This window comes from Oncorhynchus clarkii, chromosome 3, assembly GCF_045791955.1.
Source record: "Oncorhynchus clarkii lewisi isolate Uvic-CL-2024 chromosome 3, UVic_Ocla_1.0, whole genome shotgun sequence".
NCBI classification, from domain to species: domain Eukaryota; kingdom Metazoa; phylum Chordata; class Actinopteri; order Salmoniformes; family Salmonidae; genus Oncorhynchus; species Oncorhynchus clarkii.
The window spans coordinates 49,826,567-49,948,462 of NC_092149.1; the positions used below are offsets into that span (position 1 = coordinate 49,826,567).

General features: G+C 42.7%; 2 protein-coding genes and 1 pseudogene across 3 annotated transcripts; 2 read left to right on the forward strand and 1 right to left on the reverse strand.

The window, feature by feature from the left end:
- Positions 1-59,774: 59,774 nt before the first annotated feature.
- On the forward strand, positions 59,775-83,567 carry LOC139396614 (integrin beta-2-like). The gene is made up of 16 exons (XM_071143575.1): positions 59,775-59,930; positions 68,596-68,644; positions 68,850-68,947; positions 70,009-70,213; positions 70,736-70,906; positions 71,150-71,391; positions 73,375-73,533; positions 73,749-73,844; positions 74,082-74,171; positions 74,420-74,554; positions 79,393-79,586; positions 79,914-80,146; positions 80,375-80,594; positions 80,912-81,123; positions 81,397-81,563; positions 82,487-83,567. Exons 2-16 carry the CDS (start codon positions 68,599-68,601, stop codon positions 82,550-82,552), a joined length of 2,334 nt encoding a protein of 777 aa, XP_070999676.1. The 5' UTR covers positions 59,775-59,930; positions 68,596-68,598; the 3' UTR covers positions 82,553-83,567.
- A 715-nt stretch (positions 83,568-84,282) lies between these two features.
- Positions 84,283-112,327, forward strand: LOC139406001 (villin-1-like). 2 transcript variants are annotated; one of them, XM_071148459.1, is made up of 20 exons: positions 84,283-84,360; positions 96,041-96,149; positions 96,586-96,660; positions 96,777-96,973; positions 100,425-100,533; positions 102,678-102,788; positions 103,157-103,365; positions 103,579-103,657; positions 106,949-107,047; positions 107,378-107,531; positions 107,608-107,708; positions 107,813-107,950; positions 108,159-108,317; positions 108,530-108,709; positions 108,848-108,993; positions 109,187-109,331; positions 110,217-110,405; positions 110,604-110,672; positions 110,996-111,148; positions 111,287-112,327. In XM_071148459.1, the coding sequence occupies exons 2-20, from the start codon at positions 96,069-96,071 to the stop codon at positions 111,398-111,400; spliced, it is 2,508 nt and encodes an 835-aa protein (XP_071004560.1). In that variant the 5' UTR covers positions 84,283-84,360; positions 96,041-96,068; the 3' UTR covers positions 111,401-112,327. The 2 variants fall into 2 exon arrangements, with proteins under 2 accessions (XP_071004560.1, XP_071004561.1); XM_071148460.1 differs by having other exon boundaries at positions 107,390-107,531; positions 111,287-111,494.
- Positions 112,328-113,021: 694 nt separating this feature from the next.
- On the reverse strand, positions 113,022-115,336 carry LOC139385618 (peroxisomal N(1)-acetyl-spermine/spermidine oxidase-like; annotated as a pseudogene).
- Between the last annotated feature and the right edge of the window lie 6,560 nt (positions 115,337-121,896).

A 121,896-nucleotide genomic window follows, 5' to 3' on the forward strand; every position in this document is an offset into this window, starting at 1 on the left:
GGGCGTGCAAAATTATTCAGCCCCTTTACTTTCAGTGCAGCAAACTCTCTCCAGAAGTTCAGTGAGGATCTCTGAATGATCCAATGTTGACCTAAATGAATAATGATGATAAATACAATCCACCTGTGTGTAATCAAGTCTCCGTATAAATGCACCTGCACTATGATAGTCTCAGAGGTCCGTTAAAAGCGCAGAGAGCATCATGAAGAACAAGGAACACACCAGGCAGGTCCGAGATACTGTTGTGAAGAAGTTTAAAGCCGGATTTGGATACAAAAAGATTTCCCAAGCTTTAAACATCCCAAGGAGCACTGTGCAAGCGATAATATTGAAATGGAAGGAGTATCAGACCACTGCAAATCTACCAAGACCTGGCCGTCCCTCTAAACTTTCAGCTCATACAAGGAGAAGACTGATCAGAGATGCAGCCAAGAGGCCCATGATCACTCTGGATGAACTGCAGAGATCTACAGCTGAGGTGGGAGACTCTGTCCATAGGACAACAATCAGTCGTATATTGCACAAATCTGGCCTTTATGGAAGAGTGGCAAGAAGAAAGCCATTTCTTAAAGATATCCATAAAAAGTGTAGTTTAAAGTTTGCCACAAGCCACCTGGGAGACACACCAAACATGTGGAAGAAGGTGCTCTGATCAGATGAAACCAAAATTGAACTTTTTGGCAACAATGCAAAACGTTATGTTTGGCGTAAAAGCAACACAGCTGAACATACCATCCCCACTGTCAAACATGGTGGTGGCAGCATCATGGTTTGGGCCTGCTTTTCTTCAGCAGGGACAGGGAAGATGGTTAAAATTGATGGGAAGATGGATGGAGCCAAATACAGGACCATTCTGGAAGAAAACCTGATGGAGTCTGCAAAAGACCTGAGACTGGGACGGAGATTTGTCTTCCAACAAGACAATGATCCAAAACATAAAGCAAAATCTACAATGGAATGGTTCAGAAATAAACATATCCAGGTGTTAGAATGGCCAAGTCAAAGTCCAGACCTGAATCCAATCGAGAATCTGTGGAAAGAACTGAAAACTGCTGTTCACAAATGCTCTCCATCCAACCTCACTGAGCTCGAGCTGTTTTGCAAGGAGGAATGGGAAAAAATTTCAGTCTCTCGATGTGCAAAACTGATAGAGACATACCCCAAGCGACTTACAGCTGTAATCGCAGCAAAAGGTGGCGCTACAAAGTATTAACTTAAGGGGGCTGAATAATTTTGCACGCCCAATTTTTCAGTTTTTGATTTGTTAAAAAAGTTTGAAATATCCAATAAATGTCGTTCCACTTCATGATTGTGTCCCACTTGTTGTTGATTCTTCACAAAAATATACAGTTTTATATCTTTATGTTTGAAGCCTGAAATGTGGCAAAAGGTCGCAAAGTTCAAGGGGGCCGAATACTTTCGCAAGGCACTGTACATATGAGATGAGTAATGTAAGATATGTAAATATTATTAAAGTGGCATTATTAAAGTGACTTGTGATCCATTTATTAAAGTGGCCAATGATTCTGAGTCTGTATATATAGGCAGCAGCCTCTCCAGAGAACACATGTGTAATACACTGGGGATAATGTGGAAGATGGGCGACACCTGGAGGGGGGTGGAGACGAGCACAAAGACAGGTGAAACAGTTTAGGGTGTGACATGAGTAAAGCCCTTAATGTAGGCTTAGTTCTTGTTGAAGACTGAGCTGTGGTTGAGTTCCACCTGAGCCCTCAGGGAGCACTGAGTGAGCCTTCACATAGCTCTGAGAAACAGACCAACCCCATAGGACAGTCCGCCTATCTCCTTATCAGCCTCCAGTGTTACAGAAAACAACCCTCTGTCCTGCTGCGGCCCAGGAGAACAGCTTGAACAGATAGGCATCTGGCAGTGACTGCTACAGTAGCTTGACCTCCAATCACGGCCCAGCTGGAAACCTGATCGTCTGTCAATTTGCCTTCAGGACCCCCGGAGTGGTCACCATTCTGGGCAGCACTGCAGGCGAAGCTGATAACCCCCTCTCCAATCAGCCTAGTTGTCCCCGACTCTCTCTCGTCCATCTAGTTCAGATCATCACCTACCTTTTATTTTTCCTTCTCTTGAATGCCATGTGGACAAGTGGCTGAGATGATGGTTTTAAGGATAAAGGGAGGATTAACTAGGGGGAAGGGAACATAGCTTAACAATAGCTGATATTGAAGGGCAGTTAGTGCTCTGGATCTTCTGGTGTGCTGTACCCATGCAAAGAGATGTAAAAACGTGTTTGGGTGCTGTAGCCCAGAAGAATGAAAAAGGACCGTTGTTACACAACAGCTATGAAGGTGATAATTATGTGGGGCCTTACAGACAACATCATTAGGAAATAAATGAAGTTGTGCTGTCCTCCTTTTACCTTTTTAGTAATGTTCATATTTTTTGCAGTTTTCCACAACAAACAAGTGATGTGAAACAGCCCGGAGAAAATCTGGGTTGGCGTTGATGGGGATTATGTTCACATTGTGCATCATCCGGTTTTCTGTTGGAAACATAATGAGAGAAACAGGCCCACCTTTTCACCCACAAAATGTCATCTGTCACAAAGCATTAGCCTGCCCGCTAACAGGACAAACCTTGTGTAACCCTCCAAACGCAGATGCTCAAATGAAAAATAACAACGATTATTTAGCATGTGTGATTCACTGTGCTCTTTTGATGACTCAGTGCCTACCATCAAGGGCAGACGATTGTCTTATCTTTACACCCACACACTGTTAGATAAACACACAACCCTCACAGTCAAACCTCAGATAATAAGGTTTGGGTTACCCGTTTGTAATTACTGAAAATAAAATGTCATTTTGTAGATAAGGAGACATGAATACCTTATCGGAAGCAAAAAATAATAAATAATTAAGAAAAGGCTCTAAACTGGCAATCCAACCTGGTCTCAGAGCATTTTGTATTATTCTGAACATAAATCCAAGACATTCCATTTAGTATATGTTACGTTTCATATGGTGTGTATTTGTGGATTTCCATCAACCATTTTGTATGATATGTTAGGAATACAAATTTGTTTTATATGTCACAAATTTGCAAAACATAATATGTTACAAATTTGCGTAACCTATGATATGTTACGAATTCTAGACAGGTGGGTAACGTTAGCCAGCTGGCTAACATTATCTAGCCTATGGGTTAGGGTTAAATCTAGGAGAACTGAAAGGTTTAAGGTTAGGGAAGGGTTAGTTAACAAGCTAAGTAGTTGCAAAGTAGCTAATAAGTATAGTAGTATATAGTTGAAAAGTTGCTAATAAGACAAAATGCTAAAGTTGTCCGTGATGAGATTCGAACTTGCAACCTTTGGGTTCCTAGACATACACATTATACATCCACACTTATGTAACAATCTGTCTTATGTAACCATACCAAATTTAACATATCATGAGTGTCCTGGATTTACATTTAGTCTATGAGACCAGGCTGGGCAATCAAGGGTACAGTATGTGCCTGAGTGCTTCCATAGATCTGATTAAATTTAAAGGCATGGCTTTCGCAGATAATATTCTGCCCAGGGGAGTATGGGGAGCTGCTAGGTCATCATAGCAGAGGTTTTTAATGCAGGGCACACACATACACTCGCAGATTTATTATCTTCCAGACTGCGTGATTCAGGGAGAAACCATCCTTTACTGTTTCCTCTCATTCTCATTTGGGAAGGATTGCAACAGTTTTGCAGGGTGCTGGGCAACAACACATGCAGCTGTCACGCCCTGATCTGTTTCACCTGTTCCTGTGATTGTCTCCACCACCCTCCAGGTGTCGCTTATTTCCCCCAGTGTCTTTATCCCCGTGTTTCCTGTCTCTCTGTGCCAGTTCGTCCTGCATGTTAGTCAAGTCAACCAGCATGTTTTTCCCCTAGTCCTTTCGCTATTCTCTTTTTGATAGTCCTAACAGTTTTGACCCCTGTCTGACTCTGGACTCCTTTCCCGCCTGCCTGATCATCCTGCCTGCCCTTTGGTACCTTTTGGACTCTGAACTGGTGTTGACCCTTTTTCCTGTCCACGACCAGTCTCTTGCCTTCCCCTATTGGATTATTAAATATTGTAAGACTCCAACCATCTGCCTCCTGTGTCTGCATCTGGGTCTCGCCTTGTGTCATGATAGCAGCATATTCCTCTCCACCCCTTCCTGACTCAAGCAAGAATTAACCCTTTGAGTTCTTAGTCACAGCCACAAACATGCCACTGGCAAAAACTAAATGAAATCAACATCATGGTAACACAATTTCAACATAGATAAAACTTTATTAAAATGTTGAATTTCTACCTGTAAAACAACGTCAGATCTTCGTTATATCCACTATCAGAAAAGCAACTATAGGCTGGGCAGCACCTCCTACTAGAGAATGTATCTACATTATCTTTCTGTCTCCCATCCAAGGTTTTAAAATATAATCTACTGTAAACGGATTAGCTTGTCCAAAGCACCCTAACACAGGCGGGAGGCATAAAATGAACAGACCAGAGGAAGTGGTTGTGGGTCCTTTTCTTGTGATTGTTTACTAAATGGGTCTTCTTTCGCCCGACAACATAACTCCAGTACAGGGTAATGTCCAATGCTGAAACACCAGTCTAACAAAACAAATAAACATAAACTAAGCCGTTGACCAAAAGGCCGTGGCCAAAAAAGGTAAGCAAAACAACAATTGGTTACTCCTGTCTTTAGACTATTGTCTACACATAAATTGCAGGAGGAACTCTTCTCTCTATCTATAGCTTGCCTTGGTTAACAGAGCGACAAGGTGCCCAGTCACATAAACCTTCTCTGAGGTAGGAAATCAAACGCCAATAATTTTCTCCATCTCCTTAGCTATTATACTCTGCTCCAAACGAGCATACCACTGATTTCAAAACTCGGTCAACTTCTTCTGTGACAAAAACACGGTCTGATTCATTTTCAGTCAGAAAGAGTCAGCATGACACGATCATCCTCAAGAAAGTGGAGATCAGGAGCAACACTTTTGCAGTTTTTCATAACATCTTTCAAAAAAGCCACGGTAGAAATTATTACCTACACATACGGACCAGCTCACGTTATAGACAGAAGCATGCTACATGGCAGACCAATCCAAACTCATCTCTTGGCATGTCCAGCCCATCACATTATCTCAGCCAATCATGGCTAGAGGGAAAGTTTCTGCCTTTTTCTCTGGCTAAACCAACTAGGCTCGTAATTGAACAATTTTATTCGTATTTATAGATGGCATTCAAGTTTGTTATTAAGGCACATGAAAGTTCAAATGTTCCAGAATGTATTTCTGCTCCAAAATGCATTTTGATTAAAGAAAAGTTTTAGTTGAAATGCCTTTCCTGTGAAGTAGTGACATGCGACATATGCCTTGTTTCGTGAAACTAATCACGTGATAAAAATGACATTTTATGTGTTGCGTATTTTCCGATTTCAACAAATCTGTATGAATAAGGCTTGAAATGAATTGTTTTCTAAATATAGTATAATCAATTTATAAAACGACTAACTAAATGATTTAAACTTCCATATAACTGTAAAATACAAAATAAAAAAATTGCATATTTTCTAAAGGCCTCGATCAAACCATCTGGCCCCATCACTGTTAAAGTCTCACAAAGCTTTAGCTTGCCTTCCTGAACTCGCCTTTCATCTCATATTAATCTTATCAGTCTATAACAAACAGCACATGTTCTGTTTAAAATGTATGAATTATTTTAAATTACTGGCTATAAATCGATCTCTGAATGCTGCGTTATGATGTAAGGATACCAGGCATATGTGTTGTTAGTGGCTGTGACAGAGAATTCAGCCAGGAGTTGATGGACAGTGGGAAGAGCGAATTAAATGGTAGGAGGGTTCTCCCTGCATTAAGTGGTGTCAGATTTTACATGCAACTTCACAAAGGCAGAAGAGACGTACTCCTGTGTCTGTGCGAATCAGGGATACTGCTCAGTGCAAGGCATTTAGATTGATATGCAAAAGTGTTGGTCGGAACCGGTACCAGAAGCACGCAGGTCTCCAAAACAGGGGACTTTACGTCTAAGAGTTAACCAAGACCTGCTTGGTTGAGAGATCTCCATTTAACTAAATAGATTCACTGATGCTATCGAAGTCATTCCAAAGGGTAGGTTCAACAGAGCAAATTAAATGTGACCATACTTTATCACTAATATGATAAATTATGCTATTTAGCCGAAGTAAAAAATACTTTAAGTACTCGTTACATTTTAATTGCTTAACATCTCTGCAAGATGGCATAGCAGTCAGACGTCCTTTGTCCTCGTCTTGTCTTGTCGTGTCCCGAGTATATACACAGTGGGGCAAAAAAGTATTTAGTCAGCCACCAATTGTGCAAGTTCTCCCACTTAAAAAGATGAGAGAGGCCTGTAATTTGCATCATAGGTACACTTCAACTATGACAGATAAAATGAGAAAAAAAATCACATTGTAGGATATTTAATGAATTTATTTGCAAATTATGGTGGAAAATAAGTATTTGGTCAATAGCACAAGTTTATCTCAATACTTTGTTTTATACCCTTTGTTGGCAATGACAGAGGTCAAACGTTTTCTGTAAGTCTTCACAAGGTTTTCACACACTGTTGCTGGTATTTTGGCCCATTCCTCCATGCAGATCTCCTGTAGAGCAGTGATGTTTTGGGGATGTTGCTGGGCAACACGGACTTTCAACTCCCTCCAAAGATGTTCTATGGGGTTGAGATCTGGAGACTGGCTAGGCCACTCCAGGACCCTGAAATGCTTCTTACGAAGCCACTCCTTCGTTGCCCGGGCGGTGTGTTTGGGATCATTGTCATGCTGAAAGACCCAGCCACGTTTCATCTTCAATGCCCTTGCTGATGGAAGGAGGTTTTCACTCAAAATCTCACGATACATGGGCCCATTCATTCTTTCCTTTACACGGATCAGTCGTCCTGGTCCCTTTGCAGAAAAACAGCCCCAAAGCATGATGTTTCCACCCCCATGCTTCACAGTAGGTATGGTGTTCTTTGGATACAGCTCAGCATTCTTTGTCCTCCAAACACAAGTTTTTACCAAAAAGTTGAGTTGAGTTGAGTTTTTACCAAAAAGTTATATTTTGGTTTCATCTGACCATATGACATTCTCCCAATCTTCTTTTGCATCATCCAAATGCTCTCTAGCAAACTTCAGACGGGCCTGGACATGTACTGGCTTAAGCAGGGGGACACGTCTGGCACTGCAGAATTTGAGTCCCTGGCGGCATAGTGTGTTACTGATGGTAGACTTTGTTACTTTGGTCCCAGCTCTCTGCAGGTCATTAACTAGGTTCCCCCGTGTGGTTCTGAAATGATCACCGTTCTTGTGATCATTTTGACCCCACGGGGTGAGATCTTGCGTGGAGCCCCAGATCGAGGGAGATTATCAGTGGTCTTGTATGTCTTCCATTTCCTAATAATTGCTCCCACAGTTGATTTATTCAAACCACGTTGCTTACCTATTGCAGATTCAGTCTTCCCAGCCTGGTGCAGGTCTACAATTTTGTTTCTGGTGTCCTTTGACAGCTCTTTGGTCTTGGCCATAGTGGAGTTTGGAGTGTGACTGTTTGAGGTTGTGGACAGGTGTCTTTTATACTGATAACAAGTTCAAACAGGTGCCATTAATACAGGTAACGAGTGGAGGACAGAGGAGCCTCTTAAAGAAGAAGTTACAGGTCTGTGAGAGCCAGAAATCTTGCTTGTTTGTAGGTGACCAAATACTTATTTTCCACCATAATTTGCAAATAAATTCATTAAAAATCCTACAATTTGATTTTCTGGATTTTTTTTTCTCATTTTGACTGTCATAGTTGAAGTGTACCTATGATGAAAATGACAGGCCTCTCTCATCTTTTTAAGTGGGAGAACTTGCACAATTGGTGGCTGACTAAATACTTTTTTGCCCCACTGTATATTTGGCATTGAAGTTTGTCTGGAGGGTTGTTAACATAGTGTCCAAAGAAGGGCCAGAGGTATACAGCATCTTTTATATCTTTTATTTTCCAACAACTCAACTTCAAAACACTCTCCTGCAACCCAAACTCATTTTAAAATAAATATTATTTACCTCAAATCTGAAATCCACATTAGAAGCTAACCAGAAGCTATCCAGAAGCTAACCAGAAGCTAGCCAGAAGCTAACCAGAAACGTTAGTATTCAGCTAACCACGGTTGATGGTCATCAGCTATCCTTTAGCTCGGCGACTCAGACCAGAACATACCGGACCTATTTTTCTCTCCATATCCCCGGATTTCAAGCGAAAGCTCTGGACACTTACACCTGGATCTCGCAGCTAGCTAGCTGCTATCCATGTTACTATTGGCTTATGTCGATCCCAGAGCAAACATCAATTATTCCGGAGCTAGCCAGCTGAAGAGTTCCATCAGCCACTCCTGGGCTACAATAACCTATCCGGACCCATTTTACTGCCGATGCGGAGCCCCACCGGGCCTTCATGACTGGACTACCGATGTTATCTGCCCGAGGCAGTTATCCAACTGGCCCCTCCGTTGCGATGTTACCTGAACGCCCATCTGCAGCCGACTAATCGTTAGCTGTCTTATCAGCTGCTATCTGAATAGGTCTGTCGGACAATTTTTCTTGGGTCACTATATCTATATCTATTTTACCAATTGGATTGATCCCCTCTACCACGCAGAACCCCACTAATCTACCGACGGAAACGCACAAGGTGGCTAATAACAGACATCCATCCTATGCTAGTTTGCTACCGATGGCCCGGCTAGCTGTCTGAATCGCCGTTACCCCAACCAACCTCACTACTAACTGGACCCTTATGATCACTCGACCAAGCATGCCTCTCCTTAATGTAAATATGCCTTGTCCATTGCTGTTCTGATTAGTGATTATTGGTTTATTTCAGTGTAGAGCCACTAGCGCTACTCATTATACCTTATCCAACCTTTCAGTTCCATCACCCACACATGCGATGACATCACCTGGTTTCAATTATGTTTCTAGAGACAAAATCTCTCTCATCATCACTCAATACCTAGGTTTACCTCCACTGTATTCCCATCGTACCATACCTTTGTATGTACATTATACCTTGAAGCTATTTTATCGCCCCCAGAAACCTCCTTTTACTCTCTGTTCCGGACATTCTAGACGACCAATTCTCATAGCTTTTAGCCGTACCCTTATCCTACTCCTCCTCTGTTCCTCTGGTGATGTAGAGGTAAATCCAGGCCCTGCAGTGCCTAGCTCCACTCCTATTCCCCAGGCGCTCTCTTTTGATGACTTCTGTAACCGTAATAGCCTTGGTTTCATGCATGTTAACATTAGAAGCCTCCACCCTAAGTTTGTTTTATTCACTACTTTAGCCCACTCTGCCAACCCGGATGTTCTAGCCGTGTCTGAATCCTGGCTTAAGAAGACCACCAAAAATTCTGAAGTCTTCATCCCTAACAACAATATTTTCAGACAAGATAGAACGGCCAAAGGAGGTGGTGTTGCAATCTACTGCAGAGATAGCCTGCAGAGTTCTGTCTGTACCCAAACAATTTGAATTTCTACTTTTAAAAATCCACCTCTCTAAAAACAAGTCTCTCACCGTTGCCGCCTGCTATAGACCACCCTCTGCCCCCAGCTGTGCTCTGGACACCATATGTGAACTGATTGCCCCCCATCTATCTTCAGAGCTTATGCTGCTAGGCGACCTAAACTGGAACATGCTTAACACCCAAGCCATCCTACAATCTAAGCTTGATGCCCTTAATCTCACACAAATTATCAATGAACCTACCAGGTACCACCCCAAAGCCGTAAACACGGGCACCCTCATAGATATCATCCTAACCAACTTGCCCTCTAAATACACCTCTGCTGTTTTAAAACAAGATCTCAGCGATCACTGCCTCATTGCCTGCATCCGTAATGGGTCAGCGGTCAAACGACCTCCACTCATCACTGTCAAACGCTCCCTGAAACACTCCAGCGAGCAGGCCTTTCGAATCGACCTGGCCGGGGTATCCTGGAAGGATATTGACCTCATCCCGTCAGTAGAGGATGCCTTTTTTTTAAATGCCTTCCTAACCATCTTAAATAAGCATGCCCCATTCAAGAAATTTAGAACCAGGAACAGATATAGCCCTTGGTTCTCTCCAGACCTGACTGCCCTTAACCAACACTAAAGCATCCTATGGCGTTCTGCATTAGCATCGAACAGCCCCGTGAAATGCAACTTTTCAGGGAAGCTAGAAACCAATATACACAGGTAGTTAGAAAAGCCAAGGCTAGCTTTTTCAAACAGAAATTTGCTTCCTGCAACACGAACTCAAAAAGGTTCTGGGACATTGTAAAGTCCATGGAGAATAAGAACACCTCCTCCCAGCTGCCCACTACACTAAGGATAGGAAACACTGTCACCACCAATAAATCCACTATAATTGAGAATTTCAATAAGCATTTTTCTACGGCTGGCCATGCTTTCCACCTGGCTACCCCTACCCCGGTCAACAGCACGGCACCCCCCACAGCAACTCACCCAAGCCTTCCCATTTCTCCTTCTCCCAAATTCAGTCAGCTGATGTTCTGAAAGAGCTGCATAATCTGGACCCTTACAAATCAGCCGGGCTAGACAATCTGGACCCTTTCTTTCTAAAATTATCTGCCGGAATTCTTGCAACCCCTATTACTAGCCTGTTCAACCTCTCTTTCGTGTCGTCTGAGATTCCCAAAGATTGGAAAGCAGCTGCGGTCATCCCCTTCTTCAAAGGGGGGGACACTCTTGACCCAAACTGCTACAGACCTATATCTATCCTACCCTGCCTTTCTAAGGTCTTCGAAGGCCAAGTCAACAAACAGATTACCGACCATTTCGAATCATACCACGCCTTCTCCACTACGCAATCTGGTTTCAGAGCTGGTCATAGGTGCACCTCAGCCACACTCAAGGTCCTAAATGATATCTTAACCACCATTGATAAGAAACAATACTGTGCAGCCGTATTCATTGATCTGGCCAAGGCTTTCGACTCGTCAATCACCACATCTTCATCGGCAGCTTTGGTTTCTCAAATGATTGCCTCGCCTGGTTCACCAACTACTTCTCTGATAAAGTTCAGTGTGTCAAATCGGAGGGCCTGTTGTCCGGGCCTCTGGCAGTCTCTATGGGGGTGCCACAGGGTTCAATTCTTGGGCCGACTCGCTTCTCTGTATACATCAATGATGTCGCTCTTGCTGCTGGTGAATCTCTCATCCACCTCTACGCAGATGACACCCTTCTTTTGACACTGTGTTAACAACCCTCCAGACAAGCTTCAATGCCATACAACTCTCCTTCCGTGGCCTCCAATTGCTCTTAAATACAAGTAAAACTAAATGCATGCTCTTCAACCGATCGCTGCCTGCACCTGCCTGCCCACTCAACATCACTACTCTGGACGGTTCTGACTTAGAATATGTGGACAACTACAAATGCCTAGGTGTCTGGTTGGACTGTAAACTCTCCTTCCAGACTCACATCAAACATCTCCAATCCAAAGTTAAATCTAGAATTGGCTTCCTATTTCGCAAAACAAAGCATCCTTCACTCATGCTGCCAAACATACCCTCGTAAAACTGACTATCCTAACAATCCTTGACTTCGGTGATGTCCTTTACAAAATAGTCTACTCAATAAATTGGATGCAGTCTATCACAGTGCCATCCGTTTTGTCACCAAGGCCCCATATACTACGCACCACTGCGACCTGTACGATCTCGTTGGCTGGCCCTCGCTTCATACTCATCGCCAAACCCACTGGCTCCAGGTCATCTACAAGACCCTGCTAGGTAAAGTCCCCCCTTATCTCAGCTCGCTGGTCACCATAGCAGCACCCACCTGTAGCACGTGCTCCAGCAGGTATATATCTCTCTGGTCACCCCCAAAAACATTTCTTCCTTTGGCCGCCTCTCCTTCCAGTTCTCTGCTGCCAATGACTGGAACGAACTACAAAAATCTCTGAAACTGGAAACACTTATCTCCCTCACTAGCTTTAAGCACCAGCTGTCAGAGCAGCTCACAGATTACTGCACCTGTACATAGCCCATCTATAATTTAGCCCAAACAACTACCTCTGCCCCTACTGTATTTATTTGTTTATTTATTTATTTATTTTGCTCCTTTGCACCCCATTATTTCTATCTCTACTTTGCACATTATTCCACTGCAAATCTACCATTCCAGTGTTTTACATGCTATATTGTATTTACTTTGCCACCATGGCCTTTTTTTGCCTTTACCTCCCTTATCTCATTTGCTCACATTGTATATAGACTTATTTTTCTACTGTATTATTGACTGTGTGTTTGTTTTACTCCATGTGTAACTCTGTGTTGTTGTATGTGTCGAACTGCCTTGCTTTATCTTGGCCAGGTCGCAATTGTAAATTAGTACCTGTTCTCAACTTGCCTACCTGGTTAAATAAAGGTGAATTAAAAAATATATATGTTTAAACAGGACATGAAAATGGTCCAATTCACACACTTATCAAGAGAACACCCCTGGTCATCCCTACAGCCTCTGATCTGGCAGACTCAATAAACACAAATGCTTAATTTGTCAATTATATCTGAGTGTTGGCTATCCGTAAATAAAAAATAAAAAAAGAAATAGCTTAATATAAGGAATGTGAAAGTATTCATAATTGTAATTTTTAAATGATACTTAAGTATATTTTAGCAATCACATTTACTTTTGATACCAAATACTTTTATACTCAAGTGGTATTTAACTGGGTGACTTTCACTTTTACTCATGTTCTATTAAGGTATCTTTAATTTTACTCAAGTATGAGAATTGGATACGTTTTCCATCACTGAGCATTTGCAATGTCATCAACAGCGATTGTTTCAATTCTACCCAGAATTCAACTTAAAATAGACAATACAATAGGCATAGGGTGTAACGATCTGGGTGTAGTGGGTGCGAAGTCAGGCGCAGGAAGCAGAGAGTTCAGGGTAGTGCTATTTAATGCACAAACGGCGAACATCAGCCACCAAACGAGGGTGCACAACAAAACAAATGCCCCAAACACGGGGACTAAAACAGCCCAGAGAAAAACCCGCGCTCGGCAACCACGTTAACCTCAAAACGTGCACACTGGCAACAAACAATCCCGCACAAACAGCAGGCTGGTTACTGGTTAACATAGCACGACTAATCAGTCTACACACAACACAGGTGAAACCAATAAACATAAAGAAGGAAAAGGATTAGTGGCAGCTAGTAGACTGGTGACGACGACCGCCGAGCGCCACCCGAACAGGAAGGGGAGCCACCTTCGGTAGGAGTCGTGACATAGGGTTTTAAGCTAAAATGTAATGATATTTAGTGATATCAGAGATGGTACCAAAGGGTCAAAAGTGGTGTGGCAAAATTCATACATTAATTTTCTAGGGTCTGGAGTTTTTCCTGATCTCAAGACCTGGTCAGGAAAAACTCTGGATCCTATTCGTAGGCTATGACAGAGCCTATAGTTTGGCATGCTTTCTCTCTATATGTAGCTATTACTAGGCTGTATTTGGTATTAAAAAGATGTCTCAAATAATTTAGCAACGTTATTCATTACTCTATTCTTTAGAATTGCATTGTATTAATTAATTTTGAGAATACATTTTTCATGTCTCAAAATAGGACGATGCCCCTCTAAGACAATTGTATTCCAAAAGAGATACTGTATATTTAAGGTTGATTTATTTAAGGTTTATTTTGAAATGTACACACTTGCAACTAAATTGCAGAATACATAGGCTTACGCACAGTGGTTCCTCCTTTAAAAGTTGTGAGCTTACACCGCAGGACTTAGAGGTACCCAGCGTCACGGCTTCATTGCTCCAGACCACCGCAAGGGGGAGTTAGAGCACTCATAATGCATTTGGGTCCCAAGGTTTATATATGACCAACCATATTGAGTGGTTCCAATGATGAATTTGAAGCAAGCCACCTGTCCCTGGTGACTTTCTTCAGCAAAGATGTCTGGCAAAACATTACGGTGGTAGCAAATGTAAGTAGTTCTTATGTCATAAGGAGTCAAGAAAAAAATACAATTGAGAGGAATATGTTAGTTAATGTAGAGACAAATGTTTGTGCATATTTTCTGTCACAAAGTTAATTTACAAAAATCGCTATTTAGCAAGTTAGCTGACTAGCTATCAATAGCCAGCTAGCTAGCTAGTGTTATGAGATGAGTATGAATTTGTAATTCGTGTTGTTTAATGTTTTAGAGACTCCTGAGAAAACCAGCAAACCAGGTTGGCGTCTTGTGATACAGTGGATGCAAAGAATCTAGCTAGCTAAATCATTTAGTGCAAATTGAATGTACTATTGTGTTAGCTTGCCTTTCTTATATTTTCCATACAATACAGCTGAAGTAACATAGCTATCTAACTATTTGTTTGCTTATTGTGTAGTGCAGGATAAATATAACTGTATGCCTATGGATGTGTAGCTAGCTACAGTATGTTGCCGATCTGTGTATGGACTCTAAAACGTTTGGTATGAATATTAGTTCAGAACCTATCTATGAACGTCAGCTATCATAGTTGTTGTATTGACTTCAACTCTGAATGGCATTAATGAAGCCTATGGATTGTGGATTGTGCCAAGAATGCAAGTCCTTTATACTGTACATGTACTGTAGTTATTACCACGCATGAGATGCCCACATTGTAGCCTGTACATTGAATATTTTCACTGATCATGTACTCTTCCTTGGCAAATAAAGGTGCGGTTCAGGTATGAATCTCTGAGACATTCTTTTTCAGTCATATCCAATACCAGGTGTATCAAACTCTATTCTTTGAATGATGCTGTCTCTGCATGTATGTATTACAATTATACACTTCAACAGTGTTTACCACTCCTGCTCCTGGGACATCAATGATTACACATTGTAACTATGCAATAGACTAGAAACATGATTTAAGTAAAGGATGATTTGTAATTCATATATATAGAAATACACCTATGCATATCAAACTCCCTTCATCTGCATTAATCGGAGGACACAGGATAGGTGTACTATTCTAATGAGATACTTAATTTCAACCAGTGGAGAATGTGAAACACTTTATTGAGTTCATTGTCCAGGTGTTATAAAATCATTATACATGCATTATAAATATTATAATTGTAATGTCATATTACAAATACAAGTTAAATCTGTACTTCAATGCACATATGGCGTGTATTATAAAAAAGAGGAAGAAAGAGGAGGTGGGGAGAGAGGTAAAACAGAGGAGCAGGAAAGAGCATATGATTAATGAATTACAGTGCTACCCTAATATTCTCTCAGTTCATCACAATTACACAGTGTCTCTTGCAGTAACTCCTAACCAGCCTTGGGCTCCCAGTCGGCCCAAAGGTTATCATAAGAGCGGGTGAGGTGGCGATGACGGGACTGGCTTCCTCTCTCACATCAAAACATACCTGCAGACGAGAGACAGATTGATAGAATTTTAAAAAACAAAGCTTAACCTCTTGAAGCTAGGGGGCACTATTTTTATTTTTGGAAAAATAACTTTCCCAAAGAAAACTGCCTATTTCTCAGGACCAGATGCTAGAATATGCATATAATTGACAGCTTAGGATAGAAATAGAAAACACTCTAAAGTTTCCAAAACTGTAAAAAATATTGTCTGTGAGTATAACAGAACTGATATTGCAGGCGAAATCCTGAGAAAAATCCAATCAGGAAGTGACTCTTATTTTGAAATTCTTGTCTATCTATGCATCCCTATTGCCCATTGAAAGGGATATCAACAATATTCCTTTTCCTGTGGCTTCCCTAAGGTGTCTACAGCCTTTAGACGTAGTTTCAGGCCTTTATTTTGAAGAATGAGCGTAAACGTCCACATTACGTAAGTGGTCAGTTGTTGGCTCTCCGTGTGATTTTTGCGCTAAACAGAGAGGTAGCCATTTTTCCTCCCGGTCCTAGTGAAAAGCCAACTGTCCCGGTTGATATATTATCAAATAGATATTTGAAAAACACCTTGAGGATTGATTATAAAAAACATTTGCCATGTTTCTGTCGATATTATGAATATAATTTGGAATTTTTGTCCGCGTTGTTGAGACTGCTATTTCCGGTGGAATCCTAGGCATAACGCATCAAACTAACGGAGGTATTTGGATATAAAAAATATCTTTATGGAACAAAAGGAACATTTGCTGTCTAACTGGGAGTCTCGTGAGTGAGAACATCGGAAGCTCATCAAAGGTAAACGATTAATTTGATTGCTTTTCTGATTTTCGTGACCAAGTCACCTGCCGCTAGGTGTACATAATGTTTTGTTAGTATATCGATAAACTTACACAAACGCTTGTATTGTTTTCGCTGTATAGCATAATTTCAAAATCTGAGACGACAGGGTGATTAACAACAGGCTAAGCTGTGTTTCGCTATATTTCACTTGTGATTTCATGACTATGAATATTTTCTAGTAAGATTATTTGACCGTTTCGCTATGCTATTTAGCGTAGTTGATGACAATTATCCCGGATCCGGGGGGGGGGGGGGGGGGGTTCCAAGAGGTTGTTAATCATGCTAACACGGTCAGTCATCATAATCATCAGGAGGTGAAATGCAAAACTGACCTTGGATCATTAACTCTGGGACGACTACATCTCTATCTGTATTTCAATGTAAAGCATCTCTTTAATAATACTTCCTGTATAATATAAGTATAATATCCCTTAAAACAAATCATGATAACATCGGATGGATAGATACATGTGCAGCATGTGACAATAGCAGGATCATATCAAGGATAGTGTCACAAATGAATACATAAATACCACTTGATGATGACTTGATCATTTGAATCAGCTGTGTAGTGCTAAGGCAAAAACAAAAATGTGCACCATTTGAGTCCCCAGGACCAGGACTGAGAACCGCTGCTCTTCATTGGGACCTCTTAATCTGCAGACAGGCTTTCACAGCTCTCCGTATCTGAGGACAGACAACCTCACAAGAAATAGACTACACAAAAGTACCTGTTCTGTCCATAATAGCCTACTCTCTCACTTTGACAGCTGGGCCTGCTATCCTTTCACCCTCCTCCAAAAAATACAAATGTTTGCCATTATCATGAGTGGCACTGGGGCGAAAACAACATCTTACATAGTGTGGGAGAACTGCACCTAAAAAGGCTGGAGACTCATAACTAATCGAAGAGCATGCATGTATATGTCCGGACCAAAAGATGAGGAGTAAGTGGTAGGGTTCACGTGACGTTGCAGCACAGCAAGAGTCTCAGTAGACAGGAGGCATGGGATGTCAGGAACAATGACCCCATTGTCAGTGTTTCCAGATTCCAGATTATCCTCCTGATAAAGCAGGTCCTCCACCTGCTGAATCTGGAATGCTCAAAAGAAACAAATCTGTATTAGTGATGATAAATGTGGAAGTAACAGGGGCTTGATAGTCCAGTGAAAATAGCTGAGTGTTTATGTGGTGTAAATCTGAAAATTAGCAGCGGACATCTTAAGGTTTTTTAAATTAATGCATGTGAGACAGGTTCCATGTACAACAAGGCAGGCAGAGAGGAAGAGAGAAAAAGAACACAGAGCAGTAGAATTACCTCTGGTTATGGACACTTTTGCCAGCAATAAAGCTTCTACGGCCTGTTCCTCGGACAGTGAACATACATCTGACAATATCTACATTTTCGACCCCTTGATCAGCTCGCATTCTGAAAGTATAGAAAATAGCTTATTTTTTGTAGATACTGTATGAAAACAATAACTGAGATATGAACGTTCAATCTAAACCAGCAGATGCCATTTTCAGGATACGTCAATACAGCACAGAAAGCTTAACACCAGACTGGTATTGTGGTTGTTCATTAGGTGATGGGAAATATGCAAAGATACCTGTACCATCTACACACTGCAAAGACTCCCTAACTCTTCGCCATTATACACGATTGCCCAATTGCTTGGAGACTTCCTTTGATCATTCTAAAACCCGGATGGGGCATCCTTGCCTTAATGGCCCTGACTTTCTGGTCTAACTCTTCATCTGACATAACAGAATATCATTCCCTGACAGACATATTGTGTTCTTTCATCCCTCTGAAAAAAAACTGACCGTTACAGTGTCATGAAATACGATTATATATCGACTATGAAACAAATAGGACATGGCCTGTTTATGGGTTGTCATGAAAGAAAGTTAGATGAATTCAACTGAAAATGGTGAGAACAGGCGTTCGTAGCTAAATATAAAAGTTTTGCTCTCTACAAAAATACATCCATTTAATGCAAGTTGGGGAGGGGGGCTAATAGCTGAACAATAGACAATTCAATCTCCAGTAAAGAATAGTCTAATAGGGCAAATCTGGTCTGTGATAGGCTAACGACCAAGGGGGAGTTAGAGCACTGATTATGCTTTTGGGTCCCAGTGCACTACTGTGTCTCTAACTGAAAATGAAAGGGCAATATAAACCAAATAATAAACTGATAATTGTGCACGACTTTAAATTAAACAAGCAGGGATCAGGTTTCGAACCCTCAAACGTCTTGCCCAAAGTCCAGCGCGCTATCGACTGTACACGTTATGTTGGCTGACAATTTATTAGCTAAGCTGTCCTCACGAACCACATATCATATCATTACAGCAGTATGTACCTGTATTTTAGCTATCTACGAAACGTTAGTAGTTATACATCAAACTTGACAGTATATTAACAAACTACCCAACGTTTATGGACTTGATTATTCCCATCATTCTTAGCTTAGCTAAATGGCATAGTTGTTGTGCGTTCTCAATGGACATTCGGGTGCTTTTGTAAATTAGCTCTGGCTATCTACTCCGATTTCAGAGCACTCTCATCTGACTGTACCAGAGTGCAGAATAATGAATTAATGAGAGCTCAACACCCATTGAATATGGCCAGTGTCAGTAAACATCGGCAAAAAAGGGTAATGAAATTGTTTCCAGCAGCACAGTTAGTCACCAACGCTCTGGTTAACACAAACGGTTTAACTAGCTCTGCTAGGGCGAGTAAAATGGTCAGTGGTCTCATTTGTGTCTGGAAGTAGCTAGCAGGCTAGCCAACGTTAGCTTGGGTGCTTGACTGCCGTTGTAAGGCTAGAACGTTCAAATCAACCCTACTCCTTGGCCCGAACGTCCACTGTGAGCTCCGAGAGCGAAACGGTCTGAATTTACCAAGAGGGTTTTTGTTTTTTTCATGGAATAGAAACATAATATTAAACAAATTAATTAAGCAAGTACCAGTCAAAAGTTTGGGCACATCTACTCATCACAGGATTTTTCTTAATTTGTACTATTTTCTACATTGTAGAATAATAGTGAAGACATCACAACTATGAAATAACACATATGGAATCAGTTAAGAACAAATTCTTATTTACAAGGACAGCGTACTCCTTCCTCTCCGTTGGGGAATTGAACCCTGGTCTCCCGTCCCCACGACACAGGGATTCTTTAGCTACATAGCACAGTACTGTACTGCCGACCGTCACGTTGTACAGCGCCATATTTTCCATTCCTTCCTAACAGACACCCAGAGGGTTTTTCATTTTTCATGGAATAGAAACACCATAATATTAATCAAATTAATTAAGCAAGTACAGTGCCTTGCAAAAGTATTCATCCCCCTTGGCGTTTTTCCTATTTTTTTGCATTACAACCTGTAATTTAAATAGATTTTTATTTGGATTTCATGCAATGCACATACTCAAAATAGTCCAAATTGGTGAAGCAAAAAAAATGCTTTAAATTAAACACTGAAAAGTGGTGTGTGCATATGTATTCACCCCCTTTGCTTTGAAGCCCCTAAATAAGATATGGTGCAACCAATTACCTTCAGACGTCACATAATTAGTTAGAATGCACACAGATGGACTTTATTTAAGTGTCACATGATCTGTCACATAATCTCAGTATATATACACACCTGTTCTGAAAGGCCCCAGAGTCTGCAACACCACTAAGCAAGGGGCACCACCAAGCAAGCGGCACTATGAATACCAAGGAGCTCTCCAAACAGGTCAGGGACAAAGTTGTGGAGAAGTACAGATCAGGGTTGGGTTATAAAAAAATATCTGAAAATTTGAACATCCCACTGAGCACCATTAAATCCATTATTAAAAAATGGAAAGAATATGGCACAGCAAACCTGCCAAGAGAGGGCCGCCCACCAAAACTCACAGACCAGGCAAGGAGAGCATTAATCAGAGAGGCAACAAAGAGACCAAAAATAACCCTGAAGGAGCTGCTAGCTCCACAGCGGAGATTGGAGTATCTGTCTATAGGACCACTTCAAGCCGTACACTCCACAGAGCTGGGCTTTACGGAAGAGTGTCCAGAAAAAAATGCAGTTGCTTAAAGAAGAAAAAGATAAGCAAACCCGTTTGGTGTTCGCCAAAAGGCATGTGGGAGACTCTCCAAACAGATGGAAGAAGATACTCTGGTCAGATGAGACTAAAATGTAGCTTTTTGGCCATCAAGGAAAACACTATGTCTGGCACAAACCCAACAACTCTCATCACCCCGAGAACCCTATCCCACCATCCCCCAGTGAAGCATGGTGGTGGCAGCATCATGCTGTGGGGATGTTTTTCATCGTCAGGGACTGGGAAACTGGTCAGAATTGAAGAAAATGATGGGTGGCGCTAAATACAGGAAAATTCTTGAGGGAAACCTGTTTGTCTTTCAGAGATTTGAGACTGGGACGGAGGTTCACCTTCCAGCAGGACAACGACCCTAAGCATACTGCTAAGGCAACACTTGAGTGGTTTAAGGGGAAACATTGAAATGTCTTGGAATGGCCTAGTCAAAGCCCAGACCTCAATCCAACTGAGAATATGTGGTATGACTTAAAGATTGCTGTACACTAGCAGAACCCATCCAACTTGAAGGAGCTGGAGCAGTTGTGCCTTGAAGAATGGGCAAAAATCCCAGTGGCTAGATGTGCCAAGATTATAGAGACATACCCCAAGAAACGTGCAGCTGTAATTGCTGCAAAAAGTGGGGGGGTGAATAGTTATGCACGATCAAGTTCTGTTCTTTTGTCTTATTTCTTGTTAGTTTCACATAAAAAATAATTAACGTGAACTAATTCACTTTTTTACATCGCTGGTCCCAAAAAATGTAATACTTCCAGATCAACTGTAATATCAATCCCATTGTAAAGCACAATTTCTCCCCTTTCCAACAAAAACAATGACGAGACCTTCATGATGCCCATCTCTCCATGATTCAAGAGGGCAATGAGCTCTGTCGGGTCTTTTTAAAAATGGCGGGTGGGAAAGCGAAATCTATTGCGTGATAGTGAGAAGGAGAGATGTCGTGTGGGGAAACTGCATTTTTCACTTGATCTGTCCAACTTGTCACCTTATCTCCTCTAAAATGTAAATAAAACACTATAAAGAGTTTATATAATGTGTCATTGCATTCCTATTTGAAGGTTTGTGTCGAATTTGAATCAGGTTTTTTGGGCGGTGCTAAAGTGATCTTCAAAATTAAGTCTTTTGAGAGTCATGATAGCTTGCAGTGATGATGCAAAAAATGACTAAGTATCCCCCCTTTACCCTGTCCCTGGCCCTTTCTTGTATTGAGAGAAGAGCTACACCTGGTGGAGAGAGGCTGTAAGACAGAATTAGTTGCTTTATGGGTGCTGTACGTTACACCATGACACGTCACGTCAGTTTTTTCAACTTTTCTCCAATACCAGAGAGCTATAATCACGTCAATCAACGCTTGAATAGAAACGCAGTTCACACCCCAGAATTTGATGTCAACACAGTCGCTGGAGTCCCATTCGTTTTCTTTGCAGCCTTGTTTGAATGTCGCGGTTGCGCACATTTATACGAAATTGGGTTAGCGTACGTTATTGACATGCTGAATGCACCAGCTGTCTGTTTAAACTACAAGCACACAGCTCGGATACCCATGCATACCCCCATGCCACCAGAGGTGTCTTCACAATCCCCAAGTCCAGAACAGACTATGGGTGGCGTACAGTGCTACATAGAGCCACGGCTACATGGAATTCTATTCCACATCAGGTAACTGATGCAAGCAGTAGAATCAGATTTAAGAAACAGATATTTTTTTTAAATACACCTTATGGAACAGCAGGGGCTGTGAAGAGACACACACAGGCACATACACACACATGGATTTTGTATTGTAGATATGTGGTAGTAGAGTAGTCAGCAAAGATGATTGGAGATATGGACTATCCTACAAATATTCAGACAATGTTCTGCCTTTCTAGGCCTTTCCAACCTCCTCGCTCTGATTGCTACACCCGCCCGCTTCTGTTGGGTTTTTAGCTTTAGTCTGACTTTAATTTGAGTTTGTCTACAAATGTATATTTGATATGTTTGATTGACATCTCCAACACAACCTAAAATCTCAATTAAAGAACAGGACTCAATCAAATCCAACTTTATTTAAAGAGCATTTGATGTTAGATTTAGACCTATTCTTTAACTTGGATTTTTGGTTGAGATGGAGACGTGAATCCAACAATCAATTATTAATTTGAAATGAGTAACGCATCCATGGCCACACTGAAGTTAATGTAAGTATACATTTCTTCATATGTAATCATATAAAGTGTGCATGTTCAAGATAGAATGCATAGATGGGTTGGCTAACAACTTCACGAAAACGATGTGCACGCATCCATGGAGCAGAAGTCAGATTGTTGTTGTGATTCTGGATGGGCAGATTGATAGCAAGAATGACAAGAAACTGCCATGTGTGGAATCGTAAGTGGCTTGTTTCAGCTTGTTTAATCATGTTATTGATACCATGTCTTGTTTTGATGTGTTGACTGATTTCATGTCAATGTTAATATTGCAAAATTCACTAGCTAGCTAACCAACAACTATAACGATTTATTTGAGAGACAACAAGTGGTCATTGTTCAAATGTATTTATGTTTTTAATAAATATTGGAGGCGAAATATAGCAAACATGTCAACAATCTTAGCCAACCTCACCTGTTTTGCCCCATGGTTGCGCATGCATAGTTTTTGTTGCTAAACAACCAACCCGTCTATAGGTCATCGCAGGTCTGCGGAGCTCTTCACAATTGCTGTAATAATCTGTGTAAAATCTCAAACAGCATTGATGTACTTTTAATGTAATCTCAACTGCTATCCAGGTATTTGGTTCTTGGTTCTTTGGTTCTTCTATTAATTTGGTTCTTCTATTAGTTTAAGCACAGTGATTAACGCATTGCACAGTGATAAACACAACATTAGAATGTTGTTGTGCTTTTAAATGGTTGAAAGCAAAATTAGTTGTCACCCAAATGCCTAAACCATTTTCCATTGCAATTTGGTTGTGCTTTTAGTGCCTTCAGAAAGTATTGACACCCCTTGACTTTTTCCACATTTTGTTGTGTTACAGCCTGTATTGAAATTGATTAAATGTAGATGTGTCACTGGCCTACACACACACACACACACAATGTCAAAGTGAAATTATGTTTTTAGAAATGTTTACAAATGAATTATAAATGAAAAGCTGACATCTCGAGTCAATATGTAATCAACCGCTTTGTTATGGCAAGCCTAAATAAGTTCAGGAGTAAAAATGTGCTTATTGTTTGAATGCTAAAAGACGAGACAGAGGCATTGATGCGAGTAACCAGTCTTGTTCAGTACATCACAACCCATCCGGGTATCTCAAGCACCCCGGTAAAACACAAAGTTGCAGTAATGAACATTTACCAACAGATGGCATCACTGTGCCATCTTACACCCATAACATCTTCCCTTTAATAAAATAGGACAGGAGGTGTCAATTCACTAACAAAACAAACCTAGTAACAATTTCCAACATGAACAGTTTAGTATTTTTTTTATTTTTTTTTTCCAGAACAACAACACATTTTGATATTCTCTTCACTTTTATCTCTGTCAACAATCCCTGATGGGAAACCTACAGATTAAGTATTTTTGGTGGCTGGGACAGACGCCCGCATCGTGAAAAGACAGGGGGCTTGTCTGCGAGGACTACGGGTTCCCCTACGGGTTCAACTACGGGTGTCACCTGAATGTCTAAGGGGAGAATTGATGGGTGAGGGAGCGGCCGACCTGTGATCCCCTGGCTCTTCGCCCAGTGCCTCAGGCCCCATGTGACCCCATGTGACTTTGACCATCAGGGTTCTGAGTAGGTGCTGGCTCAGCAATCCGAAGGTCAACCCTGTTACGACGGTACAGTGATCCATTCACTTCGACCAAGTAGGAGTGTGGTGCCACTTTCTGTACACAGGATCCGCGTCTCCTGAGGCCTGTCCGGTCCCCTGGTAGTGGCTTCATTCGCACCGTTTCACCCACCCTGAGCTCAGGTAAGTCTTTTGCTGATTTGTCGTAGATGAACTTGGAGACCTGTCTTCTGTGACGTAGCTTCACCAGCACGTATGTCACCACACATGGCTCCAGGAGAGTGCTGGCTACTGGCAGAGCTGCTTTTAAGCGCCGTGCCATGAGGCGCTGTGCCGGGCTGCTGTCCATGCCTTCTGTCGGGGTATTGCGCCACTGCAGGATTGCTTTCCAAGCATCTTTGCCCTCTCGCAGAGCCTTTTTGCAGAGGTTCTTTGCGATTTTTACTGCGGACTCTGCCTTCCCATTAGCTTTTGGGTGTCGTGGTGATGAAGTGACGTGCTCGAATTCCCATCCTGCAGCAAATTTTCGGAACTCAACTCCGGAGAATTGGGGTCCATTGTCTGAAATTACCCTATCTGGCTGGCCATAGCGGGCAAACTGAGCCTTGCAGCGTTTGATCGTTGTCTCTGCTGAGAGGTCGGGGAGGAGGTCGATCTCCCAAAAGTCTGAGTAATGATCGACTACCAGCAGAAAGTCTTTGCCACTGTGCTGGAAGAGATCTAGACTTACTATCTGCCAGGGGCGCATCGGTAGCTCGTGGGACATCATCGTCTCTCTCTGTTGCTCAATGGCATATTCATTGCAGATTGTGCATTTACTGACATAGTCTTTAATTTCACTCTGCATTCCTGGCCAATACAGTGTGTCACGTGCTTATCTGTAACAGGCCTCACCTCCTATGTGACTTGAGTGCACGCGTGCCAACATCTCAGGGCGCAGAGACCGGGGAATAACGACTCTCTGACTCTTGAATATTACTCCGTTTTGAACACTGAGCTCCTCTTTGATTGGCCAATATTCTCTGACGGCTAAAGCAGTGTCTTCCCTGCAGTCGGGCCAGCCCATCAGAATCACAGACCTCAATGCCTGGAGTTGCCCGTCCCTGTCTGTGTGCTGTCTGATTTGTATAAGGCGCTGGTCCGTAACATTAAGGTAGTCAGCCTGGTTGATGTGTTCAACATCCACTTGCTCTGTTTGTAAGCTGCACACTGCGTGTTGTTCATGCATGGAGCGTGTGTGTGTGCCTGATGCAGTAGCCCTGCTGAGCGTGTCACTCACATACATCTCTGGCCCTGGCTTATACACCACCTTGAGGTTGTAGTTTTGTAGGGCCAGTAGCATGCTCTGCAGTCGTTTTGGGGCATTCAGGAGAGGCTTGCTGAATATAGCAATAAGGGGCTTGTGATCGGTCTCTGCGGTAATATTGTCGCGCCCGTACAGGTAGTGGTGGAAGCGTTGGCATGCAAACACAATGCTGAGGCACTCCTTCTCTTTCTGGGCATAGTTCTGCTCTGTTGGGGTGAGTGCCCTAGAGGCGAATGCCACAGGCTGGCCCTCCTGCATGAGGCAACAGCCAAGTCCATACTGGCTTGAGTCACTCTGAATCGTGACAGGTTTTGACACATTGTAGTATCGCAGTACAGGTGTCTGGGTGACCAGTTGTTTTATTTCCCTCACCGCTGCGTCATGTTTTGGGAGCCAATGCCAGATGGTGTCCTTGTCCATGAGCCTCCTCAGTGGCTCACACACTTCAGAGAGCCGCGGTAGGAATTTGGCCAGGTAGGTGACGAATCCGACGAAGCGCTGCACTCCCTTCACGTCAGATGGGTGGGGCATTTCCAAGACAGCCTTCACTTTTTCAGGATCCGCCTTCAATCCGGTGGAGGACAAGATGTGCCCATGAAACTGAAGCTTTTTTATGCTTAGCCTTAGCTTGACCTGTCTGCATCTGACCATCAGGGCCAGCAGCTTGGCGTCATGGTCACATTCTGCCTCCTCATCACTGTCCCCACAGCCCACTACAAGAATGTCATCTGAGTCCCATCAACAGCTCATGCTGTTTCCGCTGATACACCTCTGGAGCCACGGAGACACCAAACGGAAGCTTCAACCACCTCTTCCTGCCCCAGGGTGTCCAAAAGGTGGTCATGTAGCTGCTGGGCTCGTCGAGCTTGCACTGCAGAAAGGCATCTCTGGCATCCACGAGCGTGAAGACTCTGGCCTTTGGGAGCTTGTAAAGAACATCCTCCAACGTGGGCATAATGTAATGTGAACGTCGCAGAGCTCGGTTGAGGTGTTTAGGATCAATGCATATCCGTAGCTTGTCTGGTTTCTTGACGATAACCATATTACTTATCCAATCCGTAGGCTCGGTGACGGATATGATGTGGCCATCTGCTTCGTATTTGTCAAGCTGAGCCTTCGTAGCTGCTTTCTTGGCCACTGGTACATTGCGGGGTGCACACTGGACAGGCTGGATTGCTGCGTCCAACTCAAAGTGGACTTCCCCAGGAACTGACTCGACCGGTGCGTTGAAGACATCATGGTACTTGCTTAGGAGTGTCTCCTTGCTCAGGGGCCCAGCCTGGACTTTGTCTATAATGTTAAGATCAGCTGGGATGGTGAAGTTAATAAGTCCAAGGCGCTCGCATGTAGAACCTGACAGTAATGGCTGTTGACTAGCCTCAACTATTTCAAACTCAAGGGTGTATTTCTGGCCACGTAAAACACACTCTGTCACAAACAGGCCTAAAGAGGTCATGAACTGGCCTGAATACAGTTTCAGCTTGGTGCTACTCTGTGTGAGTTTGTCTCTGGGCGCGAGCCTCCTTTTGTCTTTAAGGCTCATAACGTTGCATGTGGCCCCTGAATCTAGCTGGCATTGCTGTGGTTTATTATTAAGTAGCAGAGTGACAAACCACTTTTGTCCTTTTGCCCTCACTGCCCCTATGCACTCGCTAGCATGTACATCCTCTGTGCTGTCGTTCCATTCATCTGTGTTTGTTTCCATGGAGTGCACTTTACCCTACTTTCTCTTGCTTTTCATGCAGACCCTTGCGAAGTGATTAGCTGTACCACAGGATTTGCATATTTTTCCATAGGCTGGGCAGTGTTCTTTTCCTCGTCCATGAGAAATGCCACAATATCGGCATGTATTGGGGTTGTCTACTGCAGAGTTGGCTGTAGTATTAGCATTAGCTGTGGCAAAGGGGAATTTCTTTACTGGCTGCCTGAATGTAGCATTTACATTGTCCGTATGTTGCCTTTCTAGCTCCATGGACCTCATCCGTATATCAGTAAGCTCTGCTGCACGGCATGTCTCCACTGCCAAGGCCAGCGTCAGGTCACGTTCTCTCAGCAAACGTCTGCGGGTGCCCTCATCCGTTATGCCAAGCACAATCGTATCTCTGATCAGTTCATCTCTTAAAGCACCATAGTCACATGTAGCTGCCTTTTCCCTTAACCTAGTGACAAAGCTGTCAATGGACTCCCCGTCCTCCTGTTTGCAACGACTGAAAACACAACGCTCGTAGATGACGTTCTTTGCTGGCGTAAAGTAATGTTCAAGAGCATCAAGAATAGCTATAGCGTTACCTTGCTGTGCTGCTGTTAGGTTCAGGTTGTGTTTGTATACGTGTCGGCATTCAGTTCCCATTATAGTCCTCAAAGTGGCAGCCACTACCTCATCTTCCTTTTCCAGAAGTCCCGTTGCTAGCGCGTAGTCCTCCCATTCACCTCTAAACGTATCCCAGTTCGTGCTCCAATCCCCGCTGAGCTTCATAACAGCGGGAGGGGGAATGTTCGCTGCCATGTCTAACCGGTGCTAACAACACTGAAGCTAACTAGCAAACTCACTCTAGCTTAAGGCCAATTCCGGGCGAAATTTTACACAAATAAGCATTTGTTTGTAAACCAGAGCAGGTGACTCTAATTTGCGGAAAGCATGGTTAGTTATCCGACTCTGACACCATGTTTGAATGCTAAATGACGAGACAGAGGCATTGATGCGAGTAACCAGTCTTGTTCAGTACATCACAACCCATCCGGGTATCTCAAGCACCCCGGTAAAACACAAGAGTTGCAGTAATGAACATTTACCAACAGATGGCATCACTGTGCCATCTTACACCCATAACACTTATCAAGTCTAGTTACAGTTTGGACTTGAATTGGCTTGAAAATCTATAGCAAGATTTGAAAATGTCTGTCTAGCAATGATCAAAAGCCAACTTGACAGAGCTAGAATAATTATTTTAATAATAATGTGTAAATATTGTACAATCCAGGTATGCAAAGCTCTTCCCCAGTCCTCTTCTGGCTTTGCCGTGTGGAGATTATAAATGTACGAGGCCATTAAGGCCAGATTGTTCATCAAGATGTTCAAACGTTTATAGATGACCAGTAGGGTGTAACGGAGGACCAAAATGCAGCGTTGTTGGTGTTCAACATCTTTAATATCGACGATAAACAAGAACACTACAAAATACAAGACAACAAAAGTCTAAACCGAAACAGTCCTATCTGGTGCAATGACACAAAGACAGAAGACAATCACCCACAAAATACCCAAAGAACATGGCTGCCTAAATGTGGTTCCCAATCAGAGACAACGACAGACAGCTGCCTCGAATTGAGAACCAATCTAGGCAACCATAGACATACAAAACTACCTAGAAAGGAAACAGCCCCATAAACATACAAAACCCCTAGACTAGACCAAACAGTGACACAGGGTCAAATAATAATCATTTATGTAAATTAGATATTTCAGTATTACATTTGTAATAAATGTGTAAACATTTCTAAAAACATGTGTTCACTGTGCGCATACAAGACACTGATGCTCAACTTTGGAACATATACTTTTAAGTCGAATAAATAAATTTAATATATACCATCTCAATAAATCCATTAATAATTTTAGGCAGGTTTAAAGAAACGTTATGATATGAAGAAAATGTTTTTCAGAGTTGAGTTGGCCTACTGCATGTTGTCTAGCTATGCTCCATGCCATAGGCTGTAGGCTTGTTACTTTAGCAGACAAATCAAATGTTATTGGTCACATACACCTGTTTGGCAGATCTTATTGCGGGTGTAGTGAAATGCTTGTGCTTCTAGTTCCGACAGGGCAGCAATATCTAACAAGTAATATCTAACAATTTCACAACATATATCCAATACACACAAATCTAAGTAAGGAATGGAATTAATATATAAATATGTGGACGGGCAATCTCAGAGCGGCAGACTGATTCAGTAGCATAGTATAGAACGAAGTATATACATATGAGGTGAGTAATGCAAGATATAAACATTTTTAGTGACATTATTAAACTGATTAGTGTTCAATTTAGTAAAGTGGCCAATGATTTCAAGTCTGTGTATATAGGCAGCAGCCTCTCTATGCTAGTGATGGCTATTTAACCGTCTGATGGCCTTAAGATAGAAGCTGTTTTTCAGTCTCTCAGTCCCCGCTTTGATACACCTGTACTGGCCTCGCCTTCTGGATGATAGCGGAGTGAACAGGCAGTGACTCGGGTGATTGTTGTCCTTGATGATCTTTTTGGCCTTCCTGTGACATTGGGTGCTGTAGGTGTCCTGGAGGGCAGGTAGTTTGCCCACGGTGATGCATTGTGAAGACCGCACCATCCTCTGGAGAGCCCTGCAGTTGTGGTTGGTGCAGTTGCCATACCAAGCAATGACACAGCCCGACAGGATGCTCTCAATTGGGCATTTGAAAGAGTTTGTGAGGATTTTAGATTACAAGCCAAATTTCTTCAGCCTCCTGAGGTTGAAGAGGCACAGTCTGTGTGGGTGGACCATTTCAGTTTGTCAGTGATGTGTACGCCGAGGAACTTGAAGCTTTCCACCGTCTCCACTGATAGGGGGGGGGGGGGGGTCTAACCCTGCTGTTTCCTGAAGTCCACGATCATCTCCTTTTTTTTGTTGACATTGAATGAGAGGTTATTTTCCTGGCACCAGAATCCCAGAGCCCTCACCTCCTCCTTGTAGGCTGTCTCATCATTGTTGTAAATCAAGCTTACTGCTGTTGTGTTGTCTGCAAACTTGATGATTGAGTTGGAGGCGTGCTTGTCCACGCAGTCATGGGTGAACAGGGAGTACTGGAGGGGGCTGAGAACGCACCCTTGTGGGGCCTCAGTGTTAAGGATCACCGAAGCGGAGGTGTTGTTTCATACCTTCACTACCATGGGGCAGCCCGTCAGGAAGTCCATGACCCAATTGCACAGGGCAGTGTTCAAACCCAGGGCCTCGAGCTTAATGATAAGCTTGGAGGGTACTAGGGTGTTGAATGCTGAGCTATAGTCAATGAACAGCATTCTTACATAGGTATTCCTCTTGTCCAGATGGGATAGGGCAGTGTGCAGTGTCATGGCGATTGCATCGTCTGTGGACGTATTGGGACGATAAGCAAATTGAAGTGGGTCTAGGGTGAGAGGTAAGGTGGCGGTGATATGATCCTTGACTAGTCTCTCAAGGCACTTCATGATGACAGAAGTGAGTGCTATGGGGCAATAGTAATTTAGTTCAGTTACCTTTGCATTCTTAGGTACAGAATAGAATTCTCTTGGGAGAAATGAAGGCTATTCCATGCGAGAAATTGACAAGAAACTTAAGAACGCTGTGTACTCCCTACTCCCACAGGAGTGACGGTTTCTGATAATGGGCCTCTATACACCTATGTAGATATTCCATTTAAAAAATCTACCGTTTCCAGCTACAATAGCAATTTACAATATCTACACTGTATTTGTGAACAATTTGATGTTATTTAAATGGAGAAAAAATATGATTTTCTTTAAGAAAATAAAAGGACATTTTGAAGTGACCCCAAACTTTTGAACGGTAGTGTATGTAATAACGCATAACATTTTCTGGGCTAACGATATAAGAAATAATACATTAAAAAAACAAAATAATGCAAAGTTTCCTAAGAACTAGAAGCAAGAAGGCCCTCTCAGTCGGCGTCATCTTGTTTATGCTTATCAGTCCCGTGCCATTAAATTGATATTATTTTATAGTAAGTGTTACGAATCCCTTTTGGCCCGACAGTCTAGGGGGGATGGTAGTGAGACCCGTAACATAACTCATGTAAATTATAATTGTGACAAAGTGTGAACGAAATAACCACGACAACCGAAATAATACCGTCAAACTCAGGGTTTATTTATAACCACACGGTAATGGGGGGAGCAGGAAAAGGGGCTGAGCTGGACCCAAGGAAAGAAACAAATATGCAAAAACACCCCTAAGCTAGACTAGCCTATTTCAACAACAGCTAACTAACTAACCAAAAATACAGTGGGTGGTCCGCCCAGTTCTAACTAGTGTATTTAACAAAGTTCACCTACGGGTAGTGTATGCCCATGGGCGACTTGTCTTGGTTTCCCCCTTTTCCCACCAGCAACAAACAAACACCATAACCAAAACAATACTCACAGGAGATGACAAAGTGATTTGGAGGTGCTCAAACAAAAGAAGAGGTTAAGACGCAAAGAGAGAGATCTACATACATGGCATTTACAAAGAGATTGAGCTACTGAAATCTATAAAGAACAGAGATCTACCAACATGGCATTACAAAGAGATTGAGCTTGAAATCTATATAGAACAGAGATCTACCAACATGGCATTACAAAGAGATTGAGCTCTAGAGCAAACAAATGATGGGGTTTTTAAACCATGGGGAAGGAACTGTGATAGGGTAGGAAACAGGAGGAGGTGTGTCTTCTGATTGATGATTGATTGTTGACTGATTGGGGAGTGATGATTTTCACCTGTGAGGGGAGAATGAGAGAAAAGAAAACACACACAGGATACACTCACACACAGGATAACTGTATCCGTAACAGTAAGAAGAATATAATTGGACTTAGCTGAATAAAATAGAAAGGATATTTTTCCCATTCCGGAGTGAGTGTGCATGTTAAGCATAAAAGTGATCCTTTTTTAACAGGTCCTATATTTTAGATTTAGAGTTATTTGGCCGGTTTAGTTGTGAATGATCCAAACCTTAGAAATCAAAACATATAGGCTGCGTGATGCAACTATAAGCTATCGATGATTTGAGAAGGTCACAAAAAAAGCTTGTGCTCTGTTCCTTGCCTCAGGCTGCGCTCATTGTTCTCTCATGAAGTGATCATATTTTCACTATTATCAATTTAATCTGGTCTTTACACTTTAAAAAACATAAATGCAACAATTACAGTTACAGTTCATATCAGGAAATCAGTCAATTTAATTAAATGAATTAGGCCCTAATCTATGGATTTCACATGACTGGGAATACAGATATGAATCTGTTGGTCACAGATACATGGGCGTGGGCAGAAAACCAGTCAAAAAAAACACTGTACGTTCCCCAACAAGAAACCAAAAATTGTTGCTCAAACCGAAGGGGGAACTAACAAAGAATCACTAACAACCAAAACAAAATAGAAAGTTGACTAACAATAACAACTGGGACCTAAAAGACACCCAACATGAGCGCCCATTAAATTTGCCATAAAAGAGGCAAACAAAATTAAAACCCACACCAAACTTTAGGCAGAAAGTAAACCAAAAGTTGGTGCAAAACAGGGAAAATCTGATTGAAGATTGTTTTGTAGAAATCAAATAGGGAAAGTCAACTAAAAGGTGTTAACCCTCCACATCTCTCAAGACAACTGAAGCACTGTGCCAGACACTTAAATATCACCTGGGCCAGTACAGGTGAAACACCTTCGACTAACGAGATGGACAAGCCAGCACAGTGCGCCCCATTTGTTAACGTCCAACCTCAAAATATAAATCGGAAAAACCAAAGCCTGTAGCACAACCATTTGCCTGATGCAGTGCGACATCTCCTTTGCATAGAGTTGATGAGGCTGTTGATTGAGGCCTGTGGAATGTTGTCCCACTCCTCTTCAATGGCTGTGCGAAGTTGCTGGATATTGACGGGAACTGGAACACGCTTTCGTACACGTCGATCCATGCAGGCCATGGAAGAACTAGGACATTTTCAGCTTCCAGGAACTGTGTACAGATCCTTGTTACATGGGGGCCGTGCATTATCTTGCTGAAACATGAGGTGATGGCGGCGGATGAATGGCACAACAATGGGCTTCAGGAACTTGTCACGGTATCGCTATTCATTCAAATTTGCCATCAATGGGCCTCCAGAGTGGCGCAGTGGGCTAAGGCACTGCATCCCAGTGCTAGCCCATTGATGGCAAATTTGAATGAATACCATGAATACCATGAAAATGGGGTATACATTTTTTTTTTAATAATGGCCATCGATAAAATTTTATTGTTTTTGTTGTCCATAGCTTATGCCCATACCATAACCCCACTGCCACCATGGGGCACTCTGTTCACAACATTGACCTCAGCAAACCGCTTGCCCACATGACGGCATACACGCTGCCATCTGCCCGGTACAGTTGAAACTGGGATTCATCCGTGAAGAGCATTCTTCTCCAGCATGCCAGTGGTCATCAAAGGAGCATTTGCTCACTGAAGTCGGTTACCATGCCAAATTGCAGTCAGGTCAAGACCCTGGTGAGGATGACGAGCACACCGATGAGCTTCCCTTAGAAGGTTTCTGACAGTTTGTGCAGAAAATCTTTGGTTGCGCAAACCAACAGTTTCATCAGCTGTCCGGGAGGCTGGTCTCAGACGATACTGCAGGTAAAGAAGCTGAAGTTGGAGTTGCTGTGCTGGCGTGGTTACAGGTGGTCTGCAGTTTTGAGGCCAGTTGGACTACTGCCAAATTCTATAAAACGATGTTGGAGAGGGCTTATGGTAGAAAAATGAACATTCAATTCTCTGGCAACAGCTCTGGTGGACATTCCTGCAGTCAGCGTGCCAATTGCTCGTTCCCTCAAAACCTGAGACATCTGTGGCATTGTGCTGTGTAACAAAACTGCTAATTTTAGAGTGGCCTTTTATTTTCCCCAGCACAAAGGTGTACCCGTGTAATGGTCATGCTGTTTAATCAGCTTCTTGATATACCACACCAGGTGGGTGTCTTATTTTGGCATAGGATAAATACCTACTAACAGGAATCTAAATAAAATGTGCACAAGATTTGAGAGAAAATCTTTTTGTGCATATGGAACATTTCTGGGATAATTTATTTCAATTCATGAAACATGAGATCAACACTTTACATGTAGCGTTTATATTTTTGTTCAGTATAATATTTAAAACCTGTTTCCATTTAGAATGGCCTATTATCAAATGGGCAGGAACAGGAGGAAATATATATCATTTGAACAGCAAATGGTTGCTGCCTTCCAGTTGGTTCATTTTTCAATAATGCAGGTTAAGCTACTCTGGTTATTTCACTCCATCCATAAATCACTATTTGAACATACCTGCATGACAGGTGATATTCCGCACAAACTCTGTATGCCATGGGCTCTCCAAACCTGCTCCTGCAGCTACCCAGCTTAATTTGGTTAACCAAGTGAAATCTGTTCCAGAACATCGATAGTAACAGGTTTTCACAACAAACATTGACATGCTCGAGAAAGGAATAGAGAGAGGAGATGGAAACGCACGGTGGTGAGATATTCTGTAGCTAAAAAGGTTCACGTGTCAGCATATTAATTATGAGGATAAAAAGCTCTATTACTTGTCTATTCAAAATCAAATTCACTATAATTGTAGGCTTAGCCAACCTGCACAATCAGCCAACAGCTTCTCCTTGGCCCATACATTCTCTCCCAGACTCATGGATAATTTGGAGCGTAGCATAAGGTTTTTGTGTGGCTGGCTTTCCCCAGGAGCACACTGCAAATGCAGGTTTGAACGTTCATCACTCATCAACAAGTTCTTGGCAGTTAATAAAATGAGTGATTTAAACATGCTAGCCTGCCTTAACCTGAAGGGACATTTCCCCCAATACCACCAAGGGGACAATTGCTGCAAATGTGACCTGATTCAGGAAACTAGGCATATGTCACAAGACACGACTTTAACAGAAGAATCATTTTGAACTTATTTTTTTTTTCTTCAAAATGCGTTTTTGGGCAGAAATGCCTTCTCGAACATGTGAACTTTCATGTGCCTTAATATTTTTTATATTTTTTTTATTTCACCTTCATTTACCTCTTACAGCTACCCCCCTACTTTTTTCCGTTTCCGCCTGAAGACATACCCAACTCTAACTGCCTGTAGCTCAGGCTCAGAACCAAGGATATGCATATTCTTGATTTCATTTGAAAGAAAACACTCTGAAGTTCGTGTAAATATGAATTGAATGTAGGAGAATATAACACAATAGATCTGGTTTAGATAATACAATGAAAGAAAACACTTTTTTTCATTTTTATTGTTGTATCATCATCTTTAAAATGAACAAGACAAAACAAACATTCAGATAGGATGATGGGGACAATTTCAATGACAAACAGAAGAGGGCAACAGTACTTGTGCAAAGTTTCAGAATGATAACTTCCAAAATGAGTGTGCTACATGACATTTATCATGAAGTCACCCAAGTGTCCCACACAAGAAGCCCAAATGTACCCAAGTGGCCAAATTGGTGAAGTTATACATTTTGAATGGAATAACTATATACAAAGTACCAAAATGGTATTCTAACACACCCACCCAAAAAAAAAAAAATTGAGAAAAAACATGAAAATAAATAACACTTTCAATATTTGGAAGACCCACACAATATTGTGCTGCTGATGCCAGGTGCTATAGCAGTCTCTTTCTGCTGTAAAGCAGAGGGTCACCAAGCATGTGGTGCAGGTGATGGGGGACTTAATTTTGCATAGAACACAGCAACGCCTCCATGCTGTGACCTTTTGGCCCTGAGGCACATCCATGCCTGCAGAAATACATTTGAGCAGATGAACACAACTTGTGGCAGGAGCTGGATGAACCAGCTTCAGTGGGGGATGGACACCTTGGCACTGGGGGCTCCCATTCGGAGTCAGTGCCACTGTGAAAGAAAATGTTCAGTTAGAATAGTTTCACATATGAGCCCTGTATCAACAGGTATAATAAACAGACATATATAGAGTACAGGGAACATAAGGTTGAATATATTATTATAGACCTGCTAGATCTACTGTCTCATTTATATTATGACAGACCAGCTAGATCTACTGTCTATTTTATATTATGACATTTCAGCTAGATCTACTGTCTTTATTATATTACAACAGACCAGCTGTATCTACTGTCTCCATTTCCCTTTGGCCATTGTTGTGGGCCTGCCCTCCCCTCAACAGCCTCAAATAGGCTATTTCATTTCACAAATAATATTTTATATATTATAATATTTATATATTATTAATTTAAATCAACGGCATTGGCATGAGAAAAACTTACCAGTCCAAAACGATGTCCTCTCCGTTCAAAAAAATATTCCTCCATTTGGGAATCGCTAAATGAATCGTCCTCCAACAATCTCTGTCTCATTTTATCCGATCAATTTCTTCTAAAATTGTGTGTACATCTGTATATCTAGACTTAGATTTAGCTTTCCCTGACTTAGTAGCCATAATGATCGATATATAAACAGCTGAAGATGCGCTTTACCAAAACAACGCTGTGCGTGACATGCGTTGCTCCTTCCGGTATGAAACTTCAATGGCGAATGACCCTCTTTACGCCGGAGTTGACTACATGGGTTGGTCTTCCAATACATAAACAATACATATTGCTGTTTACCTCAGCTCATTGGCTATCTACCCAGCTAGATTTCAAGACGATCAGTGGTCATTGGGTTAAAATAGAGTCAATCAACGAAACAGAGGTCATATCATTGGTGCATAATGATGTCATTACTTGTTACTTGTGTACTTCTTTCAGTCAATACGTCCCACAAAATGACCCATCAGGTTTGAGCTCTTGCTTCTGGACGGTGTCGAGGTCCTCATTGCTCGGGACCACCACTGGTACCATTGGCGTCCTGGGTCCCGACCACAACAAGGCCAAGGCTGTCCCCTCATGCCACTTCTTCAACAGGTTCACGTGGTAAATCTGTTGGGGTTTCCGTCTCCCCGGTTGCCGTACGCGGTAATTGACAGGTCCCAACTTCTCGATCACCTCGTATGGCAAAAGGCCATGTTGCCAGGAACTTACTTTCGGCCATGGGGATTAAGACCAACACCCTGTCTCCCACCTGGAATTCTCAGGGCTGGGCTCTCCGATTGTAGACCTGGGCTTGGGCACGTTGGGCCTTCTCCATATATTCCCTCACGACTGGCCATATAGCTGCCTCCCTCATCGTCTCCACGTGCTCTACCACGCTGCGTAATGGGGTCGTTTGGGCTTCCTCCACCTCCTTGGCTAGGTCCAGTAGGCCGCATGGCCTCCTCCCATAGAGGAGTTCGAAAGGGGAAAACCCAGTAGAGGACTTCTCAGATTGAGAACATGGTGGGGTAGTAGCTGGTCCCAGTTCTTCACATCCTGCTTGATGACCTTCCGCAGCATTTGTTTGAGCATTTTAGAGGTGATTCCCTTGGATACCGCCGCCCATAGGGGAATGGCCTCAGGATATCTGGTGGCATAATCTACTATCACCAGGATGTACCGGTGTCCTCATGCTATTTTTACCAGGGGTCCCACTATGTCCATGGCGATGCGTTCAAAGGGCACCCCGATGATTGGTAGGGGGACCAGTGGGTTTCGGAAGTGTTCTTGGGAAGTGAGTTGACACTCCGGGCAGCTGCGACAGTAGTCTTCCATGGCCCTCCTCATCCCAGGCTAGTGGAACCGGGCGGCGATCCGTTCCCGGGTCTTCTCTATTCCCAGGTGCGCCCCCAACAGGTGGATGTACCATCAGGGAAGCAACAATACCTCTCAAAGTTCCCCTTTTTGGTGCGACACCTGATACAAGGGGGTATCGCCAGTCACTCACCCCTGGAAGTAGCTGTCCATCCTCCGCTTTCACTTGGGCTGCGGCGGATTTCAAGTTCGGATCCTCCCACTGGGCCGTCCCAAATTGTCCCCTCAGTTGGCTCCCAGCGAGTGTCCCAACTGGCCCCTCGAAATCGAGGAGGGGGAGGCTGGGCTCCTCCTCCAGTGGTTCCCCAGGGGTGGTCGGGTTCCGGCGCCACCTCCGACTCCGACTCCGGACCCATGGATACAGGTTGGTTAACCGGTTGCTTCCGGGCCACACAGGCGATGGGTCGTCTCCGCTCTCTTCTTTGGCTGGCATCTTTTTCTTCATCTCGTGCCCAACAGGAGGTGACATAGTTCACGGCGTGATCCACCTCGCCTCCGGGGCTAGCTGATGGCATAGACTCATCTCGAGCCTTGCTAATCCAGGCAATGTGCCCCCGGGCGCCACACTCAAAACACCTCCTTTGGTTTCCATCTACCTGGGGTCGTCGGTAGCGGGTCGGCCCTACCCCAGCCGTCTCTCCATGGGTTTGCGGTCCTTTGGCCCTGTCGACTGTCGGTTCGGGGTACACAATGGTGGGGCTGTCCTTCCGTCCCCTCGAACGGGTCGCCGACTCATCCCGACTCCCACTCAGCAGGGCCTGAGTGTTCTGATGTGTCTCCACTGCTTCCAGGAGGCCCTCCAAGGTCTGGGGAGCACATCGCCTCGCAGCCCTCTACATGTCCTTGGTTAGCACCCGTAAGAAGCGATCCAGGACCACTTTGTAGAGGATGGAGAGGGTGGATACATCGGTTAGGAGCCATATCCTGGTGACGTGCAGTAGGTCGCTCATCTGGGCTCGGGGATGCGTTGGGTACGAACCTCCAGTCGTGGAACAGTTGAGCCAGATGGGTCAGGCTGTACCCGTAGCGGTTGAGTATCTCCCGTTTGAGTCCATTGTAGTTAGCCGCCTGTTCATCGTTCAGGTCCCAATATGCCTTTTGGGCATTCCCAGAGAGGAACAGGGCCAGCAGACTTGCCCACTTCTGTCTTGTCTGTGCTGTGCTTGTCTGTGCTGTGTAAACGTCAACCCTGATCTGACCACGTTATCAGACGTGCCCGTGTTCTCCACCACTTGGGGCAGACCAGGGGGTTTGGTCAAGACGTTTACACAGATCAGACAAAGACAGAGTAGGAATAGCTCGGTTTCAAGGGTGTTTATTTAAATAATAAATCAAAATGAAAATGATAGGTCTCCCCCATGAGACCCTCTCCGGGATACTGTCTTCTGGGCTCCGGGTCTTGCTGTAACCTGTCGGGCACAAAAACTGAACTCTCTCCTGTTACCTCTGCAACCATCCCCAACTATATGGGAGTTCTTTCTTCCCCCACTCTTTCTGTGTGCTGCCCTTCTGGCAGCTTTATGGGACTTGCACAGCTGGTGAGCAATCAGCCCTTGATTACTCACCAACTCCCAATCAGCCCCAATTGGTCCTGGTCAGAGAGCCCGTCGAGACCTGGCACATCCAGCAGATGGAGCCATCGCCTCTTGATGTATACTCCGTCTGTCACCAGGCCTCGACGAGTCTCCCCCTGGTGGCTGACCTGCTGTACGCTACAATATATATGCACATATACAGTACCAGTCAAAAGTTTGGGCACACCAACTCATTCCAGGGTTTTTCTTTATTTGTATTATTTTCTACATTGCAGAATAATAGTGAAGACATCAAAACAATGAAAAAACACATATAGAATCATGTAGTAACCAAAAAAACGATTAAATAAATCAAAATATATTTGAGATTCGAGATTCTCTCAATCAGCTTCATGAGTTAGTCACCTGGTATGCATTTCAATTAACAGGTGGCCTTGTTAAAAGTTCATTTGTGGATTTTCTTTCTTAATGCGTTTCAGCCAATCAGTTGTGTTGTGACAAGATACAGCGCCTTGCAAAAGAATTCACCCCCTTGGCGTTTTTCCTATTTTGTTGCATTACAACCTGTAATTTAAATAGATTTTTATTTGGATTTCATGTAATGGACATACACAAAATAATCCAAAGTGAAATGAAAAAAATTACTTGTTTCAAAAAATTCTAAAAAATAAAAAATGGATGGTGGATGCATATGTATTCACCCCCTTTGCTATGAAGCCCCTATATAAGATCTGGTGCAACCAATTACCTTCAGACGTCACATAATTAGTTAGAATGCACACAGATGGACTTTATTTAAGTGTAACATGATCTGTCACATGATCTCAGTATATATACACCTGTTCTGAAAGGCCCCAGAGTCTGAAACACCACTAAGCAAGGCACACCACCAAGCAAGCGGCATTATGATGACCAAGGAGCTCTCCAACCAGGTCAGAGACAAAGTTGTGGAGAAGTACAGATCAGGGTTGGGTTATAAAAACATATTTCAAACGTTGAACATCCACCATTAAATCCATTATTAAAAAATTGAAAGAATATGGCACCAAAACAAACCTGCCAAGAGAGGGCCGTCCACCAAAACTCACGGAGAAGGCAAGGAGGGCAATAATCAGAGAGACAACAGAGACCAAATATAACTCTGAATGTGCTGCAAAGCTCCACAGTTGAGATTGGAGTATCTGTCCATAGGACCACTTTAAGCCGAACACTACACAGAGCTGGGCTTTACGGAAGAGTATCCAGAATAAAAAATAAGCAAACACATTTGGTGTTAGCCAAAAGGCATGTGGGAGACACCCCAAACATATGGAAGAAGGTACTCTGGAAAGATGAGACTAAAATTGAGCTTTTTGGCCATCAAGGAAAACACTATGTCTGGCACAAACCCAACACCTCTCATCAGCCCAAGAACACCATCCCCACAGTGAAGCATGGTGAGGGCAGCATCATGCAGTAGGGATGTTTGTCATCTGCAGGGACTGAGAAACTGGTCAGAATTGAAGGAATGATGCATCCATCAGGGCTAAATACTGGGAAATCCTTGAGGGAAACCTGTTTCAGTCTTCCAGAGATTTGAGACTGGGACGGAGGTTCACCTTCCAGCAGGACAATGATCCTAAGCATACTGCTAAGGCAACACTTGAGTGGTTTAAAGGGAAACATTTAAATGTCTTGGAATGGCCTAGTCAAAGCCCAGACCTCAATCCAATTGAGAATCTGTGGTATGACTAAAATATTGCTTTACACCAGAGGAACACATCCAACTTGAAAGAGCTGGAGCAGTTGTGCCTTGAGGAATGGGCAAAAATACCGGTGGCTAGATGTGCGGGGGGGGGGGGTTGTACACTCAAGTGTTCAATATTTTGCATCTTCAAAGTGATAGGCATGTTGTGTAAATCAAATGGTACAAACCCCCCAAAAATCAAATTTAATTCCAGGTTTTAAGGCAACAAAATAGGGAAATGCCAAGGGGTGAATACTTTTTTTCAAGCCACTATAGTGGTGGTATACAGAAGATAGTCCTATTTGGTAAAAGACAAAGTCCATATTATGACAAGAACAGCTCATATATGCAAAGAGAAATGACAGTCCATCATTACTTTAAGACATGAAGGTCAGTCAATAAGGAACATTTAGAAAACTTTGAAAGTTTCTTCAAGTGCAGTTGCAAAAACCATCAAGGGTTATGATGAAACTGGCTTTCATGAGGACAGCCACAGGAAAGAAAGACCTAGAGTTACCTCTGCTATAGAGGATAAATTCATTAGAGTTGCCAGCCTCAGATATTCTAGCACAAATAAATGCTTCACCGAGTTCAAGTAACAGACACATCTCAACATCAACTGTTCAGAGGAGACTGCGTGAATCAGGCCTTCATGGTCGAATTGCTGCAAAGAAACCACTACTAAGGACACCAATAACACAAAGAGAATTGCTTGGGCCAAGAAACACAGCAATGTACATTAGACCTGTGGAAATCTGCTGTCATTTGATCTGATCTGAGTTCAAGTAACAGACACATCTCAACATCGACTATTCAGAGGAGACTGCCTGAATCAGGCCTTCGTGGTTGAATTGCTGCAAAGAAACCACTCCTAAAGACACCAATAAGACGAAGAGACTTGCTTGGGCCAAGAAACACGAGAAATGGACATTAGGCTGGTGGAAATCTGTCCTTTGGTCTGATGAGTCCAAAATTGAGATTTTTGGTTCCAACCGCCGTGTCTGTGAGACGCAGAGTAAACGAAGGGATAATCTCTGCATGTGTGGTTCCCACCATGAAGCATGGAGGAGGAGGTGTGATGGGTTGGGGTTTCTTTGCTGGTAACACTGTCTGTGATTAATTTAGAATTCAAGGCACACTTAACCAGCATGGCTACCACAGCATTCTGCAGCGATACGCCATCCCATCTGGTTTGCGCTTAGTGGGACTATCATTTGTTTTTCAACAGGACAATGAACCAACACACCTCCAAGCTGTGTTAGGGCTATTTGACCAAGAGGAGAGTGATGGAGTGCTGCATCAGTTGACCTGGCCTCCATAATCACCCGACCTCAACAAAATTGAGATGGTTTGAGATAAGTTGGACCGAAGAGTTTGGGAACTTCTTCAAGACTATTGGAAAAGCATTCCTCATGAAGCTGGTTGAGAGAATGCCAAGAACGTGCAAAGCTGTCATCAAGGAAAAGAGTGGCTACTTTGAAGAATCTAAAATATATTTAGATTTGTTTTTTAAAAATGGGTCACTACATGATTCCATAGGATTTATTTCATAGTTTTGATGTCTTAACTATTATTATACACTATAGAAAATAGTTAAAATAAATAATAATTAGCTAATTTATTACATATGTTCAACTGAAATATTACATTTACATAAGTATTCAGACTCTTTACTCAGTACTTTGTTGATGCATCTTTGGCAGCTATCACAGCCTCGATTCTTCTTCGGTATGATGCTACGAGATTGTTACAACTGTATTTTTAGGAGTTTCTCCCATTCTTCTCTGCAGATCCTCAATCTCTGTCCGGTTGGATGGGAAGTGTCACTTGCACAGCTATTTTCAGGTCTCTCTCGAGTGATGTTCGATCAGGTTCAGGTCTGGGCTCTGGCTGGGCCACTCGAGGACATTCAGAAACTTGTCCCAAAGCCACTCCTGCTCTGTCTTGGCTTTGTGCTTAGGGTCGTTGTACTGTTGGTATGTGAACCTTCGCCCATCAAGGATCTCTCTATACTTTGCTCTGTTCATCTTTCCCTTAATCCTGAATAGTCTCCCAGTCCCTGCCATTGAAAAACATCCATACAGCATGATGCTGCCATCACAATGCTTCACCGTAGGGATGGTGCCAGGTTTCCTCCAGACGTGACTCTTGGCATTCAGGCCAAAGAGTTCAATCTTGGTTTCATCAGACCAGAGCAGACTCCAAGCAGGCTGTCATGTGCCTTTTACTGAAGAGTGGCTTCCGTCTGGCTACTCTACCATAAAGGCCTGATTGGTAGAATGCTACAGAGATGGTTGTCCTTCTGAAAGGTTCTCCCATCTTCACAGAGGAACTCTGGAGCTCTGTCAGAGTGACCATCGGGTTCTTGGTCACCTCCCTGGCCAGGCCATTCTACCCGGATTGCTCAGTTTGGCTGGGAAGCCAGCTCTGGTTCCAAACTTCTTCCGTTTAAGAGTGATGGAGGCCACTGTGTTCTAGAGGACCTTGCAATGCGCAGAAATGTTTTGGTACCCTTCCCCAGATCTGTGCCTCGACAAAATCCTGTCTCGGAAGTCTACGGGCTATTCCTTGGACCTCAGGTTTTTGCTCTGACATGCACTGCCAACTATGGGACCGTATATAAACAAGCATGTGCCTTTCCAAATCATGTCCAATCAATTGAATTTACCACAGGTGGACTCCAATCAAGTTGTAGAAACATCTGAAGGATGATCAATGGAAATAGGATGCACCTGAGCTCAATTTCGAGTTGTACAACAAAGGGTCTGAATTCTTATGTAAATAAGATATTTCTGTTCTGGTTTTTTTTCTTCAAAATTTGCAAAACAATTGGAAAAGCCTGTTTTCGCTTTGTCATTATGGTGTGGTGTGTGTATTTTTTTGTATATCAATTTTGAATAGGGCTGTAAACCTTAAAGGCCGCTCAACAAGGAAGAAGCCACTGCTCCAAAACTGCCATAAAAAAGCCAGACTACGATTTGCAACTGCACGTGGGGACAAAGATCATACTTTTTGGAGAAATGTCCTCTGATCTGATGAAACAAATATAGAACTGTTTAGCCATAATGACCATTGTTATGTTTGGAGGAAAACGGGGGAGGCTTGCAAGCCAAAGAACACCATCCCAACCGTGAAGCACGGGGGAGGAAGCATCATGTTGTGTGGTGCTTTGCTGCAGGAGGGACTGGTGCACTTCACAAAATAGATTGCATCATGAGGAAAGAAAATTATGTGGATATATTGAAGCAACATCTCAAGACATAGGTCAGGAAGTTAAAGCTTGGTCGCAAATGGGTCTTCCAAATGGACAATGACCCCAAGCATACTTACAAAGTTGTGGCAAAATTGCTTAAGGACAACAAAGTCAAGGTATTGAAGTGGCCATCACAAAGCCCTGACCTCAATCTTATCGAAAATGTGTGGGCAGAACTGAAAAAATGTGTGCAAGCAAGGAGGCCTACAAACCTGACTCAGTTACACCAGCTTTGTCAGGAAGAATTGGTCAAAATTCACCCAACTTATTGTGGGAAGCTTGTGAAAGGCTACCTGAAACGTTTGACCAAAGTTAAACAATTTAAAGGCAATGCTACCAAATACTAATTGAGTATATGTAAACTTCTGACCCACTGGGAATGTGATGAAAGAAATAAAAGCTGAAATGAATCATTCTCTCCACTATTATTCTGACATTTCACATTCTTAAAATAAAGTGGTGATCCTAACTGACCTACGACAGGGAATTTTTGCTAGGATTAAATGTCAGGAATTGTGAAAAACCGAGTTTAAATGTATTTGGCTAAGGTGTATGTAAACTTCCGACTTCAACTGGATGTAAGAATGCTGTTTATTGACTATAGCCCAGAATAAAACACCATAGTACCTTCCAAGCTCATCATTAAGGTGTATGTAAACTTCCGACTTCAACTGTACATCTAGGATACTTTTCTGTGAAAATGAAGTTATTGAAACTCCCTACCATATTTCTTTCCACTTCAGACATTGTTTCTTCAATGAAGTACAATATACCACAGTAGGCCTACTGGCCTTGTAGTCCGGTAAGAAAATTCTCTCAACTTTTTTCTCATTCATCTGGTGTGGACATTGCGCATTGGCTTAACAAGAGATCAGCTGGCGATAAACTAGTGGCAAACCTTTGTTGCAATAGGCCCCTATGTGTATCTAGAAAGCTAGTATCCATGTGCTCTTTCAAAAATGTCACCTTGAATAATCAAAACTATTTGTACTGTTTGTCCATTTTAGAGCGGTTTCAGAAACCAAAAACAACCTTGATTCTCTCCTTAACTTTCCTCTCAGTCATCAGGTGTGGACGGTGCGTTCGCTGAAGTGAACAGCAATATTTACAGATTAAAAATAAACAGCTCATGCGGAAAAGCATTCACACATTAGCGCTAGCAATATGCGAAACCTTGGAGCACAAAGCCAATTTTCACCATGGTAACAGAATACTTTGTTGAAAAAAATGGAGGCAAAGTTTGAGAATTATTGGCATGGTCTCTAAGTGAAATAAACTGCAGATCAAAGCGCTCTGTGCAGTACAGTCCATAATAGGATTATTGAGTTCAGTGTTTCAGTGTTATTGATTGGTGTGAAATGTAATAGAATGAAATCAATTGCACATCTGAAACAATAAAATGAGGAAGAGATACCTTTTTGCTCAGTAGCATTCTATACGATCTTTGGCAGGATTCTGATCTCAGATGTGAGGAGAGAGAGGTGAGCTGAGAGAGGAGGAGGAAAACACCCACGAGTACAAGAGCTCCAGGGCTACCTAAAACCCTGAGTTATTGAAATCAGCTGCAGTGGGGGAGGAACTTGTGTGTGTGTGGTGGGGGAGGGGTGTGGCAAGTAGATAGGAAAGAGGGGGGCTTGTATAGAGAATATCTGCCAGTGTGTGTGTGTGTGTGTGTGTGTATACAAACCACCATGTGTGAGATAAGTGTGCTGCCGATGTACAGAGAGACCGTGGCTGTTGCTGCTATTTTTATCTGTCCTCATCACTACGGGGAACAGCCACGATCTGCAGCGGAGTGGCCCATGGAGTTGAGTGAAAGGGGGATAGGAGTCAGCCAGGACACACACACACTCAGAGGTCTATTATTCAAGTTTAAAGCTTTAGCTTTTCTCTGACCCAGTGCTGTAGTTGTGTTAGTTGCAGCAATGAAGGTCTTGCTGGTATACAATCTGTGCAAGTGCAAGTGAAAAGGGACTGAGATTTAGGTCCAATGCACTCACAGATACGCAAGCACACACACATAAATACATACACACACATACCCAACAGTTTTGTAGTCCGCCGAACCATTGAGCCTGAACGAAATACAGCCAACAAACTCTCCCTCGTCTTCATTCTCCATCACTACCCCATTAAATAAATACCGTACCCTCTGCCTATTCTGAACTGTCCTTACTCCCATCCAGTCGTCCTCATCCCATCCTCATTCACTGACTTTGGGACCCTATACCTTTACGCATTGGCGATTTATATCATTTTGCCACTATAAATATCTCCATCATCCGGTGCATGGCTGGCACCCCACATCTCCTCTGCAGCATATGTCGTGGAGAATCGTTTCAGAATATAACACTTACAAGAACTTGTGAATTCAATATAGGCTTTTAATACAACACATCAGAAGCCTAGATGGTCCGCGGAACACACACTTTTCCAGAGCACTGGCTCTGTATTTATACACACACAGCATATGAGTCCTTCCCTATGTTTATGAAGTTACTTCCCTCAGGTCATCTGCCACCATTATCTTTCAGTTCAGGCTTCCTATTTGTTCATTCCCAATAACGCTCTATCCGCTCTTGATTAGATTACAATGGTGGCAGGTCCCTTTCTTGTCCTAAGAATAATACACTGCTCAAAAAAATAAAGGGAACACTTAAACAACACAATGTAAATCCAAGTCAATCCCACTTCTGTGAAATCAAACTGTCCACTTAGGAAGCAACACTGATTGACAATAAATGTCACATGTTGTTGTGCAAATGGGATAGACAACAGGTGTAAATTATAGGCAATTAGCAAGACACCCCCAATAAAGGAGTGGTTCTGCAGGTGGGGACCACAGACCACTTCTCAGTTCCTATGCTTCCTGGCTGATGTTTTGGTCACTTTTGAATGCTGGCGGTGCTTTCACTCTAGTGGTAGCATGAGACGGAGTCTACAACCCACACAAGTGGCTCAGGTAGTGCAGCTCATCCAGGATGGCACATCAATGCGAGCTGTGGCAAGAAGGTTTGCTGTGTCTGTCAGCGTAATGTCCAGAGCATGGAGGCGCTACCAGGAGACAGGCCAGTACATCAGGAGACCTGGAGGAGGCTGTAGGAGGGCAACAACCCAGCAGCAGGACCGCTACCTCCGCCTTTGTGCAAGGAAGAGCAGGAGGAGCACTGCCAGAGCCCTGCAAAATGACCTCCAGCAGGCCACAAATGTGCATGTGTCTGCTGAAACGGTCAGAACAGACTCCATGAGGGTGGTATGAGGGCCCGACGTCCACAGGTGGGGGTTGTGCTTACACCCCAACACCGTGCAGGACGTTTGGCATTTGCCAGAGAAACCCAAGATTGGCAAATTCGCCACTCGCTCCCTGTGCTCTTCACAGATGAAAGCAGGTTCACACTGAGCACATGTGACAGACGTGACAGTCTGGAGACACCGTGGAGAACGTTCTGCTGCCTGCAACATCCTCCAGCATGACCGGTCAGTCATGGTGTGGGGTGGCATTTCTTTGGGGGGCCGCACAGCCCTCCATGTACTCGCCAGAGGTAGCCTGACTGCCATTAGGTACCGAGATGAGATCCTCAGACCCCTTGTGAGACCATATGCTGGTGCGGTTGGCCCTGGGTTCCTCCTAATGCAAGACAATGCTAGACCTCATGTGGCTGGAGTGTGTCAGCAGTTCCTGCAAGAGGAAGGCATTGATGCTATGGACTGGCCCGCCCGTTCCCCAGACCTGAACCCAATTGAGCACATCTGGGACATCATGTCTCGCTCCATCCACCAACGCCACGTTGCACCACAGACTGTCCAGGAGTTGGCGGATGCTTTAGTCCAGGTCTGGGAGGAGATCCCTCAGGAGACCATCCGCCACCTCATCAGGAGCATGGCCAGGCGTTGTAGGGAGGTCATACAGGCACTTGGAGGCCACACACACTACTGCACACACACTACTGAGCCTCATTTTGACTTGTTTTAAGGACATTACATCAAAGTTGGATCAGCCTGTAGTGTGGTTTTCCACTTTAAATTTGAGTGTAACTCCAAATCCAGACCTCCATGGGTTGATCAATTTAATTTCCATTGATAATTTTTGTGTGATTTTGTTGTCAGCACATTCAACTAGGTAAAGAAAAAAGTATTTAATAAAAATATTTCATTCATTCAGATCTAGGATGTGTTATTTTAGTGTTCCCTTTATTTTTTGAGCAGTGTATATGTACTATGTCTATATTCCAGCAGTTGGTCATTTGGCTGACACCCTCCTTTATGTGTTCCTCTGACCTCGGTATGTACAGCTGTCCTATGCACTCATGGCCTTGCTTTGGTTTTCTGTCCTATACAATAAACAATGCATTTTACCCTAAACATTTATGCATTTTATGGCTTTGGCCATTACGTCTGTTATTTCTTGGTTTCCTGTTTTTACCAGAATAGCAAATGTACTCTAAGTGTGTCCTCTTCCTCTTGTGGTCTAATGTACACCTTTATTTGCTCAATAGTATTATGTTTGTCCCTATATGCACATTTTGCTCCCACAAATAGAGCTGCAGTACATCAGGCTGGCAGTGCTGCATTGGTACACCATGGCAGAAACAAGACGAATGGCAAGCCAGTGTGTGTGCTCAATGCAGGGGGTTTCAGTGCCTCTAGAGAGTGAGTGAGTGAGTGAGTGAGTGAGTGAGTGAGTGAGTGTGAGAGATTACTCCAAACAGCAGGAGAGTATGGAAAGGGAGAGCAGGGATTTTGAAAACAGAAATCCCTTTGTGATAGTATTTGTAGACACTTGGTTATCACTGTAATTTCCTTCAAAGTGAGTGAGTATTAACATTCAACCATCTTATCTAAACATGAAGTTAATCAAAAGCACACAGTGCACACACTCCATCTCTACCCCGAGACTCACAACCAGACGGGAAGAACGAACCCAAAACTTCCCTGGGTGTGTGTGTGTCCCTCTCTTTGAGCCAGCGATATGTTTTCTTACCTGAGGCATTTCACTCTCTAAGGTGTGCTCTGGATTGTTCCTTTATAACTTACACCCAAAGTAAACATAGTATCAGTAAACACAGTATCAGTATAAGTGACCAGACACATTGGTCCTTAACTCAGTCTGGTCCTTAACATACCTTTCCTCTCTAGGTTTCTTCCTAGGTTTTGGCCATTCTAGGGAGTTTTTCCTAGACACCGTGCTTCTCCACCTGCATTGCTTGCTGTTTGTAGAGCCTGAAAATTTTAGCCCGTCGGGTGCTGCATAGAGTTACATTAGAAGTGTCCATCCAAGAAGCCTCAAGGTCATTGGCCACAGATAAAATTACCTCAAATCATGTGATATCTACAGTAGCTTTGATTGGACTGACAAGTCGACAATCTACTGGCAAATCCAGTAGATTTAATCATTGTCATATGAAGAGAAATAATGAAGATAAATTATAGATCCAACGTTTTGGTGCTCATCGGCCACTGGACATAACCATTACACAACAAGTTGGAAATCGCAAATTCAACAATGAGTGGTTTGGAAGGAATCAGTGGCTAACTGCAAGCATTGCCAAGCAATCATTATCCTTCTATTCAGTGGAGTGGCTGTGTGGTCTTAAGTCTAAGATGAAGGGTCTCTTTTCCTAGTTTAAAATTATAAGCATTCAACATTGGCCATGCCGTCAATTAAGCAGGATTTGAACCGCGCTCAGAACAACTGTTGACTCCAAACTGCAAAATCTGACTTTAGTGAGTTTCTGGTGTCCTTTGACAGCTCTTTGGTCTTGGCCATAGTGGAGTTTGGAGTGTGACTGTTTGAGGTTGTGGACAGGTGTCTTTTATACTGATAACAAGTTCAAACAGGTGCCATTAATACAGGTAACGAGTGGAGGACAGAGGAGCCTCTTAAAGACGAAGTTACAGGTCTGTGAGAGCCAGAAAGCTTGCTTGTTTGTAGGTGACCAAATACTTATTTTCCACCATAATTTGCAAATAAATTCATAAAAAATCCTACAATGTGATTTTCTGGATTTGTTTTCTCTCATTTTGTCTGTCATAGTTGAAGTGTACCTATGCTGAAAATTACAGGCCTCTCTCATATTTTTAAGTGAGACAACTTGCACAATTGGTGGCTGACTAAATACTTTTTTGCCCCACTGTAAATGCCCCTTTATTTATCTTACGGTCCTGACTTGGTGTACAGGGAGAACACTGTAAGAACCGCACATGCTCTGAATTCTGTCGCTGTACATTTCAAAAGTGCTGAACAAATAGTTATATTGATTACGTCCATCTTAGCTCGCTCATTAATGTCTTAATCAAAATTACGGATTGCCTCTTATCTGCTTGTCGTCCCCTTATGCCATAGTTTGTACATCTCAATTGTCAGTAGAAACCACATTTGTTTAAGCAAGTCAGCCATATCAGCTATATTTTTGTAAAAGGCAGTAAATGAGGCTGAATTAACTGTTTCACTGCCAGACAAGGCTCCGCTGATTGCCAGGTGTGGCAGTGGTAAGGTGTTGGGACTGCTGTCGGGACTCTGCTGTTGGGACAGTTTCTGTTCACCGTTTGTCACCTTTATTGTGCAATTAATGTATTGTTTAGTGTTGTGTTGTGTAGTGGCTTTGCTGTTATGCATCCCACATTATTTGTTTTTGCCCCACCAAGATTTACATGCTAAAATCGCCACTGCCCCTAAAGGTGTAGGCTACATGTGGACATTGCACAAACATCCCACATCTTGAGTAGTTTGTAACATTATCAACAAACAATTTATGGGTGTGTTCGTGTTACAAAGACAAAACATTTTCTGCTGTAAATATCATAGTGATGTGCTTATAAAGACAGTAATTCTACACTTAAACCTAGAAAATAAAAACAAGTTGTGTGTAGAGCACAACTTCAGCTGTCTTACTAAAACTGGACTCTGCAATAATACGGTTTAACATGCTTTTTGAATGACTACCTCATCCCTGTACACCACATATACAATTATATTTATACTTTATATTCTCAAGCCTGGTGGTGGCTGCATCATGTTATAGATGTGCTTGTCATCGGCAAGGGTTAGGGAGCAAAATCCTACAGGAAAACCTGGTTCAGTCTCCCAACAGATATTGGGAGACCCTTCAGCAGGGCAATAACCTAATACACAAGCCCAAATGTACACTGGAGTTGCTTACCAAGACCACATTGAATGTTCCTGAGTGGCCTAGTTGATGTTTTACTTAAATCGGCATGAAAATCTATGGCAAGACTTGAAAATGGCTGTCTAGCAATGATGAACAACCAGTGGTGTAAAGTACTTAATAAAACATACTTGAAACTACTACTTAAGTCGTTTTTTGGGGGGTATTTGTACTTTATTATTTTTATTTTTGCCAACTTTCACTTTTAATTCACTACATTCCTAAAGAAAATAATGTACTTTTTACTCCATACATTTTCCCTGACACCCAAAAGTACTCGTTACATATGACAGGAAAATGGTCCAATTCACACACTTATCTAGAGAACATCCCTGGTCATCCCTACTGCCTCTGATCTGGCAAACTCACTAAACACAAATGCTTAGTTTGTAATTTATGTCTGAGTGTTTGAGTGCGCCCCTGGCTATCCGTCAGAAAATTGTGCCGTCTGGTTTGCTTAATATAAGGAATTTGTTAAGGTTTATACTTTTACTTTTGATACTTTTACACTTTTACTCAAGTAGTATTTTACTGGGTGACTTTCACTTTTACTTGAGTCATTTTCTGTTAAGGTATCTTTACTTTTACTCAAGTATGACAGTTGAGTCACTTTTCCACCATTTGAACTGTCACGACTTCGGCCGAGGTCGGTCCCTCTCCTTGTTCGGGCGGCGTTCGGCTTTCGAAGTCACCGGTCTTCTAGCCATTGCCGATCCACCTTTCATTTTCCATTTGTTTTGTCTTGTTTTCCCGCACACCTGGATTGTAATTCCCTCATTATTCCCTCATTACTCGTCTTGCATATAACCCTTATTGTAACCCGTGTGTGGTTAGTTTTCTGAGTGCCGTGTTTTGTTCGCCTCAATAAAGTGCTCCGTTTGCTATGCATTTCTGCTCTCCTGCACCTGACTTCCCTTCAGCCAGGTACGCACTCCTTTACAGAATTGCAAACCCAAATTATGGAGTCAGCAGCAGCAGGTACCCCTGGTGGCGGAGTCGAGGAGCACGTCCAGGAGCACGCGGCGATGCTTCACCATCTCGGCGCTGCCATGGACCGAGCAGTCCAGACGATGGACCGCTGGGAGAGACAGAGAGTCCCTCCAGCGCCCCCACCAGGACAACAGGGGTCTCCACTACTCACCCCCTCCGCACCCGGTTCCAGTGGGATTTGTCTCGCACTTCCCAGGGAGTACGATGGGACGGCCGCACGCTGCCAGGGTTTCCTGCTGCAGCTGGATTTATACCTGGCGACCGTTCACCCGGGTCCCTCGGGCCGTGAGAGGGTGTCCGCCCTCGTCTCGTGCCTCTCGGGGAAATCTCTGGAGTGGGCCAACGCTGTGTGGGGAGAGGGAGATGCGGCGCTGGACCACTTCGAGGATTTCACCCACCGCTTCCGGGCCGTCTTCGACCACCCGCCCGGGGTGAAGCGGCGGCTGAATGTCTCTTCTACCTGTGGCAGGGGACGAGGAGCGCCCAGGGGTTCGCGATGGACTTTCGGACCCTGGCTGCCGGCACAGGATGGAACGACAGGGCCCTGATCGACCACTATCGCTGCAGTTTGCGCAAGGACGTCCGTCGGGAGTTGGCCTGCAGGGACACCACCCTCACCTTTGACCAGCTGGTGGAGCTGTCCATTTGGCTGGATAACCAGCTGGCTACCCGCGGACATGCAGATTGGGATCTGCCGGTTCCATCCCCCAGCACCACTGCTCCGATACCCATAGAGCTGGGACGTGCTGCGCTCAGGGAGACCGGAGTAGGTTCCTTCACGTGCACTATCTGTGGCCGCAGAGGTCACACTGCCGGTCGGTGTCGGGTTGGTTCCTCTGGGGGTCGAGGCAGCAGGCAGGGCACTCTGGCGTCACCCCAGGTGAGCATTCTCACCCAGAGCCCTCTGTTGCACACCTGTTTTTGCATGTTACTTTTCCTGAGCTTTCCTCGCATTCCCAGCATAAGGCGCTCGTCGATTCAGGCGCGGCTGGGAATTTCATAGACAGATCATTCGCCCATAGTTTAGGGATCCCCATTGTTCCAGTGGCTATGCCCTTCCCAGTTCACGCCTTAGACAGTCGACCTATAGGGTCAGGGTTAATTAGGGAGTCCACCGCTCTCCTGGGCATGGTGACGCAGGGGGCTCACAAGGAGAGAACTAGTCTCTTCCTCATTGACTCTCTTGCGTTTCCCGTGGTGCTAGGCCTACCCTGGTTAGCCTGTCATGACCCCACTGTTTCTTGGCAACGGAGGGCTCTAACGGGGTGGTCGCGAGAGTGCTCGGGGAGGTGTTTAGGAGTTTCCGTTGGTGCTACTACGGTGGAAAGTCCAGACCAGGTCTCCAGCATACGCATTCCCCCCGGATATTCCGATTTGGCTCTCGCCTTCTCCAAGAAGAAGGCGTCTCAATTGTGTGATAAACCTCCAAGTAGACGCTGCACTTCCTAGGAGTCACGTGTATCCCCTGTGACAGGCGGAGACGGTGGCTATGGAGAAATATGTCTCCGAATCTCTGCGTCAGGGGCTCATTCGGTCATCTACTTCACCCGCCTCCTCGTGTTTCTTTTTTGTGAAGAAAAAGGAGGGAGGTCTGCGCCCGTGTATTGACTATCGAGCCTTAAACCAGATCTCTGTGAAGTACAGTTACCCGCTACCTCCTATCGCCACAGCGATTGAGTCAATGCACGGGGCACGCTTCTAGATCTCAGGAGCGCTTACAACCTGGTGCGTATCCGGGAGGATGACGAGTGGAAGACAGCGTTCAGTACCACCTCAGGGCATTATGAGTACCTTGTCATGCCATATGGGTTGATAAATGCTCCATCAGTCTTCCATGCCTTTGTGGACGAGATTTTCAGGGACCTGCACGGGCAGGGTGTAGTGGTGTATATCAATGACATTCTGATATACTCCGCTGCACGCGGCGAGCATGTGTCCTTGGTGCACAAGGTGCTTGGTCGACTGTTGGAGCATGACTTGTATGTCAAGGCTGAGAAATGGCTGTTCTTCCAGCAGTCCATCTCCTTCCTAGGATACCGCATTTCCACCTCAGGGGTGGAGATGGAGAGTGATTGCATTTCAGCCGTGCGTAATTGTCCGACTCCCACCACGGTAAAGGAGGTGCAGCGGTTTCTTGGGTTTGTCAAATACTACCGGAGGTTTATCTGGGGTTTTGGTCAGGTAGCGGCTCCCATTACCTCACTGCTGAAGGGAGGACCGGTGCATTTGCAGTGGTTGGCTGAGGCGGACAGGGCTTTTGGTCAGCTGAGGGCTCTGTTTACCTCGGCTCCCGTGCTGGCTCATCCGGAACCCTCTTTGGTGTAAATAGTGGAGGTGGATGCTTCCGAGGTTGGGATAGGAGCTGTGCACTCTCAGCGCTCGGGTACGCCACCAAAGCGCCGCCCCTGTTCCTTCTTTTCGAAAAAGCTCAGTCCAGCGGAGTGAAACTATGACGTGGGGGACCGGGAGCTGTTGGCTGTCGTTAAGGCTTTGAAGGCGTGGAGACATTAGCTTGAGGGGGCTAAACACCCATTTCTCATCTGGACTGACCACCGCAATCTGGAGTACATCCGGGCGGCGTGGAGACTGAACCCTCGCCAGGCAAGTTGGGCCATGTTTTTAACCTGTTTTGTTTTCACCCTATCCTACAGACCAGGTTCCCAGAACGCGAAGGCAGACGCACTGTCCCGGATGTATGACACAGCGGAGCGGTCCATGGATCACACCCCCATGTTCCCGGCCTCTTGCCTGGCGGCATCGGTAGTGTGGGAGCTGGACGCGGACATCGAGTGGGCGTTATGTACAGAGCCCACTCCCCTCCAATGTCCAGCTGGCCGTCTGTACATTCTGTCTGCTGTACGCGACCGTTTGATCTATTGGGCCCACACGTTTCCCTCCTCTGGTCATCCGGGCATCGGTCGGAGAGTGCGCTGTTAATGGAAAGTACTGGTGGTCCACTTTCGCTAAGGACGTGAGGGTTTATGTTTCCTCCGGCTCGGCTCCTGAAAGGCCTCTAGGCAGTGCCCAGAGGGAACCCTTACCCGTTCCACAACGGCCGTGGTCGCACCTGTCGGTGGATTTCCTAACGGATCTTCCTCCCTCACAGGGTAACACCACGATCCTGGTCGTTGTGGATCGGTTTTCCAAGTCCTGCCGTCTCCTCCCTTTGCCCGGTCTCCCTACTGCCCTACAGACTGCGGAGGCCCTATTTACACACGTATTCCGGCACTAAAGGAGTGCCTGAGGACATAGTACCAGGATGTAGGTAGGTTTCTGCGGTCTTATTGCCAGGACCGGCCGGGGGAGTGGGTGGCGTTCGTGCCCTGGGCAGAGATGACCCAGAACTCGCTCCGCCACTCCTCCACTCCTCCCCCTTCCAGTGCGTACTGGGGTACCAGCCGGTTCAGGCGACTTGGCATCAGAGCCAGATCGAGGCTTCTGCGGTGGCTGACTGGTTTAGGCGCGCTGAGGAGACATGGGACGCTGCCTATGTGCACCTTCAGCGGCCCGTGAAGCGCCAGAAAACCAGCGCAGATCGCCACTGCAGTGAGGTCCCGACCTGGTCTGGCTCTTGACCTGAAACCTGCCCCTCCACCTGCCCTGCCAGAAGCTGGGCCCACGGTTTGTGGTGCCATTCAAAGTCTTGAGGAGACTGAACGAGGTTTGTTACAGGTTACAGCTTCCCCCAGATTACCGTATTAACCCCTCGTTCCATGTGTCTCTCCTCAGGTCGGTGGTGGCTGGTCCACTCCAGGAGTCTGAGGTGCAGGAGGTTCCTCTGCCCCCTCTGGACATCAAGGGGGCCCCAGCAAATGCAGTTCGATCCATACTGGATTCGAGGCGTCGGGCGAGGGGCCTTCAGTACCTCGTGGAGTGGAAGGGGTACGGTCCGGAGGAGAGATGCTGGGTGCCGGTGGAGAACGTGTTAGACCCGTCGATGCTGCGGGAGTTCCACTATCTCCATCCGGATCGCCCTCCGGGTCTTCCCCGAGGCTGGTGTCGGCGCGCTGCTGGGGCTGCGCGTCAAGGGGGGAGTACTGTCACGACTTCCGCTGAAGTCGGTCCCTCACCTTGTTTGGGCGGCATTCGGAGGTCGACGTCACCGGTCTTCTTGCCATCGTCGATCCACCTTTCATTTTCCATTTGTTTTGTATTTGTTTTCCACACACCTTGTTTTCAATCCCCAATTACATGTTCATGTATTTAACCCTGTGTTTCCCTCATGTTTTTGTGCATGATTGTTTCTATGTTCATTCGGTACGTTATGGCTGGTTGTTTTCACCCGCCCGTAATTGATTACCGTTTATTGTTGGTAAATTGTATGTTTGTCTTGTGCCTTTATTTTGAGTAAAGTATGTTGCTCACTCATTCTGCTCTCCTTCGCCTCACTTCATGCACCAGCTACACCCACCTTCTGACAAATGTAGACATTTAAACAGTGACTCAGAGCAACAGAGAGCCAGGGAGGCATCCCACTGGGAAAAAACTGGTTGAATCAACGTTGTTTCCACTTAATTTCAACCTAAAAATGTAATGTGATGACAATGAATCAATGTAGAATTTTCAAAAAGTCAACATGGGAATGTCTTGTTTTTATCACCTAACCTTTAACCTAAATCCAATGACAGGGTTACATTTTTGTTTTATTTCACATTCAATTCACGTTAGTTGACAACTCAACCAAATGTCAATCAAAACTAGATGTTGAACTGACGTCTGTCCTCAGTTGGATGCAATTAAAGCAAATCCCCTACATTAATCTTAAGTATAAATTCATACAATTTTGAATTTGTTCTTTGTTGAGTTTATTCTCAAAGTTGAATTCCGACTTTATTTCCCAAATAATAATAGAAATTGAGATTTTGAAGTACTATCCATGCAGAAGAAAAACAATTAAAAGACCACATTAAAAATTATATGTATATGCTTGTCCCTAATACTCTTTCAGTAGAAATGTGTAGCCTACAGGAATATTGCATTTGATAAGAAATTACCATGTTTATTAGGACGAGTAAAATGATTAATGGTTGCATCAATTGGAAACAAAAAATGGATCCTACACCATGATTTCTTCCACTCATAAAATGTGTATGGTATGGCTAATTGCCACGTTGATTTGCCTTGGGAAAATTAGGAAATTTAAATATTATAATATTTAAATTAAATACTTTATTTTAGTTGTACGGAATGATTGTCAAATATATAAATCACCCTTAGTCTGCTCAAGATGCAAGAATAAAATATAAAATGTTCCGACGATAATACCCACCAGAGGGTGAAATCGTCTTGAAAAATGTTGCAATCAGTACTAAAAGATAACCCCTTAATCTGAGTTATGAGCAGTAAATCTGTGGTGAACAACAATTGCAATTAAGACCAGCTGTGCTGGTGATTTTAGAGCATGGTTGAATGAGAAATCAGCTAGCAAAAGTCTAGTGGCCATTAGTGGTTGCAGTTGGCCCCTTGGAATTGCAACCTGTCAAAATTGAAAATTATATATGAATTAGAATTGTGAATAGTCATCCTGAGGGATTGAATGTTTAGGTTTTAAACCGTTTGCCATACCGACTTTTCTGACACTCAAAATAGGTATTATATGTGTTTTGTCTCTAAACTGTTTCATGGTCAACTTTTCCAAAAGATGGCAATATGGTATACTATCACCAGTGACATCTTGTTTTGTGGCGTCTAAATTTTTACATGTACTCTCATGTGCAGGATAACGAACGGTATAAAATTGTGTATCAATAGCACTTTTTACTCAATATTTTTTCAGAGCCACAGTTAATTTTAAAGGGGCAATCTGGGACTGATACATTCATTTTGGACTTTTAATTAATGATATATAGCCATTGAATGTTTAAGAATGTAACTTACAAATGCATCATGAGCATAGTTCATCTGTCTTACTTCATCACAACCATAAAGATAGGCTTGTTTTTACTCCACTGTTTGTAAACCATCCAATTGTAAACAAAGACTGTATAACTTCAAAACATGGTTAAAACTGTCATTTTGATCTCTTGGATGGTCAGTCCTTGCATCCATAGCTCTGTCTATGAATTTGAGAGTGGTTACGTTTATTGAGCCCCACCCCTCAGCTGTTCACCAAAATGTTGCCGGGTGTCTGCTTTGTTGTTGTTTGAATCCCAGAATGCCCCCTTTGAACTTACTTATCATAATACTCTGGTGTATTGCAGTTTGAGAATATGTCTTCTCTAGGCCTCAACCTCCAGGTTATCTTATGATAATGGTAAATTAATCAATGAACTAAAACTAATGTATTTACAAACTAATGTCACAATAGTCAGTTCTACCCACAGTCTGACACAATAACATCCAAATAGCCTTGTTGCCACACTTTAACTTCTTCTTTCAGAATCACGTACTGTAGCATTTCAGTTTACATCCACTATGACTGTAATTTGTGGTTGTCTTACCTAGCTACCTTAAAATGAATACACTAACTGGACTTTGGATAAGAGAATCTGCTAAATGATAAAATGTCAAATGTAAATATACTTTGACAGAGGTTGTGTCATGTTCAGCTTCTCTTGTTATGATTGAAAGTATCAGGAAATTTCACATATGCAAAATTATGCTGAGACTCACTTTTTCACTTAAACATGTAAGCCAAACAAACCATTGATCGCAAAGTTAAACAAACCATACAACTCTATGCACAAGGACTACTAAACAAACATACCTTCCAGTTGTTCTATAGCTCACTCAAAGAGGAAGGTCATAAGGTCATAATTCTACATCCCTATTACACACATGCCTGAGATGGTTTAAACCAAATATGATCTATTATTATGAATATTAGAAAATGGGTGGTTCGGGCCCTGAATGCTGATTGGCTGAAAGCCGTGGTATATCAGACCATACACCATGGGTATGGCAAAACATTTATTTTTACTGCACGGCTAAGGACTGTGTCATAGAACAGCCCATAGCGATTGGCCATATACCACACCCCCTCGGGCCTTATTGCTTAATTATATTATACACTGTGTGTACAAAATATTTAGAACACCTTCCTAATTTTGAGTTGCAGTGGATTAAACAAGTGGTATCAGTAAGGGATTGTAGCTTTCACATGGATTCACCTCGTCAGTCTATGGAAAGAGCAGGGGTTCTTTAATAGTGTTTTGTACATTTCCTCTTTGTTCATACTATTTCCCTCCATAGCCTTCCTGTCATGTGGGTGGTTGTGTTTCACAAGCTAACTGACATTCACCTCAAGCAGTCAGTCAGCTGCATAGAGAACACACCCATGACAGTGAGTTGAGGGTTACGTAGGAGCTGCAGCACCTTGACCTTTGTGAGTAGCATCCTTACTGCTGTATTTGAGATGTATGTTTGTTGATTCATGTAAGGTTACTGGACACAATAACATTTTTATTAAGCCTAATTAATAACTGATTACAAAATGTAACTAATGGGACATTCTATCTTTAGGAAAAGCATACAGATAATAGTTTTTAATGTGTTGAAGTAGATTTGATCAAAGTAAAAAATAATGTAATTTTGTGGCATATCAGATCAAAGATTTAGGTTCAGGATTTACGATTACCTGACTATAAGGATTTATATAAAATATATCAATCAAATGTATTTTTAAAGTCCTTTTGACCTCAGCAGATGTTACAAAGTGCTTTACAGAAACCCAGCCTAAAACCCCAAACAGCAAACAATGCAGATGTAGACACACTGTGGCTAGAAAAAAACTCCCTAGAAAGACAGGAACCTACTATAGGAAGACATCTGGAGAGGAAGCAAGCTCTGTGGGGTGTAAAAGAGATAACCATCACACTTGAGCAATATGATTATTCTACATACTACAGCACACATTTGGTTCTTTCTATAAAATCTGCCAATTTTTTAAAATGTCATTACATTGAGATATAAGGGGGAATCATAGCTATATTCAATAAAATTCACGGGTTGATTATCATGGTTGGTGACGTGATGGATTTGTCCAAAATCGTGTGACATAAACATTACTTTTCTGTCATCAAAAAGAGAGGAGGACCAAGGCACTCTTCATATAATTAATTAAAATGCCTTTATTTGTATGGCATGTTCAATGGAAACAACATTTTAAAAGTCTGACGTGTTTCAGTGGCATGGCCTTTGTCAAAGAGCACCTTCTGTCTACCAAAGTCTACTATTGTGTACCTTAGCAGGGCTTCCTTTCCTTCCCTTTGTATTCCTTTTCTGTCCTTGCATTGTAAGTTGTCCTTATATCATATATTAACCATTAATCAGTTAAATTAGACATTGAACTTGAACCATGTAATAATCCTGGATCTAAGTGTTTTTGGTATAGCGATCTCAGAAATGCAGTGTAACTATGTAACATTTGGTGTCTTCTTATATTACAGGGTGAAAACAGTTTTCAAAGTCACACTAATTCAAAATAATAAATACAATTGCAAAATCAAATGCCTCTAAATGAAAGATACTTCAAACGTACATCCATACTGTCATTAAGGTGGTTCTTCAATAATTATGCGTAACACGTATTGAATGCGCATTTGGTGTCTAGCTGATTTGTTACGCCTGGATATTTTCACATATCATCATCTAATATGAAGGAATTTCCCAAATGACAGTCAAGTGACAAACAGCTGTTGTTTTCCTGTGTTTTTTATGCCTCTGATTGGACACTGAGTCAACTGTACGCAATTGTGTAGGATAAACTATTGTGCAACACCCAACGCGATTCCTATTAATTATTCTGGATATAATGACAACAAAATACATAGCCTAGAGGGCTAATTCACAATATGATCTGGTAATGAAATAACATGACAAATATATTAATTTTTCCATGTTACACCTGCAATTCTAAACAATACAAGGGGCTTGAAGAAGCCTACTTTAACTTGAATTTGGAGCTCAGAAATGTAAGTACTGGAATAGGCCTACCTTGTAAACCAGACATTTCCTCAATTTGGTGCTTGAAAAGTTGTAGCCAATTTATTAGCTCCGTGCGGTTATTATGAGGACGACAACAGGTAATGCTGGCTTCAACTTGGCTTTCCATACAAATCCTTATATTAAAATGGGAACCTGGTTTATGGTCACTTTATCATTATAAAAACAGGTAATAATTTGATTTTTTTTTCTCGTTTCAAACCATTTTGAAATGTTTATGCCAATGTCACACTTTGGCCCATTATTTTTTTAGAAAGACCTATTTACAGCTAACGTTGACCCAATGTTTAACTGTCATATGAGATCATTTCGTTGATTTATCAACACGTATACAAATAAAGATTTGCAAGAGGAACTAACATTGTAACTCTAATGCCATGTTTGGAGGACAGAAAAAACTCCTAAGCAATGATAAAAAGACTCGATGAACTAGAAATAATGTAAAATATCATAAAATGACAGTAGCTATCCAATATTATCACAAACGAAAGCTCACAGCCTGTTTTATCCGGCTATTATTCGTTTCTCTATAGCCTAAAGTGGAGCATTTAATGTTTCTAATATTAACCCATTTAGTTGACACATATTTGTGGCGGATTGCTCACCACTTCCTAGTGAGGCAAGAAAAGATCATGATTGCTCATGCCTTATAAGGAGATGAGTGAATTGCTTAAGTACTGCTAGTTAACCATTTGAGAAGTGAAATATTTCACAAGAGTATGGGTCATTCCAACTTAAAAAGCACCATCTCAGATTGTTCTAAAATCATGTCTGTAGTTAGTAACATATATGATTAGCATTCCTGAAACATTATTTTGTTGAAATATAATTTGATCTCTGAGAAATTAAGCTAATTTAATAAGCAAATGTAACCCAGAAGCCAAATGAGAAAATAAACCAAATTAGCCCTTTTCATTTATAGGATTCAGATAACATTCAATACATGTAGTACCCAACATCCAATTTGGATCTTCTTACATTTAAGTATAAGTAAAACATGAGGAATCAAAAACAAAGCACCATTAAATCCATTATTAAAAAATGGAAAGAATATGGCACCACAACAAACCTCCCAAGAGAGGGCCGCCGACCAAAACTCACGGACCAGGCAAGAAGGTCATTAATCAGAGAGGCAACAAAGAGACCAAAGATAACCCTGAAGGAGCTGCAAAGCTTCACAGCGGAGATTGGAGTATCTGTCCACAGGACCGCTTTAAGCCGTACACTCCACAGAGCTGGGCTTTACGAAAGAGTGGGCAGAAAGAAGCCATTGCTTGAAGAAAAAAATAAGCAAACACGTTTGGTGTTCGCCAAAAGGCATGTGGGAGACTCCCCAAGCATATGGAAGAAGGTACTCTGGTCAGATGAGACTAAAATTGAGTTTTTTGGCCATCAAGAAAAATGCTATGTCTGGTGCAAACCCAACACCCAACACCTCTCATTACCCCGAGACCGCCATCCCCACAGTGAAGCATGGTGGTGGCAGCATCATGCTGTATGTTTTTCATCGGCAGGGACTGGGACACTGATCAGCATTGAAGTAATGATGGATGGTGCTAAATACTGGGAAATTCTTGAGGGAAACCTGTTTCAGTCTTTCAAAGATTTGAGACTGGGATGGAGTTTCAATCTACTGCAGAGATAGCCTGCAGAGTTCTGTCATACTATCCAGGTTCTACTTTTAAAAATCCACCTTTCCAGGAACAAGTCTCCCACCGTTTCCGATTGCCTCCAGCTGTGCCCTGGACACCATATGTGAATTGATTGCCCCCCCCCCCCCCCATCTATCGTCAGAGCTCGTACTGTTAGGTGACCTAAACTGGGACATGCTTAATTCCATTCTACAATCTAAGCTAGATGCCTTCAGTCTCACACAAATTATCAATGAACCTACCAGGTACACCCCTAAATCCGTAAAAACAGGCACCCTCATAGATATCATCCTAACCAACCTGCCCTCCAAATACACCTCTGCTGTCTTCAACCAGGATCTCAGCGATCACTGCCTCATTGCCTGCGTCCGTAATGGGTCAGCGGTCAAATGACCACCCCTCATCACTGTCAAACGCTCCCTAAAACACTTCAGTGAGCAGGCCTTTCTAATTGACCTGGCCCGGGAGTCCTGGAAGTATGTTGACCTCATTCCATCAGTAGAGGATGCCTGGTTATTCTTTAAAAGTGTTTTCCTCGCCATCTTAAATAAGCATGCCCCATTCAAAAAAAAATTGAACCAGGAACAGATATAGCCATTGGTTCACTCCAGACCTGACTGCCCTTGACCAGCACAAAAACATCCTGTGGCGTACTGCATTGGCATCGAATAGCCCCCGCGATATGTAACTTTTCAGGGGAGTTAGGAACCAATATCTGTAAATAGCCCATCCAACTACCTATTTATTTATTTTGCTCCTTTGCACTCCATTATCTCTACTTGCACATTCATCTTCTTTGCATCCATCACTCCAGTGTTTAATTGCTAAATTGTAATTATTTCGCCACTATGGCCTATTTATTGCCTTTACCTCCCTTATCTTACCTCATTTGCACACACTGTAATACTTTCTTTCTGTTGTGTTATTGACTGTATGTTTGTTTATTCCATGTGTAACTCTGTTGTTGTTTGTGTCGCACTGCTTTGCTTTATCTTGGCCAGGTCGCAGTTGTAAATTAGAACTTGTTCTCAACTGGCTTACCTGGTTAAATAAAGGTGAAATAAATAAAAAATCACCTTCCAGCAGGACAATGACCCTAAGTATACTGCTAAAGCAACACTAGAGTGGTTTAAGGGGAAACATTTAAATGTCTTGGAATGGCCTAGTGAAAGCCCGGACCTCAATCCAATTGAGAATCTGTGGTGCGACTTAGAGATTGCTGTACATCAGCGGAACCCATCCAACTTGAAGGAGCTGGAGCTGTTTTGCCTTGAAGAATGGGCAAAAATCCCAGTGGCTCGATGTGCCAAGCTTATAGAGACATACCCCAAGAGACTTGCAGCTGTATTTGCTGCATAAGGTGGCTCTACAAAATATTGACTTGGGGGGGTAGTTATGCACGCTCAAGTTTTCAGTATTTTTTTGTCTTATTTCATGTTTGTTTCACAAGAATCTTGCATCTTCAAAGTGGTAGACATGTGTAAATCAAATGATACAGACCCCCCAAAAATCAATTTTAATTCCAGGATGTAAGGCAACAAAATAGCAAAAATGCCAAGGGGGATGAATACTTTCGCAAGCCACTATAAGTCTATGTAGATTCATATACACTGCTCAAAAACATAAAGGGAACACTTAAACAACACAATGTAACTCCAAGTCAATCCCACTTCTGTGAAATCAAACTGTCCACTTAGGAAGCAACACTGATTGACAATAAATTTCACATGCTGTTGTGCAAATGGAATAGACAACAGGTGGAAATTATAGGCAATTAGCAAGACACCCCCAATAAAGGAGTGGTTCTGCAGGTGGGGACCACAGACCACTTCTCAGTTCCTATGCTTCCTGGCTGATGTTTTGGTCACTTTTGAATGCTGCCGGTGCTTTCACTCTAGTGGTAGCATGAGACGGAGTCTACAACCCACACAAGTGGCTCAGGTAGTGCAGCTCATCCAGGATGGCACATCAATGCGAGCTGTGGCAAGAAGGTTTGCTGTGTCTGTCAGCGTAGTGTCCAGAGCATGGAGGCGCTACCAGGAGACAGGCCAGTACATCAGGAGACCTGGAGGAGGCCGTAGGAGGGCAACAACCCAGCAGCAGGACCGCTACCTCCGCCTTTGTGCAAGGAGTAGCAGGAGGAGCACTGCCAGAGCACTGCAAAATGACCTCCAGCAGGCCACAAATGTGCATGTGTCTGCTCAAACGGTCAGAAACAGACTCCATGAGGGTGGTATGAGGGCCCAACGTCCACAGGTGGGGGTTGTGCTTACAGCCCAACACCGTGCAGGACGTTTTTCATTTGCCAGAGAACACCAAGATTGGCAAATGCGCCACTGGCGCCCTGTGCTCTTCACAGATGAAAGCAGGTTCACACTGAGCACATGTGACAGACGTTACAGTCTGGAGACGCCGTGGAGAACGTTATGCTGCATGCAACATCCTCCAGCATGACCGGTTTGGCGGAGGGTCAGTTATGGTGTGGGGTGGCATTTCTTTGGGGGGCCGCACAGCCCTCCATGTGGTCGCCAGAGGTAGCCTGACTGCCATTAGGTACCGAGATGAGATCCTCAGACCCCTTGTGAGACCATATGCTGGTGCGGTTGGCCCTGGGTTCCTCCTAATGCAAGACAATGCTAGACCTCATGTGGCTGGAGTGTGTCAGCAGTTCCTGCAAGAGGAAGGCATTGATGCTATGGACTGGCCCGCCCGTTTCCCAGACCTGAACCCAATTGAGCACATCTGGGACATCATGTCTCGCTCCATCCACCAACGCCACGTTGCACCACAGACTGTCCAGTAGTTGGCGGATGCTTTAGTCCAGGTCTGGGAGGAGATCCCTCAGGAGACCATCCGCCACCTCATCAGGAGCATGCCCAGGCGTTGTAGGGAGGTCATAAGGGCACTTGGAGGCCACACACACTACTGCACACACACTACTGAGCCTCATTTGTACTTGTTTTAAGGACATTACATCAAAGTTGGATCAGCCTGTAGTGTGGTTTTCCACTTTAATTTTGAGTGTGACTCCAAATCCAGACCTCCATGGGTTGATACATTTGATTTCCATTGATAATTTTTGTGTGATTCAAAATGGATTAAATATATTTTTTCCCACCTATCTACACACAATACCTTATAATGACAAAGTGAAAACATGTTTCTAGAATTGTTTGCAAATGTATTGAAAATTGAATACAAAAATGCTAATTTACTTAAGTATTCACACCCCTGAGTCAATACTTTGTAGAAGCACCTTTGACAGTGATTACAGCTGGGAGTCTTTCTGGGTAAGTCTCTAAGTCTCCCATACCTGGATTTGTGCAACATTTGCTCATTATTATTTTAAAAATGATTCAACCAGGTCTTACTATAGATTTTCAAGTACATTTAAGTCAAAACTGTAACTCGGCTTTCAGGAAGATTCACTGTCTTCTTGGTAAACAACTCCAGTGTAGATGTGGCCTTGAATTTTAGGTTATTGTCCTTCTGAAAGATGAATTCATCTCCCAACATCTAGTGGAAAGCAGACTGAACCAGGTTTTCTCTAGGATTTTGCATGTGCTTAGCTCCATTCCATAATTTATTTTCCCTGAAATATTCCCCAGTCCTTAATGATTACACATATACCCATAACATGATGCAGCCACCACTATGCTTGAAAATATGGAGTGTGGTACTCAGTAATGTGTTCTTTTGGATTTGCCTCAAACAACTTTTTGTTCCTGAATACAAAGTGTTAATTGCTCTGCCACATTTTTGGCAGTATTACTTTAGTGTCTTGTTGCATGTTTTTGAATATTTGTATTCTGTGCATGCTTCCTTCTTTTCACTCTGTCAATTAGGTTAGCATTTTGGAGTAACTTCAATGTTGTTGATCCATCCTCAGTTTTCTCCTATCACAGCCATTTAACTCTGTAACTGTTTTAATGTCGCCAATGGCCTCATGTTGAAATCCCTGAGTGGTTTCCTTCCTCTCTGGCCACTAAGTTACGAAGGACACCTGCATATTTGTAGTGGCTAAGGGTGTTGATACACAATCCAAAGTGTAATTAATAACTTTACCATACTCAAACGGATATTCAATGTCTGTTTCTTTTTACCCATCTACCAATAGTTGCCTTTCTTTGTGAGGCATTGGAAAACCTCCCTGGTCGTCGTGGTTGAATTTGTTTTTGAAATTCACTGTTCAACTGAGAGACCTTACATGTAATTGAATGAATGTGTGGGTTACAGAGATGAGGTAGTCATTCTAAAATCACGTTAAACACTATTATTGCAAACAGAGTGAGTCCAGAGTTGAATCCATTGTATATTCAGGCTGTAACAGCAGCTATGCTTTGGAACGATCATTTTATCTCCTTTAGCCTCTCCATTCATATTAGTGGATTTGTCTTCAGTATGTGTGGTTTTAGTTCATGGAGGTCCGTATGCAAACCCCTCTTTGTCTGTGTTGCCCACTCATTTCCATTATAGCAGCCCAATGTCCCGAAAGTGGAACTATAGATTCCTCTATGAGAAAAGATTAAGTGTCATGTAAGAAAAATGTATATTTAAAGTAATGAATTCAGAAAACACAGTGTAAAACCATGTATGGCCTGTTTACTTCAACTCTGTAATGGTGTGAAGCCGTGAGTCCACAAAAACAAGTAACGACGGCAATATTAGCCTCCATTACCACAAACAGAACGAGCACATAATCATTATGACCAGTGCTAATAAATACCAGAGCCATATATTTAGAGTTACTTAAGTCCAACTTTTAGAGTTTGAAATGTTATTTTAATTCTAGACACCCGTTTTTGTGCAAGCTCTAAAGAAATGAAAATATTAAGCATATAACTTTGACATCCTGCGTGTGCTTTTCCCTGTGGATGTATTTTACATTTCCTCTTTTTGAAGTTTGCACAGCAAACATTTACTTGGAACAATTTATTATGATCTTGGCTGCAAGGAGTTTTGTTTTGAAGATACCGTATATTAACAACAAGCACTGTGGGTGTGAATGTTTGGGAAAGTGTCCAGGCCTGGCGATACTGTGGTAGCCATTGTTGACGTTCTCTTTTTTTCTTCATTTCTTTAACTCTGAACTTCTAATGGATCCATCTCAGTTCTTATTTTGTTCAACTGCCCTTAAAAGTGAGAGGGTTGATCACGTCCACCCAGATTGTTTTTGCTCAGACAGAGCGTTGTACAGTGGCCATATAATGTGCATCAAATTGTAGTGGTGTAGGAGCTCTTAAAGTGTATGTTCAGCTACAGCGCATGCATCTTTTACTGGTACTTGAATGGTAAAAGATATATATCGCTGGATATCTAAAAGGTGTGCCTGTAATAGTCTTCGACGTGGTCAAGGTCGATGGACTGACGGCTGTTCCCTCTTTCTGTCACCAGGGAATGTATAAGTGTGTGTCTCTCCTACTCCTGCTGATGGGCAGAGGAGGTAAGTTTTTACAGTCATCAAATCCCCTCTTGATATTGAAAAGTCTCACAATTACATAATGAGAGTCATCCTGTGTGTGTGTGTGTGTGTGTGTGTGTGTGTGTGTGTGTGTGTGTGTGTGTGTGTGTGTGTGTGTGTGTGTGTGTGTGTGTGTGTGTGTGTGTGTGTGTGTGTGTGTGTGTGTGTGTGTGTGTGTTTACCCTAGTTCTCTCCCAGGAAGTGGAAGTATGTTCCAAAACGGTGATCAACTCCTGCAGGGACTGCATCAGATCAGGAGCGTACTGCACGTGGTGTAAACAACTGGTGAGGAGCACAAATATGTGTGATACTAGTGCTAAAACTAGAGAAGTAAATTAACGAGAGTCAGGTGTGGGCCCAAATTCTAACACCTTTGTGAGTTCACATGTATGTATAAAAGCTGTGTGGGTACACTAGGTGTCAGTGGTGGAGAAAGTACCCAACTGTCATACTTGAGTAAAAGTAAAGATACATTACCTTAATAGAAAATGACTAAAGTAAAAGTGAAAGTCACCCAGTAAAATATTACTTGAGTAAAAGTATTTTGGTATTTTGTTTAAAATATACTTAAGTATAAAAAGTGCATGTATTTGTTAAAATATACTTAAGTATCAAAAGTAAAAGTATAAATTATTTCATGTTATGTTAAGTATACCGGCACTCAGACATCATTTACAAATTTGTTTTTAGTGAGTCCGCCAGATATGAGGCAGTAAGGGTGACTCGAGATGTTCTCTTGATAAGTGTGTGAATTGGACCATTTTCTTATCCTTCTAAGCATTTAAAATGTAATGAGTACTTTTGGGTGTCAGGGAAAATGTATGGAGTAAAAAGTACAATATTTTCTTTAGGAATGTAGTGAATAAAAGCAAACGTTGTCAAAAATATAAATAGTAAAGTACAGAAGCCACCAAATAATGATACTTTAAAGTATTTTTACTTAATTACCTTACACCGCTGCTAGGTGCTAGCCCTATGCATTTGGCTGTCTATGTAAAGCAGTGTATGCAAACAGAGCTGAGAATATGCATGAAGGTGTTAAGCCACAGTATGTGGGTTGGTGTGCTAGCATACGCTTGTGAAGACCCCGTTTTATTTCCATCATTTGAATAATAGTCATTTTACATCTAAATGTGTAACTGTGCACAAGGGCAGTCAACTGTAACAACATTTACAGAGCATGGGCAACTGAAGAAAAATTATCATTTTGAGTTACAGGATAGTTTGTTGATAGTCTGATTGAGCGTCTACAGACGTGGTTGACATACCTAAGGGCCCTAACCATTCAAAATGAATCCAAACACACTTATTTTAAATCCAGAGTTTATGTTTTTTCCCATTCCCAGAACTTCACCAAGCCAGGTGAGCAAGAAGCAGCTCGCTGTGACACCCGGGCTCAGCTAGAAGAGAGGGGCTGCATGGGAAAAGACATTGTATCCCCACTGAATATCCTTACTGTGACTAAGAACACCGCCCTGTCCACAAATGCATTTGTCAAGGACGAACCCATCCAGCTGCGTCCTCAGGAGGTCAATCTGAAGCTCAGACCAGGTGGGTGTTCTCAAAATGGCCAAATTGGGTTTTTCTTCTTCTTCGTTTTTTTCTTCTTCTTCGGCCACTAACATTGTATTACCGCCCAAACTGGGTTCTAAGATGACTGCCATGTTTTGAAAATGGATAAAATCATGTAGTTGGATGAAGGACTAAAAGCCTGTTTTAGCATGGGCAGCGCCATTATAGACTTTCAGCATTTTGAAGGTGTCAACTGTGTGGGACTTCCTATGGGTTAAGGTAGGTTCACAGATTTACATCCAGGTCACCACCAGGGATCTGCCAATTAATTAAACTCCTCAGCAATCATCCCATAACTGCATGTGGCAGTAAACAACCAACCTTGGCTTTATGCCCTCTGTCCAACTCTATGGCTGGAACATATTAAAAGTAGCCCTAAGTAATCAAACAGAATGAAATTATCTAAATTTCATCGTATCACATTATCGTCATGTGCTTTTGACTTGACATATTTTTATGTGCTTGAGATTTCAGTTTTCACCTCGATTTTGCTTTGTTCAGGGCTGCCTCGGACGTTCAAGCTGGACTTTCGGAGAGTGGAGGGCTATCCTGTTGATCTCTACTACTTGATGGATCTCTCCTACTCCATGGAGGACGATCTGAGGAGCATCAAGACTCTGGGAAACGAGCTCTTTAAAGCTCTGCAAGGAATCACAAAACAAGGGCGAATAGGTGATATCATCAAATATCATTTGACTCTTCTATTTGCATTTGGTTTAGCATACCTTGGGGAGCCAGGTTGGTGGGATTTACCCTTTTGGGACGTGTCTATTAATTCCATTCCAACAGCCGAGCTAAAGTATTTCAAATGATTTCAAATAGTATTTGAACCAAGGTCTGTCTCAGCCTCAATTCCTCGTCTATCTATGAGTGTCCATGAATCGTATTTTTTGTCACCTTTATCTTTTGCTGCAGGCTTCGGCTCTTTCGTAGACAAGACTGTCCTGCCTTTCACTAACACCAACCCAGAAAAGCTGAAGAAGCCATGCGAAGAAAAGGAGCTGTTCTGTCAACCTGCCTTTGGCTACAGGCATGTTCTTAGCATGACAGAGAACAAAGCTGACTTTAATAGGGAGGTAGACAAGCAGCGTATCTCTGGGAACTTGGACTCCCCTGAAGGGACGCTGGACGCCATCATGCAGGCTGCAGTATGTGGGGTAAGAGTAGTCTAATCCCAAGGGCAAAATTGGTTGAACCAACGTTCTATCAACATACTGATATTGAACATCAATATAATGTTTGGTTAACCTATTGTCAAAGCAGCATTGTGTATCATAGATAAGTACAGTGGGGCAAAACAGTATTTAGTCAGCCACCAATTGTGCAAGTTCTCCCACTTGAGAGAAGATGAGAGGCCTGTCATTTTCATCATAGGTTCACTTCAGCTATGACAGACAAAATGAGAAAAAAAAATCCAGAAAATCACATTGTAGGATTTTTAATGAATTTATTTGCAAATTATGGTGGAAAATAAGTATTTGGTCAATAACAAAAGTTTATCTCAATACTCTGTTATATACCCTTTATTGGCAATGAAAGAGGTCAAACGTTTTCTGGAAGTCTTCACAAGGTTTTCACACACTGTTGCTGGTATTTTGGCCCATTCCTCCATGCAGATCTCCTCTAGAGCAGTGATGTTTTGGGGCTGTTGCTGGGCAACACGGACTTTCAACTCCCTCCAAATATTTTCTATGGGGTTGAGATCTGGAGACTGGCTAGGCCACTCCAGGACCTTGAAATGCTTCTTACGAAGCCACTCCTTCGTTGCCCGGGCGGTGTGTTTGGGATCATTGTCATGCTGAAAGACCCAGCCATGTTTCATCTTCAATGCCCTTGCTGATGGAAGGAGGTTTTCACTCAAAATCTCACGATACATTCATTCTTTCCTTTACACGGATCAGTCGTCCTGATCCCTTTGCAGAAAAACAGCCCCAATGCATGATGTTTCCACCCCCATGCTTCACAGTAGGTATGGTGTTCTTTGGATGCAACTCAGCATTCTTTGTCCTCCAAACATGACGAGTTGAGTTTTTACCAAAAAGTTATATTTTGGTTTCATCTGACCGTATGGCATTCTCCCAATCTTCTTCTGGATCATCCAAATGCTCTATAGCAAACTTCAGACGGGCCTGGACATGTACTGGCTTAAGCAGGGGGACACGTCTGGCACTGCAGGATTTGAGTCCCTGGCGGCGTAGTGTGTTACTGATGGTAGGCTTTGTTACTTTGGTCCCAGCTCTCTGCAGGTCATTCACTAGGTCCCCCCGTGTGGTTCTGGGATTTTTGCTCACCGTTCTTGTGATCATTTTGACCCCACGGGGTGAGATCTTGCGTGGAGCCCCAGATCGAGGGAGATTATCAGTGGTCTTGTATGTCTTCCATTTCCTAATAATTGCTCCCACAGTTGATTTCTTCAAACCAAGCTGCTTACCTATTGCAGATTCAGTCTTCCCAGCCTGGTGCAAGTCTACAATGTTGTTTCTGGTGTCCTTTGACAGCTCTTTGGTAATGGCCATAGTGGAGTTTGGAGTGTGACTGTTTGAGTTTGTGGACAGGTGTCTTTTATACTGATAACAAGTTCAAACAGGTGCCATTAATACAGGTAACAAATGGAGGACAGAGGAGCCTCTTAAAGAAGAAGTTACAGGTCTGTGAGAGCCAGAAATCTTGCTTGTTTGTAGGTGACCAAATACTTATTTTCCACCATAATTTGCAAATAAATTCATAAAAAATCCTACAATGTGATTTTCTGGACTTTTTTTTCTCATTTTGTCTGTCATAGCTGAAGTGAACCTATGATGAAAATGACAGGCCTCTCATCTTTTTAAGTGGGAGAACTTGCACAATTGGCGGCTGACTAAATACTTTTTTGCCCCACTGTACATACTGTAGAAAGATAGGTAGATGGGGAAGTAGTTCACTTCTGAAACACCCCATCTCTTTTTTGTCTTCAGACACAACACTCCCTCACACATGATAGGCTGAGTATAGCACTGCATGAGGCTTGCATGCGGGAACAGTAGATAAAGTGACTCACACTTCCTCTGTGAGTGTGACTCAAAAAAACTCCAATGTGGGATGTAAACTTTTTTGCATCTTTTCCATCCATTTTACATGAAGCCTTCAATTGTTTTCCACAGGACAGGATTGGCTGGAGGAATAGCAGCACTCGGCTAATCGTCCTGACCACCGACGATGGCTTCCACATGGCAGGGGATGGCAAGCTGGCTGGCATACTGGAGCCCAACGACGAGAGATGTTACATGGACAACAAGCTGTACACTAAGAGCAATGACATGGTATGTGATGATGACATGGGACACATTCAGATCAATATGATTGGTCCTCACCAAGACTTTGATATACTGTACTGGATATGAAAAATACCATGAGAGAATATGAAAAATATGTAATGAATGAACTGGGACTGAACTAAAGCCTGTATATTCCAACCCTTTTGGCCCTAAACAATTACATTCTTGAGGTTGTACAAGTTAAGTGTCTCTGTATGTAGGACTACCCATCTGTTGGTCAAGTGGCTTCGCAGTTAGAGAAGAACAACATTCAGCCAATCTTTGCTGTGACAAAGAACATGGAGAATGTATACAGGGTAAGTGGACTCTCTTTATTTCGATCATTCTTTCTTTTTTTCTTCCTCAGTTTTTCTACTGTTATAAACGCCAACATATGTAATGCAGTAACTTATTAATACTGCCACATAATAATGAAGAGTATCCTAAATAACTCTCACAATACACCTGACCCCCCCCCCCAACAAAACTCTGTTGAGGGGAAATGTACTTGATTCGATTGTGATGTGTTGTTGTCTTACCTAACTATCTTCCAGGAACTCAGTAGAATGATCCCCAAGTCTGAGGTGGGAGTATTGTCAGAGGACTCCAAAAATGTTGTTGAATTGATCCAAGCTGCCTACAATGTAAGACATTTGCAATATTTGTTTAATTCTTGTTCAGATATTTCTTTTCTTATTCATTTAACAAATCTCTTTAAAAAAAGATGGTACTCCAATAATTATGTGTTTAATGTGTAGAACCTTGCTTGATTTTTATCATAAACCTCTAGTATCTCTAGGAATAATGTATCAGTTTGGATTTGCTTGGGATGTTTTTTTTCTGGTGATTTAGCATTGGTGTCAACTCTGAGACTGTTTTGTGTCTGACACAGAGGCTCTCCTCCAAAGTGACAGTGACTCATGATGCTCTCCCTGACAATGTGAGAGTCACTTACACTCCACTCTGTCCTGGAGGGGGACCCGCAGGGGACAAGGGGGTCTGTGATAACGTCAAAGTAGGAGACTTGGTAAGAGATCAGAAGTAAAAGACTATCACATACCAAATATTTATATGGTAACACTTGATAATAACTGAAGTATTAATCAACTATTGATAAAACAGTAATATGTATTTCATTTCTTTGTAAACACGTATGTACATTTATAGTATGTACCCCCCCATTCCAAAACAGACTGCAACTCTTTGTTAAGGGTTTCAGTGACTTCATTAGCTGTGGTTGCTGATGCGTTTATGGTTGAATCCTCAGCATACATGGACACACATGCTTTGTTTAATGCATGTGGCAGTTCATTGGTAAACATATAAAAGAGGAGAGGGCCTAGAAAGCTGCCCTGTGGTACACCACACTTTACATGTTTGACATTAGAGAAGATTCCATTAAAGAAAACCCGTTGAGTTCTATTAGATACAGTGGGGCAAAAAAGTATTTAGTCAGCTACCAATTGTGCAAGTTCTCCCACTTAAAAAGATGAGAGAAGCCTGTAATTTTCATCATAGGTACACTTCAACTATGACAGCCAAAATGAGAAGAAAACCCAGAAAATCACATTGTAGGATTTTTAATGAATTTATTTGCAAATTATGGTGGAAAATAAGTATTTGGTCACCTACAAACAAGCAAGATTTCTGGCTCTCACAGACCTGTAACTTCGTCTTTAAGAGGCTCCTCTGTCCTCCTCATTACCTGAATTAATGGCACCTGTTTGAACTTGTTATCAGTATAAAAGACACCTGTCCACAACCTCAAACAGTCACACTCCAAACTCCACTATGGCCAAGACCAAAGAGCTGTCAAAGGACACCAGAAACAAAATTGTAGACCTGCACCAGGCTGGGAAGACTGAATCTGCAATAGGTAAGCAGCTTGGTTTGAAGAAATCAACTGTGGGAGCAATTATTAGGAAATGGAAGACATACAAGACCACTGATAATCTCCCTCGATCTGGGGCTCCACGCAAGATCTCACCCCGTGGGGTCAAAATGATCACAAGAACGGTGAGCAAAAATCCCAGAACCACACGGGGGGACCTAGTGAATGACCTGCAGAGAGCTGGGACCAAAGTAACAAAGCCTACCATCAGTAACACACTACGCCGCCAGGGACTCAAATCCTGCAGTGCCAGACATGTCCCCCTGCTTAAGCCAGTACATGTCCAGGCCCATCTGAAGTTTGCTAGAGAGCATTTGGATGATCCAGATGAAGATTGGGAGAATGTCATATGGTCAGATGGAACTAAAATAGAACTTTTTGGTAAAAACTCAACTCGTTGTGTTTGGAGGACAAAGAATGCTGAGTTGCATCCAAAGAACACCATACCTACTGTGAAGCATGGGGGTGGAAACATCATGCTTTGGGGCTGTTTTTCTGCAAAGGGACCAGGATGACTGATCCGTGTAAAGGAAAGAATGAATGGGGCCATGTATCGTGAGATTTTGAGTGAAAACCTCCTTCCATCAGCAAGGGCATTGAAGATGAAACGTGGTTGGGTCTTTCAGCATGACAATGATCCCAAACACACCACCTGGGCAACGAAGGAGTGGCTTCGTAAGAAGCATTTCAAGGTCCTGGAGTGGCCTTGACAGTCTCCAGATCTCAACCCAATTGAAAATCTTTGGAGGGAGTTGAAAGTCTGTGTTGCCCAGCAACAGCCCCCAAACATCACTGACTGCTATAGAGGAGATCTGCATGGAGGAATGGGCCAAAATAACAGCAACAGTGTGTGAAAACCTTGTGAAGACTTACAGAAAACGTTTGACCTCTGTCATTGCCAACAAAGGGTATATAACAAAGTATTGAGATAAACTTTTGTTATTGACCAAATACTTATTTTCCACCATAATTTGCAAATAAATTCATAAAAAATCCTACAATGTGATTTTCTGGATTTTTTTTTCTCATTTTGTCTGTCATAGCTGAAGTGTACCTATGATTAAAATTACAGGCCTTTCTCATCTTTTTAAGTGGGAGAACTTGCACAATTGGAGTCTGACTAAATACTTTTTTGCCCCACTGTAGATAGCTCTGAATACACAATATAGCAGAGGTTAAAAAGCCATAACACATACCAGTCAAAAGTTTAGACACAGCTACTCATTGAAGGAATTTTCTTTATTTCTACTATTTTATACATTGTAAAATAATAATGAAGACATCACAACTATGAAATAACACATAAGGAATCATGTAGTCACCAGAAAAGTGTAAAACAAACCAAATATATTTTAGAGTTTAGATTCTTCAAAGTTGCCACCCTTTGTCTTGATTCAGCTTTACACACTCTTGGCATTCTCTTAACCAGCTTCACCTGGAATGCTTTTCCAACAGTCTTGAAGGAGTTCCCACATATGCTGAGCATTTGTTGGCTGCTTTTCCTTCACTCTGCGGTGCGGTCCAACTCATCCCAAACCATCTCAATTTGGTTGACGTCGGATGATTGTGGAGGCCAGGTCATCTGATGCAGCACTCCATCACTCTCCTTCTTGGTCAAATAGCCCTGGAAGTGTGTTGGATCATTGTCGTGTTGAAAAACAAATTATATAGTAGTCCAACTCAGCGCAAACCAGATGGGATGGCATATCGCTGCAGAATGATGTGGTAGCCATGCTAGTTAAGTTTGTCTTGAATACTAAATAAATCACAGACAGTGTCACCAGTATAGCACCCCCACACCATCACACCTCCTCCTCCATGCTTCATAGTGGGAACCACACATGCGGAGATCATGCGTTCACCTACTCTGTGTCTCACAAAGACGGCAGTTGGACCGAAAAATCTCACATTTGGACTCATCAGAACAAAGGACAGATTTTCACGGGTCCACTGCTCGTGTTTCTTGGCCCAAGCAAGTCTCTTCTTATTATTGGTGTCCTTTAGTAGTGATTTCTTTGAAGCAATTCGACCATGAAGGTCTGATTCACACAGTCTCCTGTGAATAGGTGATGTTGAGATGTGTCTGTTACTTGAACTCTGTGAAGCATTTATTTGGGCTCCAATTTCTAACTCTAATGAACTTGTCCTCTGCAGCAGAGGTAATTCTGGGTCTTCCTTTTCTGTGGCGGTCCTCATGAGAGCCAGTTTCATCATAGCGCTTGATGGTTTTTGCGACTGCACTTGAAGAAACTTTCAAAGTTCTGGAAATTTTACGGATTGACTGAAGTAATGATGGACTGTCATTTCTCTTTGCTTATTTGAGCTGTTCTTGCCATAATATGGACTTGGTCTTTTATCAAATAGGGTGATATTCTGTATACCACAACTACCTTGTCACAACACAATTGTTTGGCTCAAAGGTATTAAGAAGGAAATAAATTAACATTTAACAAGGCACACCTGTTATTTGAAATTCATTCCAGGTGGTTGAAGCTGGTTGAGAGAATGCCAAGAGTGTGCAAAGCTGTCATCAAGGCCAAGGTTGGCTACTTTGAAGAATCTCATACATAAAATATATTTTGATTTATTTAACAGTATTGGTTACTACATGATTCGGTGTGTGTTATTTCATAGTTTTGATGCCTTCATTATTATTCACAATGTAAAAAAAATAGTCAAAATAAAGAAAAACCCTTGAATGAGTAGGTGTGTCCAAACTTTTGACTGGTACTGTATGTTTTTTCAACAACAGGTTATGGTCAATATTATCAAAGGCTGCACTGAAATCTAACAGTACAGCTCCCACAATCTTCTTATTATCAATTTCTTTCAACCAATCATCAGTCATTTGTGTCAGTGCAGTACATGTTGAATGCCCTTCACTATAAGCATGCTGAAAGTCTGTTGTTAATTTGTTTACAGAGAAATAGCATTGTATTTGGTCAAACACAATTCTTTCCAACAGTTTGCTCAGAGCTGGCGGCAAACTGATAGGTCTGCTGTTTCAACCAATAAAGGCCGCTTTACCACTCGTGGGTAGCGAAATTACTTTGGCTTCCCTCCAGGCCTGAGGACAAAGACTTTCCTGTAGGCTCAGATGAATGATATGACAGATATGAGTGGCTATAGAGTCAGCTACCATCCTCAGTAGCTTTCCATCTAAGTTATCAATGCCAGGAGGTTTGTCATTGTCGATCGATAACAATCATTTTTCACATCTCCCACACTAACTTTACAACATTGAAACTTGCAATACTTTTCTTTCATAGTTGCGATGCTTTTCTTTTTTTATGCATGAATACAATGGCTCACTGTTCGTTGTTGTCATTTCCTGCCTAAGTTTGCACAATTTGCTACATGTAATGAAGTAATCGTTAAAATAATTGGTGAATAAGCCATCTGATTCGATGAAAGATGGAATTGAATTTGTTTTTCTGCCCATAATTTAATTTAAAGTACTTCAAAGTTTTTTTCCATCATTCTTCATATCATTGATCTTGGCTTTATAATACAGTTTATTTTTATTTTTGTTGAGTTTAGTCACATAATTCCTCAATTTGCAGTAAGTCAGCCAGTCAGATGTGCAGCCAGACTTATTAGCCACTCCTTTTGCCCCATCTCTTTCAACCACACTGTTTTTCAATTCCTCATCAATCCATTGAGCCTTAACAGTTCCAACAGTCAGTTTCTTAACAGGTGCATGTTTATGAATAATTAAAAGAAGCAATTTCATAAATTCATCAATTGCAGTATCTGGATGCTACTTATTAATCACATCAGACCAACAAATATTTTTAACATCATCCACATAAGAGTCACAGCAAAGTATTTTGTATGATCTTACACAATATTTATTTTACTCTCTTATACACTATTTTAGATCCATTTAGTTAAATGATAATAAATAGCAAAAAAAAACATTGTCCAAACACATACCACAAATTTACTCATTGTGTCTCCTGAATTCCTCTCAGGTGTCTTTCAACGTAACAGTGACGGCAGATGAATGTATAGACAGGGAGAGGTCTTTTCTGATTGGCCCATTGGGCATAAAAGACAAGCTGAAGGTGAGCTTGTCGACTCGCTGCGAGTGTGAATGTGATGACCCCAAGGAGGAGAATCACAAGGACTGCGACGGGAAGGGTAAAGTCAAATGTGGCATGTGCAGGTAAGGCGGGCATTGGTTGGGATATACAACAAATAGCATGTGCTTTTGTTTCCCCAATATATTCCAACTTATGTTGATATAGTCAATATTGAATCCAATATATGATGCATGATTTCCCCTTCATCCCCCTAGAAGTGCATTGAGTCACCTGAAAAACAAAGAAACTGAGAAACATGGATTGTTATGAACCATCTATTTCATTCTATTTTCTATACTGTATTTCTATTCTCTGTACTCAGGGGGAACACCACAATTTTGGGGGGTGGTAAATGTAAAGTCTTCACAAGCAATCAGTACAGTAGGCTTTTTCCTCCCAACTCTGTGCAGTTGCAATGCCGGCTTCGTGGGTCAGAAGTGCGAGTGCGCCATCGGGGAGAAGGACGAGAGCTCTCTGAGGGCGGCATGCCGGAAGGACAACGGCACGGAGTGCGAAGGACGAGGGGACTGTGTGTGTGGCATTTGCCAGTGCTATGCCCAACAAGGCGGCAGCACCTACTACGGCACGCACTGCGAGTGTGAAAACGAGAGCTGCGAGAAGTTTCAGAACAAACTGTGTGGAGGTGCAGTCTGATAGAATATATGAAAATATCAATAAATTAAAAAAATTGATTAATAGATTTTTACAGAAACATTGGAAATATAGATGGAAATATATATATACAGTACATGTACTGTATAACAATAGAAAGAACACCTGCCATCTGATAATGACAGTCTCATTATGACTGAGGGTACACACGTGAAGTATTAAAACAATTCTGACGTAAAATCATGTCTCTGTGTTGAAGGGAACGGGAAATGCCGTTGTAAAATTTGCGAATGCAACCCCGAGTACGAAGGCACCGCCTGCCAATGCAAGAAGTCGGATGAGCAGTGTCGTACACCAAGCGGGAGCGTGTGCAGCGGCAGGGGCACATGCCAGTGTAACCAGTGCAAGTGTATCGAGGGCTACCAGCGGCCCTACTGTCTGACCTGTCCCGCCTGCCAGACTCCCTGTATAACCAAGGGGTAAGACGGCCTGGGCCCACCTTTTTCACTCACTCAACCACTGTATTCACTGGCCCCTTTAGGTAATGTTGTTGGATCCATCGTGTACATGTTAAATTGCATCACAACCATAGGACAAACAAAGACGGTTACCATTGACCGTAAAGGATGACTGGTAGAACAGAATGTAGCACTTAAAAATATCATTTCTGCGTGTTGCCATCTTACTCAACGCGAGGGGTTTTGGAACCAAAGCATGTGTTGAAGTCCTTAAAGGGAGAAGACAAAATGTTGAGCAAGGAAGTTTTCCACTCTCTACCTCGTTCTTCTATTTTCAGGAAGTGCATCGAGTGTCTGGGCTTTCAGACAGGCCCGTTCAGCAAGAACTGCTCCCAGACCTGTAAGAGTATTAATGAATTTGAGATGGTGGAGACATTGCCACCTGGTAAGCCTTGTGACGTGAGGGATGTGGAGAACTGCCGGGTGTTCTTTATCATTAAACAGTTGGATGGAGAGGACAACTACTCCGCCCAGATACTAAAGACCAGAGGTAAGAGACGTATGTCTTGTGCAACTAAAAAGTATGTCCATGTTACCTTCATAGCCCACAGAAAACAGATCATGTTTGCTGGGGGTTTTAGTTGACCGACCACGTTGTTTGATGGGCATCAAGATAAAGCCTCCAAGTCACATTGAAAGCATCTGAATCACAGTGTCCGAGAGATGTTTGCTACCAAATGTTTTCACAGTAAACGTAACATGCTACAGCCTCCAGGACGGCCTAAAAATGTATGGTTGTTAATGTCTGTCATAATTGTTTTAGAATGTCCGGAGTTGCCAAACATCTACGCCATCATTGGAGGCTCCATTGCGGGCGTGGCCCTGATCGGCTTACTGATCCTGCTCATCATCAAAGCCATCCTCTACATGAGAGACGTGAAGGAGTTCCGCAGGTTTGAGAATGAGCAGAAGAAAGGAAAGTGGTCCCCGGTGAGTGACATTTGCTACTTCATAGAAATCATCACTTTGGCCCAGATTCACTATTCCCTTTTTTATGTGCTTTTCTCTCTATGCGTATTCTGACAAAGAACTTAAGCATGAGAATAACATACTATATTCACCCACTATTAGTTTGAAGTGGAGCTTGAATAAATGAATATGTGACCTTGAATTAGTTCCCTAATAATTCTACCACCTTTACGCGCGAGGAAACCATGAATAAGATCTAGCGAACCTACCAGTTCCAAATGGAAAAAGCATTTACATTTGGTGCATTTAGTCTTTTTTTAATCCACCAGTTGGTGCTGAAACGGAGACGAATATGCATAGATGGCTTTCTTTCATTGACCCTTATATTCTGAACCCGTTCTCGCAATATATTCTATTGAGTCTGTCGACAAAATTCTAATTAAAGGTGCTTCATATTTAAAGGGATGGCTTAAGACAAAAGTACTGAAAACCCCATTGAATGAAAACCCCACGAGGAAATATGTTGGCCACAAGCGGGATGGTTTCAGTGGTTGAATTAAATGTATTCAGAGTGCGCAAAGTAGCCACACCTTCTGAGCGCCTTACTCGACTAAATACAGTAAGTCGGAATACCAAATTCTGAGAAGTGCGTAGGAGGAAAGGCATACATTCTTAATTGGGATCGGGCCCTTTGAGAATAGATAGAGCTGCACAGCATTGGTCTCCAGAACCGGAGGAGACTTGTTTATAAAGCGCTTTTGCAAGATTTGATCAGTAACTGTGAGTAAGTCGAAATCCATGCCAATGTTGTGATTTGCTATAAATGTATGGCTGACAAAGACAGCAGCTATTTAAAACAAGACACCGCATTTATCACTCCAGATATCTGAGTTCCATACATTACTGATTTTTCATCATACGTAATTTACTATCTTTCTCAATAGGGAGACAATCCACTATTCATGAACGCGACCACCACCGTGGCTAACCCTACCTTCACTGGAGAATAAGATCAACATCAGTCAGCCCAGACAATCAAGTTGGATTCAAATGCATGTACATTTATTGTTTCTGTTTTAATGTGCTTTTTTTTCTCCACAATTTATAAGTTGGTTTACAAATAGTATTTTTTTATGTGTTCCAAGACTGAATTCAAGAATGATCATGCACTGATTGGAAAAAAACTGCTGCAATGTTGCTACAGGGTCCTTCCACTTAAAAAAATACCAAGTAAGAGGTTTTTGACACCCACCGTCTCAGATTATTCTGAAATGGTTTCTGTTAACGTTAGCATTCCTGCAACATTATTTTGTTGGAACAATATTTGATCTCTGAGAAATTAAGCTAATTTATTGCACGAAAATTGGCCATTTTAATTTATAGGATTCATATAATATTCAACAATTATAGTACCTAACATCCGATTTGGATCAAACTTTTGATAACAATGGGTAAGACATGAGGAATCAAAAGAAGTGGTCAAAAGCCATCCACCCCCCCCCCCCCCCCCCCCCTATTAATTAATTTTGTTCCTTCAACCAATGTAATGTATTCTCAGTGAATTGAGTGAGGTTTTTTCCCCTGTTCAGAGGAATTAGTCATTGAAGTTGTTGGGTCCTACATCCTGACCACTAAATGGTGCTGTTCCTGCTATTTGGGGATAATTTATTAAAGATTGTCTTACCCTGTAAGCAGTTTACGGACCAGGTATGACAGCAACCCATTATTTGGTTTTGTTTACCTTGCCACTGTTTCAAATGCTAACTTTTTAGCATTTGTGTCACAAATCCAATGCAAGTTAATGGTACCTATATTAGGATAAGTCACGCTTTATATCCAAATCATCCTAAAGTTTCAAATAATGTATTGTGTAACTCAATGATATTTCTTACAGCAATTATTTTTGTAGCTTTTATTTACAAATCTACAATGTACCATGACTCTACATATCCTATGAGGAAATATTGTGTAAAGCAGCAAACGATCACTGATATTTTTCATTACAAATAAAACTCTCTCTCTTGATTTGATGGACTCCAGCTCATGATTCAGAGAAAGAGAATGTGATGCACTCTGCAGTCATCACAACGACAGAGCATCTACAAAGATCTACTATTGTGTACACTAGCAGCGCTTCCCTTCCTTTTTCCCCCTACATTTTAATAATATTCAAATTCATATTATCAACAAATCTACTATCTCATCTTCCTATTATGCAAAGCTTGATGTCAGGAAAATACCTGACTTTCAAATCTACACAAGACAGAAAGTTCTGCAACCTGCAGCTTCCCAAGCGCTCGAAATCCTGTGCAACCTTGCCTTACCAGCTGATCGGCCCATTGTGTTAGAGACGGGGAGGGGGGGAACGGGAGAGGGAACTACGGAGAGAGGCAGGGGGAGCTGGGTCTCCTATGCGTGATTGTTGAGGTTGGGTCTTATCCCCTTCTCTGAGGGCCTTCGACACTCCGTAGCACTTTCACAAAGGGAGAGCCATGGAGCTGAACTAACCATTCACCCAGAGCCACGGAAGGAGGGTGAGAGTCCGCCAGCCCAGCCCCAGGAGAGGAGCACCCAGTGGCAGCCACTCAACAGGGGATACAGGCAGCTCCGAGGTGCTGGCTCTCTTTATCTCCTTCCAGGCACCACCACCACAGCACCAAGGGGTTGGTTAATGAGTTGGAGGAGGCAGAGGGAGTGGCTGTACACAAGGGGCTGAAGTTCACCGAGACACAAGCAGCAGGTGGAGGGAGAGATTGTGAGAGAGAGCCTGACGCACTGACGCTGTCAAGGAGACACACACACCCTCCACCTGACTGAGGTAGGTGAAGCAGTGTTTGACGGGTGAATGCTCCTTGTTTGTTTCCTTGTGTTTCCAGGGGGGTTGTGGTGCACGGCGCTTGTGGTGCACGACGCTGGGAACAGGCTTTGATTTAGTGTGGATTGGACACCAATTCCGAAAGGGAGAAGGTTGTTTCGTGAGTAAACGAGACCTGGAGTCAAACCCTTAGGGCTGACTTTCCACCTAAGGGCTTCAGAGCTGTCAGCAGGTGTGAGCACGTGTTTGTGTGTAATGTGTTAGTGTGTCCGTTTGTATGGATGTTTAAGGTCATCTGTTTCTTTGAGCCTGCTTACATGTGTGCACTGTTCGCGTGCCCCTACTGGCATTGTTTGTATGTTGTGTCTCTGTACACGCCTACTGCGTGTGTGTGTCTGTCTGTCTGTCTATCTGATGTATGTATGCAAATACAGGTCATTGCAAAGCTGAGGGGAAGTGCACCGTACGTATGGCGCTGCCTGCAATGTTTCTGTGTCTCTGTACGAAGCCTACTGTTTGTCGGTGTATGCATGTGTACGTGCATGTCTGTACATCACGTGTAGCCTGTGCCTCTGAGTGTTGGCAAGTCCGTAGATACCTTTCGGTAACCTGTCTTGCTCTGAATTTTCCCATGCCCGCCCCTCTTCTCTAATCAGCAGCGTTTCTGAGGGGCTCCTGTGTTGAGTTGTTGCATGACTTCAGGGGAACAAAAGTCCGGCCCATTAGTGGACCAAACAGCTCCCCACTGTAGCAGTGCACCTCCCACTTAGCGTTTGCCAAATTTGAATGGTCCGTTTAACTTTGTGAAGTTCTTTGAAGATCCATTTGGCCCGGGGAAACGAAGGCAACCCGGTCCAAATGACACAGAGTCAGACCACAGTGGTCTGATCTTTTGGACAGTGGTCAGACAGAGAGGCCAACGAAGGACAAGGAGGGAGAGAAGAGAGTGGTTGGCTGAGGGAAGGGGCCTCCATGATAACAAGAAGGCTTGAATAACAGCCTTCATTCAATATTTGGTTCAGCTGTAGTTCATACTGTACATCATGCTTAGCCTGTAAGTGGTTAGGGTTTGTAAATTGCTGTGGTGTGTTCATGTGTGTGTGTGTGTGTGTGACGTGTGTGTATACATTTGCAGGTCATCATAAAGCTGAGAGGAACTACAAGGGTTAATCATTTGTGCATTTCAGACCAGATTTTGGATTGTGGTCAGGAGACCTGGAGGGTTGATAAGAACTGCACATTTTAGAGCAGCCATTTATTGCCCCCAGCACAAGGTGCACCTGTGCACTGATCAAATCAAATTTATTTATAAAGCCCTTCTTACATCAGCTGATATCTCAAAGTGCTGTACAGAAACCCAGCCTAAAACCCCAAACAGCAAGCAATGCAGGTGTAGAAGCACGGTGGCTAGGAAAGAGAGAGAGAGAGAGAGAGAGAGAGAGAGAAGAAATTCTCACTAACAGGAATGTAAACGCATTTGAGATAAATAAGCTTTTTGTTCATATGGAACATTTCTGGGATATTATATTTCAGCTCATGAAACATTGGACCAACACTTTACATGCATGTTGCATTTACAGTGCCTTGCGAAAGTATTCGGCCCGCTTGAACTTTGCGACCTTTTGCCATATTTCAGGCTTCAAACATAAAGATATAAAACTGTATTTTTTGTGAAGAATCAACAACAAGTGGGACACAATCATGAAGTGGAACGACATTTATTGGATATTTCAAACTTTTTTAACAAATCAAAAACTGAAAAATTGGGCGTGCAAAATTATTCAGCCCCCTTAAGTTAATACTTTGTAGCGCCACCTTTTGCTGCGATTACAGCTGTAAGTCGCTTGGGGTATGTCTCTATCAGTTTTGCACATCGAGAGACTGAAATGTTTTCCCATTCCTCCTTGCTAAACAGCTCGAGCTCAGTGAGGTTGGATGGAGAGCATTTGTGAACAGCAGTTTTCAGTTCTTTCCACAGATTCTCGATTGGATTCAGGTCTGGACTTTGACTTGGCCATTCTAACACCTGGATATGTTTATTTTTGAACCATTCCATTGTAGATTTTGCTTTATGTTTTGGATCATTGTCTTGTTGGAAGACAAATCTCTGTCCCAGCCTCAGGTCTTTTGCAGACTTCATCAGGTTTTCTTCCAGAATGGTCCTGTATTTGGCTCCATCCATGGCTCCATCCATCAATTTTAACCATCTTCCCTGTCCCTGCTGAAGAAAAGCAGGCCCAAACCATGATGCTTCCACCACCATGTTTGACAGTGGGTATGGTGTGTTCAGGGTGATGAGCTGTGTTGGTTTTACGCCAAACATAACGTTTTGCATTGTTGCCAAAAAGTTCAATTTTGGTTTCATCTGACCAGAGCCGCTTCTTCCACATATTTGGTGTGTCTCCCAGGTGGCTTGTGGCAAACTTTAAACAACACTTTTTATGGATATCTTTAAGAAATGGCTTTCTTCTTGCCACTCTTCCATAAAGGCCAGATTTGTGCAATAAACGACTGATTGTTGTCCTATGGACAGAGTCTCCCACCTCAGCTGTAGATCTCTGCAGTTCATCCAGAGTGATCATGGGCCTCTTGGCTGCATCTCTGATCAGTCTTCTCCTTGTATGAGCTGAAAGTTTAGAGGGACGGCCAGGTCTTGGTAGATTTGCAGTGGTCTGATACTCCTTCCATTTCAATATTATCGCTTGCACAGTGCTCCTTGGGATGTTTAAAGCTTGGGAAATCTTTTTGTATCCAAATCCGGCTTTAAACTTCTTCACAACAGTATCTCGGACCTGCCTGGTGTATTCCTTGTTCTTCATGATGCTCTCTGCGCTTTTAATGGACCTCTGAGACTATCACAGTGCAGGTGCATTGATACGGAGACTTGATTACACACAGGTGGATTGTATTTATCATCATTAGTCATTTAGGTCAACATTGGATCATTCAGAGATCCTCACTGAACTTCTGGAGAGAGTTTGCTGCACTGAAAGTAAAGGGGCTGAATAATTTTGCACGCCCAATTTTTCAGTTTTTGATTTGTTAAAAAAGTTTGAAATATCCAATAAATGTCGTTCCACTTCATGATTATGTCCCACTTGTTTTTGATTCTTCACAAAAAAATACAGTTTTATATCTTTATGTTTGAAGCCTGAAATGTGGCAAAAGGTCGCAAAGTTCAAGGGGGCCGAATACTTTCGCAAGGCACTGTATATTTTTTGCTCAGTGTGCATGAGTTGTTGTCAGCAGCAGCCAAAAGAGAGATCTTCTGGTAGTTCTGGGCTAATGCAAGACAGCAAAATCTTGTGTGTTAAAAGTCATGTAATGATTAACTAGGCTATTGAATCACTGATACTTATTTTACATAATGTATTAGAAATCGTTTATACATACATCCTCTGAGTCAGCAACAGTCGTCTAATGGCTTCATTAAGTATAGTCTCCTCAACTGTCTCCACACTGAAATACTGAAATAAATTAGCAATTAGCTAATTGCCAATGTCAGGCTGGGTCTGTAGTTCTATTTGGCATATCCCATTTAAAATAATTATGTTTATTTGAAAGAGTAGCAAATTAAAGTAGCCTAGATGTTTGGTTTATATAGCTAAATTAGCTAGCTAGCTTACAAATAGGCTCAAATTGTAATAACGTTCAACTTCGTCTAGCTAATAGTTTATTACTTTGGCTTCATATATATTCATATAATATATATAATATATATATATATATTTGAAATAAATAATCAACTTTGCTTACCTTAATACATTGAAAAATAATGTGTTTATTGGTGGGCTACTTGGTTCAGCTGTAGTTCATACTGTACATCATGCTTAGCCTGTAAGTGGTTAGGGTTTGTAAATTGTTGTGGTGTGTGCATGTGTGCGTGTGTGTGTGACGCACGCCACTGTCCTCTTGCATGTTCATGTTGGAATGGCAGTTGTTTTTTTTAATTGACCAAAAGGTACTATACAGAAACCCTTTGAGTTCCGACAAAATTTCCATACTCATAAAAAGCTTATTTCTCTCAAATTTTGGGCACAAATTTCTTTACATCCCTGTTAGTGAGCATTTCTCCTTTGCCAAGATAATCCATCCACCTGACAGATGTAGCATATCTAGAAGCTGATTAAACAGCATGATCATAACACAGGTGCACCTTGTGTTGGGGACCAAAAAAGCCACTCTAAAATGTGCAGTTTTGTCACACAACACAATGCCACAGATGTCTCAAGTTTTGAGGGAGCATGCAATTGGCATGCTGACTGCAGGAATGTCCAACAGAGCTGTTGCCAGAGAATTGAAAGTTAATTGCTCTACCATAAGCCACTGTCATTTTAGAGGATTTGGCAGTACATCCAACCGGCCTCACCACCGCAGACCACATGTAACCACTCCAGCCCAGGACCTCCACATCTGGCTTCTTCACCTGCGGGATCGTCTGGGGGGGGTGGGGGGGGGGGGGGGTGGTATTTCTGTCTTTAATAAAGCCCTTTTGTTGGGAAAAACTCATTCTGATTGGCTGGGCCTGGCTCCCAAGTGGGTGGCCCTATGCCCTCCCAGGCCCACACATGGCTGCGCCTCTTCCCAGTCATATGAAATCCATAGATTAGGGCCTAATGAATTCATTTCAATTGACTAATTTTCTTCTATGAACTGTATCTCAGTAAAATCTTTGAAATTGTTGCATGTTGCGTTTATATTTTTGTTCAGTATATATACCTATTTTAGGAAAGGGTTCCTTAAGCTCATCCAAAAAACCAAAAGGTTCTATATGGAACCCCAAAGAACCCTTTTTTCTAAGAGTGCATAACCTACAGAAAACCATAATACAACCAACGAAGAACAAACAACACACACTGTATTATCTGCATTATAAACTGGGTGGTTCGAGCCCTGAATACTGATTGGTTGACAGCCGTGGTAAATCAGACCATATACCACAGGTATGACAATACATTTATTTTTACTGTTCTAATAACATTAGTAACCCGTTTATAATAGCAATAAGGCACCTTGGGGGTTTGTGGTATATGGCCAATATACCATGGCTAAGGGCCGTATCCAGGCACTCTGCGTTGCGTTGTACGTAAGAACAGCCCTTAGCCATGGTATATTGGCCATATACCACACCCTCCTGGGCCGTATTGATTAATTGTGCTTCCCTTTACTGACCAAACCCACAGACAGACCAATAATACACAGAAATAACCCATACTTATAACAAACTCCAAATCACCAAGCAACTCCATTAATATTGAATGGGAATTTCACTGATACAACACGTTCAGTTTGAAACTAATTGATGACCAAAGCCAACTCAAGCACAAAACGGCTAGCTTTCATGGTATTCACGGGGAAATTGTGTTCTGTACATTCTAGGACTTTCTTCAAAAGAATTTAACACCATTGTTTGGGGAAAAAACAAACATGTAACACACAAGTCATTACTGTGCAATTAAGAATCATTTCCATAGAAATACCTGGTAATTTTCTATAGCCTAAAATAAAGTGTTCCTCTAAATGTTTCTTCAACAGCAAACAAACAACAAGGGCAGGCAGGAGAGGGTTGACCACAAGTAAATATGAGTCACTACTGATGAGGAGGACAAACACAATGAGACAGCTATGGACTAAACACTTGTTTCTAGGAATTAGGTCGCTCGGCACTAGATGAGAGAAGGCACACACACCTGTATGCATATCACATCTGCTTGCCATATATGGTCACTGAGGTAATGGACAATCAAGTGTGTATGTGTGTGTGTGTGTGTGTGTGTGTGTGTGTGTGTGTGTGTGTGTGTGTGTGTGTGTGTGTGTGTGTGTGTGTGTGTGTGTGTCTGTTAGAGAGAGAGAGGGAAAAATGCAGGTGCTGTAAATGGGGTGGTAAGATCCTGCTAGATCCTGACATATCTCACCCTTTCCTCTCCACTCCTGGTTCCACCACATTAGGTGAGTCCTTTGTACAACATACCAAGCTATTGGTCGGTTCCTGTTTGTTTCCGCGAAGATAAAAGAGGGTTTATGTTGAACAGGCTCTGTCTTGGTGTAGACAATTAAGGTGAAATGTTGACCTGGTTACTGTGGAGCCTTGGAGAGGTAGGCTAAGCTGACCTGCGTTAGATGCCGGTATCGGCTACAGTAGTGTCAACCTGCAAATGTTATATTGGTATTAGGATACACAGACATTTAAATGACTGTACAACACTTCAGCTTGACGCATTGAAAAAGGATGGATCACTGTAGATTTTGGGCACCGATGGTGAAAGTCTTCATGCCGTGACATGGTTGTTGCTGTAATAGATACACGTAGGCTACTTTTTTAGCTTTTGTGATCCATTTCACAGCTAGCATTTGTGTGCAAATTTTCCTATGTATTTTTTACATGTTAGTAGATGGCATGAGAAGGGTGGAGAAAGCAACCTAATGAACCAAAACCAAGGACAACTAGGGCATGACCACAGGCACAGTCCCTTAGAAATTAGGCAATGCTTGGGCTAAAAAACTAGGACGTATCGTGTCTACACACACAAACAATTTCCAGACCATTAAACTTGGTATTAAACTTGTGCTTGTAAAATGGGGACTTGACTGATCAACCAGGTGAAACAGTGTCTTAACGTTGTATGAGTTATTGTAGTTCACTGTAGTCCACATGTTGAGGGGATGTACACTACCGTTCAAAAGTTTGGGGTCATTTAGAAATGTCCTTGTTTTTGAAAGAAAAGCTATTTTTTTTGTCCATTAAAATAACATAAAATTGATCAGGAATACAGTGTAGACATTTAATGTTGTTGATCTTCAGTTTCTTGGCAATTTCTCGCATGGAAAGTCTTCATTTCTCAGAACAAGAATAGACTGACGAGTTTCAGAAGAAAGTTATTTGTTTCTGGCTATTTTGAGCCTGTAATCGAACACCATAAATGCTGATGCTCCAGATACTCAACTAGTCTAAAGAAGGCCAGTTTTATTGCTTCTTTAATCAGAACAACAGTTTTCGGCTGTGCTAACATAATTGCAAAAGGGTTTTCTAATGATCAATTAGCCTTTTAAAACTATAAACTTGGATTAGCTAACACAACGTGCCATTGGAACACAGGAGTGATGGTTGCTTATAATGGTCCTCTGTACGCCTATGTAGATATTCCATTAAAAATCACCTACAATAGACATTTACAACATTTGCAAGGTCTACACTGTATTTCTGATGAATTTGATGTTATTTTAATGGACAAAAAATGTGCTTTTCTTTAAAAAACAAGGACATTTCTAAGTGACCCCAAGTATTTGAAAGGTAGTGTAGATGTTATAGTATGCGGAGGGATCTACAACACTACTACCCTACATCACCTTAGTAAGAGGAGAGATGTCATTTGGCACTATGCCAGGCCCTCACCCGATGGGGCCATATCAGTCAATATTATACCACAGGGTGCTGCCCTGCTTGGTCAACGTCAGGGGTTGGTAGTAACTGTAAAGCTATGGGACCTTGAGGTCACAGGCAGGATGATTATCACAGTGCAATAAAGGTTCACCGATCATGAACCATCTCCACCTTTGAACTGGGTTGAGGAAATCAGTGGGATTCATTTCATGGTTGGTTGGCCTGGGAACAGATGTGGGAGGAGGAGTGTCCTCTGTCAACCTGTCACTAAACCAACGTTAGGCCCCTCCTTCATCATAGAGTATTATCCAATCAGGACACAGCGAATATAGGTGTGGTTGCAATGAGTCATTATTGTATTACTCTATCAACAGACCTCTGAATAGCAGTTAGAGGATAATTATTTTCCTCATAAAGTTATTGTTTTATGATAAGCATACACGCATCTATACTGTGGTTAGTTCATAAGTAGAAAGACAAATTATGAGTGCATTGGTCTCACTTATCCTCAATTGGAAATGCTAATAGACTAAATATAATAGTAATAATGTTTTTGAGGACGTAGATTAAGCAGTGGTATAAATGTAAACAGTAAACACATACAGTACACACACTAACATGGACCAACCATACACAAATGAGTTGCTGGAGGAGTAAATCATCAAGCTCTCAGAGTCTCACTGTAAAATCAGATGTCTAAACCTTTGTCTACAAGCTTCACATTTCGAAGGTTAAGTTTAGGCATTAATTTCGATAGTTAAGGGTTAAGCTTTGGGATAGGGTTCAAACAAACCAAAAAAAACGAGTGCCTAGCACTGGGATTGAACAAGTAACCCTCAGAGCTGGAGCTCGCAGTTTACGCCCACCTGCTATTCCGATCACAATGCCCTAGCAAAACCCAAACCTACTTTATTGTAATAGCACTCACCGTTTCCCCCTGGTGGCGGATTTTGAAGTCATCTCCTAACGTCCTGCTTACCCAACCGGAGGTCTAGTTTTGCAATGGATGTGTGAATAGCCTATCATGGGTCTTTGTAATTATGAGCGTTATACCCATCAGTAAATGTACCAATGATGTAGGGTGGGGCTTATGATTGATTGATTTACAAACACTCGGGCTACAAAGGACACAGTGTGATAGACATTTTAGGGCTCTATTCAATTTGCATCGGAGAAATTTGGCTTTCCTGCTTTAGTGGAGACTACGTTCAAGGTAAACGCTGCTTATGTCGGCTCAATCGGAAATTACCTTTAGATTTCCAGTCGCAGAATCTGATTGAATAGAGCCCTTAGTCTGTTTCAGCAATGGCTGCTGTTTGGTTTAGCAGCCATATGGAGACAGCTGGGAAGTCTGCGGTTACAAGAAATGGGCAGAGAGCAAACACAGCACAATAACACGTCATGGTCCACTTCTCATAAACTGAACTATGCATCCTCTATGGTCTATCAGCAGCCAGCCTGTCTGCCAGCCACAGATAGCATACTGTTCCAGCTGGCCCTCATACTCTCAATAGGAAGATGCTTTCAATGGGGACAATTTTTTGTTTTATTTAAAAAACATGTAAAAATCACCTTTATTTAACCAGGTAGGCCAGTTGACAACAAGTTCTCATTTACAACTGCGACCTGGCCAAGATAAAGCAAAGCAGTGCGACACAAACAACACAGAGTTACACATGGAATAAACAAAAGCACAGTTAATAACATAATAGAAAAGTCTGTATACAGTGTGTGCGAATGAAGAAAGATTAGGGAGGTAAGGCAATAAATAGGCCATTGTGGCGAAATAATTACAATTTAGCAATTAAACACTGGAGTGATAGATATGCAGAGATACTGGGGTGCAAGGGAGAAAGAAAAAAAGCATTTGGGGATGAGGTAGTTGGGTGGCTATTTACAGATGGGCTATGTACAGGTGCAATAATCTGTATGCTGCTCTGACAGCTGATGCTTAAAGTTAGTGAGGGAGATATGAGTCTCCAGTTTCAGTGATTTTTGAAATTCGTTCCAGTCATTGGCAGCAGAGAACTGGAAGGAAAGGGGGCCAAAGGAAGTGTTGGCTTTGTGGGTGACTAGTGAACTATACCTGCTGGAGCGCGTGCTATGGGTGGGTGCTGCTATGGTGACCAGTGAGCTGAGATAAGGTGGGGCTTTACCTAGTAAAGACTTATAGATGACCTGGAGCCAATGGGTTTGGCGATGAATATGACGTGAGGGCCAGCCAACGAGAGCATACAGGTCGCAGTGGTGGGTAGTATATGGGGCTTTGGTGACAAAACGGATGGCACTGTGATAGACTACCTCCAATTTGCTGAGTAGAGTGTTGGAGGCTATTTTGTAAATGACATTGCCGAAGTCAAGGATCGGTAGGATAGTCAGTTTTACGAGGGTGTGTTTGGCAGCATGAGTGAAAGATGCTTGGTTGCGAAATAGGAAGCTGATTCTGGATTTTATTTTGGATTGGAGATGCTTAATGTGAGTCTGGAAGGAGAGTTTACAGTCTAACCAGACACCTAGGTATTTGTAGTTGTCCACATATTCTAAGTCAGAACCGGGCGGGCAGGTGCAGGCAGCAATCGGTTGAATAGCATGCATTTAGTTTTACTTGCATTTAAGAGCAGTTGGAGGCCACGGAAGGAGAGATGTATGGCATTGAAGCTCGTCTGGAGGTTTGTTAACACAGTGTCCAAAGAAGGGTGGAATAGTAGTCCTGTTATGTGGACGTTTTGTCCCTATGTTGTTGGGGATTATATCTATCTGATATTCAGCTCAAGGCTTTTCGCAGTGGACATTTAAATACAGATTAAACATAGGCTAGTCCGGGACAAAAATACATGCTCTGTGCCAAATTTCTATTGAAATATTTTATTTGTTCAGGACTAGGCTTAGCCTAATGTCTCGTGATCAGATTGTGTGCAGATGACAAAATTACGCAAGAGTTTACTTCATGGTTAACAGAGATTCGGTTTAGCCTAATCTGTGTCTGAGATACCGGTCTTAAAGGTTTAAAGCCTTCATAAGGTCATTGTTCTCCATCTCTCTCTTAGATTCATAGAGAAGAACTTGGCTACCATAAGAACTTGGCTTCGGCTCGCAGCAAAATGTACCAACTAAATGACAAAACATAATGTGTCAATCCCTTAATTTATGCTGTGCAATGGAATAGACTATTACATGAAACACACTTTAGATGCATTTTCAGTTTTGAGATAGATTGTAATGAGTCAAATAAGCCATGAGACCATAGCAGTATAACCATTATAGACACCGTTGTAAGGCGGCACCATGTGTTTTGGCACTCAGGAAATTGGAGACTGCTGTATGTGTTCAAGGATGTGGTAACATTTGGGCGGTACTGAGGCTTTCACTTCCTTCAATGTGGCCAACTGTTTACAATACTCCTGCAATGGTTTCTTCAAAATAAGTGGTTCATTCGAGTAGGGTCCCACCCTGCTTTTGACAGTATAATGAGCACATAGTGAGATACTCTTGAGCAGTATACTCCCATTACCATTCTGTAACCTAAGACAGAAAATGAAATAAACTACTGAGGTGACATCATTGACTCAGCAAATGAACAACTCAAAGATATGCGGGTCAACACCAGCACCAGCTGTCAGAGCAGCTCACAGATTACTGCACCTGTACATAGCCCATCTATAATTTAGCCCAAACAACTACCCCTTCCCCTACTGTAGTTATTTATTTATTTTTGCTCCTTTGCACCCCATTATTTATATCTCTACTTTGCACATTCTTCCACTGCAAATCAACCATTCCAGTGTTTTACTTGCTATATTGTATTTACTTTGCCACCATGGCCTTTTTTTTGCCTTTACCTCCCTTATCTCACCTCATTTGCTCACATTGTATATAGACTTATTTTTCTACTGTATTATTGACTGTATGTTTGTTTTACTCCATGTGTAACTCTGTGTTGTTGTATGTGTCGAACTGCCTTGCTTTATCTTGGCCAGGTCGCAATTGTAAATGATAACTTGTTCTCAACTTGCCTACCTGGTTAAATAAAGGTGAAATTAAAAATAAAAACATTTAAACTCCTCCCCTTAGTAAGTCATACAAGGTAGCGGAGCCAGGTAACACTAAGAAACAGTAGAGTTGATAGAGTTTGTGTCTGTTTTGATTAGGTTTTCAGTATTCTAAGTTCTCTGTGTCATGGGATGGAATAGTACTGAATGTGTATACAAGATAATTAATTCAGGTTAGCGAGTTCCATTAAGACATAGTGAACCCCGCAATGACTCACATACACCCCCCCCCCCCCCCCCCCTTTCCTTCTAGGTATCTTTTCTAAGCTGAATCTGGCACCATGCCACAGATGCAGGTCAAAACCCAAGTTGCAAAAGTCCTCAATAAAACCACACCAGGGCTGCAGATATGGAGGATAGAGGTGAGACACCAGAACATATATATTTGGTCATCACTACACACTTAGAAAAAAAAGGTGCTACCTAGAACCTAAAATAAATATTTGGCTGTCCCCATAAGAGAACCCTTTGAAGAACCCTTTTTTGGTTCAAGTATAACCCTTTTGGTTCCAGGAAGAACCCTTATGGGGTCCATGTGGAACCCTTTCCACAGAGGATTCTACATGGAACCCAAAAGGGTTATGCTTGAACCAAAAAAGGGTTCTTCAAAGGGTTCTCTTATGGGGAGGGCCGAAGAACCATTTTGGAACCTTTTTTTTCTTAGAGTGTGTAAAGAATATGATAGCAGAACAAACGTCTAATATGTCAATGCCATTCCAAGTTAGGCTCTTAATCTAAACTTTTTCACACAAGGACATTAAATGCTATTGAACTTGTTCATATTTGCCTATTGGTCAGGACATGGAAATGGTGCCCTTCTCTTCTAAAGCATATGGACAATTCTATGAAGGTGACAGCTATGTCGTTCTATACGTAAGTAATCAATGTAACATTATGTTGGCGTATTCAAAACTACTCCTAAAAAGTGCCTATACGGACAAAATACACAAAGTGACATTCCAGTAACATATTTCTGTCTGATCCTGTAGACCAATAAGATGCGTAGCTCGTTCACCTACGACCTCCACTATTGGCTGGGAAAGGCCACCTCCCATGACGAGCAGGGGGCGGCGGCCATCTACACCACTATGATGGACGAGCACCTGGGAGGCATGGCTGTGCAGCACCGTGAGGCACAGGGCTATGAGAGCGACACCTTTCGTGGATACTTCAAAAAGGGCATCATGTGAGTGATGTACAACAAACTACACCTGTCTACTGTGTGGATAATATGTCATGTCAAACTATTTATAGACAAACAAGTTCAGTTCCTTCAACTCATTATTCACACATCATCAGAGTGCAACGTATATTGAACACTGAACGAGAGACCTCGGTTTAATGTTTGTGTAAATTTGTGACAGTATTTCCTTGCAAAAGTTTAATTTATATACTTTTTGATTTTGTGACCCCTACCATCTGCCCTGTGATTGCCGAAGCTAGCTACTAGCCTAGCTGGGAGCTATCATTGTCAAACTAGCAGGGTTTTCCACAAACAGCTTGAACACAGTACACGACACAGTTAGCCCTTGTCCCACGGTTATTGTTGCTGTATTCTCTGCTGCTTTTCCCCTGCAACCTGACCTGGCTGGAACTACAATGTATTGCTACCAACATCAGCGATGCTGCAACCAACAGAATGTGCAAAGATACTGCTTTTGTCCTCACTGCTGTGAGCAAATCTTTAGGAGGACACATTTCAGATTTTTGGATTTATAACATAATCCAGTTAGAATCAGGAATTCCCCAGGGCAACTATCTAGGTCCCTTGCCTTTTCAATCGTTACTTACGACATACAGCTGGCTTTGAGTAAAGCCAGTGTGTCTATGTAGGCAGATGACTCAACACTATACACGTCAGTTACTACAGTGACTGAAATGACTGCAACATTTAACAAAAGAGCTGCCGTTAGTTTTAGAATTGGTGGCAAGGAATAAGTTAGTCCTAAATATTTCAAAAACTAAAAGCATTGTATTTGGGACAAATCAGTCATTAAACCCTAAACCTCAACTAAATCTTGTAATAACTAATGTGAAAATTGAACAAGTTGAGGTATCTAAACTGCTTGGCGTAACCCTGGATTGTAAAATGTCATGGTCAAACATGTTCATACAACAGTAGCTAAGATGTAGAAGTCTGTCCATAATAAAGCGTTACTCCTCATTCTAAACAACACTATCAACAGGGCAGGTCCTACAGGCCCTAGTTTGTTGCATCTGGACTACTGTTCAGTCGTGTAATCAGGGGCCACAAAGAGGGACTTAGGAACATTACAATTGGATCAGAACAGGGCAGCATGTCTGGCCCTGAAATGTACACGAAGAGCTAACATTAATAATATGCATGTCAATCTCTCATGGCTCAAAGTGGAGGAGAGATTGACTTCATCACTAGTGCGTAAAGAATGGTGCCGGAGGAGATGGCTGCCGTTTTACGGGCTCCTAACCAATTGTGCTATTTTGTGTGTTTTTTTGTGTTGTTTGTAACTTATTTTGTACATAATGTTTCTGCCACCGTCTCTTATGACAAAAAATAACTTCTGGGTATCAGAACAGCGATTACTCACCTCGAAATGGACGAAAAAAAAATATTTAACGAGTCGGACGCAAAGGATTTACTCCAGATACCGGACCAGGCCCAAATCCCCTTCATTCTCATTAATATAAGATGCCGATACGGGGGACCATCCGTCCTATTGGCCAACGTGCAATCATTGGAGAATAAACTGGATAAGCTCCGGTCAAGTCTATCCTACCAACAGGACATTAAAAACTGCAATATCTTACATGGATAATATACAATTGGCTGGTTTTTCTGTGCATCAGCAAGACAGAACAGCTGCCTCCCTTGTATTACCACAAGGGGTGGCAGTCTGTGTCTATTTGTCAATAACAGCTGGTGCGCAAAGGTTTTAAGGTTTTGCTTACCTGAGGTGGAGTATCTCATGATAAGCTGTAGACCACATTATTTACTAAGAGTGTTTTCATCTATATTTTTCGTAGCTGTCTATTTACCACCACAAACCGATGCTGGCACTAAGACCGCACTCATCGAGCTATATAAAGTCATGAGCAAACAAGAAAATGCTCCTCCAGAAGCAGTGCTCCTAGTTGTCGTGGACTTTAATGCAGGAAAACTATTTTCTACCAGCATGTTACATGTGCAACCAGGTGGGAAAAAACCTCTAGACCACCTTTACTCCACGCACAGAGACGCTTACAAAGCTTTCTCTCGCCCTCCATTTGACAAATCTGACCATAATTCCATCCTCCTGACTTACAAGCAAAAACTAAAGCAGGAAGCACCAGTGACTCGCTCAATACGGAAGTGATCAGCTGATGCAGATGCTAAGTTACAGGACTGTTTTTTGTTCTGGGATGTCATTGAGGAGTACACCACAGCAGTCACCAGCTTCATCATGAATTGCATTGATGACATTGTCCCCACAGTGACCGTACTTACATACCCCAACCAGAAGCCATAGATTACAGGTAACATCCACACTAAGCTAAAGGGTAGAGCTGCCACTTTCAAGGAGCAGGACTCTAACCCGGACGCTTATAAGAAATCCCGCTATTCCCTCAGACGAATCATCAAAGAGGCAAATCATCAAGACTAACATTGAATCCCTACTACACCAGCTCCCACGCTCGTTGGGTATGTCAGTGCTTGCAAATTATTACAGACTACAAAAGGATGCCCAGCCGCAAGCTGCCTAATTGCACCTTCCTACCAGGCGAGCTAATGTAGGTATTACAGTCATAGACTGTTCTCTGTGCTGCCGCACGGAAAGAAGTGCTGGAGCGCATTTGAAAGAGGGGTCTCAAATGAGCATAGGGGGTTTACAGGGTGTGTGTGTCTCAGTCATCAGATCACAACCCAAGTGAACACTTACGGGAGATTTTGGAGCAGCACCTGAGACAACGTTTCTCGTGGCAGAGTTCCAGACACTTGTAGAATCTATGCCAAGGCGCATTGAAGCTGTTCTGGCCAAACACCCTATTAAGAAACTTCATGTTGGCGTTCTTGGCAGTTCCTGTAGATTGTAGTGATATTATATAGCCCCCTCCCCTCTACAGCAAAGGCTGTTTCCTCTTGTAGTGTTTCTTTATCTAATCTTAAATTGCATCGCAACTGATGGTCAGAGGGGATGTTACTACAGCAGGCAGGATAAAAAAAATAAACCCTGTGAGGAAGTTAACACAACCATCACTTCTGCATTCTGGCTTCTGAAAAAAAGCATAATGGTCAGGCAGAAGAGTATGTAGGGTGGAGTGGAGTCAGAGTGGTACAGCGCAACATAAATAACTTCAGAACCAAACAGTGACGCACAACGCAAGCTGACGTACCTAATATGTAATGGTATTCAGCAGGGTTCAATTTAAATTGAAGCCAGTCAATTCAGGAACTGAGTTGAATTTTAAATTTAAAAAAAATGTAAAAATAGTTTATCCATTCTATTGAGAAGTCATTGTAAATATATGCCTATTTTTCAATTATTTATTTTGAATGTCAGTTTACTGACATCAATTCAAATGGACCCCTATCCTGGTATTAATTCCACATAATGACAGCTTTCAAAACCATCATTGATGGCTGTCATCTGACAGCACTCCTTGTGTGTGATTTTCCACAGCTACAAGAGTGGCGGCGTGGCGTCTGGGATGAAGCAGGTGGAGACCAACACCTACAACATCTGCCGCCTGCTCCATGTCAAGGGAAGGAAGCATGTGGTGGCTGGAGAGGTGAAAAATAAGTACTCCCTTTTCCACATTTTGATACGTTACAGCCTTATTCTAAAACTGACAAAATATATTTTCCCCTTCATCAATCTACACACAATACCCCATGGTGACAAAGCAAAAACAGGTTTTTAGAACTGAAATATAACATTTACATAAGTATTCAGACCCTTTACTCTGTACTTTGTTGAAGCACCTTTGGCAGCGATTACAGCCTCGGGTCTTCTTGGGTATGACGCTCCAAGCTTGGCACACCTGTATTCGGGGAGTATCTCCCATTCTTCTCTGCAGATCCTCTGTCAGGTTGGATGGGGTGAGATAGCACAGCTATTTTCAGGTCCCTTCAGAGATGTCCGATGGGGTTAAAGTCCAGGTTCTGGCTGGGCCACTCAAGGATATTCAGAGACTTGTCCCGAAGCCACTCCTGCGTTATCTTGGTTGTGTGCTTAGGGTCGTTGTCATGTTTGAAGAAGAATCTTCACACCAGTCCGAGGTCCTGAGCTCTCTGGAGCAGGTTTTCATCAAGGATCTCTCTGTACTTTGCTCCGTTCAGCTTTCCCTCGATCCTGACTAGTCTCCCAGTCCCTGCCGCTAAAAACATCCCCACAGCATGATACTGCCATCACCATGCTTTACCGTTGGGATGGTGTCAGGTTTCCTCCTGACGTGGCACTTGGCATTCATCAGACCAGAGAATCTTGTTTCTCATGGTCTGAGAGTCTTTAGGTGTCTTTTTGCTCTAAGCGGGCTGTCATGTGCCTTTTACGGAAGAGTGGCTTCCGTCTGGCCACTCTACCATAAAGGTCTGATTGACTGCTGCAGAGATGGTTGTCCTTCTGGAAGGTTCTCCCATCTCCACAGAGAAACTCTGGAGCTTGGTCAGTGTCCATCGGGTTCTTCGTCACCTCCCTGACCATGGCCCTTCTCCCCAGATTGCTCAGTTTGGCCGGGCGGCCAGCTCTAGGAAGAGTCTAGGTGGTTCCAAACTTCTTACTTTTAAAAATGGTGAAGGCCACTGTGTTCTTGGGGATCTTCAATGAGACAGACCATTTTTGGTACCCTTCCTCATATCTGTACCTCGACACAATCCTGTCTCAGAACTCTACGGACAATTCCTTCGACCTCATGGCTTGTTTTTTTCTCTAACGTGCACTTTCAACTATGGGACCGTATATAGACAGATGTGGTCCTTTCAAAATCAGAATTACTTATGCAAATAAGGTATTTCAGATTTTTATTTTTATTTTTATTTTTAAATAACTGTTTTTGCTTTGCCATTATGGGATATTGTGTAGGGGGTCTGAATACTTTCTGAATGCACTGTATATATTTCCTTTCTTGATAACTTAGCCTAACTCTTTAACTGTTCAATTGTCATTCAATTGTCATGCACATTGATTGATTAATAAGTGTTATGAGTTTACATTGGTATCATAATTGATAGTTATGAGGTTGGGAGATTGGGAACCCATTTAACTGGTTAGCTGAAACTAACTTCATACAATTGCTAGGTGGCTAGTATTAATGAGAAACAACATTTAAATTTGACTTATTCATCAATAAGGAATCAATAGGCTACATAACTTGAGAAAATTCATTTACAAGCATACCTCCGTCAGCTAAAATCAAGTAAAACACTGTGTGTATATCACCCTCTCTCTCCTCCTCCACTGACGATAAGGACACTCACTAGTGACTAAAGTATCTAGTGACCTGACTAAGCATCTCTTTGCTCCGTGCACCTTGGAAGGAACCACTTACTAGGGAGAATAGGGGGGATACTCTTTGCCTGATCCAGTTACTGTGCCCCCTCTGCCCAATACCTCTGACCAATCGTTTAGTAAATAATAATGATAAAGCGTGGGCTTAGAAATTACGCTTAGTCATGAATTTAACATCTGAAAATGTAAAAACAGGACAAATATGAGGAGGCATGTGCCTCTGTACCCCTACGTTACTTGATATAACCACGTCAGCATCGAGCAAAAGCCTCAATCTCCCTAGTAAGTGGTTCCTTCCTGTTGCTGTTTGTAATCACATTGTTAATAAAATTCAGGGAATGTTATAATGAAATTAATCTGTGAGTCCTTTCCATCCCCATCCATCACCTTTTCCATCACCATCCATCCATCCATCCTTGAGCACAGGTGGACATGAGTTGGAGCAGCTTTAACAAGGGGGATGTGTTCCTGCTTGACCTGGGCAACCTCATCATCCAGTGGAACGGACCCAAGAGCAACCGTATGGAAAGACTCAAGGTAAGGAGACATTCTATACCAGTGAAAAAGTGGAGGGGTGGCACTTTTAGTAAAAAAAAACAACTTTGGTGCATAATGAATGTGTGATAGGTGAAATCAAACTGGGTCAAACTACATTGCCTTCACACCTCCAGGCATATCAGATCAGTGATAACCACGAGGAAGAGAAGTGAGGAAGGGTGCATTTTTTAAGGATTCAAACAAGGCCCCTAAGTAGGAAGACCTCTGCCTATAAACCTAACCCTTACAGCATGGAAAAGCATAAAATGAAGACTGGATTGTGGTTCCAATGGCCCAGTGGGGTAGAACAATTGTGAATGTCGACCGTTCTGTAAGGTTGATGTTGTCGCGGATGTTGTTCTTTGCAGGGAATGACTCTAGCCAAGGACATCCGTGACAGGGAAAGAGGGGGACGGGCGCAGGTTAGCGTGGTGGAAGGTGATGACGAGAAGTCTTCCGAGGAGGCCATGAAGCTGATGAAGCAGCACCTGGGAGAGACGAGACGAGACATCAGGGACAGCATCGTGTCTGATGACGTGGTCGACCAGAAGCTGAGGTCCAGCGTCAAGCTCTTCCAGTGAGTGCTGACCACCTCAGGGATGTTTATAACCTCCTTAGGACCTGTCATAGACATTATAGCCCCTTTGTGACCTGTCATAGACATATACTGTAGCAGATGTGAACTAGCTAGTGAGAGTTAGCCATCATGCAGTATGTTACACGGTTGGCACGCTTCTCATTATTATAGAATTATTGTGAAAAATAACAGAATTATGTTTGTTCTGTGCAGTATCTCAGATGCCCAGGGGAACCTTGTGGTGCAGGAGGTAGCAGTGAAGCCTCTGTCTCAGGACCTGTTGAATCACGAGGTCAGACTCCTTGTCAATCATGGAAAGGGGAGGGAGCATGATAAGGGGAAGGGTTTTGGTGGCACTTTAGTGTTCAGTGCTGAAATAACAGGGTAATGTCCGGAAAGTAATAGGAAACAACAGGGAAATAAGGCAGCAACGACCAGATATGAACTAATAACCCATTAATAGTTTGCTTGTAGCTGCTAAATACTTACAGTACCAGTAAAAAGTTTGGACACACCTACTCATTGAAGGGTTTTCTAATACTTTTATTATTTTCTACATTGTAGAATAATAGTGAAGACATCAAAACTATAAAATAACACATAATGAATCATGTAGTCACAAATCTAAATATATTTTAGATTCTTCAAAGTACACACCCTTTGCCTTGATGTCAACTTTGCACACTCTTGGCATTCTCTCAACCAGCTTCATGAGGATTGCTTTTCCAACAGTCTTGAAGGAGTTCCTACATATGATGAGCACTTGTTGGCTGCTTTTCCTTCACTCTGCAGTCCAACTCATCCCAAATCATTTCAATTGGTTTGAGGTTGGGTGATTGTGGAGGCCAGGTCATCTGATGCAGCGCTCCATCACTCTCCTTCTTGGGCAAATAGCCCTTACACAGCTTGGAGGTGTGTTGAATCATTGTCCTGTTGAAAAACAAATGATAGTGGGACTAAGCGCAAACCAGATGGGATGGCGTGTCACTGCAGAATGCTGTGGTAGCCATGCTGGTTAAGTGGGCCTTGAATTTTAGATAAATCACTGACAGTGTCACCAGTAAAACACCCCCACACTTCATGGTGGGAACTACACATGCAGAGATCATCTGTTCACCTACTCTGCGTCTCACAAAGACATGGCGTTTGGAACCAAAAATCTCAAACTTGGACTCATCAGACCAAAGGACAGATTTCCACCGGTCTAACGTCCATTGCTAGTTTTTCTTGGTACAAGCAAGTCTCTTATTATTATTGGTGTCCTTGAGCAGTGGTTTCTTTGCAGCAATTCGACCATGAAGGCCTGATTCACGCAGTCTCCTCTGAACAGTTGATGTTGAGAGGTGTGTGTTACTTGAACTCGGTGAAGCATTTATTTGGGCTGCAATCTTAGGTGCAGTTAACTCTGATGAACTTATCCTCTGCAGCAGAGGTAACTCTAGGTCTTCCTTTCCTGTGGCGGTCCTCATGAGAGCCAGTTTCATCATAGCGCTTGATGGTTTTTGCGGCTGCACTTGAAGAAACTTTCAAAGTTTTTGAAATGTTCCGAATTCACTGACTTCATGTCTTAAAGTAATGATGGACTGTTGTTTCTTGTGGCTTATTTGAGCTGTTCTTGCCATAATATGGACTTGGTCTTTTACCAAATATTTCCCTGTTGTTTCCTGTTAAATTCCGGTCGTTACCCTGTTGTTTCCACAGCTACATACTAACTATTAACAGGTTATTACCACTTTCTTACCTGGTCATTGCCGTCTTATTTCCCTATTGTTTCCTATTACTTTCCGGATATTACCCTGTTATTTCAGCACTTTTATCCACATTTTAAAGTATGTGGGCGTGCGCCATGAAATCATATTGACTGAGCTTAAGCATAATAAAATGATCAGGCTCATAAAAGAATGAGAAAATGATAAGGATATCCTCTTAGCCGTGGTGTATTGGCCATATCACAAACCCCCGAGGTGCCTTATTGCTATTATAAACTTGTTATCAACGTAATCAGAGCAGTAAAAATAAGTGTTTACCTATGGTACCTGTGTCAAACCTGTGGTATGCGGTCTGGCTTTTTTATGGCAGTTTTGGAGCAGTGGCTTCTTTCTTGTTGTATGTCAGTATAGGACTTGTTTCACGGTGGATATGGATACTTTTCCACCTGTTTCCTCCAGCATCTTCACAAGGTCCTTTGCTGTTGTTCTGGGATTGATGTGCACTTTTCGCACCAAAGTACGTTCATCTCTAGGAGACAGAACGCATCTCCATCCTGAGCGGTATGACGGCTGCGTGGGCCCATGGTGTTTAAACTTGCGTACTATTGTTGAACGTGGTACCTTCAGGCGTTTGGAAATTGCTCCCAAGGATGAACCAGACTTGTGGAGGTCTACACAATTTTTCTGAGGTCTTGGCTGATTTCTTTTGATTTTCCCATGATGTCATGCAAAGAGGCACTGAGTTTGAAGGTAGGCCTTGAAATACATCCACAGGTACACCTCCAATTGACTCAAATGATGTCAATTAGCCTATCAGAAGCTTCGAAAGACATGATGTCATTTTCTGGAATTTTCCAAGCTGTTTAAAGGCACAGTCAACTTAGTGTATGTAAACTTCTGACCCACTGGAATTGTGATACAGTGAATTATAAGTGAAATAATATGTCTGTAAACAATTGTTTGAAAAATTACTTGTCATGCACAAAGTAGATGTCCTAACCGACTTGCCAGAACTATAGTTTGTTAACAAGACATTTGTGGAGTTTTAATGACTCCAACCTAAGTGTATGTGAACATCCGACTTCAACTGTATTTACCCATTGATTCTTGAAGAATACAACTTTTAGCTTTGTTCAACTGTCGTACCCAATCAGAAACTCGAACATAAGCTTGTTTTACTCCAATGTTTGTAAACAAAGTAAATGTAAACAAACACTGTACTGTATAGCCACAAAACATACGTAAAACTATCATTTTAGTATCCATAGCTCTGTCTATGAATTTGAGACTGGTTACATTTTTCCAGCCCCATCCCTCAGCTTTTTACCGAAACAGTGGCAAGGGCATGCAGTGAATGGAATGGTATCAAACAAATGGAAACTAGGTGTTTGATGTGTTTGAGACCATTCCTTTGAGATTCCGTTCCAGCCATTATTATGAGCCCCTCCTACCAATTTAAAATGCCACCAGCTACCACTGCTTTTAATGTAATATTAAAATGCAATCCAGGTGGTTAGGTTGTGTTATTATATGAAGCACAGTGATAATACATTAAGTTGTTGTATAAATACAAATGATCTGACATTGTTTTCCAATTGGAATTTGGTTGTGCTTTTCGATGGTTGTCTTTTTGAGTGGGTGAATTTGACCAAAATGGCCACCTTGAAATGTCATAGTGTGCCCAGTGGGCTGAATCTGTTAGAATGGTTGCAGATATTCTGACTATGCCACACAAGAGTTGTGCAGCAATGAGTAATGCAGTGCTGACACTCATTTAGGCAAACAGTAAACCTCTTTAGTTGGCGGTAGAGGTATCAATAAATTCAATTCTATTAAGTGAAACATTATCTAATCTAAATGAACTAATTTCACAGGATTGCTATCTGTTGGATCAAGGTGGTATAAGGATCTTTATCTGGAAAGGAAAGAAGGCTTCCAAGACAGAACGGTCCAAGTCTTTGGATAAAGCAGAAGTGAGCTGCACCTCGACACATTTTAGTTTCACAATGCTTTTGATATGGGGGGGGGGGGGGGGGGGGGTCCTAAAATGTCCTAAAATATCCCCCCTTTTTGTACAACCCAGATACCAGTCACTTCAACAAGTTAACCCTAAAAATCACCTGGATACCTGAAACACGTATTTCGGTCCTGGATCACAGATACACACAATCCCTTACCAATTCAACTCTCTCTGACACCCATAACTCTTACCCAACCTAATTTAAGAATACTTTTAAAAAACGGAGGGGAGTGATATTTTAGGACCCCTCTGTATTCAACTAAAAAGTATCTTGTAATTCTAGGCATACAAGAAGGCGAAGGGCTACCCTATCTCCACCTACGTCGAGACGGTGAATGATGGTGCCGAGTCTGCCGTGTTCAAGCAGCTGTTCCAGAGGTGGAGCGTGAAGGGTCAAACTGTGGGGATGGGGATCACAAACTGTCCAGGCAAAATTGGTGAGCAAGTCACACAAAAAAAAACACTGATTGAGCCAAAATTGGTATCTCTAAATGTTTTTTCTTGACAATGCAGCCAAGGTTGAGCAGATCAAGTTTGATGCTACTTCCATGCATGCAAGGCCTGACGTGGCTGCCCAGCAGAAAATGGTCGATGACGGAACAGGTGAAGCAGAGGTTGGTAACAACCTGTAATAACTAGCTTTGACAAAATAATTATTCATAATCCTCCCCTTTAAACTGTATATCCAATGGAAATCAACACTTTTTCCTCCAATCAGGTGTGGAGGTTAGAGGACAGTGAACTGGTGCCTGTGGACAGGAAGTGGTTGGGCCACTTCTATGGAGGCGACTGCTATCTCATCCTCTACAAATATGATGTCAGCAATAGGAGTCACTACATACTATACATATGGCAGGTCAGAACACCCTACTATCCAACATTCCCTCTTTGGCATTATAGGCATAGCTCTCTGTGATGCCTGGCAATCAAGCTTTGATAATACCAGAAATGTTTTATATGAGCAGAGCTTAATTCCATGACTTAGTCTCTGGCTTGCTTGCTTTCCATGCAACCTTATGCAGAAATGTACAGTAACTATGGTGTGTTTGATGTGTACAATGTAGGGTCGCCATGCAAGCACCGGTGAGCTGGCTGCCTCTGCTTTCCAAGCCGTGAACATCGACCAGCAGTACAACGGTGAGCCAGTTCAGGTCCGAGTGCCCATGGGGAAAGAACCACTCCACCTCATGGCCATATTCAAGGGCAAGATGGTGGTCTATGAGGTAGGCGCTTCATGTTATTCATGGTAAGGGATTTCAAATGACAACTTACAAGAGGTGACTGAAATATGAGACCACATAGATCTTATTCAATTACGAGACAAATTCAAAAAGTCCAAATTATGTTTGACATCATTTGGTTCCGTCTTGGTGATTGGAATCTCACCATGAATGTTATCCTAGCTCATCATCAAGATTGCAATCATGGTTTGCAGGAGGGGAGCTCCAGGGCCAACTCTGCACATGTCCAGCCGGCGGTTCGTCTCTTCCACATCCACGGCACCAACGAGTTCAACACCCGCGCCATCGAAGTGCCAGCACGCTCCTCGTCCCTCAACTCCAACGACGTCTTTGTGCTCAGCACTGACACTTGCTGCTATCTGTGGTACGGAAAGGTAAGCACCATTTCAGAGAAATGCCATAAACGTATAATCCAGGTTTGACAATGTAACAGTTCTCCAGTTAAGCACTGATGAGGAGAGTACAAGGGCTGTACCTAGTTATGCGACAGGTATGACTCTTATCCCTTGCAGGGTTGTTGTGGTGATGAGCGAGAGATGGGCAAATCCCTGGCAGACATCATCTCCAGGAGGGAAAAACATGTAATCGCAGAGGGTCAGGAGACGGCTAACTTCTGGCTAAATCTGGGAGGCAAGACCCAGTATGCCAACAGCAAGAGGTACCACACTTCATCCCTTGGTTTTATAGTTCCCTAAGGGTCCTATTCGACTGAACTCAGTTAGCGGGTTGAAATGAAATGTATTCATAAACCCATTGTACTAGACAGCAAAACACTGTCTAGTACAATGTAACTGAAAAATGACATCCACGTCTGATGCCTTCTGCCTGGGTCATCTGTGGTCTCTACCAAGGCTTCAGGAAGAGCACAACAACATCACCCCACGTCTCTTCGAGTGCTCCAATCAGACAGGCCGCTTCCTGGCCATGGAGGTCACCAACTTTAACCAGGACGACCTGGACGAAGATGACATCATGTTGCTGGACATCTGGGATATGGTGAATACCTGTATTTTTAACCCTGGAATCCAAACTGATGTGCTGTGTTTCCCCGTTGTTTCAGTTTGGTCTTCAGGCAGGATACTACTGTACTGTCCTTTGGTCGTCTCTATCAATTAGTGCTGAGCGATTAGTGCTTTTTGGGGTTGGTTTGGTTTCAGTTAGATTATTAAGAAATAATCACATTTTTCCATTTCGGTTTTCGATGATTTGAATGCTGTAACACAGAACAGAACAATGAATAAAAGTTCAGTGATGCTAGTGACTGCTCATTACTGCTTATTCCCTTATTAACCATCATTTATTCACATTACTTCATCAAATATTTCAGTTGAAGTGTATATTATATATGTTTTATTTGAGGACTTTATTATCTGACAAAATCACTATTTTGTACATCTTCAAAGAAAATAAGGCAAACTTTTATGACTGCTGAATGCCAACTATAAATCACTTTGATAATGTATTTTCAGGTAGATGCCTCGCGAAGCAACAGCCGCTCTCTATATGCCCTCACGATTGCGCATTCTTGTCCCTTCCATATCAGGCTAAAAGAAAGATTATGGTCATTGTAGTTAGTTATCACACTTTGTGCACTATACTAGGTAGATTATTGGACTGTCGGAAACTTCAACTCCCTACTACATCGTACAGTTGAGGCTAGATCTAATTTATCTCTAGAGAAACTGTGCAATGTGCGCATTGAGCTCACAGAAAAAAAACGAACAAACTGGAATTCAAATAATTGAACTGCTGTCAGTCAATTAGTTGTTTTAAAAAAAACGAAAAATAAAAGACATTTCAGTTAATCGCTCAGCACTACCATCAATCTACGATCTGGAAGTTTGGTTCTTTTAAAACACAGGAGGTCCTCTTCCTCCTCAGGTGTTCCTGTGGTTGGGCAAGGGAGCTAATCAAATAGAGAAGGAGAATGTGGTCCCCACGGCACATGAGTACCTGAGGACCCACCCAGGAGGGCGAAATGTGGACACCCCCATTGTGCTGGTCAAACAGGGCTTTGAGCCTCCCACCTTCACAGGCTGGTTCCACGCCTGGGACCCACACATGTGGAGTGTATGTAGCATGCTTTGTAGTCAGGATAATTATGAGATGATAATACATATTGTAAGAGGGTCAAATACGTATGACAAGCCTAACAATGCATTCTAACTGCATAATGATGCATTTCACCGCTTGACTTCAGGTAGTGTTACCAAAGTCTCTTTACTCAGGGCACAAAAGAACAAGCTGCTTTGCTTTGTATATCTACAGGGAGGGAAATCCTACCAGGAGTTGAAGGCTGAGCTTGGGGACGCCAGCGACTTCATCCAGATCACCGTGGTGAGTCTCTAATCTCTCTCAAGCCCACTCACGTCACCTGATTTACGAAACAGTTCTCATGTAAACATTCTTTACAAATGCACAGTGCAACGTACAGTATGCAATCCAAAGGAAATGTACAGTATTTACGTGTTCATGTTAATATGCATTAGAACAAAAATGTCCACCAATGAAGTTCCCAAAGGTCTAGCCACGATTTGACCAGGTGTTCTAACCTAGGCAAGTCAAATCCAAATAATGATTGTATCGTCATAGAAACCACAGTCAGATATAATTTTCTGCTCTGGTTAAATGAATGGTCTGTTGTCTGTTTATGGCTACAGGACAGAAGCACATCCAACTCTACTCAAAAGAACTCCAAGAGCATTGGAGAACCACTGCTGTCCCCGACCGTTGGGGCCACCTTCCCTGCAGACAAGCTGTTGAACCGCCAGACAGAGGACCTGCCCGATGGGGTTGACCCCACCAAGAAGGAGGTAAAATAACAATGGATCTCCATGATTGGTCTCTCGCCAGTCTATACTTCAGTGTAGCTGTCAGCTAAATTCCTGATTAATGTAGTCAGTCACTCATCTATTTTAACATGTAATATACCACACCTCGATCTTTTCCAGGAGTATCTGTCCAATGCTGACTTTGCTCTGATCCTGGGTGTGTCCCGGGTAGAGTTCTACTCCATGCCCACCTGGAAGCAGCAGAATCTGAAGAAAGAGAAGGGTCTGTTCTAGGAGAAGAATATCTGCACCTCAGGTCTCATTTTGACAGCGTAAAATAGCAGCGTGCTGTCGTCAAATCACACGGTATCTCCTCAAATACTCTCTTGGGAATCTATTTCAGAGGGAGGTTGGAATGCAAGAACTATACATCTTAGTTCTGTATCTTGAATTTGCACCGTTATTCGTGCATCCTTAAACTCCAAATATATTGCCCCTGCGTGGACTTTGCATCATTCCAAATTAGATCCACTAAAACAAAAGTATAGGGAGAATATCAGACATGGCGAACACTAGCACTGCTTTTTTGCGGTGTCAAAATTAGGCCCCTCGTGTTTTGTCATCTAGCCTTGCAATTCACTCATTCACACATTCTCAGATAACCAACAGTAGGTTGGTTATCAAATGACTGTGCCTTAGGCTTTTTTTTGTTTGTTTCTGAAATGTTGCTGTTGTAATTTAAACAATCAAGTTATGGAGAGGAAAAGTGTAGGGGATAGGAATAATTATATACGTTTTGTTATCTGAGATTTATCATAGGCACAATAAGCAGCACTTTTCCCCTGAATTGCTACTTGTGTCACCGAATTCTACCTGGATATATAATGTAGATAGTCAAGCATTTAAGACTAAGCAGGAGATGATATTGGTTCTATACTTTATTTTCACAATGAGCCTTATTAACATTGAAAATGTGTCTAAAATGTTTCTCTGTAATGCCAATGTTCAGAGGACCGCAAGGGCTTAGTTATATGTTGTAGTGCAGAAATATAAAGAGGAGTTACTTCATATGCTTTATAATATAAATGTTTAGATCTAATGTATCAATGAAATTCAAGATTGTCAAATGGGGATAACTACTGCGCTATTTAGTTTTTGTCTTTATATGAAGACCCTTCAAATGCCATGCTGAATGGCAGTCAATAAAGATAATATTCCCCACTTTGTGTAAGTTCAATACCTTCAGCAAATCATAATAACTAAAACTGGATGTGAAATGAAATAGCAAAGTGTGGTAAAATACAGTTACTAACCGGGTTCCCATGCTTTTAAAAAACAGTTCTGTACCATAACAGTATAAATCACTTTCGTTTCCAGTTCAGATTCTGTTCCTCTAATCATTTCTCTGTTCTGTTCCCGGAACCGATTCCAACTCCTGTCTTTACTTGTATAAAAGCTGTGGATGGAAACGTGGTTAGTTGAACTGAATGATAAATCCCATATCGGTCTTTCACAGTCAGGCCAACCCCTGTACTGTGCAAGTAGGCTAAGGTAGGCCTACTATTGAAGCTGGGGCCAAGACTAATTTCTCCAGCCTCCTGAGGTTGAAGAGGCACTGTTGTGCCTTCTTCACCACACTGTCTGTGTGGGTGGAACATTTCATATTGTCAGTAATGTGTACGCCAAAGAACTTGAAGCTTTCCATCTTCTCCACTGCGGTCCCGTCAATGTGGATGAGGCATGCTCCCTCTGCTGTTTCCTGAAGTCCACGATCAGCTTCTTCATTTGTTGACGTTGAGGGAGAGGTGAGGGCCCTGTCTCGTCATTGTTGGTAATCGTCTGCAAACTTGATGGTTGAGGTGTGAGTGGCCATGCAGCCATGGGCGAACAGGCAGTACAGGAGGGGGTTGAGCACTCACACTTGTAGGGCCCATGTGTTGAGGATCAGCGAAGTGGAGGTGTTGGTTCCTACCTTCACCACCTGGGGGGGGCCCGTCAGGAAGTCCAGGACCCAGTTGCACAGGGTGGGATTCCGACCCAGGGCCCCAATCTTAATGATGAGCTTGGAGGGTACTATGGTGTTGAAGGCTGAACTATAGTCAAGGAACAGCATAGGTATACGTAGGTATCCCCTCTTGTCCAGAGGGGATAGGGCAGTGTATGTTACTGTCCCTGATTTCTCTCTGGAAGGAGATCCTCGCACTTAGCTCGTCTACTTTATTGTCCAGAGACTGAACATCAGCAAGTAATATACTCGGTAGTGGTGGATGGTGTGCACGCCTCCTCAGTCGGACTAGAAGTCCACTCCAAATACCTTTTCTCTGCCAAAGGCATCTTGTAGCAGCCTCTGGGATAAGTTAAATTGCCCGCTCTTTTTGTGTTATTACATACAGCCGGAAATAACTTTTGGTTATCAGAGCGACCGTAACTCACCAGCATTACTACCAGGAATACGACTTTCCCTAATTGTAACTTGATCGTAATGCTGGTGAGTTACCGTCGCTCTGATATACAAAAGTTATTTCCGGCTGTATGTAATAACACAAAATAACGTTCTGGGCTAATAATGTAGGAAATAACACACAAAAAAACAAAATACTGCAATGTTGCTTAGGAGCTAGAAGCAGAGCTACCATGTCTGTTGGCGCCATCTTCCTGTTAAGTCTTCACATAGGGATGAATGGTGTCACGTGATCAATGGATTTATCCATTTACATAATCTATGGTGCGAAACCGTTGGAAGATATCTACAGACCCCACCTTAACGACAGGGTGAAAGGTTAAACAGGAATGTCAGATATCTCAGTGATGAGATATGATGGCCACACCTCTCTCCCACACACCCAATGATAGGTGCACAGGTCAGTGTCTGAGTGATAGACAGACGTGACACACACCTCATACACACCTGACCCAACATCTTCTCGTCCAGGCTCTCCATATGTCGGGCCTCCCGGCCTGTGATCCAGCTGCAGAGGATGGTGGGATGGCGGGCCACTGTGTCGAAGCCACATATCTTATACCATATGTCTCTCCAGGCACCACCCTCTGACTGAGAGTGCTGGTATACCTCTTCATCCCCCCCTGCGTCACACACCAATTGGATCCTGACCCAGTCGTGGGACCAGAACCTGTCCTCGAATCGCAGGTAGATCTTGTCCAATATGCATCGGCCTTGGACTTTGGGAGGGCTTGCTTGAACATGGCCGCCACATTCTCTATCTGGAAGCCTAAAGGGATGGTCACGATGACGTGGTCTGCAGTAAAGCACTGGCCCCCCTGGCACAGCGCTCTGGCTGGATGGGTGTGGCTCTCCTTCTCCAGAGCCCAGTGGATACTGTGTACTGGTCTGTCACACAGCATGGCTCCAGGGGTATGGCTGTCCAGGAGAGTGTCTGCCAGGACCCAGAGAGTTGAAAAAGTGCTCTTTCCAAGGCCATGTAGTGACCCAGCTGCAAGGCATACACCTCGTACAGGGGGACCTGGCCTCATCCGTGCATTTGCTCCTCTTGCACCACTCAAACACCCCTGGGCAGTCCTCTAAGGCCGCAGGGGGTCAGGTGGGTGACCTCCTCGTCCAAGTAGCCCCTCAAACTCTGGGTGGTATGCCTTATCTCAGAATCAAAAGCGCTGGAGATGAGTACCTACTGAAGAGGGCACATACCTGCTCCACCTCCCCCAACAGCAGCTGCCTCCCTAGAACAAGTCCCTAGGGGTGACGGAGACCTGCAGCCACATGATGCTAGCTGAGCCCCGCTACCTGGGCTAGCAAGAAGAGAGCAGTGGTGGCTGGTTGGAGGCGATATAGGAAGATATGCTCATTGTAATTGCTGGAATAGAATAAATGGAACGGTATCAAACATCAAACAAATGGAACCCACATGACACAGTACCATTGATTCCATTCCAGGCATTACAATGAGCCTGTCCTCCCATAGCTCCTCCCATCAGTCTCCCCTGGAAGAGTGTATTTCCCTCATGGATCCAGTTGGCCCCCAGCTCAATGATATTCTGGCCAAAGGGTTTGGTGGTGTGGATGCGGCCTCCAGGCCTGCTCATAGCCTCCAGGACTTGGACCTGCTGAAAGCCTGCTTTGACCAGGGTGGATGCTGCAGATAAGCCTGCTTCACCAGCACCAACAACCACCAGAACTGTACTCACTCTGCAGTAAGCTGTCTCCTGGGGGAAGTAGGTGGGAAGGGTAAGGTACCGTTTTTGCCCTGTCACCATAGAATTGCTTGGGACACATACCAAACAACACTTTACCTATTGCATGCTGTACTTCTGCAACTGTGTAACAATAATAGGCAATTCCAGTTGCTCAACAGTTTAGCCCAAACTGTATCCACGTTTTCCATAGTTAGAGGCTATTCTATGATTTTCCAAAAGTTGCATGACTGTATTAGCCTTTTTTACATTCAGCATCACTCCATCAAGAGAAATATGCAGTGCCTTTGAAAAGTATTCATACCCCTTGACTTTTTCCACATTTTGTTGTGTGACAGCCTGAATTGAAAATGGCTTGGTTTTTGCTCTGACATGCATTGTCAGCTGTGGGACCTTATATAGACAGGTGTGTGCTATTCCAAATCATGTCCAACAATTGAATTTACCACAGATGGACAGACAGAAGCCACTCTTCAGTAAAAGGCACATGACAGCCTGCTTGGAGTTTGCCAAAAGGCACCTGATCTGATGAAACCAAAATTGAACTATTTGGCCTAAATGCCAAGTGTCACATCTGGACGAAACCTGGCACCATCCCTATGGTGAAGCATGGTGGTGGCAGCATCATGCTGTGGGGATGTTTATCAGCGGCAGGGACTAGGAGACAAGTCAGCATCAAGGGAAAGGTGAACGGAGCAAAGTACAGAGAGATCCTTGATGAAAACCTGCTCCAGAGCATTCAGGACCTCAGACTGGGGCGGACCTTCACCTTCCAACATGACAACGACCCTAAGCACACAGCCAAGACAACGCAGGATTGGCTTCGGGACAAGTCTCTGAATGTCCTTGAGTGGCCAAGCCAGAGCCCGGACTTGAACCCGATCGATCGAACATCTCTGGAGAGACCTGAAAATAGCTGTGCAGCAACGCTCCCCATCCAACCTGACAGAGCTTGAGTGGATCTGCAGAGAAGAATAGGAGAAACTCCCCAAATACAGGTGAGCCAAGCTTGTAGCGTTATACCCAAGAAGACTCAAGCATGTAATCACTGCCAAAAGTGCTTCAACAAAGTACTGAGTAAAGGGTCTGAATACTTATGAAAATGTGATATTTCAGTTGCAAAAATTTATAAAAACCTGTTTTTCCTTGTCATTATGGGGTATTGTGTGTAGATTGAAAAGGGAAAAACATGTATTAATCCATTTTATAATAAGGCTGTAACGTAACAAAATGTGGAAAAAGTCAAGGGGTCTGAATACTTTCCGAATGCACTGTATATGTCATGTCCACCACACCCAGGTGGTAATGAGTATACTATGTATAATGTATATTGATTGATTTGTTGCAGATAGGGAAATAGATATGATTGTTGTAATAAACTCACAATGTGGAAATATTTTATTTTTCATGATAAATAAATGTTTTCAGCTGTCACCAAGGAAAGTTTATACATTCAGGGGTCACGTTGAATTATTAATATTAGGAAAACCTTAAAAATCACTTAAAATAATATTCAATACAAGTTAACGTACAAATATATAAGAAATGTGTTAGAAATAAATTGTATGATATTTCATTTTCAACTAAAAATGGATGTTTAATGACGTAATGGAAATTACATGTGCCTATGGCTATCTGCGGAAAATGACAGAAATATATGAATTCCTGAATGGTACGATCGCAGCCATTATTGAAAAGATCATGATTATTAGAAAGCAAATTACGGACTCCTCTTTAAATCTGCGTATTCCTTCAAAGCTCAGTTGTCCTGAGTCTGCACAACTCTGCCAGGACCTAGGATCAAGAGAGACGCTCAAGTGTTTTAGTACTATATCTCTTGACACAATGATGAAAATAATCATGGCCTCTAAACCTTCAAGCTGCATACTGGACCCTATTCCAACTAAACTACTGAAAGAGCTGCTTCCTGTGCTTGGCCCTCCTATGTTGAACATAATAAACGGCTCTCTATCCACCGGATGTGTACCAAACTCAATGAAAGTGGCAGTAATAAAGCCTCTCTTGAAAAAGCCAAACCTTGACCCAGAAAAAAAAAACTAAAAAAAAAACTATAAAAAAACTATCGGCCTATATCGAATCTTCCATTCCTCTCAAAAATTTTAGAAAAGGCTGTTGCGCAGCAACTTACTGCCTTCCTGAAGACAAACAATGTACACGAAATGCTTCAGTCTGGTTTTAGACCAATCATAGCACTGAGACTGCACTTGTGAAGGTGGTAAATTACCTTTTAATGGCATCAGACCGAGGCTCTGCATCTGTCCTCGTGCTTCTAGACCTTAGTGCTGCTTTTGATACCATCGATCACCACATTCTTTTGGAGAGATTGGAAACCCAAATTGGTCTACACGGACAAGTTCTGGCCTGGTTTAGATCTTATCTGTCGGAAAGATATCAGTTTGTCTCTGTGAATGGTTTGTCCTCTGACAAATCTACTGTCAATTTCGGTGTTCCTCAAGGTTCCGTTTTAAGACCACTATTGTTTTCACTATATATTTTACCTCTTGGGGATGTCATTCGAAAACATAATGTTAACTTTCACTGCTATGCGGATGACACACAGCTGTACATTTCAATGAAACATGGTGAAGCCCCAAAATTGCCCTCGCTAGAAGCATGTGTTTCAGACATAAGGAAGTGGATGGCTGCAAACTTTCTACTTTTAAACTCAGACAAAACAGAGATGCTTGTTCTAGGTCCCAAGAAACAAAGAGATCTTCTGTTGAATCTGACAATTAATCTTAATGGTTGTACAGTCATCTCAAATAAAACTGTGAAGGACCTCGGCGTTACTCTGGACCCTGATCTCTCTTTTGAAGAACATATCAAGACCATTTCAAGGACAGCTTTTTTCCATCTACGTAACATTGCAAAAATCAGAAACTTTCTGTCCAAAAATTCATCAATGCTTTTGTCACATCTAGGTTAGACTACTACAATGCTCTACTTTCCGGCTACCCGGATAAAGCACTAAATAAATTCAGTTAGTGCTAAATACGGCTGCTAGAATCCTGACTAGAACCAAAAAAATTGATCATATTACTCCAGTGCTAGCCTCCCTACACTGGCTTCCTGTCAAGACAAGGGCTGATTTCAAGGTTTTACTGCTAACCTACAAAGCATTACATGGGCTTGCTCCTACCTATCTCTCTGATTTGGTCCTGCCGTACATACCTACACGTACACTACGGTCACAAGAGGCAGGCCTCCTAATTGTCCCTAGAATTTCTAAGCAAACAGCTGGAGGCAGGGCTTTCTCCTATAGAGCTCCATTTTTATGGAATGGTCTGCCTACCCATGTAAGAGACGCAAACTCGGTCTCAACCTTTAAGTCTTTACTGAAGACTCATCTCTTCAGTGGGTCATATGATTGAGTGTAGTCTGGCCCAGGAGTGGGAAGGTGAATGGAAAGGCTCTGGAGCAACGAACCGCCCTTGCTGCCTCTGCCTGGCCGGTTCCCCTCTTTCCACTGGGATTCTCTGCCTCTAACCCTATTACAGGGGCTGAGTCACTGGCTTACTGGGGCTCTTTCATGCCGTCCCTGGGAGGGGTGCGTCACTTGCGTGGGTTGAGTCACTGATGTGATCTTCAAATCAAATCAAATCAAATTTTATTTGTCACATACACATGGTTAGCAGATGTTAATGCGAGTGTAGCGAAATGCTTGTGCTTCTAGTTCCGATAATGCAGTAATAACCAACAAGTAATCTAGCTAACAATTCCAAAACTACTACCTTATAGACACAAGTGTAAGGGGATAAAGAATATGTACATAAAGATATATGAATGAGTGATGGTACAGAGCGGCATAGGCAAGATACAGTAGATGGTATTGAGTGCAGTATATACATATGAGATGAGTATGTAAACAAAGTGGCATAGTTAAAGTGGCTAGTGATACATGTATTACATAAAGATGCAGTAGATGATATAGAGTACAGTATATACATATGAGATTAATAATGTAGGGTATGTAAACATATTAGGTAGCATTGTTTAAAGTGGCTAGTGATATATTTTACATAATTTCCCATCAATTCCCATTATTAAAGTGGCTGGAGTTGAGTCAGTGTGTTGGCAGCAGCCACTAAATGTTAGTGGTGGCTGTTTAACAGTCTGATGGCCTTGAGATAGAAGCATCTTCCTGTCTGGGTTGGCCCTAGGACCATGCCTCAGGACTACCTGACATGATGACTCCTTGCTGTCCCCAGTCCACCTGGCCATGCTGCTGCTCCAGTTTCAACTGTTCTGCCTTATTATTATTGGACCATGCTGGTAATTTATGAACATTTGAACATCTTGGCCATGTTCTGTTATAATCTCCACCCCGGCACAGCCAGAAGAGGACTGGCCACCCCACATAGCCTGGTTCCTCTCTAGGTTTCTTCCTAGGTTTTGGCCTTTCTAGGGAGTTTTTCCTAGCCACCGTGCTTCTACACCTGCATTGCTTGCTGTTTGGGGTTTTAGGCTGGGTTTCTGTACAGCACTTTGAGATATCAGCTGATGTACGAAGGGCTATATGAATAAATTTGATTTTATTTGATTATCAGATATTGTTTCTAGGCAAATCAAAGACAAATATAATACTGGAAAAGGGGTTTTTCAATGACTTTTCATTTCTGAAAGCTTGCAAGGCCAAAGTGCCCGAAGTTGCAGAATCACCCATTTACTGTACATATAAAATGTCTTCTCACATCCTTTGAATTAGTGCTGGCTGCATTCATATGCCGCGCATTGTTGACAAGTTGACTGTTTTAATATGGGCATCTTGTTTTTCCCTTATTCACTTCCATTAATCAAAGCCCTGAAAGGGAGGAGTATGACAATAACGGCCCGCTTCAGAGGCCCTTATTGGCCAAGACATAGCGTCAGCTATCCAGGGTTTATATACATCATTGGGAGACAAATGGTCAAATATGACATCCATCTCGCCTGTAGGATGTGTCATAATACCAATAAAACTGAGCAGTCAAACACGGAAATTGTCCCAATGGTGAATTTTACAAACACTTTAAATGAAGTATGTGTTTGGTGTTGGCTTACCTTGGGGTGGTTTTGATAACCGTGTAATTCCCTCTCGGACAAGGTGAGTTGTATCAATACATTTGCCTCAATTTACTAAACAAAAAATAAACGCTAATTAGCAACAGAGAAGACCTCAGCAAGACAACAAACTACTACGGGAAGCTACTGCACGTCATCTCTAGTTGACGCCGTCAGCTACAGTTCACCAGCAGGATCAAAGACCGTGTGTCCAATCCATGATGAATCCATGTGCTGTATTGAAATTAATTGAATAAAATGTTGAACTTCTTCCGTACCTTTTCTCTGTTTTAACTAGCCACTGACTACACTTCAGCTAGCTAGTTAACAGAGCAGTAGTTAGTGGAGCTAGTTACACCACTACAACGTACTGCTTTGGTCAGGGCCAGCATGAGGGATACAGTTTATCCTGTGTCGGTGAGTGTAGCTTTTAAGGTAAGTTTGAGCATCTTAGCAATACAATGTGTTGTATACAGCTGTCAACATTCTACAAGGAAAAATCCCCAATCAATGATATAATCATTAACCAGATTACCCTGGATACCAGACTTAGATGAGTGATATCTCAGTTGTAGAATGTTGTGATTGATGAGACTTGAACTGAACAGCCTGTACTATAGTTTTATGACCAGAGAAAAATCTTCAAAGGCACAGTATTCATTTATACAGATGGTACATTAATTCACAGTCTTTATTTATAGGATCCTTCCCACTATATGATTGATATGTCAAGTGATAAAATCCCAAGTGATCAATTAAAAGTTTATGGAAAAATTGTACTTGCCCTCTTGTGAAAAATACAGTTGATTAAATATTGTACAGCTGCAGTGTCATCAATCAAATCAAACTTTATTTATATAGCACATTTCTTACAACTAATGCATTTCAAGGTGTTCACAGTCATGCATTGAAAGGCATGTGGCACTTAACATCCTTCCTCTTGGCAGGTCTCTATAGTTGACCAGGGGATTCTCTCTACCACATGCGAATGCCTCCATAGAGCTTATCAGTGTAGCCATGCAGCCTATTTTGGAGGTTCACAATATCGGTCGTATGGGTGTGGAATGTAAGAGAAGGAAGCCAGCCATGTCCAACCAGGTGCAGCAAGTGGAGGACCTGTACTCGACCGAAGACTACAACCCTCTGTCCCAAGACCCCACAGAGGAGGATCTTCAGTATGGTTATCTCTCTCTTTCTCTCTCTCTCTCTCTCTGAACCGTCTCCGAAGCAGATTCTGTGGAATGGCATGTCATTGGGTGGGATGTTGTCTGTAAAGTGGGGCACAGATAACAAAGAAGAGGACATCAAGGCATTCAAAATGTCTACAGGGATGGATGTGCAGGAGTCATGGGGTCTGGGATCCTGGGTGCCTCACCAGATGGTCTAGTGGCCACCACAGCGGTGGAGGTCAAGTGTCCCTATGGTGCAAGGGGCCTTACCATTGAAGGGGCAGTGAAGTCGAAGGATTTTTATATCAAGAGGGAGGGTCTTAACGCCTCAGTGAAGACCATCCTCACTGGCACCAGGTCCAAGGTCAGCTCCAATTCACTGGAAGCGGCACC

Excerpts from the sequence above, each read along its gene's own strand:
- LOC139396614 (XM_071143575.1), top strand. The coding sequence starts at position 68,599 with ATGTATAAGTGTGTGTCTCTCCTACTCCTGCTGATGGGCAGAGGAG. Across the intron at positions 71,392-73,374 it reads TGCAGGCTGCAGTATGTGGG|GACAGGATTGGCTGGAGGAA; the intron begins GTAAGAGTAGTC and ends TGTTTTCCACAG. Across the intron at positions 73,845-74,081 it reads ACATGGAGAATGTATACAGG|GAACTCAGTAGAATGATCCC; the intron begins GTAAGTGGACTC and ends ACTATCTTCCAG.
- LOC139406001 (XM_071148459.1), top strand. The coding sequence starts at position 96,069 with ATGCCACAGATGCAGGTCAAAACCCAAGTTGCAAAAGTCCTCAATAAA. Across the intron at positions 107,532-107,607 it reads AAACTGTCCAGGCAAAATTG|CCAAGGTTGAGCAGATCAAG; the intron begins GTGAGCAAGTCA and ends TTGACAATGCAG. Across the intron at positions 108,318-108,529 it reads GCAAGATGGTGGTCTATGAG|GAGGGGAGCTCCAGGGCCAA; the intron begins GTAGGCGCTTCA and ends CATGGTTTGCAG.